At 40.2% G+C, this 144,179-nt stretch overlaps 1 long non-coding RNA gene across 1 annotated transcript; it reads left to right on the top strand.

The window, feature by feature from the left end:
• The first annotated feature begins 33,133 nt into the window (after positions 1-33,133).
• LOC143648082 (uncharacterized) lies at positions 33,134-140,588 on the top strand. The gene is made up of 3 exons (XR_013158352.1): positions 33,134-33,312; positions 138,679-138,714; positions 140,570-140,588. It is a non-coding gene; the product is annotated as an uncharacterized LOC143648082 (long non-coding RNA).
• The last annotated feature ends 3,591 nt before the right edge of the window (positions 140,589-144,179 follow it).

The following is a 144,179-nucleotide window of genomic DNA, read 5'->3' as shown; positions in this document are numbered from 1 at the left end:
CAGCTTCCTCTCCCTGACTCAGGAAGACCATGTGAAATTGCATTCTGGAGATTCTCTTCAAATAGCAGGCTGGGATGATTGTAGGGCTCATTTCCTTTCTTCCCCATCTCTCAGAGATCATCTTCCTTTATTGCTTGATATCCAATAGCATGAAAACAAATGAGGAGGGTAAATCTGGCCCCTATTGCTCCATCCTGGCAGTCTCTGCACAGAGTTACTTTTAAAAGCCAGTTCTTGCATCTAACTGAAATCCTTGACAGGAGTGATAGAAGGTACAAATTAAGCCATATTGGTAATGAAAACTGGGATATCAGCACATAGTCCATAGATATTTAAAGATAATCAAGCATATTATATTCAATTTCATGCTAATATTTGAAATTTGCAATGAAATAAACAAATTACAAGAAAATACAACTTACTAGAACAGATGCAGGAAGACATAGAAAAATCTAAATAATCCTTCATCTTTTAATGAATGCAAAACTGTAGTTGAAATTGAAACCATCCTTCATAGAAATCTCTAGACACATGTGGCTTCAGTGGTAAATTACCTTAATATGTAGGAAATAAATAACATTAAACTCACCCACCACATTCTAGGGAATATAAAAGGAGGAAATATTTCTCAATATGCTTTATGAAGCAAACATTATCATGAAGATACTAGCTGGTGCAATATTGCATGAAAAAGAAATAAAGGTCATTAGCATTGATAAGTATGAAATAAAATTATTTTTTATTCACAGATAATGCAAATGTATACCCATAAAAGAATCCATAGATGAGGATTAATAATTTACCAAGGTCCTTGGAACAATCAAGATAAAAGTATATTGTATTTATATGTATCATTGTATTAGTTAGGGTTCTCTAGAGAAACAGAACCAACAGGGAACACTTGCAAATATAAAATTTATGAAAGTGTCTCACGTGACCGTAGGAACGCAGAGTCCAAAATCCACAGGGCAGGCTGCGAAGCCGATGACTCCAATGGATGGCCTGGACGAACTCCACAGGAGAGGCTCACCAGCCAAAGCAGGAATGGAACCTGTCTCCTCTGAGTCCTCCTTAAAAGGCTTCCCATGATTGGATTTAGCATCACTAATTGCAGGAGACACTCCCCTTTGGCTGATTACAAATGGAATCAGCTGTGGATGTAGCTGACGTGATCATGACCTAATCCTATGAAATGTCCTCATTGCAACAGACAGGCCAGCGCTTGCCCAATCATATGAACAGGTACCACAACTTGGCCAAGTTGACACCTGTCCCTAACCATGACAGTCCACCCCTTGTCAACTTGGCACATATATATATGTATATATATCACCTTAGACCATACTTAATTTCCAAATGAAAACAAATAAGCACACATTTTTTCTTTTACCTGACAATACTCAACTGTCCTGCATATAACTGGAAACACATTAAATCTCTCCAGAATAGCTTGCAAATCCTTGGCAACATTCATCCTTAAACTTGATATCTTACAACTTAAATAGTATAACAAAAACAAAACAGCATTACAGTCCTCGTTTCTGTAACTGATCACGTGGTCGAAGTTCATATTTATCACTACCTTCTTCCACTACCCATTCCATGTTCCCTTTCCCCTCAGCAAGCACTTCAGCTGGCCGTGGTTCTTTGCCTGGTGGGGTGACCCAAACCTTCATTCCTGAAGTCTCAGAGCCATTAGTGGTCCTGCCTGGATTGTGTTGTTGCAGTTTTCCATTGATTTTAATCACAGGGCATGGTAGTACTAATAGACGCCCCAGGGGATCTCCTATATTCCAAGAAAACTCTTCTTTACTTCCATTATGTAGCTGCAGTCCTACTTCCTTCTGATAGTCAGGGTCAATTACCCCAGACAATAATGTAATCCCCTTCTTGGTGTGTTGATCCAGAGGCATAAGTAGCCCAAAGTGGCCAGGTGGCAATCTTAACTTCCAGTTCAGTGGTATCACTGTTGTTTCTCCTGGAGAAAGCACACCCCATTTTGGAACTAAAACCTGTAGACCAGCAGAACTCAGGGTAGCAGGGACAGGAAGCAAAAATTTTCCTAGTGGATCACTAGGAGTAATAGTGAGTGGCACCACACCCATTTCCACCCCTTGGTTCCTGGACCCATGGATCCTGGCTATGGGAGAAACAGCACCATACAGTGGACGCTGATTCAGAGCATACACAGCTTCCTGGAGAACATTACCCCAGCCTTTCAAGTTTTTGCCACCTAGTTGGCACCGTAATTGAGTTTTCAAAAGGCCATTCCACCATTCTATCAATCCAGCAGCTTCTGGATGATGGGGAACATGGTAAGACCAGAGAATTCCATGAGCATGTGCCCATTCCCGCACTTCATTTGCTGTGAAGTGTGTTCCTTGATCCGAAGCAATGCTATGTGGAATACCATGACGATGGATAAGGCATTCTGTAAGCCCACGGATAGTAGTTTTGGCAGAAGCATTGCGTGCAGGGAAAGCAAACCCATATCCAGAGTATGTGTCTATTCCAGTTAGAACAAATCGCTGCCCCTTCCATGAAGGGAGTGGTCCAATGTAATCAACCTGCCACCATGTAGCTGGCTGGTCACCTCGGGGAACGGTGCCATATCGGGGGCTGAGTGTGGGTCTCTGCTGCTGGCAGATTGGGCACTCAGCAGTGGCTGTAGCCAGGTCAGCCTTGGTGAGTGGAAGTCCATGTTGCTGAGCCCATGCATAACCTCCATCCCTACCACCATGACCACTTTGTTCATGAGCCCATTGGGCAACAACAGGAGTTGCTGGGGAAACAGGCTGACTGGTATCCATAGAACGGGTCATCTTATCCACTTGATTATTAAAATCTTCCTCTGCTGAAGTCACCCTCTGGTGTGCATTCACATGGGACACAAATATCTTCATGTTTTTAGCCCACTCAGAAAGGTCTATCCACATACTTCTTCCCCAGACCTCTTTGTCACCAATTTTCCAATTATGGTCTTTCCAAGTCCCTGACCATCCAGCCAAACCATTAGCAACAGCCCATGAGTCAGTATACAAACGCACCTCTGGCCAGTTTTCCTTCCAAGCAAAATGAACAACCAGGTGCACTGCTCGAAGTTCTGCCCACTGGGAGGATTTCCCCTCACCACTGTCCTTCAAGGACACCCCAGAAAGGGGTTGTAATGCTGCAGCTGTCCACTTTCGGGTGGTACCTGCATATCGTGCTGAACCATCTGTAAACCAGGCCCGAGTTTTCTCTTCCTCAGTCAATTCACTGTAAGGAACTCCCCAAGAGGCCATAGCTCTGGTCTGGGAAAGAGAAGGTAATGTGGCAGCAGGAGTGGAAACCATGGGCATTTGTGCCACTTCTTCATGTAACTTACTTGTGCCTTCAGGACCTGCTCTGGCTCTATCTCGTATATACCATTTCCACTTTACAATAGAGTGCTGCTGTGCACGCCCAACTTTATGGCTTGGTGGGTCAGACAACACCCAACTCATGATAGGCAACTCAGATCTCATGGTAACTTGGTGGCCCATGGTTAAGCGTTCAGTCTCTACTAAGGCCCAGTAGCAGACCAAAAGCTGTTTCTCAAAAGGAGAGTAGTTATCTGCAGCAGATGGTAAGGCTTTGCTCCAAAATCCTAAGGGTCTGCGTTGTGATTCTCCTATAGGGGCCTGCCAAAGGCTCCAGACAGCATCTCTATTTGCCACTGACACTTCCAGCACCATTGGATCTGCTGGATCATATGGCCCAAGTGGCAGAGCAGCTTGCACAGCAGCCTGGACCTGTCGCAGAGCCTCCTCTTGTTCAGGTCCCCACTCAAAATTAGCAGCTTTTCTGGTCACTCAATAAATGGGCTGGAGTAGCACACCCAAATGAGGAATATGTTGTCGCCAAAATCCAAAAAGACCCACTAGGCGTTGTGCCTCTTTTTTGGTTGTGGGAGGGGCCAGATGCAGTAACTTATCCTTCACCTTAGAAGGGATATCTCGACATGCCCCACACCACTGGACACCTAGAAATTTTACTGAAGTGGAAGGCCCCTGTATTTTTGTTGGATTTATCTCCCATCCTCTGACACACAAATGCCTTACCAGTAAATCTAGAGTAGTTGCTACTTCTTGCTCACTAGGTCCAATCAACATGATATCATCAATATAATGGACCAGTGTGATGTCTTGTGGGAGGGAGAAACGATCAAGGTCTCTGCGAACAAGATTATGACATAGGGCTGGAGAGTTGATATACCCCTGAGGTAGGACAGTGAAAGTATATTGCTGACCTTGCCAGCTGAAAGCAAACTGTTTCTGGTGGTCCTTACTAATAGCTATTGAGAAAAAAGCATTTGCCAGATCAATAGCTGCATACCAGGTACCAGGGGATGTATTGATTTGCTCAAGCAATGATACTACATCTGGAACAGCAGCTGCAATTGGAGTTACCACCTGATTGAGTTTACGATAATCCACTGTCATTCTCCAAGACCCATCTGTTTTCTGCACAGGCCAAATAGGAGAGTTGAATGGGGATGTGGTGGGAATCACCACACCTGCATCTTTCAAGTCCTTAAGAGTGGCAGTAATCTCTGCAATCCCTCCAGGAATACGGTATTGCTTTTGATTTACTATTTTGCTTGGTAGGGGCAGTTCTAGTGGCTTCCATTTGGCCTTTCCCACCATAATAGCCCTCACTGCACGAGTTAGAGAACCAACGTGGGGATTCTGCCAGTTGCTCAGTATGTCTATGCCAATTATACATTCCAGAACTGGGGAAATAACTACAGGATGGGTCTGGGGGCCCACTGGACCCACTGTGAGACGGACCTGAGCTAAAACTCCATTGATCACCTGGCCTCCATAAGCCCCCACTCTGACTGGTGGTCCAGAGTGACGTTTTGGGTCCCCTGGAATTAATGTCACTTCTGAACCAGTGTCTAATAATCCCCGAAATATCTGATCATTTCCTTTTCCCCAATGCACAGTTACCCTGGTAAAAGGCCGTCAGTCTCCTTGGGGAAGACTTAGAGGAAGGTTAACAGTATAAATTTGTGACAGTGTAGCAGGTTTCTTCCCCATAGGGACCTGGCCTCCCCTTCATTCAAGGGGCTCAGGATCTGTAAACTGTTTCAAGTCTGGAAATTGGTTAAGGGGCCGTGACTCTGTGTTTTTGTAATTCAGGTTAGACTTCTGTTCCCTTGACCTAGAACTCTTTTGTTTATACAGTTCCAACAAGAATTTAGTAGGCTGCTCTTCTATTGTATTTCTAGGCACCCCATGATTTACTAGCCAATGCCACAAATCTCTGCATGTCATATAATTTTGATGCCTCCTTTGAGTTTGTTGTCTATTATAATACCCACGTCTACCCTGTCTTTGGTGATTAAGTGCTGCCACCTGGCTTCTGCCAACTCGGGATCCTGTCATCCCCATTGTGTTTTAGGATTCCAGCTCAGTGACAGCCGTTCCTACAGTAATATCTGACCTACAGAGAAGTGCAACCACAGAGCTCTTGAGGGATGATGGTGCTAGTCTCACAAATTTATTTCTCACTGTTCTGGTAAAAGGTGCATCCTCTGGACATTCCTGGGGTGTAAGAGCAGGCTTTGCATGATAAATCCACTCTAACATTCCAATCTCTCTAAGCCTCTGGATCCCCTCATCTACATTATACCAGGGCAGTTCTGGCATTTCAACCTCAGGTAATGTTGGCCACCTTTTGATCCATGTTTCAACCAACCACCTAAACAAGCTGTTAACACCTTTTCTAACTGCTCTAGCTCTAACATTGAATGCAGAATCTCTGCTTAGTGGGCCCATATCAATAAATTCAGCCTGATCCAGCCTTATATTCCTCCCACCATTATCCCACACTCTTAAAATCCATTGCCACACATATTCCCCTGATTTCTGTCTATATAAATGGGAAAACTCACACAGTTCTTTTGGAGTATAACGTACCTCCTCATGTGTGATACTTTGTACCTCACCTTTAGGGGCCTGTTGGGACTTTAGTCTAGTTATAGGTCTAGAAGAAATGAGGGGTGGTGGGGGTGGGTCATGAAAAGAATTAGAAATATCTTCCAAGCCATTTGCTTCAGGGCTTTCATTTGCAGTTTCATCTGGTGAAACAGGATTAATAACTCTAGGGCTAATCCCTTCAGGAGGAGGTTGGGTGGCCAATTCCTCAAGGCAGGCTGGAGGTGGGGCGGCTATGTCCTCAGGGCAGACTATTACAGGGTTATCTAAAGAAGGCTCAGCATGGTCTAGGGTTTCAACCTCACCCCCAACATCATTATCAATCCATATGTCACCATCCCATTTTTCAGGGTCCCACTCCTTTCCAATCAATGCCCTCACTTTAACGGCAGACACCATGCAAGACTGAGATTTCAGTTTACATTGTAAAGTTGCTACTCTAACAATAAGATTCTGAGTCTGATTTTCAGAGATCTCAAGTCTACGGCTACAGGAAATAAAATTTTCCTTCAGGATACTCATAGAAACCTCTACATCTTTCAGACGGCACTTAAGCTTCTTGTTTGAAGTCTTAAGCCCATCCCTTTCATCCTTTAATGTAGACAGTATATCTAACAACAACCAACCAACATCTCTATAACTCTTATTTCTACAAAACTCTGTAAAGGTGTCAAAAACATTATCCCCCAGAGTCTGGCTTCGTACAAGCGAAGCATTAGGAGAATCGAATGATGATATTTTGACTATCTCCTTTGCCAACTCAGTCCATGGATTGGGAGTGTCATTCTGATTACGGGAATCAGAGTCCTTAGTGTCTCTGAGCCCAGTCAGAGTAGAAAACCATTCATAAAAACCCATTTTTAAGATTCTGTTCCTTAAGAACCACTCCTGGTACCAAGATGTATTAGTTAGGGTTCTCTAGAGAAACAGAACCAACAGGGAACACTTGCAAATATAAAATTTATGGAAGTGTCTCACGGGACCGTAGGAACGCAGAGTCCAAAATCCACAGGGCAGGCTGCGAAGCCGATGACTCCAATGGATGGCCTGGACGAACTCCACAGGAGAGGCTCACCAGCCAAAGCAGGAATGGAACCTGTCTCCTCTGAGTCCTCCTTAAAAGGCTTCCCATGATTGGATTTAGCATCACTAATTGCAGGAGACACTCCCCTTTGGCTGATTACAAATGGAATCAGCTGTGGATGTAGCTGACGTGATCATGACCTAATCCTATGAAATGTCCTCATTGCAACAGACAGGCCAGCGCTTGCCCAATCATATGAACAGGTACCACAACTTGGCCAAGTTGACACCTGTCCCTAACCATGACAATCATCAACAAACAATTATTAAAAACTGAAAATTTTAAAGCAACATCATTTCCATTAGGACCCCCAAAATGCTAAATGCATAATAACAACTGTACTGGTTTGAAACACATATATACCCCAGAAAAGCCATGTTCCTCTATTCCATTCTTGTGGGTGCAGACCTATTGTTGGGTGGGACCTTTTGATTAGGTTGTTTCCATGGAGATATGACCTAGCCCATTCAAGGTGAGTCTTAATCCTCTTTACTGGAGTCCTTTGTGAGAGGATAAAAAGGCAGTAAAAGCCAAAGAGCCCATAAACATTTGGAGAGAGAGGAGAAACACCCAGATATATTTGGGAGAGAGCTGATCCAGAGGGTGGGAGATGAAACCAAATGAAGGATGCCCAGAGAGTAGAGATACCCTGGAGATGCTAAGAGTGGACCTGCAGGACACAGAATGCTCAGAGAGGTGTCCCCAGAAGAGCAAGCAAGGACATACAGATGCTCAGAGAGAAAGCCACTGGTGGAGAGTCCTGGAGCCCAGGAGCAAGAGACAGGTAGACATCTCCATGTGCCTTGCCACGTGACAGAGGAACCCCACACACCATTGACCTTTCTTCAGAATCAAGTTATCCCTCCCTGGATGCCTTAATTTGGACATTTTCATGACCTTAGAACTTTAAGCTTGTAATTGAATAAATCCTCTTTGTAAAAGCCAATCCATTTCTGGTATATTGCATTTTGGCAGTTTTAGTAAACCAAAACAGTAGCACTAACAAATGATTGACAATACCTCTACACCAAAAACCAAAGCCATTGTTGATAGAAATTAAAGAAGATTAAATAAAAAGAGGTATAAACCATGGTTAAGAATGGTAAGACTCAATATTTTAAAAGTTTTGATTCTCCTCAAATTGATTTATAGATTTAATGTAATCCTTATCAGATTCCCAGTTTTATTTCTGGATGTGTGTGTATGTTACTTTACAAGCTGATTCTAAATTTTATATAGAAATGAAAAGGCCCAAGAATTGCTGAGATAACTTAGAAGAAGGACAAATCTGTAGGACTTGTACTCACAAATATCAAGACATCATGTCCTGAAAGTAACACAGTGTGGTATTGGCACAAGGATAGACAATAAACCAGATCCCTATACATCTGGTCACCTGATTTGTGGGAAAGATCGCACTGCACAGCAATGAGGAAAGGGCTGAATTTTCAGAATATGGTGCTGGGTCAACTGGATAATTGTATGGAATGTAAATGAATCTTGACCCTACTTCAAGGCATAAAAAAAAAGTATTTTTGTGTATGTGAATTCCAAACATAAAAATGAAACAGAGCAAGCCATGGTGGCTCAGCAGGCAGAGTTCTCACCTGCCATGATGAAGACCTGGTTCAATTCCTGGTGCAGTCCCATGCAAAAAAAAAAAATTAAATAAATAAATAAATAAAACAATAATCTTTCTAAAAGTTAATGTTTGGAAATTTCTTTATGACCATAGTATAAGCAAAGAGTTCTAATACAGGCAAGAATATATTAACTATAAAGGACAACATTGAAAAATTGGATTATTTTGATTAAAAACTTCTCTAAAGGACACAATGAAGGGAATAAAGAAAGCAAGTCAGAGGACGAGAAGATATTTGCAAAAGGGGCTCTTATCCCAAATGTATTTAAAAAACTACACATTTGTAAGAAAAAATTACTGAACAGAAAAAAATGGGCAAGAAACTTCATAAAAAGGATATCAGAATAGCCAATGAATATTGTATATAAAAAGGTGTTAATAAGGGAAACACAAATTAAAATTACAGAGAGATATCGTTATATATTTCCAGAATGGCTATATTTGAAAATGTTGACAAATTTGTAATAATGAGACTGTAGAGCCAGGCACAGTTCAGCATTATCTATAAAGCTGATCACACACAGTCACACTCCTGGGTGAATGCCAACAGAAATGTGCACATGTATGTACCAGAGACACATATAAGAATTTAATTATTAGCATTATTCAAAGTAACCCCAAATGAGAAACAACCAATCAACAATAGCATAAGGCCATCTCGGAATGTTTATACAATGGTATCTACACAACAATGAGCATGAACTACATCTCTATCCAACATCATGGATGGATCTCACACATATAGAATACGTATTGGATGATTCCATCTACACAAAAGTTAAAAAAAAAAAAGGAAACCTAATCTGTGGTGCTAGAAGTCAGACTAGTGGTTGCCCATGGGGAGGGAGGGGGCTAGTGACTGGACAGGGGAGGGGGCTTCTGAGGTCCTTTTTCTTGATCTAGGTGACGTTATATTAATGTGTTCATTTTATGAAAATTCATTGAGTGTGCACATATAATTTGAGCATTTTTCTTCATATGTATTCTATTTTAAATAAGATTTTTATTTAAATAAGCCCATATGCAAAGTCAAAAATTCAAACAGCCTACAATAATAAGAGTAACTCTCTCACCATACTCTTCTTTTCAAAGGTGCGTATTGCTAAAAATTTCCTGTAATTCTTTCCAAACATTTACGTATGCTGGCATGTATCTATTTAATATATAAAGAAAATATATTATGGTCAACATTTAAGATAATATCACTGGTTTAAATTTTGAGTAGTGTATGTGTGTATGTAATTTTCTTACTGATTTGTGTAAGCTCGATAAATAAGGAAAATTAGTCCTTTTTCAATCATGTGCCCTCCAACAATTTTAAAGGACTTTTTTTCCATGCAGAATTTTTCATTTTTGTGTATCCATCTTTGTTTCCAACTCTGACCTTTTGACCCTGCTTAGAAGATTACTAATTTACTTATCTATGTTTTTTTCAGAAATTTTGTGATTTAAATTTTCCTATTTAACTCTTTCATCCATCTGAAGTTTAGTTTGGGCTAAGACTGAGATGGAAATCCCATTTTATTTTTTCCCAAATAGTCAATTTTCACATTCCCTTTTTTAGTAGTGTCTCTTTTTCCCACTGATTGGAAAAGCCACTTTAATCATGAGATAAATTACATTAGGAAATTGTTTTAGTTTTGGATTCTTCATTCTGTTTCATTGATGTATTTCTTCACCAGTAAGAAACATTTTAAATTATTTTAGGGTCATATGCTTTAAAATCTGATAGGGCTAGTGCTGTATCATACTTTTGTATTGTAATTTTTTTCCAGCGTTTTTTCAATATTTATACTTTCCAATAAATGTTAGGGTCATGTTGTCAAGTTAAAAAATGTTTTTGGTATTTTGATTGACATTGCATTGAATTTACAAATTAGTTGAGGGAGATGGACATTGTCATCCAAAAACATGATTTATTTATTCAAATCATGCAAATATTTTTTATGACTCATTAGAATACAAAATTATTTTATGTAGGTTAAGTACATTGCTTGTAACATTTATGTCTAGGTATGCCACCCTTTCAGGTGATGATTATAAATTCCCTCTCCTTAACAATACTTTTCTTTTTTTGATTGCATTGATTAATATTTCTAGATGGATGCTAGGGATTATGGTGGACATCACTCCAATCACTTTAACGGGAATACTTCCTGTATTCTTCAACTTTTAGTTTATTGTCAAGGTAAGGTACTAGTGCAATAAGTGCAGAATCAAGACTTAGTGATGGACAGATTGAAGGCAAGACTTCCAAGCTGGAGACCAGGGTGGCACCTGGGCTTGGAACGTAACACTTTTGGATGGGGCATACTCTTACAGAGAGGCAAAGCCAGACAAGGCTGTGGGTTAAATGCAATTGACAAGATACAGCTAGGGCCTAATGTGTAGGAGGTAAAGGTTGAGGATGAGGGTGGAGGGATGGCCCCATTTGAAGGTCCAAAGAACGTTTGGGAAGATGAAGGAAGCAATTAGATACTCCATGGAAGCATCAGCATCAAAAGAGGTCTAAACACTTTCTCCTTATAGGGTTTTATGACATTTCCCTTTGGCAGGAGCAAATCCCAGTCTGGCCAATCTAGGCGCTGAAGTTAGGGTCAGGTAACTATTATTTCAGTGCTATGAATGAAAATAGTTACCATTTATTGAACTCATATTATGTCACAGGGAGTGAAAAGTGCTTCACCATCACTTAATAATCTAGAAATTGAAATACAGAGAAAGTTGAGTTCATTGTTTTGAGCTGGTGAGTGAGAGAACTGGGTTCAAACCTAGATGTTTGACTTCCAGGGCACAATCCTGCCTCACCTACTTACCTATATCCAATAGATCATTAGAAATAAGCTTGGTGACCTTCAGATCTTTCAAATCACAAACCAAAGACTAAAATAATATTTTTTTAAAGTAAATTAGGTAAGGTCACTGGTCTTAAGCCTGGCAGCCCATTATAATCACTTGGGAGCTTACAAAAGTTCCATAGCCCTGGATTTGATGCTAGGACAATTTTCAGCCCCATGATCATATAGGTCCTGTTATAGCAGGTACAAGGAGAAATACTTTCATAACACATTCTCCATAAAAGACTGGGTCTATTTGCACATTTGGCAGATGCCAGTGCTCTGTACAAGGTCCTAGGCACTTTATGAGAGATCCCAAAGGAGAACCTGGGTCAGGAGCAGCCACTGGTGGGGTCCTAGGCTGTGACTGCTGAGAAAATTACTTAGTTAATGGAATTCCACATCAGATCAGAATCAAACTTAGAACAAACCATACATAAAAAAGTGGTACAATGATGACAGGAAACCTTAAAGGCAAAAGAAATGCCTTTAGATCTAGATATCTCGGCTGTCACTCTTAGTTTGGATTAAGTTACTCCTGGAAAAGACCACAAAAATTAAGGAGGTTCTGCCAACAAAACACAGGTAAGAAAGCCTCTTCTTATTGACTACATTTAAAGTATGTTTCTGTGTAAAGGAAGGAAAGAAGAAACTTGGCTTTTACTTTTTATACATCAATGGAGGAAAAGACTAATTCACTGGAGAATAAAGGAAAAACCACCATTGAGATGGATTTGGTCCCCCAAGAGAAGGTCAGAGCAGAAATTGAGCTAAAAAATGCAGCAAGAATTTTCTGGGTTAAGATTCCAACAGGTGCTTCTACTGTGATTAAAATCATGCCCTCCAGCCTCAATATTGTGAGACTCTATTATGAAAAAAATGGTTAATGTTCTGGCTTACTCCATTCTCTCACTTACTGTGGAAGAATCTAAAAATGATTCCATCTCATGGTTCAGTTTAAAAGTAGCTCTGCTTTCCAGGCTGGGAATTCACTGGCTAAGATAGAGGCCAAATGGGTAATTCTTGGCTTAGGTCTTGAACATCTGGTGGCCTTTGAGTCTGATGATATGTAATTACAGCAGGGGTAATCGGACAATTGGAGATTAGAGGGATGTTGGTTAATCTTCTGCCATATGTTCCCATTTAACCTCTCTTTTCTCCTCCTCCCCACCCCCTTGCACACAGGAAGGATTTTCTTACTGCTCAGATAGGCTGTTTCTGTAGAAGATGTTCTCCTCCAAGCATTCCTCAGCTTTCCCAAACAACTCAAAGACTGTTCCCTACATGTTAATGGCTTACTGCTTAAAAATAGATCATATAGGATTTATTTATATATACTGGATCTCAAACCCTTACCAGATAGATGGTTACCAAATATTCTCTCCCAATGAGTTGGCTGCCTCTTCACCTTTTTGACAAAGTCCTGTGAAGCACGGAAGTGTTCAGTCTTGAGGAGTTCCCATTTATCTATTTTTTATTTAAGCTGCTTGTGCTTTGGGTTTTAGGTCTAAGAAGCTACTTCTTATCACTAGGTCTTGAAAATGTTTCCCTTTATTTTCTTCTAGGAGTTTTATGGTACTGACTCTTATATTTAGGTCTTTGAAGGACAGACATTCTTTGATTTCACTAATACGCACTAGCTACAATGTGTAAACTCAGATCTTTAGAACACAGAATGTAGGGTACCTAGAAATAGACAGAAGCCAGAGAAGGTGGAGAGGTTACCTAATATGTACAGAATTGTTAATGAGGATGAACTTAAATATTTGGGAATGGATAGAGGTGATGGTAGCTCATTATTGAGATTATAAGTAGTAGTGCTGTACTGTAGCTGAATTTGGTTGAAAGCGGTTGTTTAAAGTCATGCATGTCACTGATTAACACTACAGATATAAATAAATTCTTGTACTACAAAGATACAACACTTGTATGAAGAGTTAAATACAGTAGTATACAGGTAAAAGTTACTATTGCAAGCTATGGACTATAGTTAACAGTAATACCTTAATACGCTTTTATCTACAGTAATAGGTGCACCAACCCAACACTGGGGGTTAATAATGAGGGGAGGGGAAAACGGATATGAGTGTTTTGGGTTTTCTTTTTGTGTGTCTATCTGTTATTTTTCTCTCTGGAGCAGTGGAAACGGTCTAAAATTGAATGTGATGATTACTGCACAACTAAGTTATGATACTGTGAGACATTGATAGTATACTTTGGATGGAATATATGGCATGTGACTATGTCAGTAAAATCTGAAAAAAAATTAGATCATGTGTTCCTCTGAAAGTTGGCCAATGTTCCAGCTTGGGTTGAGGGAGAGGGAGATTTAAACGTCACATGTACACATGGCCACTGGAAAGGAAGCCAGGAAATGCATTTCCTTTGTCCAGGTATAGCTCTATTTCTGCAGTCAAAACAAGAATGGATTTTTTAGTAGGCAAGATGCAATTTTTGATGTACCTACAGTGAAAAATCCACAACTGAAATGCAAAGCACTGGGAGAAGACAGGACTTGTTACTAATTTGGGTCTGATATTTTGGATTAGGCTTTAAGTAAGAAGAGCCAGTCACTTGAAGGAAGGAGAGAGTTTCAATGGGCAGATGTTTCCCTTGGTGTGCCAATAAGAAGGAAATGTGCACAGCCCTTATTCATTGCTCCTTATTTTCATCAGAGTGCTTTTTTAATTAGAAAAGTTGTAGGTTTACAGACAAATCATGCAGGAAGTACAAAGTTCCTATATACCCCCACTTACACACACCATTTTCCCTATTTTTAACACCTGACATTAGTGTGGTACCTTTGTGATATTACTATTGTTATTAATGTTATTATCAACTATAGTCTATGGTTTATATTACGGTTGTATTGTACAATTCTAGGGTTTAAAAAAAGCTATGTTCTAATAACATACAACCTAAAATTTCTCCTTTTAACCACATTCAAATGTATAATTCAGTGCTGCTAATTACATTCACAGTGTTGTGCTACCATCTCACCATCATCCATTACCAAATTTTTCCATCAGCCAAAACAGAAACTCTGTACCAATTAGCATTAACTCCCTATTCTGTACCCCTACCCTAGCCCCTGGTAAACTGTATTCTAGTTTCTGACTCTATGAGTTTGCTTATTCTAATTATTTCATATCAGTGAGATCATATAGTATATGCCCATTTGTATCTCACTTATTTCATTCAACATGATGTCTTCAAAACTTATCCATGTTGTCACATAGAGCAGAACTTCATTCCTTTTTATGGCTGAATAATATTGCACTGTATGTATATACCACATGTTAGAATTCATTCGTCTATTGATGGACACTTGGGTTGCTTCCACTTTTTGGCAGTTGTGAGTAATGTTGCTGAGAACTTCGGTGTGCAAATATCTGTTCAAGTCCCTGCGTTCAATTTTTTGGGTATATACCTGGAAGTGGAAATGTCAGGTCATGTGGTAATTCTGTACCACACGACCAGGCCATGTGGTGATTCTGTACCACACGACCAGGCCATGTGGTGATTCAGTACCACACGAACTTTCTGCAGAATAGCAGAATGGCTGCACCATTTTATGTTCCCAGCAACAAAGAAGAAGCATTATTTTTCTACTTCCTCTCCAAGATTTATTTTCTGTTTTTCTTTAATAGTACCCATTCTACTGGGTGTTAAAAGCTATCTCTTTGTGGTTTTGATTTGCATTTTCACAATGTCTAGGGATATTGAGCACTTTTTATGTCCTTATTAGTCATTTGTATACACTCTTTGGAGAAAAGCCTATTCAAGTCTTCTGCCAATTTTAAAATGGAATTGTTTATCTTCGTGTTATTGAGCTGTAGGAGTTCTTCATATAGTCTGGACATTAAAGCCTTATTCAAATTGTGGTTTCCAAATATTTTTCTCCCATTCTGTAGGTTGTCTTTTTACTTTCATGATGAAATCCTTCGATGAAAAAAAGTTTGTAATTTTGATGAAGTCCCATTTATTTATTTTTCTCTTTTGTTGTTTATGCTTTTGGTGTAAAGTCTAAGAAACCATTGTGTAATGCAGGTACTAAGGATGCTTTCCTATTGTGTGTTCTTGGACTTTTATAGATTTAATTCTTGTATTTAGGTCTTTGATCCATTTTGAGTTGAATTTTACATATGTTGTGAGAAAGGTCTTCCTTCAGTCTTTTACATACAGGTATTACATTTCCCCAGTGCCATCTGTAAAAGAAACTATTGTTTCCCAAGAGTTGACAGCCTTGTCAAAAATCAGTTGGCTATACTTAAGAGTCATCCCAAGAGAACCTCTTTTGTTGCTCAGATGTGGTGTCTCACTCGAAGCCAGCTCAGAAGGTGAACTCACTGCCATCCCCCCTAACATGGGACATGACTCCCAGGGGTGTAAATCTCCTTGGAAACATGGGACACGACTCCACGGATGAGCCTGGATCCAGAATCATGGGATTGAGAAAGACTTCATGACTGAAAAAAGAGAGGGAAATGAAACAAAATAAAGTTTCAGTGACTGAGAGACTTCAAATAGAGTTGAGAGGTCATTCTGGAGGTTATTCTTATTCATTTTACAGATATCCCTTTTTCATTTTTTGATACAGAAGATAATTGTATAACTATATAGATTTTACAATGTGACTGTGTGATTATGAAAACCTGTGGCTGACACTCCCTTTATCTAGTGTATGGGCAAATAAGGAAAAAAGTAAGGACAAAAATAAATAAATAATAGGGGAGGTAAGGGGTGTAGGATGTTTTGGGAGTTCTTTTCCAATTTTATTTTAATTTTTATTCTTATATGCATTTTTTGGAGTAATGAATGTTCAAAAATTGATTGTATGATGAATGTACCACTAGATGTTGATATTGTGAACCACTGAACATTGATTGTACACTTTGGATGATTATGTAGTATGTGAGTATATCTGAATAAAATCACATTAAAAATAAATTGGCCATAAATGTGGGGCTTTATTTCTGAACTCTCAATTAAATTATATTAGTCTATATGTCTGTACTTGTGCCAGCACCGTGCTATTTTGATTACTTGTATCTTTGTAATTGTGTCTTTGAAATTGGGAAGTATAAATCCTCCAAATTTGTTCTTCTTTTTCAACGTGGTTTTGGCTATTTGGGACACCTTTCCCTTCCATAAAATTTGATGATTGGCTCTTCTTTGCTGCAGAGAAGATTGTTGGAACTTTGATTGGGATTATGTTGAATCTGTCAATCATTTTGTGTTGAATTGATATTTTAAAAATAAAACATTTAAAAATGTCTTTCATTTACTTAGGCCTTCTTTGATTTATTTCAGTAGTGTTTTGTAGTTTTCCATGTACAAGTCCTTTACATCCTTGATTAAATTTATTCCTAGATATTTGATTCTTTTAGTTGCTATTGTAAATAAACTTAAAAAAAATTCATCATCAGAGTGTTCATTACTAATGTATAGCACACTACTGAATTTTGCATGCTGATATTGAACCCCTCCACTTCGTTGAATTTGTTTATTAGCTCTAGTGCTTTGTGATATTTTGGGGTTTTCTATATATAGAATAACGTCATCAGCAAACAGGGAAAGCTTTTCTTCTCCCTTTCTAATGTGGATGCCTCTTATTATTTTTATTGCCTAATTGCTCTGGATAGAACTCCCAGTATAATGTTGAAAAACAGTGGTGACACTGGTCATATTGTCTTGTTTTTGATCTTAGAGGGAAAACTTTCAATCTTTCATCATTGAGTATGATGTTAGCTGTGCATTTTTCATATATTCTCTTTGGCATGCCGAGGAAATTTCCTTCTATTATTGGTTTTCTGAGGGTCTTTACTTGAAAGGGTGTTGGACTTCGTCAAACGCATTTTCTACACCAATTGCAATGATCATGTGTTTTTTTCTTCACTTGATTATTGTGGTGTTTTGTATTAATTGATTTTTGTATGCTGAACCACTTTTGCATTTAACCACCTGGGATAAATCCCACTTGATTATACTGTATAATTCTCTTAATGTGCTCATGGCTTTGGTTTGCTAGTGTTTTCTTGTGAATTTTTGCATCTATGTTCATTAAAGAAATTGGTTTGTAATTTCCTTTTCTTATAGTACCTTTATCTGTCTTTGGTGTTAAGTGAAACTGGCATCATATAATGAGTTTGGAAATGTTCCCTCCCCTTTAATTTTTTGAAAGAATTTGAACATGGTTGGTAGTAAACCTTCTTGGAATATCTGATAAAATTCACCAATGAAGTTATCTGCTTCCAGGCTTTTCTTTGGAAGTTTTTTGATTACTCAATCTGTTTACTTGTTATTGGTCTGTTGAGATCTTCCACTTCTTGAGTCAGTATAGGTAGTTTGTGTGTTTCTGGGAACTTGCCCATTTCATCTAGATTGTCGAATTTGTTGGAATTCATGGTATATTATTATAATCTTTTCTTATTTCTGTGGAATCAATAGTAATGTTGCACCTTCATTTCTGATTTTAGTTATTTGCACCCTTTTCTTCGTTAGTCTAGTTAAACGTTTGTCAATTTTATTGCTCTTTTGGTTTTGGTGATCATCTCTTTTTTATTATTATTATTACCTAGTTCATGAGTATCTCTAATCTTTGTTTTACCTTCCTTCTGCTCACTTTGGGTTGGTGGTGCTCTTCTTTTTCTAGGTCCTCCAGCTGTGCATTTAGGTTACTGATTTGAGTTTTTCTTCCTTTTTATGTAAAGATTTAGAACTATAAATTTCCTTCTCAGGATTGTCTTTGCAGCATCCCATAAATGTTTTCATGCTGAGCTTTCATTTTCATTTGTCTCAAAATGTTTCCTAATTTCCTTGTGATTTCTTTTGTGACCTATTGGTAGTTCAATAATTTGTTGTTTGATTGTCACATATCTGTGAATTTTCTAGTTTGTCCTCTGCTATTGATTGTTAGCATTATTTTATTGTGATTAGAAAAGATAAATTGTATGATTTCAATACTCTATATGTTTTGAGACTTATTTTGTGACCTAACATATGCCCTATCCTGGAGAATGAGTCATGTGAGATAGAAAAAAATGTGTGTCGTGCTACTGTTGGGTGAAGTGTTCTATATGTATATCTGTAAGTTTAGTCAGCATAGGGTATCATTCAAGTGTTGTGTTTCCTTCTTGATTTTCTGTCTAGATATTTTGTCCATCTTTAGGTGGTATATTGACGTTTCCTATTATTAATGTAGACCTATCCATTTGTCCCTTCAGTTATGCCATTATTTTATATATTTTGGGGGCTCTGCTCTTAGGTGCACATATATTTATAATTGTTATATTTTCTTGTTGTATTTACTCCTTTGTCAGTGTATAGTGTCCTTCTTTGTCCGGTCCCTCTATCTATGTCACTTTTTCATTGAAAGTGTATTTTATCTGTTATTAGTTACCCCAGCTGTCTTTTTTTACTATTTTTAATTTTATTTATTTATTTATTTTTGACATGGGCAGACTCTGGGAATAGAACCCGGGTCTCCAGCATGGCAGGCAAAAACTCTGCCACGGAGCCACCATTGCCTACTCTGTTACTATTTTAATGATATTGTTTTCCCATTCTTTCATTTTCGGCCTCTTTGTGCCTTTGAATTTAAAGTTTGAGTCTTATAAATATCATATAATTGGTTCATGCTTTTTTATCCATCCTGTCTTTTGGCTGGAGAGTCTAATCCATTTAAAGTAACTACTGATATTGTGGGAACTTTTCTGCTGTTTTACAATTTGGTCTTTCTAATTCCTATACCATTTTTGGTCCCTCAGTTCTTTTCTTAATGGCTCCTTCATATTTATTTGATTCTTTGGACTGTACTATTTTGAGTCCCTTCTCATTTCCCTCTGGATACATTGCTTATATATTTTCTTGTGGTTACCATGGCTAAGTTTAGCATCCTACATCTATAGTAACCATATTTGATTTGATGCCAACTGAACTTCAATAGCATACACATACACTGTTTCTATACCCTCTATCTCCCCATCTAATTTTTAGACTTGGAACAAATTGTATCTTTATACATTTATACATTAGATGTCAAAAACCATAGTTTCATTATTACTTTTTTTATTGGAGAAGTTGTGAGTTTACAAAACAATCATGCATAAAATATAAGATTTTTTCATTCTTTTTCCTTTCTGCTCCTCAGCCTGGATCACTTCATTTTCTTGTCTTCAATTAAACTGATTCTTTTTTTTCCTGCAAGCCCCAGTCTGCTTTTGAAACCCTATAAAAGAGTTTTCATTTCAGTTATTGTGATCTTCAACTCCAGTATTTCTGTCTGGTTCTTTTAAAAACTTTAATAAATCTCTTTATTGAAGTTCTCGGTCCATTCATAATTTTCCTGATATCTTTTAAAATTTTCTGATGTTTTCTTTTATCTCCTTAGGCTTTGTAGTAGTTACGTTTAGGTGTCAACATGGCCAGGCGATGGCGCCCTGTTGTTCTGTCGCAGTGGACTTAAATCATTATGTGAATATCACTGATGGTTGATTACATCTGCAGCTGGCTAAGGGGAGGGCCTTCCAGAATGTGTAAGGCTTAAAACAGAGAAAGCAGAAGAGAAAGAAACAGCTCAGCACAGTTCTGTGGAGTTCAACACACCCCAGCAAAATGTAGCTTACAGCTCAGAGCTGGCTCAGCCAGAGGTTTGAAGATGCAGAAATGAACCACCCCAGATAAAACTGTTTGAACCCAGAATCCGGGAGACAAGCCCAGAAAACATCTCCATTTGCCTTTCCCATGTGACAGAAGAACTCAGATGAAAGCTACCTGCATTTCCTCTGATGAGCTGTGTATTTGTAACTAAACAAATCCCCTTTATGAAAGTCTGTCCATTTCTGGTGTACTGCATTCAGGCAACCGTAGCAAACTAAAGTAAACATATTGAAGGTCATTTTTTTAAAAGTCTTTGTTCCTATATATTCAAAATTTGGTCTTCTTCATTGATGGTCTCTGAATTTTTATCTTGTTCTTTTGGGTGGGCCATCATTTCTGGTTCTTTATCTTGTAATCTTTTGTTGTACACTGTACATTTTATATGTAAATTCTTGACCTGTTTGTTTCTTAAATTTGTGACCAACTAGTGGTTTACGCAAGATTTCTTTGAGTATTAGGAGGTAACAAAAATAAAAAAATACAGGGGGGAGAGGAATCACTTTTCACAGTCTTTGCAAATTGACTCTACATTGGCTGATATTCACATATCAGCCATAAAGAAGAGCGGCCCAAGATGAAAATGAAGTTCAGGGTCCCCACCTTCTTTTCTGAGCCTGTGTCTTGTTTTGGGGTTGGACTTGTTTGTGGTCTTTGGCATTCCCCCATTTTGAGGAATTGTGAATGTCCCCTTCTATTCCTTTTGAAATTGACTCCCTTCCCCCATGATCTTTATTGATAACTTAAAATTGGCAATCCTTTGCCTAAAAATGCTTTCATTTAATTGTTACTAATGTTGCTTTAGCTATCTGCAAGCTTCTTCAGCCTGCAGGCAAATTTTGGGGGGTACAGCTTGAGAGATTTTTCCTGGTTCAGTCTTCCATGCTGCCACTAGATAGACTGGCACTGACATAGAGGCATATATCCTGGTATGTGCATAGGGGTTACTCTGATATCTCTGAAACAGGGCTAGTGCCCCCAAATGGGAGCACAGGCTGGCCCTACATGGTGCTGGGGAGGGTTGAGGAAACAGCCATCAAGGGTACCACAAGCTTCTTGTACCACTTTTACAGTTGCATATTCTTGATGAAGCATTTGCCCAGTGACTCCAACCTTTAAGTGTCTTCCAGAGTTTTGAGGAAGAAGGCACTGACAATTTTTACTAGTTGATCAAAGACTCTGTAGGGCAACAGCATCCCGAGCTTCTTATACTATCACCTTGGTTGACATCAGAGTGATTTTTAAATAACAGATCAGTCACCAAATGCTGATATTACCCAGTTTATGATTCTTTGAGACTTGAGTTCATTTGACAACAATCCCAAAGTGATTCTTAGAGCGATGGCACCATGACCATACATACTGCCTTCCTGGGCCATGCAATTACCAAAGCAGTGCTCCATGTTCCATAATTTCAGGAGCCAACTTCATAATTTTGCAGTTCTTTTTATAGAAACCAACTGTTGTGCCAAAAGAGAAGGTCATGATTTTTGATAAGGAAAGCCTATTGTTCCAGTTTGAAGCTATTATCTACCAAAGAAAAGCCATGCTTTAATCTTGATTCAATATTGTGGGGACAGCCATTTCTTTTCATGCTGATTCAATACTGCACGTTGGAAACTTTTGATTAGATCATCTCCACAAAGATGTGACATGCCCAATTGTGGGTGTGACCTTTTGATTAGATGGAGTTGTGGCCCCACCCAGTCCAGATGGGTCTTGGTTAGTTTACTAGAGATTTCAAAAAGAAAAAAAATTTGGAGAAACCTCAGAAATGACAGAACTGACATATACTTCAGAGGAGAGCCAGCAGATATAGCTTGCTGTTCTACATTTGGAGAACAGTTGCTTCAGAGAACAGAGACACAGATATCTGGAGATGCTTGGAGCCTAGCAGACATCGCCATGAGATGTGAAGCAAGCCAGAATCTGGAGCAAGCCAAGGGTAGCCAAGAGATGAAGACCAGCCCCAGAGAAGCAGAGTGAGGAACCCCCACAGGAACAGATGCTGAAAGCAATGGAGGCCAGAAGCAAGGAACCAGATGTCAGCCATGTGACTCCCCAGCTGACAGAGGTGTTCCTGACCCATCGGTTGTCCTTGAACTAAGGTATTTTTCCTTGGATGCCTTAGTTTGAACATTTTTACAGGTTTAGAACTGCAAACTTATAAAAAGTATTATTAAATTTGCCTTTTGAAAAGCTGTTCCAGTTCGGGTATATCCTATTCTGGCAGCTTGCAAACTAAAATACCTATAAAAATAATTATCTATGTAAGTTTGATAATAATAAATAAGGTAAAACTTCAAAAGCTAAATGGCATGTAAAGTTTTCATAAATGGAATATAATATTCTAAGAGGGGTTAGTAGTTATTAACTTTCATTTTGTATTTTTAAAATTTACTTTAGTAGTTATTAACTTTTAAAACACGTTATAATAATTTGGAGATAAATTAATTGTTTTAGGAAGTTTAAGACTCCTCCTCTAGGGATAGACTTGTTTTTGTTGTTGAATGTTTGGATATAATCCTCAGGGTTGGAAGCTGAGCCTCCAGTTTCTGGACTCACCAGTGGGCTAAGATTGAGGTGAAGAAGTGGAGCTACTATGCCTGAGTCAAGAAAAGGATGCATTTCCTCTATTCAGAGGAGGATGGAGATACTTGCTGGGACTGGCTACCACCTGGTTATGGAGTAAGGGAAATGAGAAAGAGGATCCTTGGTTGGTGAGATAGGAAAGGGAAGAGATATGAATTGTGAAAGAGTTCACTAAAGGCTTGCAGTATAAAAGCTCTCTCCAGGCTCCCCTGTGAATCTTTTGGAAATTCTACTCTGCTCTTTAAAGTTTAAGAAAAGTGTATTTATTTGTGGTAACCCAGAGTCGAGGAGGAAGGATTAACATGCACCCATCAAGAATCTCAGTCTTCATGTACTCCTAAGCATTAGAAAATATTTCTATCTTCATTTCTTCATGAATTTTGTTTCAGAAATGACTGCCATACTCCATTAGGAAGATCAGTTATTTTTAGCCTGAAAAAGTAAGTTTCAACTACCTCTTACCTCTGTGTTTCTTTGTGAGTTCTGCTTCCCTGGCATAGGTCTTGGGATTGTGAGAGGAATTTAGTGAGGAAGACTGGTTTAGCAAATGTCTCTGTGTTAATTTCAATCTCAGAGATGTAGGCTCCACGAAGGAGGACCTCTGGCCTGCTGAAGCACTGCTGTGGTATGAAGAAAGAAAATGTTAAATGCACTTTATAAGAACAGAACTACTTACGGTAATTTCTCTTTAACTTCAGTGCCTCTAAACCTGAGTTTCTACCATGAACTTAACCTGGTGCTAGGTCAGTATATAGACCCCAATTTTTATTTTAAGTGGAGTGGCTCAAAAATAGATTTGACAGAATATTCTAGCCTAGATGAGCTAACTGTTAAAGCCAATAACCCCTAAATCCCAGTGGCTTAACACAGGCTTATTTCTTGCTTGCATGGGTCTGATGGGGTGAGGTAGCTTTCTAAGGTGATTCTCCTCCAAGTGCTAATTCAAGGATCTAGGTTTCTTTCACCAAGTGGCTCTGCCATCTTACAGACCCTCATATCTGGCATCATGGGTGGGAAAGATGGTGCATGGAGGATCACATGGGATGTCTTAGGAGCCAGATGGAAGTGGCACAATCCATTCATCAGGGCCTAGTCAAATGGTCCCAAGATAACTAACTGCAAGGGAGGTTGGGAAATGTGGATTTCCCATGTGCCCAGGAAGATGCAAAGAGATTTGTTGTGCATCCATCTAGTTTCTGAAACTCATGATTAAGGACACACAATGATTAATTGATGACTATAAAGTATGCATGTAATTCTTATGCTGTAACATGCTTGTTGATATCCTTTTGTCCTCTAAGGTAGAGTTGGGGTCATCAGACTCCTATGTTCACGGCGCTCTCTTATCATTGGTCCATGTGAACTTCATCTTCATCTACTCTTTACTCTCCTATCACTTCCTTTCTTATTCCTCCCCCCTCATTGCTCCAAACTATTTATTGTATGTTCTTAAATAGTCATGTGTCTCATAAAATAAGGCATGTAGAATGGAAGGTTCCCATCTCCCCACATCTTTCCCAACCCTTGATATTAGACACCACGTATCTAAAGGGGTCTCTCATTGCTATTCTATTCGTATTTCTTTGATCCCCAGTGAGTGTGATACCCATTTCTACATGCCTTTCTGTAATTGTTTGCTCATGTCTTTTCTATAACGCTTCAACTTTTGACAGTTCCTTTTGGAACTGTCCTTGTTGATTGGCAGTAGTCCTTGTACATTCAGATATTAAAATGCTACCGATTTGTGATGTGGCAATTGTTTTCTCCTAGTTTGTCATCTCTCTGGTAGCTGTCTATGGTATTCTTTACCAAACAAATAACCTTAATTTGTTTTGTAAAGTGATCCATTAATCACTTTAGTTTTTGGTTATCGTTTTAAAAAGTTTATGTTATTTGGGGTCACAACAGTATTTTTGCATATCTTTGGCAATGTGGGTTATTGATTTACCTTTAACATTTAGGATTTTAATTTTCTGGAGTTCAAATTTTTATATGGTGCAATCTAGGAATCCAGATTTATTTTATCCATAGTGATTCAGTTTTTCCCACATCATCTAGTAGATGGTCCTTTTTTCTTCCATTGCTTAGTGGCTTCGCCCTTATTATAGATAAAGTTGATGTGGAGCTGTTTCTAAGGCTCTTAAGTTGTTCCATTGGTCTGCTTGTCTAAATCTGCATCGCAACCATATTGCTTTTATTGGCTTGTCAAATTCACCCTCATCTTCTGACCTTGTTCTTCATTTTCAAAAACAATTTAGCTATTTGTGGCTCTTTATTCCGCCATAAAAATTTTAGAATTATTACATTGAATTCATAAAAATCCATCTGGAATGTTGATGTGGGATTGCATTGACTATCTGGATGAATTTAATGATAATTGTTATCTCTACAAGTCATCCTATTCAGAAATATGTTACATCCTCCATTTATTCAGATTTTTGATTCTACTAATAATCAAATAATCCCCATAAAGATACTCCGTAGTCACTCAGGTTAATTTTTTTATGTAATCATGAATATCAGCCATACCAAAATTTACCTGGGGATGCCTTTCTTAAGTGCTTTCTCACAGAGTCACCTAGTGTCTGTAGAAACGTACCCCTCTCCACCTGAGTTGGCCAAGCTCTGCTTCCACTGCCAACCCTGCTCTCAGCTGGAGGGCTGTAAGCAAGCTGAAGAGCTGTAATCAATTAAAATAATTGACTGCACCCTGGGGATATGATTTAAGACATGAACTTGGCCTGAGTAGCAAAATTTCAGCCTGCTTCTTGCCCAACAAGGCTTCAGCATCATTTCCACACCAGGGAGCTCTGGAACCCTTGTTTTGCTTATCAAAATAACATGCATTAGGAAATGAGGAAGCTGATAATGACTAATCTTCTGGAGAAAAACTCAGAACTCCTCACACTTCTCCACCAGTGTAATTTTTACAAGCGGGGATGCAGAACTTAGACCACTGGTTTCTCTACAGACCTGGCCTAGAATGGCCTGAGGCCAGTACTGTTTTGAAGTCTTGGGTTTTAATAGTAAAATGTTATAACAAATCTAATTTTTTTCTACACATAACTAAACTGTTCTAGGCATAACTAGCATGAAGTAAAAATGATTCTCTGGCAGGATATCCTACCTTTAACCATGGCATTGTATATCCTCAGTCCCATGGCCAGGGTCCTAGTTCGTAAAGAACTGCATGATTAGTTTTTATTATATTTCTCTTGGGGATGTACTTGCAGTTTAGATTGCTAAGAAGATATCTTCACAATATAGTGGTTTTGTATCCTCCTTTGGCCCCTTCATAAATTCTTGGGTTTTGTGGAAATTAAAAACCAGAAAGATTTAACAAGGGTCAAAGAAAGGAGAAAGGAGCCCATCAAGTTGGCAGTCAATGGGAAACTTGGAACTCCATCTAGAGGTGAAGTGGTCAGTTTCTAGAGATTTCTGAGGAAGGACATTGGGCACACCACGGTCAAAATAGTAGGGTTAGAATGGTAATTGAAAAAGGTCACAGTTCTGGTTTCTCTGTCTGGGCCAGGGCCTGGGTGGTGCCCAGGACTTGGAAGCAAGCCAGCAACCAGCACGGAAGGGGGGCGGGACCAGATCTGAGATCAGGCCATAGATGATGACCAGTCTGAGGGGCCCCTGGCGATCCTGTCAGCTCAGGGAAGGCCAGTAATAGATGGATTTCTGGCACGAGCAAAGCATGCATGTGAGGAGAGTTTGGGGACAAACTCTGGGACCCAGCCTTTCCAATTCTGAGGACATTGGGCCAAGGCTTGTAGACACTGGGCTTGGAGAGAGGAACCTAATAAAGCACAGGGGCAGGGCCCAACACTTGCCCAATTGCTTGTCCACCCACGTTTATTCAACACATTTAGGAGTGCTTATTTGTTCTGGGCACTGGGGCAAGTGTAGAAGATAAAGTGACATGTAGTTGAGTCATGCTTTCTTCTCACTAGAAAAGAAGAGTTCTGGAAGCTTGGACGGGACTTGGCCTAAGTGTGGGGGAAAAATAAGCTTCAGCTTTTAGAAGTTGAAGGTGAGGGAACTGGAAGCAGGCAGATCATTTGAAGGAGGTTTGAGGATGGTTGGATGTTGAGCACAAGTGGCCTGTAATGTGTTAGATCTGCTACCCATTCCTGACATATGGAATCTGTCCACGAGGAGGGGATGGGTGGCTGCAAGTGATGTTATCAAACTGCAAACTGTATGATTTGCAAACAAGCAATTATTTTAGCAGAAAATAAGAGACCAGCTTCAAAGTTTCTTGTTTAGGCTTGTTTCTAAACAGCTGAATAATTGCTGTCATCTATTTAAAATTTCCAGATGGTTTCTAAAATTTTCTGCTTTCTTCAAAACTTCTCAGCCTTTTTACACTCCTCTCGAAGATTGCCATACAATTTCTAATTGGATCCTTGTGTTTACAGCAAACATTCCTTGCAATCCCACTCTGCTAGACGCTGGCGAACTAGGTGCATAAAAACTTCCAGGGTGATTTTAAGACATGGGGGTTTGTATGGTTTAGTATTCTCAGGAATATTACTTTTAAAATTATATTTAGTTTTAAGTCAATATTGACAAAAAGTGATTTGCCTTGATAAACTGGCCATCTAATTCTAGAAAAAGTAGCAAATATCACAATTTTTCTATAAAAATGATATTTTAAGGCTACTTTTAAGCACACAATGGCAACAACTTGTACTTTATTACTCTATATCAGCACCATCGATTTTTCTATTCTTTTGTCAGAAAGATTCAGTCTTATTGAGGATTCTCTAGCTTTAAATTTTTTCACCCCCAAAATCAAGCAGAAAAATGTCAGGGTCTCTAAGTGACCACTACTGTCACCCTGGATTGTTTTTAAAAAGATGACACTTGAAAAAAAAAAGAACAAATACCCTATTTTTGAGCTACATATTCAAATTTGGAGTTTTTAAAGATGGTCTGCAATGAAGGGATAAGCTGACAGTTGGCTAGTTTACTTCCCCCCTTTGAAATGCTGAGCCTGTTAAAAATTCTAAAAATAATGAGTGCAGATCACGCGCACACACCCACACCGACGCGCCTTTGCACACCGGCGACGGGCACGCGCTGCCGCTGAGCCCGAGTGTGCCGTCCTCACCATCAAGGGCCCGGGCCCTGCGGCCGGCTTGGCCGAGGCCTGCGGGTCAGCGGGCAGCCCCTCGGGCCTTGCACTTGTTCTAGCTTTTAGTTTTCACTTCCCCTCCGTTCCCCACCCCCTCCTTCCCCCCTCCTTCCCTCGGGTCCCCATTGCTCTCCCCACTCCCCATTGCTCTCCCCCTCCCCTTGCTCTCCCCCACCTCCCCACTGCTCTCCCCCCTCCCTCCCCTTGCTCTCAGCCCTCCCCTTGCTCTCCCCCCACCTCCCCACTGCTCTCCCCCTCCCTCCCCTTGCTCTCCCCCTCCCTCCCCTTTCTCTCCCCCACTCCCCATTGCTCTCCCCCCTCCTTCCCCTTGCTCTCCCCCACTCCCCATTGCTCTCCCCCCTCCTTCCCCTTGCTCTCCCCCACTCCCCATTGCTCTCCCCCCTCCCTCCCCTTGCTCTCTCCCACTCCCCACTGCTCTCCCCCTCCCCTTGCTCTTACCCCTCCCTCCCCTTGCTCTCCCCTTCCCTCCCCATTGCTCTCCCCCTTTCCCTTGCTCCACTCCCCCTTCCCTGGAGTTGGAATCACCCCTAGTGACGCAGAAGGACAGAGGCAGGGGCTCTTCTTTTTCCCTTTGCTCCCCAGCGCCCATTTCTTCCCCTTTCGGAAGCTGGCTCCCTGCGTTTGGAAACGGTTAGGTTTGAATGAACGTGTTCAGGGACTGCAGGGGGGCTCTCTACCCCTCACCGTGCTCCCTTTGGCAGTTCGTTCCTAGAGTCCTTCGGCCAAGCCGGCTCGCCCACCTCTGAACTGCCGGGACTAGAGCTCTGTTTCGGGGGTGCCACGAGTCCTTGAGTCTCTGTTTCACACTCAGGACAGAGTGAGGGGGCAGGACAGCGAATGCCGACGGGAGGGGCTGAGAGGGGGGACAGAGGGATGGTCCCGGCTGAGCCCGGCTGAGCCCTGGACCCCCCAGTTCTGCCCGGACCCCTGCCCTGACCTCCTCCAGGCCTCCCCTGCACCCCATCTCCACCGAGGTCTGCCCTCCCTGGGCCACTGAAACCCGCCCTGGCCACCCACCCCAGGCCTGCACGGACCCCCACCCCCGACCCCCACCCCCAACCCCCACCCAAGCCTGTCCTGTCCTTTCTCTCCCCCCGGGGCCACCGCTTTCCCTGGGTGCCGTCTGTGACCCCCTTGGCGGTCCAGTGCATGTGGACCCTGGCTCCAGAACAATAAGAGGTGTTTAAGTGGATTCACATTGTATTTGTACGCAGAATTTGATCTTCATTCCATTCATTTCCATCATTTTGCTCAGAGAACATTTTTTACTATTTGTAATATTTTACAATGGCTTCCCACAAATGATTTCCTGCTCCCTGTCAGCCACTGGGGATACTGCTGGGCAGCGTTGGACCTTCCAAATAAAGCAGAAGTTGAAATAAAACGGCTCTAGGAAGTATCCTTCCGCGTCCCTAAATCCGGTGGCCATTCTATGGCCATTGCTCCGGGCGGCCAGCAGAGGGAGCCAGTGGCCCAGCGCTTCCTGAAATGAGTCGCTGCACAGGGAGAGGAGAAATAAATAGTCTGGGGCAGGCGCAGGAAAGCAAGTCAGCATTTAGCAAACAAAAGCACCGTGTTGTATAAGGAACATTGGAGCCAAACGACATACAGCTGTTTAAAGTATTTCCCCCCCATCAATTTTCACTAGTTTAGGGGAATTATCAAGGAAGAAAACCAATTCTCTCCTTCCTCCCAGGGTGCTCGATCCTGGGCGTCCAGCCTCCTTGCTCCAGAGGGGCAGTAGTCGGCATTTCTGGAGTATTTTTAACCGGATGGGATGTTCTCAGGTGCCCAGGGCCTCCGAGAGGGGTGGAAAATCATGGTCTGTTGCAAACGCTGGTTGGAATTTAACTGAGTTAGAGATAAATAAAGAAACGGGGCATTTCTTGTCTTTTGAGTGCTGTGGAGCAATTCATACCTATAAACCCAGGGTCACCACTAGCTGAATGCCCCACCCATGACCCTGCATCCCCACGCTCTCTGCATTTCGTAGGGAAGATAAAGAAGAAATCTGGGCTTCCAGCCTCCCAGATCCTAAAGTGAACCCAGCTCTGGATAACAGAGGACCAGACCATTTACAGGAAGAGTTTATACAGGGCACCGGTGTTCCCTTGTTGGTGGGCAACTAGCACCTTTTTAGCACATCACCAAGAATAAATGGAAGAATTCTTTAGGAAATAAAACCCTGGCAGTTGTAGCTACAGGTAGTCAGGTAAAATGGGCTGGTATTGCCAACAAAGGATGTAAAATCAACTCAGATATTTTTAAACTTGGTAGCCTAGAATTAGCTGAAAGGCAAACTCAACTTAAAATACCACCACCACAAAAACAAAACCAAACCTCCATGATCCTTGCAAACCTTCCCTAGAAAACAACTGCTTATCTAACAAATGAAAAATTACATTCTCTTCTCGAATAGTCACTACTCCTGTTCTACAGGAAACATCGGGAATTAAAAACAAAAACCCAAAGGCAAACAAATAGCTCTTCTGGGTTGCGGTTCCATCCTTTTGCACAGGGCATTTTATTTTCCATATCATCATGCTTCAATATTAGCAAAAACACACTGAACTTCGGAATCCTTTTTCTTTCCTGCTTTCCGGTTGAAAAATATAGCTCTCTCTGTCAATTAAGGTCCTGATTCTGGCTTTCTTGGGTCTATGTAACGGGGTTGCTGACATTTCTTTGACCTCCTAGTAGAATAATTAGGTGCTCCAGTTACCAGGCAACAGAAAGTCAGGCAACACAGAGGCAGTGCTGGCCGCCTCCAGAAGGGCCTCCCCCGGGGCCGCCCCTCCAGGGGGGTGCTGGCCACATTCCACCCCTGCTCTCAAGTAGCCGGCCCACCTCAGCTGTCCCCGGGCAGGGCACAGACAGGAAGCCCACCCACTGCCCCTGCAGTGCCACCTGCAGAGCTCACCAATTCCTGAGCAGCCAGGAGGCTCGGAGGGCAGTGCCTCTGTGCACTGGGTCAGTTCATTCCTCAAGTATGGAAACCTTGACCTGAGGGGTGAGGTGACCCCATGCACGGGGTGGTTTTCTAATTCATGCTGCAAAACCTCTAAGAGGAAAAAAACCCACATGGCTCCCTTGCATGATTTTATTCTCCTTCCAAATTTTGCCTCTTAAGATCTGATCAATTCTCAATAAGGGCAGATCAGGAATATTCTGGAGCTGAAAAGAAAAGGATAGCACCAAGTTGTGTATGTATAGGGCTGCCATCCCAAAATGTTACTGTTCTTAGGGAAAAACTCCCAGGCTATCATGGACATGGAATGTCACCGATGAGTAGACTTGGTGTTGAGGCTAAGTTTCGTGAGTGACTCTATCATTAAATTTCTCTATGTTTTTCCAATTTTCTACACTCGACATTGCATTATATTAGAAAATATAGACATGTAAACACGTATGTACACCAGGTATGTGTGTGTGTGTAGGTATGTATGAGTATGCCTGTGAGCGTGATGCCCAGGGTTTGCTTCACCACGTGTGATTCCCTCTGTAACAGTGAGCTATTGTTGCATTAAACCTGCTTATCCCTCCAAAGGAGAAGTCGAAACCCACTTCTGAGCAGTGGCCTGAAATGCCTGTGTAACTGGAGGTGGTTATTCATAGGATTTGGACCCTGAAGATAGGAATTCTGTTCTTGGGTCCATAATTCACCAACTACACAGGCCGCTTTCCTGAGACTTGGAGTCTTCGTGGTGATCTGTAATAAAAAATGAGAGCCATCAGAACTTACGATGCATCCGCCTGAAGGACAGTGAACCTCATGTGGCCTCGGGTGAGAAGTCAGATGGTTTGATGGGATGCACCTGCACGTCCCTCCACCCAGGAATGGTCCCCAGAGGCCAGAGTCCATCTGCCCACCAGGCCACCTGCTCCTTCCAGACGGGACGATGGGACATCCCCACGGGGAGGGTGAGACTTCCCAAGGAGACTGCCCCCAGGGCCCTGGAGAAGGAAGAATCTATCAAGATCTGTCCTTTAAAAAGCATTTTAAATCTTGATTCTTGCTGTGAAGTCCATGTGCTTGGTATTTCCTAGGACGTTCCTGATGGGGTCTGGCTGGCTTTATAGGGGACAACAGGGTCCTCCTGAGACACAGCGGTTACACGGCCCAGGCTTCTTTCACCCGGACACCTGGGAGGTCCTGGCCTGGCTGTGTGGGTGTGAGTGACCAAGGCCTTCCCAGAGGCCCGTGGAGGAAAGACTCCACCCACCAAATGCAGAGGTGGGCCCTCCCCTCTGTGCCTCGGATGCCTTCGCTGGGGGGCCAGAGCCCCAATGCAACATTAAGGCTAAGGTTTCACACAAACCCCCGGGTAAGTAATGAAATATTTGAGTCCGTCTTCATTCTCTTGGGCTGCTGTAACTAAGTACACAAACTGGATGGCTTAAAACGACAGAAATCCATTGTCTCACAGATGTGGAGACCAGAAGTCTGGACTCTGTTGGGGAAAGTCCTTCCTTGCCTCTTCCTAGCTTCTGGGGGCCTGCAACAGTGCTTGGGCTTCGATCTCTGCCTCTGCCATCGTGTAGCTTTCTCCCCTGTGTCCAGTTGTGTCCAGTTCTCTCCTTAGAAGGCCACTAGTCATGTTGGATTTATGGCCCACCTCTCCAGTGTGACCCCCTCTTAACTTGCCCACTTCCGTCTATAACCACCCTACTTCCCAGATAAGTTCCCATTCTCAGGTACTGGGGGTTAGGACTTCAACATGTCTTTTGGGGATGCACGATTCAACCCATAAAATATCTGTAAGACATTGGCTGATGTAAAATAATCTCCTGACAATAGATTGAAGAGCGGTGGCGGAGATGTTTCGCATTAGTAATTTTAACCAGAGCTCCCTGTTGGAACAATAAGAAAGTCAAGTTTCTTTTCTGTCTGCTGTCAGTGTACACAGAACCACGAGTCTCTGTGAAGACCTGGGCTCTTCCACAACGACGGCTGAAGTGACTCAGGTCCCGAGCACATGTGAGGGCGGGGGGGCATGGTCAGGGTTGAACAGGACCATCTTGAATCAAGCATGTTTCTCCCTGGACTCAGGGTTGGCTTGGCTGTGCCAGAGTCGAATACAAATAAGATTTGCATTCTATGCAATTGGAAATTTCCCTTTTCTCTTTTGTCTGGTTTTGCTCATCTCTAATCTCATTTCTTCCTCTCTTACCCATCATCTAGCCTGGCATCAACTTAGCAGAACAATGTCTGCAAAATTAAATTCACAAAGGCCTTGGCAGCTGAGAGCAAACCCAGCCCCAGTGGAGGCACAAAGCTGGGCTGTGGCCAAGTGGGTTGACCTGGCATCCAAGGAGAAGGGGAGAAGGCAGCTGTAGTGAGCCGGTGTGGAACAGACTTTGCACCCTATCTGGTAAGGAGGGAGAGTGGGCAGAAGGCAGGAGGTGGCTAGGGCAAGTCTGGGGACACTTGGGCCAGGAAGGGGAGTCAGTCTTTCTGGTAAAGTCAATCCTGGAGATTAGAAAGTTGCTTCAAAATACCGAGTGCTAAAACCCAAGATGCCAGGGGCCGATTTCCATTCTCTGTTCCATTTGCCAAGTTTCTTAGAACACTGCAGTCAGTATATTTTACCCTCCCCCAACTTATTTCTTCACCAGCTGAATAATTTGGGTTGTGTAAAACGGTGTTACAAAAAGGTGATTGTTTGGAGCCTTTTGGGGATTGGCTACAAAACGGTCCTTTTAATTCCCCAGAAAATTGCTCGTTCTATGCAAAATATACTGTACCATTCACGTCTCAACTTAGCCATTGCCATTCTGACATAGCTTCCTTTCAGATTTGACATACAGTATGTAAATGCGAGCCAGCGACCACAAATATCTTTCTAAAATTGAGACTGTGAGTGTTTTTCTTTGAAGATCGTCACGTCCTTTAGACAGGAAATTACTGTCAACTTCCCTGCTGGCTGGCAGCAGTAAACTGAGCTTCTCCTCCCATTTGTTGAGATGAAATATTGTGCTAGGGACCATTTCTAGAAATGCATCTGTATTTTAAAGTCATTATCCTTAAAAATTGGCAGCAAAAGTCATTAATGGTATAGTATTCAAATCAAGTCGTTGGAGCACAGGTTAAACATCCTTCTTTTGCATCTGAACTTGGTAACTCTGATCTATTTTAGAATGCTTTAGTTCGGCGTAATTACTACAGTTTCCAAAGGAGTTTCTGTGTAATTACCACCTAGTTTATTTCGTGGTAGCTATGCAATTAACTTGTCTCAGTCTGTAAATGGAAAATACTATAATTCTAATACAAATGGTTTGGATGCTGGTTTTCTCAACCATGCTTTTTTTTTTTTAAAAAAAATATGTATTTTAATGCTTTCTTCATTTTTCGTCTTCACCTTCTTTAAATACCATGGTTGGCTTAGTTAATTATTTTTAGCTGTTTTTTAGACCAAGGAGAGATAAGATCGCTAAAATTTTATTGTGCAGCCCCAAATGATCAACAAATCTTTGGGGACATTTAAAAAAATGACAATGGTCATCAAATTATCCACACATGTGAAAGCTGAGGCAGGGGCTGTGAAGACTCTGTAAGATCTGACAGTTTTCAGGTGGCGAGCTAGTAGAAAATGAATGCATTTGCATTTCCTTTTCCTTATGTGAGAATTATCTTTGGGTGGGAATTTGCTGGATTTGAGGACTTTATGTTTTGCACCATGAAGGTGAGGGTGGCACTTGGAGACTGCTCCAGAGGACACTGCCCCTGAGAGCTTTAGGCAGAGGTCAGGGGGATGGAACTGGCTTGATAAAAACAGGCTCTGGAAAGTGTAAGTAAGCAATGCTAAAAAATTACATCCAAGAGGAAAAAGGAAAGTGTCAACGCACAGGTGTTTTAAAAGGTCCTTTTTGCTCATTTCTGTGTGTGTGCTAGGCTTGCGTGATATTTTGTATGGCACATTGAACAGAGTGATGAGTCAATTTTTAAAAGCAGACCAACAAATCTGCCAAACCATGGGCTCCACGGCCAGCCCTAAGTCTAATTCTGACTCACTTAATCTAATCCATCCATCTGTCCATTCATCCATCCCAACATACAATACATATCGAATGCCTGGATGATGGGGTACAGTGGTGAAGCAGATATGCCTTCCGTCCTTGATAAAAGTGACAGCGAGTGCCAGAGGGCCAGTCCAGCAACAGGTGCTGAGAGCCGAGTGAGGAAGCACCGTCTGGGGACAGGGCCGCTACAAGGGCAGTGCACACCTGTGCAGACATGCCACGAGCGGCCTGCGCGTCTCCTGTGTGCTGGCACCGCTCTTGCTCCTGGGAACCTGCCAGGCCACGAGAGACCCGAGTCCTGTCCGCCTAATGCTTACGTTCTTGCTTTAACTTTTTTTTTTTGGCTTGAAAATTTGTATTGAATGTCAGCAAATACTGGAAGTAGAAAAAAGGAATTCTGCAGAACTTCACAAGTAAATTTTCCAATTCCCACGAACAAATGTTTTTTAATGACTGAGCAACTATAATGCTATGAATATTCACATGATGAATGTGCTGAAATTAAAAACAGGCAAAGAGAGACATATTAAAATATGACTTACAACAGCTTCATTACAACATATTTTCTTTAAAATTCCAACATGGATTTTATTCCTTCAACAGATGTAGGGCGTTTCTGTTATTTTTTGCAAAGCTAACGTTATATGTCTTTGAAAATCTTGAAAAAAATTGAGCAATTTAAAAAGTCTACATAATGAAAAATTATATAGTCCATTTTATCACTTTAAGGAGGGAGACAGAAAACACACATGTTGACAAATAGCCTTGGGTAAGGGATGAGGAAAGGAAGGGTGATGGTGGGGAAGGGGGAAGGGGGTTCTCTAAGAGCAATGTCATGCATAAAGCAGGTAGTGCCTCAGAAGGTCTTGGGGGACCACAGTCTCCAAGGTGCAGCCAGGACAAAAGTACAGAGGCTTTTGTTTGAGGAAAGGTATAGCTGGAGAGCCTTGAGTCCAGGGAGAGTCACCAGAAATGACGTGAGGCGGAGGCTGTCAGAGCATGTGGGCCACGTGGAACGTTAGGAGAGCTTGGGGTTTTGTGGTTGCTTGTTTTACCTATCTGGGGTAGGAAGTTAGGGGAAGATTTTGTTCAGGGAAAGGACAAAATCTGTTTTTAGTTCTTTTAAAGGTCTCTCTGGCCGCTATGCTGAAACTGGACGCTAGGGGGGAGCAAGAGAGATGTCCCATGAGGAGTTCATGGTACTGGTGGCACAACATGACATGGCGTCCATTGGGGTGGTTGCGGTGGAAGTTTCTGGATGTGCGTTCAACGTAGAGCCAATAGGCCTTGCAGCTGAGTTGGATGTATGGGGGTGTAGAATCAGAGGGGGTAAAGATGGTGCCTCCATAAGAAAGGACTTGCTGAAACCCTTCCAAGTTACATATTGTAGTTAGATGGGAGAGTCCGATAGGACTAGAGAGATAGAGCCTTTGAGTGCATGGGGTGATAAGTTCACATTAGCTGGAGTAGCATAGAGTGCCTTATATGATAATTTATAAATTAACAAAATATATTTTTGATATATATTTAAAATGTAGATTATGAAATAATTTGATAAAACATATATTTTAATAGTTTTTTTACAATTTACCTTCAAAAGACATGAGTTCTATGAGTGGAAAATATCTGAACACTGTAAGACTATGGCATATACTTGCAGACCCTAGAACCATGTTAACATCTTTTCAAGACATGAGACTTCTATTCAAAAAAGAAGGCCTTAACTCATAGATGGTTTCCTACTGATTAGTATCTCTGGGGGAGCAGTTCCTGTAATGACATCTTTCCCCTTGCCCTCCTGCTTACTCATAGAAATGTCCCCATGGGAATGGAAAAGTCAACATCATTGAATTAAAATACAATTAAATAAATCTGTCTTAAAAGAAAAAAATGGAGAATGGCTTCGTTGAAGCAGGAGAGGCTTCAGGGTTGGAGTTGACGAGCCAAGGTTTATATACGGCCCGGTAAGTTTGAGTTGTCTGCCTGACATCCAAGTGGAGATGCTGAATCGGGAGTTGGGTATAAGAATAAAGAGTCCTGGAGGGAGTTTGTGCTGATAACATGAATCAGGGAGTCACTGCACTGGCCTGCAGGAGGCATTTAGAGTGATAAGACTGAGCTGGCTCACCAAGAGAGGAAATGCAGGAAGAGAAGGAGCCTGGGCACCCAATGTCTCCATGCTGCCAAGAGGAGGAGAAGCAGGACAAGCAAATGAGGCTGAGAAGATGCAGGCAGGGAGGAGGGAAGAAAACCAGGAGGACTCAAGGGCAGGGAAGCCAGGGAAGGATATAGTCACAAAGGGTGGAATGGGTTGAGAGGTCAGAGAAGATGAAGGCACTGCCCACTAGGCTTGGCAGGGCAGAGGTCACTGTTATTCTTGGCAAGAGCATTTCTGAGGAGTGTTGGAGGACAAAACCCCAAAATGGGGTAGGTTCTATGGAATGGGAGCTGAGGATGTGGAGACAGCTAACATAGACCACTATTTTGGGAATTTTGCTATATAAAGAGGAACAGGGAATGAGATGGTGAGTGAAGGTGTGCATGGGGTCCAGGGAAGAGATTACAATATGTTTATGATTCTCTGGAGAAGGAAGAACTGATGATGTATAAGGGTGAGGAAGTGGCTTCTGGAGCAAAAGAGAGAAGAGTGGGACACTTAATACCAGAAGAGGGGTTTTCAGGAATTATTCCACAGGAGGGAAGACAGAGCATGTGGGGCAGATGCAGAGAAGAAGTAGGGCAGAAGGCTGGGGAGAGATCAGAAGAAATCTCCGGAAGGCGAATTGGCTGGAGACAGGCCCAGAATCACAGAGAAGGGAGCAGCTGAGCTGTCCTCTCCAGCAGCTCCTATTTGAAGGGCTCTCTACCTCCAGATTTGGCATCTTCCACGTCTCTCCTCCTTTCTCCTGCCTCTTCCTTCCCATCTCCCACTCAGCAGTATATTTAATTGGCCCTCCATCTCCAAGTGTCTCATAGTTTGTCTTTGAAAGGTAGTCCTTCATCCGTGAACTTTGTCCGTGTCTTTTGTGGTAGGCAGAATAATTGTTCCCCAAAGATGTCCACATCAAAGTTCCCAGAACCTGGGAAAATGCTGCTGTATGTGGCAAAAGGGATTTTGCAGAGATGCTTAAGTTTGACATTTTGAGATGAGAAGATCATACATGTGGGCCTAATGGAATCCCAAGGGTCCTTATAAGAGGGAGGCAAGAGGGTCAGAGAAGGTAGCATGAGGATTGATGAAGTAGAGGTTGGAATGAGGCCCTTTAAGAAGGAGGAAGGGACCCCAACCAAGGGCAGGGTGGCCTCTAGAAGCTGGAAAAGGCCAGGAAATGGGTCTTCCTCTGGAGCCTCTAGAAGGAACACAGCCCTGCCCAGCCCTTGATTTTCATCCCGTAAGACTCATTTTGAGCTCCTGACCCCAGAACTGCAACTCCCTGTGCTTGTGTGGTTTTAAGCTCCTAAACTGGTGGTAATTTTTACAGCAACGATGGGAAACCGGTATAGCTTCCCTGAGAATTTTCCAGATCCGAGTCCTATCCCTGAGGGTTCCTCCTCTTTGGAGGAGACTGTGGAGAGAGCAGCTGTGGGTGGAAGCCACCATCAGCAGCCATCGTGACGCTGAGGTCAGCCGCGTCCCAAGACGGCCCCACGGCCCCAGCCCATGGAGTTTGCTTTGCCAAGCAGATGGAAAAGCCAGTCATGTCGACAGCGGGTGGCCATGGGGTCTCAACAGACTCGCCCTCAGCCCAGGGCCAAGGCCTGGTCCCACCTTCCTGCTCCTTTTTACACACGGAGGCTCTGTGGGGTGTGTGGGTGTGACTAAGGCTTCAGAGTCAGAATTTGCAGCATTTTTCTCTTTAAAGTTGAAAGACGTGTCCAAGGTAATTATAAGAAGGCTCCCGTTCCAGGGCTTTGTGTCATGGCTCTTGTGCTTAAACTAGTTTAAGCTATTAATTGCCATTCTTATGTCATGTTTTTTTTAATTGTGATAACGTACAGAGCACATACAATTTCCCATTTTAATCACTTTTGAGTGTAGCATTCAGTGGTGTTACATTCGCAGTGTTGTCCCACCATCACCACCATCCGTTATCTGAACCTTCCCATCACCCCAAATAGAAACTCTGTACTCATGTTCCTAATATTTTTGCTGCTAAATTAATGTGTTAATTTTTCTCTGTGTGGACCCTGCAACCGTTTTGTGTTGGGTCCAAGTTCAGAAATGAGGCGTACAGGTGGATTGTCCTAATCCAGGATGGAGTAATCTCTTGGCTGTGGTGTCCACAGAATGTTTCCCAAGACACACCAGGAAGCTTTTACTTCCATTGTTGCTTCATTGTGATTAGAAACAGGGGGAAACAATATCGCTGTGTTCCTTCACTCCTAAGTCAGATGTGAAGCACTAGATGTAAGGTGAGAAATAAAAGATAGTCCAGCCAAAGCCCAGTGGTCTGAAGGCCAGCCAGCAGTGGGGCTTGGCTAAGGATCATGAAACGAGATACATTGCCCCCGAGATGCAGTTGCATGGCGCTCCACACGTGCCCATGAACTTAATGAAGAGACCACAGTGTGAAGAGACGGTGGCAGCAGCTGAGGGCACGTCTTGGGTGGGTGAAGGGTCAGGTGCCGTGGCCACAGAGGAGCAGGGCAAGGGTAGGGTCGGCCACCTCGTATCCTCTGCTCTGAGAGGCCCGGGCAAAGGGCAAGATGGCCAAAGGATATGGCACAAGCAATCACGGATGGGGCCTCTCAGGGCGGCGGCCTCTTTTGGGCATATGCCCAGGATTCCCTGAAGAGGTCCCTTGACCTGTGGGCCACCCAGAGCTGGAGGTCCCGGGCGGCAAGGAGAGGGCACGGGCTGGTGCATGTTGTGAAGCACGGTGGGAGCCTCTTCAGAAAGCAAAGGCTTCCTTGAGCGCGTCAGTCTTCTGTGAAGCCACCCTCCACTGCCACCTCCCAGTGGGAGCGGCTCGCCTCTTCTGAGTTTCCACTCCCCCCATCATATCACTGGATCTCCCCTTTCCTTGGCACTCCCCCATCGTGCTGCCTGCTCCTGACAAGCTGAGCCAGTCTCAGTTATCACCATATCCCCAGTGTGTTTCCCAGAGCCTGGCTCCTGGGTTTGCAAATGCCAGCCCTGGGGCCAAATCCAAGCTGAGCCCTACTTTTGTCGATAAAGTTTTATTGGGGCATAATCACTGTGATTCATTTACCCCCTGCCCATGGCAGCTTTCCTGTGCTGCAATGGCAGAGTTGAGGAGTTGTGACCATACCGCCCATGAAGCCTAAAATATCTACTCTCTGGCCCTTTAAATAAAACATTCACTGACCCCAGCTCTAAGGCAATCCTGTCTTCTCTTGACAATTGGCAAGCACATTACAATGATGTACTAATAATCTTTCAGAAATTTTCTCATTTATCATTTGAAATCATCAGAGGCAGCCTGAGCCAGATAAACCCAGGATTCAGAATTACCACTGACTTTTGCCTTGATGGTGTCTGAAGGGTTGCCAGCCCCCCTGGAAGCTTGGAAGGCTCAACAGGGCTGGCCTTGGGCAGAAAGTTCTGGAAATGGCTTTCTGACCCTGAAGTATTTCCTCCTCCACTTGCACACACCGCCTGCAATTCCATCAGATATCCCCGCCTATAAGGATATTACTAATTTATCTTTCAATCAAAGTGTTTCCCTTTTTAGAAGGATCTGAAACGAGGAACACTGGTGCAACAGGGTGTCATGGTTAGGTTCATGTGTCAACTTGGCCAAGTGGTGGTACCTGTTTGTCTGGTTGGGCGAGTGCTGGCCTGTCTGTTGCGATGAGGACATTTCATAGGATTAAATCATGATCACATCAGCTACATCCACAGCTGTTTACATTTGTAGTCAGCCAAAGGGGAGTGTCTTCTGTAATGAGTGATGCTTAATCTCATCACTGGAAGCCTTTTAAGCCTCTCCTGTGGAGTTCGTCCAGACCCTCCATCAGAATCATTGGCTTCACAGCCTGCCCTGTGGATTTTGGACTCTGCGTTCCCATGGTCACGTGAGACACTTTTATAAATTTTATATTTGCGAGTGTTCCCTGTTGATTCTGTTTCTCTAGAGAACCCTAACTAATACACAGGAGTTTGGGAAGAAGCAAGGTTGTGTGCGGTGCTGGCAGTGGTGGTGAAAGGCGGCTGTGGGGTGCAAGGAAGAAGGCGGAATGATTTGGGACTCTTTGGAGAGAGAAAGGCAGCAGGCACTGGGTGCCTGGAGTCGCAGGAAGGCTGCGGAAGGGGGAATGCCACAAGACGCGTTGTTCTCTGCCAGTGTTGAGAACCAGCAACAGCTGTTAGCATTCCGGGATGGGTCATCCTTGGAATCTGAAGTTGAAGCCCTAGAGACTTGGGAAGGCTAGTCAGACACTCCCTCGCTTGACACCAGTATATTTCGACAGCAAAGAATGTTCTCTCCCTGGGTCGACTGCTGTACAGGATCTACTCACCCGCTGGGCAGCTCCATGTCTCAGGACGTGGCCAAGAGCTCCTGGATCAGACGTGGTTGGTGGCTGGAGACCTGGGATGCCACTGTGCCACCTCCCACGCCAGGATGCCCTCCATTTCAAAGAACCATCCAGCTCCAGGGTGGAGGGCATCTTCCACCACAGCTGCCCTCCTCACAGCCTGTCCTCCTCTCCGGATTTGTCCACACCCCACGCTTCCTTTGACATCCTGGGAGAAGCTTGGAGGGAAGCTGTGCACCCAAAGGTGCAGGCTTGGCTAAGGCCTAGCAAAAATATTGCCTAGAAGATTGCAAAATAATTAGTTGAGGCATCCACATTCTGTTTTGGAAGAATAGGAAGAATTATCTTGTCATTACAGGGCAATTATCCTGTGAATATTTTGGCAGCCCATTATGTTTTGCTGTGTAATTGCAATTAACATGTAAGGGATCTAGCTCTTCTGGTGTGTGTCATTCGTACTCTGAGAAATACATGACTAACGCTAAGCTGACAGCTACATACGTGTGGCGTATGTCTAAAGGAAGAGGTGGTGCAGGAACCTGCGACATTCTTCACTTCTTATCCAGCCCCAGAGCTCTTTTTGCCACATCCTTACAAGAATTTTGCATAAGCATGTATGGGGGGCGGGCAAGGGCTTGAGAAGCGATGGTAGGTTATCCACATGGAGAGTGATCATGGAAATAAGTGATTTTTCTGTGGCTTAGGAATACTTGTAGACCCTGCACTGCTTCTTTAAGAGGCCAGGCCAAGTATATTCCAATACTTGGAACAGTATCTTAAATACATTTCCTTCTCATGCCTTTAAATATTCCAATTTGGATTTTTTAAGTTTATAAATGTAAAGTTCATTTTTCTATCAGAATTCTTTGAAGTGTACATTTTCTTCCTATGATTAGCTCTGTAATATTTCTCATACTTGTGTGCATTTGAGTATCTGATTTATCACTTTTACTCTGAATTTTTAATAATGATTTGCTACTTTTCTTCAATAGGTGAATTTTCTGAAAAGGTTTTATTTTGAATTGGATTTCTTTTCCCCTCGACAGTCATTTCTCACAGCAAAACTAGGAAGTTTTTCAGGTGTGCCTTAGTATTGGCTGGAGCTCTGCTGGGGTCCTGCATGCTGCTAGAACCTCAGCTCCCTGCAGGCGGCTCGGGATGGCCAAGAAGGCTCTGGCTTGGAACGCCAAGCCTGGCTCCTCTGCCTTGTGGCTGATGAGACACTCCAGCTCCACTTCCCGTCCTTCTGGATGTAGGAATCCCACTTTACTGGTGCCTGTGGGGAGCCTCAGGTTCTTGGGAGCCTTACTCACACTAGCTAAACTCACACAAGACTGAGGTATAAACCCCAGGCTAAGATGCTGGTTTTTCACCGATTCGGTAGTCAAGTTCTTTCCAAGGACTCTGAATTAGGTATGCTCCCCCTTCCTACCATCCATATACCCTGCCTGCCTCCTCCCACTCTCCATAACTATTCCATTTTTAGCAAGGGCAACAGCTTCTTTTAGCTCTCCATGCTCACCTTGGATTGGCCTCTGGTTCCCGAGGTCTTTATTCCTAAAGAGAACCAGCCGCCTAGTGTACATTGTGTTCGTTGTCCTATATAGTGTTTTAGCTCCTACATGCCTCAGAATCCAAATTTGGTCTGGGCTATTGCAATGAACTAGTTTCCTTGCCCCAGCATATCCTATATGTAGCAGCAGATTAATCTTCTGAAACACAAAAACTGATAAAACACTAAACACGAGGGAGAAGCATCTGTTCTACATGAGAATTTCTCATTTACAAATGAGAATATCATTATTTATTTTAGTCTTATCAGAATTTTACATTCTGAGTGTTTTCAGATAAATTAGAACTATGGTCACAGATTGGCTATGCATACCTTCTTATCAGTAATAACTGATATTTTTGTGCTATTTTAAAATTTTCAAAAGCAACCACACCACATACATTATCCCACCTGCTGTACTTCCAGCCTAATTTGATTTGCCAGAGAGAATTACTGGCACATGACTTCAGAAATACATGGGGGATATCAAGTGTTACTCTACAAAGTGATACACGGGCATTGTATATGAGTTTGCGAATATGGTCTTCGTTGCATACTATGTCAAGATCAAGACCAAAAATGAACCATTGCTCTGAATTCATCCCCCTTCTCTAGATCTATCTGTTTGCCTTGACTTCCAATCAGGCTTCCCAGATCCTGCCTAATTAGGTTTAGCTCCTGCAATATCCTTTCTGTACAATCATCTCATAACGGTTGCCTCTAAGCTGCTAGTTTAATAATCTAGATAATAACACACTTTGTACAGAATCACTGATAATAGCAGCATATTTGTAACCCACGCGGTAAGTGTTTTCATCTTTAGAAATACAATAACATATTTCTCCTACCAATTTTGAATCCCGGCAGGATCTTCTTTTCTCCTTAACAGCTGATTTCTCCTTGCTGCTCCTGCTGGCGTCTTCCCTCCGACGTGGCTGGGGAAACCTTGGGACTCTACTTCCCACGATGAAGGTGCTTTGCCCGCCCCCTGACCCCCCTCTCTATCTATTTCATTAATATTCATTCACCTCATTCGCATTCATTGCATTTGGCCTTTAGCAAACATATCGGAATGCCTCTGCTTTTATCTAGTACACTCTAACTCTCAGAGTTAAAAAAAAAAGTTCACAATTCACTTTTGGCCTATTAGTGTTTTCATTTTTAAAGATTTCTTTAGGGTGCTTTCTTCTGCCGTCAGGGCAGTGAGTGGCCCATGCCAAGGCACCCACGCCAGGCTGCTCTTGGCTCTCCGCCAGCATCTTCACCCCAGTAAAGGGCGCAGTGGGGACCCTGCATGGATGGTAAGGGTACAGAAGCTGACTTTGCATTCTTTTGCACTAGCTGAGCTGACTCCTTGTCCCTTCTTCTTCTTCTATTTTTTTAAATTTGGGAAATCCATGTTTATTTGAGAAATTTGCAAAATGAGAAAAAATATGAAGGAAACAAACATACCTCATAAGTCTACCTCTAAAATATCTCTAAAGGACTACTTCTGTGTAAATACACACAATTGGGCTCATATGAAATGATTTTATATTCTATTTTTCTCAATTAGTATAACATAAGCAATTTTACATATTATTACAAACTGCAGAAACCATGTATTTTATAAGCCTGCATAATATTCAATAATACAGATATACTATCATATATCATAACTATTCCCTATTCAACACTGTGTTGTTTCCAGTATCTGTTAGGTTGTAGAATTATTTATACATATATATATATTTAAGTTTTTTTTATTTTTACCTTTTTTATTGTATAGTATGACATATATACAAAGCGAAGAAATAAAAAAGCAATAGTTTTCAGAGCACTCTTCAACAAGTAGTTTCAGGACACATCCCAGAGTTTGTCATGGGCTACCATATGATCCTCTCATATTTTTCCTTCTAGGTGCTCCAGAATATAGGAGGCTAGAGGGCTTAAATTGTTTTTTATCATCACAATCAACTTTTTTCCTTCTTTTTTTTGTGAAAAAAGAATATATATATACAAAAAAAGCTATAAATTTCAAAGCACAGCACCACAATTAGTTGTAGAACAGATTTCAGAGTTTGACATGAGTTACAATTTCACAATTTTAGGTTTTTACTTCTAGCTGCTTTAAAATACTAGAGACTAAATGAGATATCAATTTAATGACTCAGCAATCATATCCATTTGTTAAATCCTATCTTCTCTATAAAACTGCACCATCATCTTTGATCTTTTCATCTCCTTCTTTAGGGGTGTTTGAGCTATGGGAATTCTAAAGTTTTCATATTGGAAGGCTCTGTCACTAATATGGGGTTGAGAGATGAAACTATCTGATGTTCTGGAGACTGGGCTAGGTTTCAGGACTTATCTGGACCAAGGAGCCATCTGGAGGTGTAGGTTTCTGGAAAGTTACTCTAGTGCCTGGAACCATTGTGGAATCTTATGTATTGCCCTAAGTGTTCTTTAGGATTGGCTGGAATGGTCCTGGCTGGGGGTGGCAGGTTATGATAGGTAGTAAGGTCTACCTGAAGCTTGTGTAAGAGCAACCTCCAGAGTAGCCTCTCAGCTCTATTTGAACTCTCTCTGCCGCTGATACTTTATTAATCACACTTCTTTTCCCCCTTTTGGTCAGGATGGAATTGTTGATCCCATGGTGCCAGGTCTGGATTCATTCCTGGGAATCATTTCCCACATCAGCAGGGAAACTTTCAACCCTGGATGTCATGTCCCACGTAGAGGGGAGGGCAATGATTTCGTTTGCAGAGTTGAGCTGAGAGAGACTGAGGCCACATTGAGCAACAACAGAGGTCCTCCAGAAGTAACTCAGGCCTACCTATAGGTAGTCTAAACTTCTCTGCTACCTACATAAGCTACACAAGAGTAAGCCTCATGATCGAGGGCCTGGCCTATTGATTTGGGTGTCTCTAAAGTTTGACACAGTATCAGGGGATTCCCTGATGGTAAGGTTTAATAGTTTCCAAATTCTTTCTCCTATCTCTCAGGGGACTTTGCCAATACTGTTTGATTGTCTGCTTAGTATACTCTAGGGTGTATCCAGGCATTACAATAATCTATACAGGATTAAAGGACCTCTTTCTTATTCTGTACTCCCTGTGTTTCAATTGTTCAAATGAACTATATAGATAGCTTGGATTAGTTTATGCACTACAGAAAATTTCAGTTCCAGACCAAAATAAACCTTTCTTCCATTGGTCTCAAAGAGTATGTGTGGTTCTAAAATATAGACACTGTCTTCCTTACCCCTATGTTCTGAATTATTTTAACCCCAACCTGTCGGCTTCATTCTTATCTTTAACTATCAGGTTATATGTATAAAACAGCCTCTCAAAATCCAGAAATAATAATCACCATTCCAGACTTTATGTGTCTGCTCTAAAAGCTTACAGTCTAGGCTCCTGTTTTCTTATAAGCATTTTCTAAAGGTAACCATATCATTTTTGTTCTTTTTTTTTTTTTTAACTTTGTTTATTGCATAGTATAACATACATGCAAAGCAAAGAAATAAAAAAGCAATAGTTTTCAAAGCACTCTTTAACAAGTGGTTACAGGACAGATCCCAGATCTACGATCCTAGAATATAGGAGGCTAGAGGGCTTAAATATTTTTTTATCGTTATAATCGACTTTTTTTCCTTCTTTTTTTGTGAAAAATAATATATATACAAAAAAGCTATAAATTTCAAAGCACAGCACCGCAATTAGTTGTAGAACATAGTTCAGACTTTGACATGGGTTACAATTTCACAATTTTAGGTCTTTATTTCTAGCTGCTCTAAAAGACTGAAGACTAAAAGAGGTATCAATTTAATGATTCAGCATTCATATTCATTTGTTAAATCTTATCTTCTATGTATAACTCTACCAACACCTTTGATCTTCCCACACCTCTCTTTAAGGTTGTTTGAGCTATGGCAATTCTAAATTCTTTATATTGGAAGTGTCTGTCACTAATACGGGGTAGGGAAATGGAACTATCTGATGTTCTGGAGAGGCTGGACTAGGTTTCAGGACTTATCTGGACCAGGGACCTATCGAGAGGTTTGTAGGTTTCAATTCTTGTTTTTTTTTGTTTCTGGCTTATTTTGCCTAACCAAATGTCCCACATGTTCATTCATATCATTGCAGCCTCACAACTTTGTTCCTTTTTGTAGCAGCACAACCTTCGTTCGTAAGTATACACCATCGTTCGCCAATCTACTTCTCCATCAGTGCATCCTTCAGCCACCTGCATTCATCGGGCATCATGTAGAGGGCCCAAAGTCCACAGTCCATCAACATTCTCAATTTTAGATGATTTCATTGTTCCCAAGAGAAGAAAAACCAATAAACACACCCTCATCAAATAGGAAATCTAAATCTCTTTTTCATTCTTGTCCCTCCCCCCATTATTTACCTTTGCTGTTGCTGTGGTTGTGCTAATGGTTTCCTTTTGAACATAGCTCATAACATGCACTAGCAGTTTTCCCCCGTACCCTGGACTTAAACACTCTTTGTACAAGAACCACATCTTTAAAGTAATTCTTGCGAGAACTCATTCTTATTTCTAGTGTAATCAGTGGGACACATACGTCTATACAACCCCCTTCTATCTTGTTCATCCTGAATATGGCAATATTACTTATATATCCTCTAGAAAACCACCTTCACTCCTATTCATTCCCTTATACTGGAATATAACGCTTCACCCATCTCTAGCTTGTATGTATCTCTAGGTCCCCCACATTCTGTATTCTAAGTCTCTGATTGTACCTTTATGCTGGTCACAAAAGTGAAATCACACAGTATCTGTCCTTCTGTGTCTGGCTAATTTCACTCAGCATTATGTCCTCAAGGCTCATTCATCTTGTCATGTGCTCCAGGATGTCATTTTGTCTTACTGCTGCATAGTATTCCATCATATGTATATACCACATTTTCTTGGTCCACTCATCTGTTGATAGGCATTTGATCTGTTTCCATCATTTGGTGATTGTGAATAATGCCACTGTGAAGATCGGTGTGAAAATGTCTGTTTGTGCCATTGTTTTCAGTTCTTCTGGGTATATACCAAGTAGTGCTATTGCTCAGTCATAGAGCAACTCGATATTTAGTTTTCTAAGGAACCGCCAAATAGTCCTCCACAGTGGCTGCACCATTTTACTTTCCCACCAGCAATGCAGAAATTTTTCCACATCCTCTCCAACATTTATAGTTTCTTGTTTGTTTAATACCAGCCATTCTTATAGGTGTGAGGTGATATCTCATTGTGCTCTTGATCTGCATTTCCCTTATAGCCAATGAAAATGAGTATCTCTTCACGTGCTTTTGAGCCATCTGTATTTGCTCTTCAGAAAAACTCTTCATATCTTTAGCCCATTTTATAGTTGGGTTGTTTGTTCTTTTGTTGTTGAATTGTATGATTTCTTTGTATACACAGGATAGCAAACCTTTGTCTGATTTGTGATTTCCAAATATTTTTCTCCCATTGACTTGGCTGCCTCTTCACCTTTTTGACAGTCTTTAGAGGTGCAGAGGCATTTGATGTTGAGGAGTTCCCATTTATCTATTTTTTCTTTCATTGCTTATGCTTTGGGTGTAAAGTTTAGGAAGTTACTTCCTATTACTAGGTTTTGAAGATGTTCCCCTACATTTTCTTCTAGAAATTTTATGGTGCTAGTTCTTATATTTAGGTGTTTGATCCGCTTTGAGTTAATTTTTGTGTAGGGTGTAAAGATAGGGTTCCTTTTTCATTCTCTTGGCTATTGATATCCAGTTCTTCCATGCCCAATTATTGAAGAGACTATTTTGTCCCAGTTCAAAGGATTTGGTGGCCTTGTCAAAATCAGTTGACCATAGATTTGGTGGTCTATTTCTGCACTCTCAATTAGATTCCATTGGTCAAATCTTCTATCTTTGTGCCAGTACCATGCTGTTTTTTTTTTTTGTCTCTCTGTTTGCTTGTTTGTCTTTTTTTTTTTTTTTACTATTATTATTATTTTTATTTTTTTTCTCTATATTAACATTCTATATCTTTTTTGGTTGTTTTGCTAGTTCTTTTCCTAAATCAATGCAAATGTACTAAGAATGATGAGTACCACGCTATTTTGACCACTGTGGCTTTATAATGGGTTTTAAAGTCAGGAAGTGTTAATCCTCCCATTTCACTCTTCCTTTTTTGGATGCTTTTAGCTATTTGGGGTCTCTTTCCCTTCCAGATGAATCTAGTAATTAACTTTCCCAAATCTTCAAAGTAGGTTGTTGGAATTTTGATTGGTACTGTGTTGAATCTGTAGATCAATTTGGGTAGAATTAACACCTTAACTATATTTTGCCTTCCTATCCGTGAGCAGGGAATATTTTTCCACCTATTTAAATCTCTTTTGATTTCTTTTAGCAATGCTATGTAGTTTTCTGTGTACAAGTTCTTTACATCCCTAGTTAAGTTCATTCCTAAGTACTTGATTCATTTAGTTGCTATTTTGAATGGAATTTTTTCCTTAACTGACTCCTCAGCTAGGTCATTGCTTGTGTATAGAAATATTACTGATTTTTGCACATTAATTTTAAATCCTGCCACTTTGCTTAATTTGTTTATTAGCTCAGGTAACTTTGGTAGATTTCTCATGATCTTCCAAGTATAATATATCATCTGCAAATAATGAGAGTTTTACTTGGATGCCTTTAATTTTTTTCCAGCCTGATTACTCTAGCTAGAACTTCTAGCACAATGTTGAATAACAATGGTGGCAGTGGGCAGCCTTGTCTCGTTCCTGATCTTAGGGGGAAAGTCTTCAGTCTCTTTCCATTGAGGACAATGCTGGCTATCAGTTTTTCATATATTTCCTTTATCATATTGGGGTAGTTACCTTTGATTCCTATCTTTTGAAGTATTATTATCAGAAAAGGATGCTGAATTTTGTTAAATGGTTTTTCAGCATCAATCAAGATGATCATGTGATTTTTCCTTTTCGATTTGTTAATGTGCTACATTATATTAATTTATTTTCTTGTGTTGAACCATCCTTGCATTTCTGGTATAACCCCACTTGGTCATGGTTTATAATTCTTTTAATGTGTTGTTGGATTCAATTTGCTAATATTTTATTGAGAATTTTTGCATCTATGTTCATTAAGGAGATTGACGTGTACTTTTCCTTTCTTATAGCATCTTTGCCTGGTTTTGGTATTAAAATATTAGTTTCATAAAATGAGTTAGGTAGAGTTCTTTTTTCCTCATTTTTTTGGAAAAGTTTGAGCAGGATTTGGTGTTAGTTCTTTTTGGAATGTTTGATAAAATTCCCCTGTGAAGCCATCTGGCCCTGGGCTTTTCTCTGTAGGAAGATTTTTGATAACTGATTGAATCTCTACTGTGATTGGTTTGTTGAGATCTTCTATTTCTTCCTGAGTCAGTGTAGCTTGCTTGTGTGTCTCCAGGAATTTGTCCATTTCATCTAAGTTGTCTATTTGTTGGCGTAGAGTTGTTCATAGTATCCTCTTGTGATTTCTTTTATTTCTTCACTGTCTGTGGTAACGCACCTCTTCTCGTTTCTGATTTTGTTTGTTTGCATCTCTCTCTTTTTTCTTTGTCAGTCTTGCTAGTAGCCCATCAATTGTACTGATTTTCTCAAAGAACCAACTTTTGGTTTTATTGATTCTTTCTATTGTTCTCCCATTCATTGATCTCTACTTTAATCTTTGTTTTTCCCTTCTTCTATTTGCTTTGGGGTAGGTTTGCTGTTCTTTCTCAAGTTCCTCCAGGTGTGCTGTTATGTCCTAGATTTTTGCTCTTTCTTATTTATTTATTTATTTATTTTAAACAGCAATAAGATTTTATTTTAGCTTATCTGAATAACTTTCCTTTTTCATGGGTAATTTTAAGTTGACTATACTTAAATCCACTTTTTAGTAACAGAGAATGCACAAATAAATAAAATGTGACAATCTTGCAGATTAGCCCAAGCCCTCAGCTATGTTTTTTAACTGAGTAAAATCAGACCCTACAGTCTATTTTTCTAAGGCTTAGACAGATCAGAATTTTTTTTTATTAATTAATGGAAAAAAAGAAATTAACCCAACATTTAGAAATCATACCATTCTACATATGCAATCAGTAATTCTTAACATCATCACATAGATGCATGATCATCGTTTCTTAGTACATTTGCATCAGTTTAGAAGAACTAGCAACACAACAGAAAAAGATGTAGAATGTTAATATAGAGAAAAAAAATAAAAGTAATAATAATAGTAAAAAAAAAAAGACAAACAACCAGACAGACAAAAACAAAACAAACAAACAAATAAAAAAAAAAACAAAAACCTATAGCTCAGATGCAGCTTCATTCAGTGTTTTAACACGAATACTTTATAATTAGGTATTATTGTGCTGTCCATTTTTGAGTTTTTGTATCTAGTCCTGTTGCACAGTCTGTATCCCTTCAGCTCCAATTACCCATTATCTTACCCTGTTTCTAACTCCTGCTGGACTCTGTTACCAATGACATATTCCAAGTTTATTCTCTAATGTCGGTTCACATCAGTGGGACCATACAGTATTTGTCCTTTAGTTTTTGGCTAGACTCACTCAACATAATGTTCTCTAGGTCCATCCATGTTATTACATGCTTCACAAGTTTATCCTGTCTTAAAGCTGCATAATATTCCATCGTATGTATATACCACAGTTTGTTTAGCCACTCGTCTGTTGATGGACATTTTGGCTGTTTCCATCTCTTTGCAATTGTAAATAACGCTGCTATAAACATTGGTGTGCAAATGTCCGTTTGTGTCTTTGCCCTTAAGTCCTTTGAGTAGATACTTAGCAATGGTATTGCTGGGTCATATGGCAATTCTATATTCAGCTTTTTGAGGAACTGCCAAACTGCCTTCCACAGTGGTTGCACCATTTGACATTCCCACCAACAGTGGATAAGTGTGCCTCTTTCTCCGCATCCTCTCCAGCACTTATCATTTTCTGTTTTGTTGATAATGGCCATTCTGGTGGGTGTGAGATGATATCTCATTGTGGTTTTGATTTGCATTTCTCTAATGGCCAGGGACATTGAGCATCTCTTCATGTGCCTTTTGGCCATTTGTATTTCCTCTTCTGATAGGTGTCTGTTCAAGTCTTTTTCCCATTTTGTAATTGGGTTGGCTGTCTTTTTGTTGTTGTTGAGTTGAACAATCTCTTTATAAATTCTGGATACTAGACCTTTATCTGATATGTCATTTCCAAATATTGTCTCCCATTGTGTAAGCTGTCTTTCTGCTTTCTTGATGAAGTTCTTTGATGCACAAAAGTGTTTAATTTTGAGGAGCTCCCATTTATTTATTTCCTTCTTCAGTGCTCTTGCTTTAGGTTTAAGGTCCATAAAACCGCCTCCAATTGTAAGTTTCATAAGATATCTCCCTACATTTTCCTCTAACTGTTTTATGGTCTTAGACCTAATGTTTAGATCTTTGATCCATTTTGAGTTAACTTTTGTATAGGGTGTGAGATATGGGTCTTCTTTCATTCTTTTGCATATGGATATCCAGTTCTCTAGGCACCATTTATTGAAGACACTGTTCTGTCCCAGGTGAGTTGGCTTGACTGCCTTATCAAAGATCAAATGTCCATAGATGAAAGGGTCTATATCTGAGCACTCTATTCGATTCCATTGGTCGATATATCTATCTTTATGCCAATACCATGCTGTTTTGACCACTGTGGCTTCATAATATGCCTTAAAGTCAGGCAGCGCGAGACCTCCAGCTTCGTTTTTTTTCCTCAAGATGTTTTTAGCAATTCGGGGCACCCTGCCCTTCCAGATAAATTTGCTTATTGGTTTTTCTATTTTTGAAAAATAAGTTGTTGGGATTTTGATTGGTATTGCATTGAATCTGTAAATCAATTTAGGTAGGATTGACATCTTAACTATATTTAGTCTTCCAATCCATGAACACGGTATGCCCTTCCATCTATTTAGGTCTTCTGTGATTTCTTTTAACAGCTTTTTGTAGTTTTCTTTGTATAGGTTTTTATTTTTTATTTTTTTATTAACGGAAAGAAAAAAAAAAGAAATTAACACAACATTTAGAAATCATACCGTTCTACATATGCACTTAGTAATTCTTAACATCATCACATAGATGCATGATCATTGTTTCTTAGTACATTTGCATCGGTTTAGAGGAACTAGCAACACAACAGAAAAAGATATAAAATGTTAATATAAAGAAAAGAAATAAAAGTAGTAATAATATTAAAAAAACAACAACAAACAGACAAACAAGCAAACAAAAACAAAAAAAAACCCTATAGCTCAGATGCAGCTTCATTCAGTGTTTTAACATGATTACTTTACAATTAGGTATTGTGCTGTCCATTTTGAGTTTTTGTATCTAGCCCTGTTGCACAGTCTGTATCCCTTCAGCTTCAATTACCCATTGTCTTACCCTGTTTCTAACTTCTGCTGAACTCTGTTACCAATGACATATTTCAAGTTTATTCTCGAATGTCTGTTCACATCAGTGGGACCATACAGTATTTGTCCTTTAGTTTTTGGCTGGATTCACTCAGCATAATATTCTCTAGGTCCATCCATGTTATTACATGGTTCATAAGTTTATCTTGTCTTAAAGCTGCATAATATTCCATCGTATGTATATACCACAGTTTGTTTAGCCACTTTTCTGTTGATGGAGATTTTGGCTGTTTCCATCTCTTTGCAATTGTAAATAATGCTGCTATAAACATTGGTGTGCAAATGTCTGTTTATGTCTTTGCCCTTAAGTCCTTTGAGTAGATACCTAGCAATGGTATTGCTGGGTCGAATGGCAATTCTATATTCAGCTTTTTGAGGAACCGCCAAACTGCCTTCCACAGTGGTTGCACCCTTTGACATTCCCACCAACAGTGGATAAGTGTGCCTCTTTCTCCGCATCCTCTCCAGCACTTGTCATTTTCTGTTTTGTTGATAATGGCCATTCTGGTGGGTGTGAGATGATATCTCATTGTGGTTTTGATTTGCATTTCTCTAATGGCCAGGGACATTGAGCATCTCTTCATGTGCCTCTTGGCCATCCATATTTCTTCTTCTGGTAGGTGTCTGTTCAAGTCTTTTTCCCATTTTGTAATTGGGTTGGCTGTCTTTTTGTTGTTGAGTTGAACAATCTCTTTATATATTCTGGATACTAGACCTTTATCTGATATGTCGTTTCCAAATATTGTCTCCCATTGTGTAGGCTGTCTTTCTACTTTCTTGATGAAGTTCTTTGATGCACAAAAGTGTTTAATTTTGAGGAGCTCCCATTTATTTATTTCTTTCTTCAGTGCTCTTGCTTTAGGTTTAAGGTCCATAAAACCACCTCCAGTTGTAAGATTCATAAGATATCTCCCTACATTTTCCTCTAACTGTTTTATGGTCTTAGACCTAATGTTTAGATCTTTGATCCATTTTGAGTTAATTTTTGTATAAGGTGTGAGATACGGGTCTGCTTTCATTCTTTTGCATATGGATATCCAGTTCTCTAGGCACCATTTATTGAAGAGACTGTTCTGTCCCAGGTGAGTTGGCTTGACTGCCTTATCAAAGATCAAATGTCCATAGATGAGAGGGTCTATATCTGAGCACTCTATTCGATTCCATTGGTCGATATATCTATCTTTATGCCAATACCATGCTGTTTTGACCACTGTGGCTTCATAATATGCCTTAAAGTCCGGCATCGCTAGACCTCCAGCTTCGTTTTTTTTCCTCAAGATGTTTTTAGCACTTTGGGGCAACCTGCCCTTCCAGATAAATTTGCTTATTGGTTTTTCTATTTCTGAAAAATAAGTTGTTGGGATTTTGATTGGGATTGCATTGAATCTGTAGATGAGTTTAGGTAGGATTGACATCTTAATTATATTTAGTCTTCCAATCCATGAACACGGTATGCCCTTCCATCTATTTAGGTCTTCTGTGATTTCTTTTAGCAGTTTTTTGTAGTTTTCTTTATATAGGTTTTTTGTCTCTTTGGTTAAATTTCTTCCTAGGTATTTTATTCTTTTAGTTGCGATTGTAAATGGGATTTGTTTCTTGATTTCCGCCTCAGCTTGTTCATTACTAGTGTAAAGAAAAGCTACAGATTTTTGAATGTTGATCTTGTAGCCTGCTACTTTGCTGTACTTATTTATTAGCTCTAGTAATTTTGTTGTGGATTTTTCTGGGTTTTCTACGTATAGTATCATATCGTCTGCAAACAGTGATAGTTTTACTTCTTCCTTTCCAATTTTGACGCCTTTTATTTCTTTTTCTTGCCTAATTGCTCTGGCTAGAACTTCCAACACAATGTTGAATAATAATGGTGATAGTGGACATCCTTGTCTTGTTCCTGATCTTAGGGAGAAAGTTTTCAATTTTTCCCCATTGAGGATGATATTAGCTGTGGGTTTTTCATATATTCCCTCTATCATTTTAAGGAAGTTCCCTTGTATTCCTATCTTTTGAAGTGTTTTCAACAGGAAAGGATGTTGAATCTTGTCAAATGCCTTCTCTGCATCAATTGAGATGATCATGTGATTTTTCTGCTTTGATTTGTTGATATGGTGTATTACATTAATTGATTTTCTTATGTTGAACCATCCTTGCATACCTGGGATGAATCCTATTTGGTCATGATGTATAATTCTTTTAATGTGTTGTTGGATACGATTTGCTAGAATTTTATTGAGGATTTTTGCATCTGGATTCATTAGAGAGATTGACCTGTAGTTTTCTTTTTTTGTAATATCTTTGCCTGGTTTTGGTATGAGGGTGATGTTGGCTTCATAGAATGAATTAGGTAGTTTTCCCTCCACTTCGATTATGTTGAAGAGTTTGAGGAGAGTAGGTACTAATTCTTTCTGGAATGTTTGATAGAATTCACATGTGAAGCCATCTGGTCCTGGACTTTTCTTTTTAGGGAGCTTTTGAATAACTAATTCAATCTCTTTACTTGTGATTGGTTTGTTGAGGTCATCTATTTCTTCTTGAGTCAAAGTTGGTTGTTCATGTCTTTCCAGGAACCCGTCCATTTCATCTAAATTGTTGTATTTATTAGCGTAAAGTTGTTCATAGTATCCTGTTATTACCTCCTTTATTTCTGTGAGGTCAGTAGTTATGTCTCCTCTTCCATTTCTAATCTTATTTATTTGCATCCTCTCTCGTTTTCTTTTTGTTAATCTTGATAAGGGCCCATCAATCTTGTTGATTTTCTCATAGAACCAACTTCTGGTCTTATTGATTTTCTCTATTGTTTTCATGTTTTCAATTTCATTTATTTCTGCTCTAATCTTTGTTATTTCTTTCCTTTTGCTTGCTTTGGGATTAGTTTGCTGTTCTTTCTCCAGTTCTTCCAAGTGGACAGTTAATTCCTGCATTTTTGCCTTTTCTTCTTTTCTGATAAAGGCATTTAGGGCAATAAATTTCCCTCTTAGCACTGCCTTTGCTGCGTCCCATAAGTTTTGATATGTTGTGTCTTCATTTTCATTTGCCTCTAGGTATTTACTAATTTCTCTTGCAATTTCTTCTTTGACCCACTTGTTGTTTAAGAGTGTGTTGTTGAGCCTCCATGTATTTATGAATTTTCTGGCACTCCGCCTATTATTGATTTCCAACTTCATTCCTTTATGATCCGAGAAAGTGTTGTGTATGATTTCAATCTTTTTAAATTTGTTAAGACTTGCTTTGTGACCCAGCATATGGTCTATCTTTGAGAATGATCCATGAGCACTTGAAAAAAAGGTGTATCCTGCTGTTGTGGGATGTAATGTCCTATAAATGTCTGTTAAGTCAAGCTCATTTATAGTAATATTCAGGTTCTCTATTTCTTTATTGATCCTCTGTCTAGATGTTCTGTCCATTGATGAGAGTGGTGAATTGAAGTCTCCAACTATTATGGTATATGTGTCTATTTCCCTTTTCAGTATTTGCAGTGTATTCCTCACGTATTTTGGGGCATTCTGGTTCGGTGCATAAATATTTATGATTGTTATGTCTTCTTGCTTAATTGTTCCTTTTAATAGTATATAGTGTCCTTCTTTGTCTCTTTTAACTGTTTTACATTTGAAGTCTAATTTGTTGGATATTAGTATAACTACTCCTGCTCTTTTCTGGTTGTTATTTGCATGAAATCTCTTTTCCCAACCTTTCACTTTCAACCTATATTTATCTTTGGGTCTAAGATGTGTTTCCTGTAGACAGCATATAGAAGGATCCTGTTTTTTAATCCATTCTGCCAGTCTATGTCTTTTGATTGGGGAATTCAGTCCATTAACATTTAGAGTTATTACTGTTTGGATAATGTTTTCCTCTACCATTTTGCCTTTTGTATTATATATATCATATCTGACTTTCCTTCTTTCTACACTTTTCTCCATGCCTCTCTCTTCTGTCTTTTTGTATCTGACTCTAGTGCTCCCTTTAGTATTTCTTGCAGAGCTGGTCTCTTGGTCACAAATTCTCTCAGTGACTTTTTGTCTGAGAATGTTTTAATTTCTCCCTCATTTTTGAAGGACAATTTTGCTGGATATAGGAGTCTTGGCTGGCAGTTTTTCTCTTTTAGTAACTTAAATATATCATCCCACTGTCTTCTAGCTTCCATGGTTTCTGCTGAGAAATCTACACATAGTCTTATTGGGTTTCCCTTGTATGTGACAGATTGTTTTTCTCTTGCTGCTTTCAAGATCCTCTCTTTCTCTTTGACCTCTGACATTCTAACTAGTAAGTGTCTTGGGAAATGCCTATTTGTGTCTAATCTCTTTGGGATGCGCTGCACTTCTTGGATCTGTAATTTTAGGTCTTTCATAAGAGTTGGGAAATTTTCAGTGATAATTTCTTCCATTAGTTTTTCTCCTCCTTTTCCCTTCTCTTCTCCTTCTGGGACACCCACTACACGTATATTTGTACGGTTCACATTGTCCTTGAATTCCCTGATACCTTGTTCAAATTTTTCCATTCTTTTCTGGATAGTTTCTGTTTCTTTTTGGAATTCAGATGTTTCATCCTCCAAATCACTAATTCTATCTTCTGTCTCTTTAAATCTGTCATTGTAGGTATCCATTGTTTTTTCCATCTTTTCTACTTTATCTTTCACTTCCATAAGTTCTGTGATTTGTTTTTTCAGTTTTTCTATTTCTTCTTTATGTTCAGCCCATGTCTTCTTCATGTCCTCCCTCAATTTATCGATTTCATTTTTGAAGAGGTTTTCCATTTCTGTTCGTATATTCAGCATTAGTTGTTTCAGCTCCTGTATCTCATTTGAACTATTGGTTTCTTCGTTTGACTGGGCCATATGTTCAATTTTCTGAGCGTGATCCGTTATCTTCTGCTGGCATCTGGGCATTTAGTCAGATTTCCCTGGGTGTTCGACCCCACAGGTTGAAAGATTTTTCTGTGCAATCTCTGGGTTCTGTTTTTCTTATCCTGCCCAGTAGATGGCGCTCGTGGCACACGTTTGTCTACGGGTTCCACCAGTGAAAGTTGCTGTGGGTCCTTTAACTCTGGAAAATTCTCGCTGTAGGGGAGGTTTGGCAGCCGAAGCGTCTTGGAAGAATGCCAGCCGGCCTGGGGTTCCGAATGCAGGGAGGGTCGCCGGCCGCCGCAGCACGGGAGAGCGTCCGGCCGAATTAGCTAGTCGGCCCGGGGCGCCAAGCGTGGCGGGAGGGCGCCAGCTGTCGCAGCTCGGGAGAGTGCACTGTTCCCAGCCAGACGGGGGAGTCACGTGTTTGGAAGGGATCCCCCGGTCACTGTTCTTTGCAGTCTGGGGATTTCCGACCCAACTATCTCAGTTGGTCCGGGGGGCCTCGCGTGGTGGGGGCACCAGCCGCCGCGGCCTAAGGGGACCGCCTGTCCAATTCTACCAGCTGGCCTGGGAAGGTGGAAGGGAGGGACTCCGGTCGCTTGCCGTCCCACCCAGGAAAGCCCATGCCCCTTGGTGATCTCACCGGAGCTGGTTCTCCCAGATAGTCAGCCGTTCCAGGATGGGGTATGCCGTCCCTTTGATCTCCCTCGTGGCTCCGGGAGCTGCTCTGTATTATCTCCACTCCCCCAGTAGCTGTTCTGGAGGAGGAAAGGTGAGGGCGGCAAGGCTGTCGAGGCTGGTGGCGGAGGAGCCGGTGAAGGCGGGGGAAGAGGGCACCGTGCTGGTTGGAGAGCCGCCGGAGCAGGAGGGGAAAGAGAGGGGGGAGAAGGAGGGCGGGCGGTTCAGCTGCTGCGGGGCATGGGCGCCGCGCGGCGGGCCGGCGGAGAAAGAGAGGGGAGAAGGAGGGCGGGCGGTTCGGCAGCTGCGGGGCGTGGGCGCCGTGCAGCCTTTGTATAGGTTTTTTGTCTCTTTAGTAAAATTTATTCCTAGGTATTTTATTCTTTTAGTTGCAATTGTAAATGGGATTCGTTTCTTGATTTCCCCCTCAGCTTGTTCATTACTAGTGTATAGAAATGCTACAGATTTTTGAATGTTGATCTTGTAACCTGCTACTTTGCTGTACTCCTTTATTAGCTCTAGTAGTTTTGTTGTGGATTTTTCCGGGTTTTCGACATTTAGTATCATATTGTCTGCAAACAGTGATAGTTTTATTTCTTCCTTTCCAATTTTGATGCCTTGTATTTCTTTTTCTTGTCTAATTGCTCTGGTTAGAACCTCCAACACAATTTTGAATAATAGTGGTGATAGTGGACATCCTTGTCTTGTTCTTGATCTTAGGGGTAAAGTTTTCAATTTTTCCCCATTGAGGATGATATTAGCTGTGGGCTTTTCATGTATTCCCTCTATCATTTTAAGGAAGTTCTCTTGTATTCCTATCCTTTGAAGTGTTTTCAACAGGAAAGGATGTTGAATCTTGTCAAATGCCTTCTCTGCATCAATTGAGATGATCATGTGATTTTTCTGCTTTGATTTGCTGATACGGTGTATTACATTAATTGATTTTCTTATGTTGAACCGTCCTTGCATACCTGGGATGAATCCTACTTGGTCATGATGTATAATTCTTTTAATGTGTTGTTGGATATGATTTGCTAGAATTTTATTGAGGATTTTTGCATCTGGATTCATTAGAGAGATTGACCTGTAGTTTTCTTTTTTTTGTAATATCTTTGCCTGGTTTTGGTATGAGGGTGATGTTGGCTTCATAGAATGAATTAGGTAGTTTTCCCTCCACTTTGATTTTTTTGAAGAGTTTGAGGAGAGTTGGTACTAATTCTTTCTGGAATGTTTGGTAGAATTCTGACATGTGAAGCCGTCTGGTCCTGGACTTTTCTTTTTAGGAAGCTTTTGAATGAGTAATTCAATTTCTTTACTTGTGATTGGTTTGTTGAGGGCATCTATGTCTTCTTGAGTCAAGGTTGGTTGTTCATGTCCTTCAGGAACCCGTCCATTTCATCTAATTGTTGTATTTATTAGCGTAAAGTTGTTCATAGTATCCTGTTATTACCTCCTTTATTTCTGTGAGGTCAGTAGTTATGTCTCCTCTTCCATTTCTGATCTTATTTATTTGCATCCTCTCTCTTCTTCTTTTTGTTAATCTTGATAAGGGCCCATCAATCTTATTGATTTTCTCATAGAACCAACTTCTGGTCTTATTGATTTTCTCTATTGTTTTCATGTTTTCAATTTCATTTATTTCTGCTCTAATCTTTGTTATTTCTTTCCTTTTGCTTGCTTTGGGATTAGTTTGCTGTTCTTTCTCCAGTTCTTCCAAGTGGACAGTTAATTCCTGCATTTTTGCCTTTTCTTCTTTTCTGATAAAGGCATTTAGGGCAATAAATTTCCCTCTTAGCACTGCCTTTGCTGCGTCCCATAAGTTTTGATATGTTGTGTCTTCATTTTCATTTGCCTCTAGGTATTTACTGCTGTTGTGGGATGTAATGTCCTATAAATGTCTGTTAAGTCTAGCTCATTTATAGTAATATTCAGATTATCTATTTCTTTATTGATCCTCTGTCTAGATGTTCTGTCCATTGATGAGAGTGGTGAATTGAAGTCTCCAACTATTATGGTAGACGTGTCTATTTCCCTTTTCAGTGTTTGCAGTGTATTCCTCACGTATTTTGGGGCATTCTGGTTCGGTGCATAAATATTTATGATTGTTATGTCTTCTTGTTTAATTGTTCCTTTTATTAGTATATAGTGTCCTTCTTTGTCTCTTTTAACTGTTTTACATTTGAAGTCTAATTTGTTGGATATTAGTATAACTACTCCTGCTCTTTTCTGGTTGTTATTTGCATGAAATCTCTTTTCCCAACCTTTCACTTTCAACCTATGTTTATCTTTGGGTCTAAGATGTGTTCCTGTAGACAGCATATAGAAGGATCCTGTTTTTTAATCCATTCTGCCAGTCTATGTCTTTTGATTGGGGAATTCAGTCCATTAACATTTAGAGTTATTACTGTTTGGATAATGTTTTCCTCTACCATTTTGCCTTTTGTATTATATATATCATATCTGATTTTCCTTCTTTCTACACTCTTCTCCATACCTCTCTCTTCTGTCTTTTCGTATCTGACTCTAGTGCTCCCTTTAGTATTTCTTGCAGAGCTGGTCTCTTGGTCACAAATTCTCTCAGTGACTTTTTGTCTGAGAATGTTTTAATTTCTCCCTCATTTTGAAGGACAATTTTGCTGGATATAGGAGTCTTGGTTGACAGTTTTTCTCATTTAGTAATTTAAGTATATCATCCCATTGTCTTCTAGCTTCCATGGTTTCTGCTGAGAAATCTACACATAGTCTTATTGGGTTTCCCTTGTATGTGATGGATTGTTTTTCTCTTGCTGCTTTCAAGATCCTCTCTTTCTCTTTGACCTCTGACATTCTAACTAGTAAGTGTCTTGGAGAACGCCTATTTGGGTCCAATCTCTTTGGGGTGCACTGCACTTCTTGGATCTGTAATTTTAGGTCTTTCATAAGAGTTGGGAAGTTTTCAGTGATAATTTCTTCCATTAGTTTTTCTCCTCCTTTTCCCTTCTCTTCTCCTTCTGGGACACCCACAACACATATATTTGTGCGGTTCATATTGTCCTTGAGTTCCCTGATACCCTGTTCAAATTTTTCCATTCTTTTCCTGATGGTTTCTGTTTCTTTTTGGAATTCAGATGTTCCATCCTCCAAATCACTAATTCTATCTTAAGTCTCTTTAAATCTATCATTGTAGGTATCCATTGCTTTTACCATCTTTTCTACTTTATCCTTCACTTTCATAAGTTCTTTGATTTGTTTTTTCAGTTTTTCTATTTCTTCTTTTTGTTCAGCCCATGTCTTCTTCATGTCCTCCCTCAATTTATCGATTTGGTTTTTGAAGAGGTTTTCCATTTCTGTTTGTATATTCAGCATTAGTTGTCTCAGCTCCTGTATCTCATTTGAACTATTGGTTTGTTCCTTTGACTGGGCCATATTTTCAATTTTCTGAGCGTGATCCGTTATCTTCTGCTGGCGTCTGGGCATTTAACCAGATTTCCCTGAGTGTTGGACCTAACAGGTTGAAAGATTTTTCTGTGAAATCTCTGGGTTCTGTTTTTCTTATCCTGCCCAGTAGTTGGCGCTCGTGGCACACGTTTGTCTACGGGTTCCACCAGTAAAAGTGCTGTGGGTCCTTTAACTTTGGGAAACTCTTGCCGTGGGAGTGGTTCACCAGCCGAAGCGGCTTGGAAGAGTGCCGGCCGGCCCGGGGGTCCGAACGTGGGAGGGTTGCTGGCCGCTACAGCCCGCGACAGTGCCCATCGAATTTCCTAGTCGGCCTGGGGCGCCAAGCGTGGCGGGAGGGCGCCAGCCGCCACGGCCCGGGGAGTGCACCGTTCCCAGCCGGACCGGGGAGTCACGTGTTTGGATGTGATCCCCCCGGTCACCGTTCTCTGCGGCCTGGGGATTTCCGATCCAATTCTCTCAGTTGGTCCAGGGGGCCACGTGTGGTGGGGGCGCCAGGTGCCGCAGCTTGAGCGGGACTGCCTGCCCAATTCTGCCAGCTGGCCCGGGAAGGAGGAAGGGAGGGACTCCGGCCGCTTGCCGCCCGCCCGGGGAACCCCGCGCCCCTCGGTGATCTCACTGGAGCGGGTTCTCTCAGCCAGTCAGCCGTTCCAGGATGGGGTATGCTGTCTTTTTTATCTCTGTCGTGGCTCCGGGAGCTGTTCTGAATCGTTTCTACTCCCCTAGTAGCTGTTCTGGAGGAGGAACTAAGATCCACGCATCTTACTAAGCCGCCGTCTTCTCCAGAAGTCCTCTTTCTTATTTTTTAATACAGGCATCTAGGGCAATAAATTTCCCTCAACACAGCCTTTGCCACATCCTATAAGTTCTGATAAGTTGTATTCTCATTTTCATTCATCTCAAGACAGCTACCAATTTCTCTAACAATTTCTTTTTTAACCCACTGGTTGTTTAATAGTGTGTTATTTAATCTCGATATATTTGGAATGTTCTTGTTCTTTGGTGGTTATTGAGATCCAGCTTCATTCCATTGTGGTCAGAGAAAGCACTTTGAATAATTTCAACATTTTTAAATTTATAAAGACCTGTTTTGTGCCTCAGCATATGATCTATCTGGGAGAATGTTCCATGAACACTAGAGAGGAATGTATATCCTTGTGCTTTTGGGTACAATGACCTATATATGTCTGTTAGGTCTAATTCATCTATCCAGTTATTTAACTTCTCTATTTCCTTGTTGATCTTCTGTTTGGTTGTTCTGTCTATAGAGGAGAGTGGTGTATGGAAGTCTCCTACTATTGTTGAAACATTTATTGCTCCCTTCTTTTTTGCTAATGTCTGTCTCATGTACTTTGGAGCTCCTTGATTGGGAGCATAAACATTTATGATTGCTATAGCTTCTTGGTGAATTGACCCTTTAATTAGTATATAGTGTCCTTCTTTGTCTCTTATGATGTCTTTTCATTTAAAGTCTATTTTGTCTGATATTAGTATAGCTACTCCTGCTTTCTTTTGGTTACAACTTGCATGGAAAATCTTTTTCCATCCTCTCACTTTCAATCTATTTGCATCCTTGTGTCTAAGACGAGTCTCTTGTAAGCAGCATACAGTTGGATTATGTTTTTTAATCCATTCTGCCAATCTGTATCTTTTAATTGGTATGTTTAGTCCATTATCATTCAAAGTAATTACTGAAAAGATGTTTCTTGATTCCACTGTTTTATCTTTTTTATTTTGTTTGTCAGATCTATATATTCTTTTCCCTCTTTCTCTTTGTATTCTTTAGATTACCCTTACTTTTCAATTACGTGTGCTTCTCCAAGCCTCCTCTTTATTTTTTTTTCAGCTGGCAGAACTCCTTTAAGTATTTCTTGTAGGGTCAGTCTCTTCTTGACAAATTCTTTCAGGACTTCTTTGTCTGTGGAAACTTTAATCTCTCCCTCAATTTTGAAGGACAGTTTTGCTGGGTACAGAATTCTTGGCTGGAAATCTTTCTCCTTCAGGGTCTTGAATGCATCATACAACTGCCTTCCACTTCCAGGGTCCTAGCTGAGTAGTCTGGACTCAGTCTTATCTGGTTTCCCTTGTATGTAGTAGGTTGTTTTTCTCTTGATGCTTTCAGGATTTTCTGCTTCAACATGACGGACTGATTAGTATGTGTCTTGGGGAAGGCCTATTTGGATTTATTCTGTTTGGAGTTCATTGGGCTTCTTTGACTTGTGTATTTGTGTCCTTTTTGAGGGTTGGGAAGTTTTCCCCCATTATATCCTCAACTACTCTTCCTAGCCCTTTACCCCTCTCTTCTCCTTCTGGGATACCAGTGATTCTTATATTTGTCCACTTTTTTTTTTGTTTATCATTTTCCTGAGATCTTATTCAATTTTTTCCATCTTTTCTGCCATTTGCTGTTTTAAGTCTTCAAAGTCAATTATCCTGTCCTCTATATCACTTATTCTTTCTTCTGTCTCTTCAAATATGGTGTTGTGTGCCTCTAGTTATGTTTTTTATTTGGTCAACAGAGTCTTTAATCTCTGTGATATCTGCTGTTTTTCCATTTATTCTTTCAAATTCCTCTTTATGCTCTTCTACTGTCTTCTTGATATCCTTTATGTCATTTGCTATCCTACTTATTTTATTAATTAGAGTTGTATGAACATCTTTGATTAGACATTTCCAATGTCTGTGTCTCCTGTGGTGTTTTAATTTGGTCATTAGGCAGGGCTATATTTGATATGCTTAGTGATCTTCTGCAGTCTTCATAAATATCTTGATTGATTTACTTTGGGAGTTGATTTCTTTCGGCAGTCTAAGGCCTTGTGTTTGTGGGATGGTTGTACAGCAGGGGGCAGGGTACGGGGTGGGGCACTCAGTGCGGTGATTTGTTTCAAGGCAAGTATAGACACAGGTTGGGGATGTTACACTGATGTTTGTGAATGTGGGTGCCCAGCGGCCCAGGAGGATGTAGCTGTGAGGGTGTACCGGTCTGCACAGCATTACCCTGGTGTGTGCTAGTATAAAGCATGAGGCCCTTTGTGTGCATGTGTAGAGCTGTGGCAGCAGGTCGGCATTATGCCTTCATGGATTGGAGACAGATATGACCTGGCTGCACAGGTTAGCACTTTCTCAGAGCTGGGAAGTGAGACTGAGGGCCATGTGCATGCATGTGTGACACTATGGGCAGTGGGGCAAGTGTAGCCTGAGTATACAGGTCAGTGCCTGAAGCCTTTATGCCCTGGTAACAGCCTGCAGGGAACAGGGAGGGGAGGTAGTGCTTGAGAGGGGTGCAGGAGAGGTGGGGTTGGGGTGTGGGGCAGGTACGTTCACTGGGGGCTGGTAGGGTGGGGGACGCCTGGAGCATGGGGAATGAGAGCGGGTGATGGGGTTCATGTGCGAAGGGTGTGGAGTGAGTTGCCGGTCATGGGGCTGCACTGGTGAGGGTAGCGCACCCAAATAATGAGGCCTGGCTTACTTCCTAGTCCTTCGCTCCCATCTGTGCACTCACGCAGGCTCCGCCCCTCCGCGCCTCTGCACCAGGCCAGCTTTCTACAGCTCAGTTCCTCGGCCTCTGCAACCAGGGTTGCCCTTTGTGGTGCAGAAGGCTCTCCCAGGTCAGCCACACTTCCAAATTGCCGGGATTAACAGGGCTAATTAGCAGGGCTACTCTATTTGGCCATGTTCCCGGAAGTCTGACCCCTTATATGTTGAGTCATTTATAAAAAAATCCAAGACAGCAGTCATTGTAACTGGTACATTATTTGTTCCACCCAAAATTGATGCATAATATTTGTTAGCATGAAGTTTCAATGTCCTTGAGAAGAGTTGAGCACTTATGATCTGATTGCTATCAGCAGACAATAGACAAAATGTCTGGGTTTAACTAAAAATTCTATTTGAAGCTAATTAGCCATTAATCAATAAAGTAAGGACTACCAAAGGTGACCCCAGTGGTTATGTAGACTAGATTCTTCTCCTTAAAAAGTTGTCCCAGTAGGTCATGTGACCCTGCAGACCACTCATTCACTTTCAGTTTTTAACCTACATCCACATTTGTTAAATGTTATTTGATGTTTCAAAATTTTAATGGAAATAAACAATTAAAACCAAGTAAAAATTAGAGATCAAAATCATACTTGACGCCTTATAGATAGAACTTAGAGCATTTACTGTTGACATGAGGTCTGGAGGGGTAGTAACTGAGAAAATTTAGAATTTTGTTTTGGAAATGTGTATCTTTTCAGTATCATAGAAATACATGCCCATTCTAGAAAGTAGGAAAAATCACCATAAACCTACCATTTGGCACAACCTCTGTTAACATTGTGGCCTATTTCCTTCTAGTGCTTTTTTTTGTGCTTTTACATTTTTTTACATAGTTGAGAATAAACATATATATTAATCTTGACAGGCAAAAATGGTGGGCATAAATCAACAAAATAAGTTTAAAGTAGGATAAAAGGAAATTCTGATATTTTGCTTGATATGTGTTTTTACAAATTCAGGTTTAGAGAGGCTTGGTTTAATGTGTGTTTCAGTGAAGAATATTTTGGTGTTTTAGTTGAATGGAAACTGAAACATGGAGAAATATTGCTGACACAATCTTAAAATTAATTGAAGAAAATCTAGTGCTCAGAATAAGAGAGGTAACTGTGAGAGTACTCGATTGTACTCTGCCATTTGGAAAAAAATTGACTATGGACTCCAATATGTACATTTATGTGTTAATTACATATGTGTAGCTCTAGTAAGATCCTATCATTACATATGCTAGGTAGGAAGGAAGACAAATATTTATGGCTACATTTATCTCCCACCTTCTGATTGATCATCTTTCTCATCTGTGGGGATGTTGGGGTGTGGTACTTCATCTTGGAAATTATCCATCTCAGATAGTGTGCTTTGCTTTGAGCCCCCCATTATCTAACTCTTCCTAGAGTCTGAAACCCCAGTGGTGGGAGTTCAGGGGAACTGAGGCACTGTGGGCAACCAGGACACTGGATCTGTTTAGCTGCCCTGGCTGGGAGGTGAGAGGTCCTGTAGGTCACTCCAGGACCCTGGGCACTGGTTTCCAGGCATCTGTCAGAACTGTCCTGCCCCCTTAGCATCTTCTCTGCCCCTGAGACCGTTTCACACGTGTGTTATGGTCATATCCAAACATTGCCAAGACACCTGAGGCCCAGCTAGTCATTCCTTATATTAAATGATCAACTGGAAGCATTACATAACTGGTCAAGTGGCCCCAAATAACCAATCATCCATGCTACCTGCGTGCACTTTAATCACATCACATCCTCGTGATCAAGACAAAGCATTTTTAAAAATCACACTCTCATTTCCGGCAATTTTAGGCCTAATAAGGTTGGGGGATTGCTGCTAAAGACCTTCACTATTCTTTAAGGACACATCTTGAGATCTTAGTAAATCCCCCAGTTCACAAATGCAGTGGTCACACGTGGTCTCCGCCACGGGTGAGTATATGATGGGCTTGTCAGAGACCCAAGCACTGCTGAATTGACACACCGCTCTCCAGGTCGCACTGCATCTGTACTGCTTCCCAAGGCTGCTTCTCCTTTGCTTCTGCTTGGTCACCAGCACGCCTCAATGATTTGCTATTGTGGCCATTTATTCTTCCAGGAAGAGGGAGCATTTAATCAGTTCACAAGAGTTACTCACAAGTGACAAGGAACGGGGAACCATCTGGGTTTTTGCAAATGTGGATGCTGGGTGTCAGAAGGCTCAGTCACCAGCAGATAATTTGCCCCAATATGCCACCTTCCCAGCATGGGGTTCAAACACAGGCTCTGCAAAACCACAAATTGCTCTAGGTCATGGACCTTAGGGATTGGGAAAGAACAGGGTCTTGAAGGTTGAAGGGCAAGTGTGTTTCCTATTATTTTTTTCTTAGTTCTCTGGCCCCATGGGAATGTTCTCAGTTTCCTTTAGATGGAGTCCCACAGCAGCAGAGCCTTAGATGATCTCATTACCTCACCTCAGAGAGGTGCTCATCTGTTCTCAAGCTTGTCGTTGCAGGTTGGAGGAAGAAACCCAAGCCTGCATTTCCTTCATCCTCTGTTTCTCATCTGTGCAGTGACCTGGTGGGGAGGGTGAAGTACTTAACACACTCAAAATTGATGAGACAATCTATGGATAAGTGGTCCCCTGAGGCTCCAGGACTAGAACCCAGAATTTCTGGGCTGTGAACCAGTACTTTCAAGCCACAGGGATGGCAGTTGTCCATCTGTCCTTGGCCATGAGCTTTACCCTTAGGTGTGGCCATGGGAAATGGCGTTCACAATTATAAATGGCACAGTGGCATTATCCATCAAAAAAAAAAAATCTCAATTTCCCATTTTCTTTCTTTCTGCATGGTCATTTGTGAGAGCTCAGAATTCAGAGGGAATATCGCCATGTGTGAGTTATGTAAGCTGTGTACATAATTTCCTTTCAGTGAGATATGAACTGTAATAAAGAGAAAGTATTGTGCATAATTTCCCACTGGTCCTTTTTGTTAATTGGGATCTTACTGTTGAAGCCTTTAATGTAGGGAATAAATGAATAACTGTTTTTTATGCACCGCCTCCTTTCATTATGTACAAGGGCTCAAAAAATTAAAGTGGACTATTTTTAGATCTCACAGTATGATATAAAGAATTGTTTATTGCTGGTAATGAAGGAAGCAAATTGTATTTCTGCTTCTGCTTGGTTTTTCTGTGGTGGATTGTGTGAGTTTCCATTCTTGCTGATTCATTAATTATGTCCCAAAACTACTTGAGTCAAGTCAGATAATTTTTAACACGGAATGTGGTTCTCAAACATTTCTTACATAATACAAAATTAGGTTCTGCTTCAGCCAGTCAGAATGGTGGTTCTTCAATGAATCAAATGAAAATCTTGTGTAAGCTTGTTGAGGTGAAATATAGGAACATGAGTGTCAAATATGAAAGAAACAGAGACCTAACTGTGGTGTTTGCCCCAAAGGTCAGTTCTCTGCAGCCTGCTTCTGTCCTCTCTGCTTCCATCTCCCTTTGTCCTCTCCAGCTTTTCCCCCTCTGAGTCATGTTCCAATATTATCACTCCTTTTTAGAGCAACAAAATGTCCTGAGCTCATGTGTTAGTTCTCGTTCTCCTGGTATCCTCAGGTGGTAAAAACACAAATGGCACACAGAAAACAACTATGAATTCAACAACCACTTGAAGGGAATTTTTAAAAATCCATCACGATGCCTCCTGTATATATTTTGAATTGTTATGCATAAAGATAGGGAGGACAATTCATTCTGTTCACGAGCCAACGTGGAGCTGATGACTCCAGCCTGCAGGTTGGGGTCCGATGAAGTCATTGTTCACTGTTTTCTGGCTGCCGCTGATGATCCGGGCTCTGTGGATAAACAGATGAACAGACACGACGCCTTCCTTCAGACAGACATGCGTGAGCCGTCACAGCAGGTGGTGAGAAGCTGGGTGGTGCAGTGGTTGGTGCCAGCTGGGACCGGCCTGCCGGGGTCGGAGGCCTCCCGCCATCCCCCCCAGCACCCGGTATACCTGGTGAAGGGCAGGTTAGCTCCTCTCCGTATACCTAACCTCCCTCTTCTATAAAATGGCAGCAACCCACTTCATAGGGCTGTGTTAAGAATTCAGTGGGCGAGCACCTGTGAAGCTTCCAGAAGGGGCTGATGTGCCGGTGCCCGGTGAGTGCCGGACTTGTCCACGTGCTCAGAGGGCCAAGAGGTGACCCAGGGGCCCAGCCCAGCAGCCTGCTGTGACTGCGAGGACCTTGCTGCTACATATATGGCGGCTCTCGGCCCCATCTCTCCATGCACGAGTGGTCCTTCTGGTCCTCTGGGAAGTGGCTTCCAGTGTGGAATAGGAACAGCAAGAGATCAATGGGGAAATTTCTGGGAATGGTCAGGGAGGTGGAAGGAGGAGAGGGCAAAGAGAGCTTCAGACCATGATGCTGGCCCACCCCTGTGCTGGGAGAGAGGGAGGAAGGAAGCCTGGGAGGGAGGTCTAGTGCCACTCCGACCCATGGTCTGCAGGCTGGCGACGAGGAGCCCCAGGGCCGAGGCTGTCCGCAGGGGAGTCTTGCATGGGCAGGACGGGCCCAGTCTAACACTCCCGCAGAGCTCCTGCACTGCTAGGAGCAGTGCGGCCTGGAGGGACGGCTGCGGCAGACCCCCAGGGTGCATGGCTGGAGGCTGGTGGGACCTGGAATTCCTGGTGGCCTCATCTCCCTGGAAGGGAGCTCTAGTCAGCACACTTCTGTGGCTGCCACACATGCCCTAAGCCCCCCTCCATCCTCCACCAAGCTCATGTAGGGTGCCACTGGGAAAGGGTCTGCCCAGAGCTCTTGTTCCAGCTCTCTGTTTGGGCTTCACCACCAGCAAGCTGTGGGCGAGAGGAGAACTCTCTGCCAGTAGTTAGTGGGCATCTTGCTGCCCCAACTACATGGGAGTTTGCTCTGGTCCGTGGGCCCTAACAGAGGCCTTTTGTGCCCAAGTCTCATGAAGTCTCCTGTGAAGTACCTTCTTTAGCTTCTGGGTCCAGCCCTCTCTCCTTGGCAACCCAAACCTGGTCCTTGGCATTAGTGTGGAGACAGGTACCAACCCATCCCCTTCCTTCCTCTCCATCACTAGCTCTCCTTTCTTTCTTAGATGTTCCTGGATAAAATAAGCAGTGCCCCCCGCCTCCTTCTGCTCTTTTTCTGGCTTTACCCCTGCAGTATGCATATCAGCTTGGGTAAATCTTTGAGTGCTCACCTGCCCTCCACTTCCCAGAGAACCAGCCCAATTGGGGCCTGCCAAGATTCCTGCAGAGGCCCCAGCCACTGGGGGGAAAGGACTTCAAGGAGGGTTTCCCTGTGAGGGAAAGCTGTGTGCTGACAGAAGGATGGATGGGAGAGAGCAGGAGAAGGCAGAGGGATTCCAGAGAGCTGGTCTGCAGTGGCAAAGGGAAAGAATTTCTGCCTATCCTTTCCTTTATTTTTCTCAAGCACCTCATCTTCACAGCTTTGGTTTCTGGGGAACAAGTAAGGAATCTCCACAACAAATTAAATGACTCTCCTGCAAAGGCTGGTAACTGAAAAACAAGGAGAGAGTCTATGCAGCACTTTTTTTTTCTGAAGGCAGCTGTTGGCATTGCCCAGTGGGAAAAGGGCCATGAATCCCAGTTCCGGTTTTGCTCCAAACTAGAAGTCCTTAGGACCAAAGGTGCATGCTGAGTCATCCTCAAAGTTGAGCGCCTGTGCAAATCCCCTGGAGGGCTTGTGAAAACAGATTGCTGGGTCCCACTCCCAGGGGTTCTGATTCAGCAAGTCTGGGTGGGGCCCCCAAACCTGCATTTCTAACAAGTTCCCAGAGGTGGCTGATGCTGCGAGACCTGGGACCCCACTGTGAGAACCACTGTACCCGCCAGACCCCGGCCATGGGTGAACTCACTCATGTTCCAAGGAGACTAATGCCTCCTCGAGGACACCTCATGGCTGGTGGTTACTGATTTAGAAGGAACCCCCTTAGCTATTTCTTGAAGACACCCCATTTTTAGGTAAGTGTTACTTTCCTGGGTCCTTGTAGATTATTTAATTTTCCTTGTACATTATAATTTAATAATCAAGGCCATCATCATCTTTTGATTTCTCATTCTGTCAGATTTTATTTGCCTCTTTAAATACTGCAGATGCAAGCCTTCCTAGATTGACAGATTCCAGCCAAGCCATCGTTCCTCTTCTCTGCTGGCTGGTGCTACAAAGTTGTTGTCCCCACCCTGGATTCCCTCACCTTGCTGATGAAGACACAGGACAGCAGTTGGTCAGTTTACTTGCTTGATGGGATGTGGCTTGAAGGCTCATTCCTCTCGCCCCAGGGTCCGATGGGCAGCCTGAGGAGGTGCAGCGGCGGTAGATATGTCTCCTTTGCCCCAGCCCGGCATCTGATGGGTGTTTCTAGAAGGTACAGTTGCTAACCAGGAAGGTCAGTGCTGTGATCAGGATATTCTTTGCCTAGTAACCCTCAAGGGAAAAGAACACCCTCTCAGTGTTTGAAAACAGTGAGTTTTTTTTTTTTGCAAATCTTTAAGAGCAATCTACTGCCTACCCCACTCCTATTTTTCAAAAATATGTTTATTGAGAAATATCCACACATGTACAGTCCAATCATATTATACAATCAGTGAGTCACAATATTATCATATAGTTGTGTATTCTTCACCATGACCAGTTTTAGAATATTTGCATCACTCCAGAAAAAAAAAGAACTCATTTATCCCATGCCCCTTACCTCTCCCTTCCATTGCCCCACAGTATTTTACCCTTTATCTCTCCCTATTATTTATTTATTTATTATCCTTATTATTATTATTTTTTTTACTCATCAGTCTGTACCCTGGATAAAGGAGCATCAGACAAGGTTTTCACAATCACACAGTCACATTGTAAACGCTATATTTTTATATAATCATCTTCAAGAATCAAGGCTCCTGGAACATAACTCCACAGTTTTAGGTACTTTCCTCTAGCCACCCCAATTCATCCTAGACTAAAAAGGGATATCTATAGAATGCATAAGAATAATCTCCAGGATAACCTCTTGACCTGTTTGAAATCTCTCAGCCACTGACACTTTATTTTGTCTCATTTCTTTCTCCCTTTTGTTCAAGAAGTCTTTCTCATTCCAATGTGTGAAAACGGTGAGATTTTTGAGAATCAAAATATTGTTTTCCCCAAGGACTATTATGATACTTTGTAATGAGAAAGTATAGTTTTTCTGGACAAGATGGAATGTCTTTTTTGAAATTCCAGGTTGTTGCAGGGTTGACAACGTGGGACGTTTCTCATCCTATCCACATTTTCCCGTGATTGTGCACACCCCAAAACCACCAGTAGAGAGGGAGGTGTATTTCACAAGAGTAGTGTGTGAAACCCAAAATGTTTACTTAACGTGGAGTCCTAGGGCCATTTCTGTGCCACAAGTTCTTTTCCAAATGACAGGGAGTAGAACGGCATTTGGGCACTGCTGAAAAGCCCTACGGGTGGCCAGGTGCACCCTGCATTTCAGGAAATTGCCAGCAGGTGGGAGAGAAGCAGCGTGGCTCCCTCTTGGAGTCTCCCACGGGGAATGGCATACTAGAAGAGGCAAAGCAGCAGGCTTCCCTGGGCACCTCCAACCTTGCCATGTATAAGAGCCATGTGGCGTGCTCACCCCAGCCGCTCCCCACCCTGCTGGCCCTGGCCTGTGCTCCTGGGGCCAGTTCCTCCCGTGGCTCCTGGGCTCGGCAGGATCCCATCCGCACATCCATCCCTGCCTTCTCATGGCCCCCCAGTGCCACTGCTCCTTCTGGTCAACCCGTTTATTCCAGAACCAGTTTATCTCTCACCTCCCTTTTGCCCACCTTCCACCCTCATTCCATCTTTATTAAAATGTAAATATCCAATACTTACATTCTTTGTATACTTGTATTCTTTGTACAGCTGCCTGTAGAAAGGGGAACGTTTTTGGCTGACTTTTAAATTCGGACCTGATTAAGGGGCAAATAGGATTGTTATAAAAGGACTCTGAACCAGACCGAAGACATCAAATGCCAGCCTAAGCAATTAAAATCCACTGTCTCCCAGAGGCCCCCAGCGGCCCTGCCCTAGTTAGGGGTCTGTCGGTGGCTCAATTATAACATCCATTTTCCAGAGGCCGAAACTGTTAGCTGGTCATTGAGACTCACTCTGGGCTGCAGTGTAATTGGCCACAGTGTTGCGTCCTTGGGGTTTTGTTAATTTTGTAGATGCTGGCATTTGTCTTTTTAAAAAATGTGATTAAACCAGTTGTTTGATTTTCAGTAGGAGCATGAGCTGATTTGAAAATTATTATTAAAGGATGCACCTTTTCATCTTGTTCACACTGAGACTCACCTCTTTCTGCATCCCTGCCCTGCCTTCTCCACCACTGCCCCTCCCCCATGCATCTTTCAAAGCCAACCAGGGGCTATTAGGATTGTACAATTACCTGACTCTACAGACAGAAATTGCTGTTTTGTAAAAAAAAAAAAAAAAAAAAAAAAAAATTCTGCATAAAATTCAGCTTCATCACTCTATTCCTTTATGTGGAGATTTGAAACGTTTTTTAACTCTATGAAATAAAAGACTAGTGAGGAGGTGTGGACAACTTCCCAGTTGGTGGCCAGCTAAAATATTTCATGAGCAGGATTATTTTCCTTCTTCCAGTGCTCTTAATTTTTGGAGAAATGCAGCAAAAATGCTGCAGCTACGTGAGGGTGGTGTGGCCTGGAGTCAGATCTCTGCCCACATTTCTCCATCTGCCTGCTGGGTGGTTTGTCTGTCAGCTAGAGGGTTTGTCTCGTACTTTCTCCATTCAATTTCCTGAGCACGTGGACCTAGTTGTGAAATTCCAGACACAGTGCTTGTTTATCTGCACACAAGCCTCTCCCAGGGCATTACTTTTTCACCTTTGTTTTCTGGTTTCTGCTTTACCACCTATACACTCCGCAATGCACCAGGGATTCTTCCATTCTTCCATTTGGGACTCTTTTTCCCAAACTTCCTCCATTTCTCCCCCATCTTTTTCTCTACTTGATGAGGCTCATAGTAAAAGTCCCCACCTCCATGAGGCCTTTTCCTACCCCTATGGGGTAGAAGTAATGGCAATTCCCTCTATTGGGGCTGTGGAGTGAGCTGCTAATGATGTAGATGGGCTTAGGCAGAGCAGAGGCTTTCTGCAAATGACCCCTTATTACCTACACATCACAAAGAGTCCAGAAGAGCAGGGGAAGTGGTCCCATTGAGGCTGGTCTCCAAGGGAGGCCAATTGCTTGTGTCAGTGGATGGCGGCTCTGTGCACCTTCACTCTGGTTGGAGGGGAGGGACCCCTCCAACCAAATTTTTATTTGACCTTGGGGGAGGGGCCCTGCCATTGAGAGTTCCTGCCTGGATAAGCAGCTGGGGTTCCTTTCTCCTAGTTTCCCGACCAAGGTCTGGCCGGTCCTTTTCATTAACATTAACCTTTCCCCTAGGCTATGGAATGGAAATCGGCTGAAACCACCCACCCAATAGAAGAGGAGATGGAGGCTGGGAGAGGGCTGCTGAGGCCATGCCTTTCCCAGCAAGGTGCTTCTCTGAGAACAGGTAGCTTCTTCGGCCAGGAGCAATAAGCCGTTTGCTTCATGGATGCTCTGTACTCTATGGCTAAATAATTTTATAGGAAAGAAGAAAATAAAGAAACCATTCCAGATATGAGGGGAAAGAGAGTGACTCTGAGAAAATTAGACACAGGTAATTAAAAATAATTCACAAGGTTCTAGACTCAGAGGGCTTGAAAGTAAGCTTACCTTAGAAGCAACGCCCTGAGGTTCCGTTACCTCCTTTCAAAGGTGAAGGACCTGGGCCAGAGGACTTCCCAAGGGCACTGTGCTTGTTGGAGTGAATTTTGGGAGTCTGGAAGGCCAGACTGTGTTATTATACTAATGGAGCTAAGAGAGCTGCGGTTCAGAAGGTTCAGTAACAGTCTTGGTTTCTCTGAGCTGGCTCTTGAATGTTTATACTTTGATCCCAAAGTCCTCTAGTCATAGGGGATGAACTGGAAAGCTCCCTGTACCCTTTATTTACCTGATGCAAGCTTCCATGGTAGCTCCTAAGGGGGTTTCAGCCCCTGATGCTGGCATGTTGGGTTAGAACCAAGGCCAGTGGCTGGCAGCAGTAGGTAGCCAGGCACACAGTATGATCTGAGGAGTGTGGGCAACACTTTCCTTTGCTTAGAGCAAATTCCACAGAACAAGGTGGAGGGGTCTGGAAATTCACCATTACAGATGAAGAATTTAGGATGAGGCTCTGTCACTGAGGTAGATTGAATTATGCAATCCCTCAAAAGCCATGCTCTTAATCTTAATCTGCATTCCTTACTCATTTGTAGTAGGACCTTTCCAAGATGTCCTATTAAACTGTGGCCAACCGAATCAGGGTGGTCTTCATCTTTACTACTGGAAGTTTATAAAGAGAACATCACTAAGAAGAGCCGAAAGGCAGAAGTCAGTGGAAACAGGAAGAACAGATCCAAGGAGAGAGCTCACCATGATGGGGGCAGAGGTGCAAGCCAAGAAACCCAAGGATTATGGCAAGTCGGCACCAGGACCCTGCAAACTTCAGGGAGGAAGTATGGCTTTGCTTTTGGACCTTTAGCTTCTGAAACCCTGAGACAATAAATTCCTATTGGGCAGTATTTGTCATAGCTGCCCGGCAAACTAAGTCACCTTTTCAGAGCAAATGCCATAATGATTTACACATTACGGGCCAATTTCTCCTTGAAATTAAGATTTTCTGTGAGAGGAGAAGACACCAAGGATGAGGAGTGGTAGAAAGGTATGTGAGGTCAGCGTGACTCACGAGGAATCACATGAGTGAAGAGACCTGCTTACAGCCCCCACACGCCCCTCCATCTAATGAATGGGCTACTCCGAGCACCGAGCACCATTGTGCCTGAATGTGCATCAGGGTTTCATTTTCTGCTCCACAGTTTTCCCCAGCGTACAGCCCTAAACAAAGTAGCTCCACATGGGTGAATCCAAAATTCCTGCCTTTACACTCACTGATTTTTAAACGGTTTCACTATCAGATCTGGGGCTGTTCAAAAGAGGACAATTCGGCAAATTGAGTACAACTTCTCAAAAATAGCATAGAGTAATTTTCCTAATTGTCTATGCACCAGGGAAGGAGTATTTGTGCTCATTTAGCAAGTGATAAGTTTGTTTTAACTTGAATTCCAGCCTTGTGTTTCAACTCTCCTAACAAGACAGTGATGTATCTGATTGATCTTTTCCACCCTCCTCGGGTAGTGTTATGTCATTTAATAGTGGTAGTGAGCAAGCATATTCTTGAAAAATAATGAAATGCCACAAGAAATAAGCACAAAGTTCACCTTTTTGGTATAAATATACTCAAATGATGCTAGTAGAATCTTGGTTGACTTAATAAAGGATAAGACATGATTGAATTGCCTTTATCAAGTTTTTTTATTTTCTGGATACAGTTTGTAAGCATTCCCTTTAGGATGGTATCAGATTTTGAACACTTATTGTGCAAAGGTGCATGTAGCTTGAAGGTTTTCAATAATTCAAAATGTGGACTTATGATAGAATCCAATTTGAAACCTCCACAATCCTTCATTGCAAAGTATCCAGAGATCTGACATGTTGATCTGACCAAATTCTGGGGATCAAAAATGGGTAGGGATGATTGAGCTTTCTCTTCAGGTGTTTCCATTTTCGAGACAAATATGAAACAGTTAATGCATGATATAATATCAGGACAATCACTTTTGGTATTATCTTTGTGAATAAAGGGCAGTTACTATGAGTATAATCTTGATTTTGTTTGCTTACCAAAATATTGAAAACTTTTCTATTTTATTAAATGAGTTTCCATGGTATTATAAAAGGATATTTCCTACTTCACAGCTTTATTTATTTAACTTATCAATATTGCTCCTTATTTAATTTATCAATGCTACTCCTTGTCTTTGTCAAGACATTTTGAAATCTTCAATAAAGTATACAAATAGGTAGTTATAAAATATTTAGAACTATTCTTTCTAATAGTAAACAGTTGATTGACTCTCAACTTCTGTGGGGCCTTTTTGTTGGTGGTCAATACACTTGGGACAGAATGAGGATTTCTTACGTGTCCAGTTACAGATCCTTTTAGCATGTCTTTTCGAAAGGATTACCTCAGAATCATGGAACTTCTGTATTTGAGATGGTATCTATGGCTGGTATTGAGATTTGGGAAGAGGGATGCTTGAACAGTGATGTCTCTTTACCACGAGCCAAATTCTGAGACTCTGTGATAGGTCAGGCCTGACACATTCACCTTAATCCATGTCTGATCATATATTTCCAATGCCAGGTTTGTTGTAGACCACGTAACTCTACTGCAGTGTGGAACTTTTTCTTGCTGTTTTTTTCCTGGGTTTTATCCCCATGCATAAAAATTAATCGTGCCGTCCAGAAGCACAAATGAAAGTGATGTGATGATGTGGAGTGAGTCAGCCACAGGTGTTTTGGAGTGTGAAAATAACCTTTAATATTTTGGGGTCTTCCTGACCTGCCATAAGCAGGGATGCCGGGGCACATGACCCAGTAGTTCACACTCTAGTGTGGGGAGTTATTAGTAGCTCTGAGCAAATCAAAGTGCCTCCTCTCTGTGGCTCAGCTCCCCTTACTGTGGGAGAAATAGGGATGAGGGATTAACATCCATCCAACATGGTCATTATACGAATCAAATTGAGTAACTCAAGGAATTTGAAAGTGTGTTTAAACCTATGAAGGATTGTAATCATGGTGGCATCTAGCAATATCCCTGTTACACAGTGAGTGCTTAATAGAAGTAGAATTAATTAGCAAGTATGGAAATGAAAGAATGAAGGGCCATTCTGTCCAGGGAAGGTTCCACAGAGATGTTCTTACTCAGTAGCATGGGAATGATGAGCAGGGTGTTTTCAAGTTCAAGATCCACTGTTGGAGCAGGAAGAAAAACAAGGTAATGTAACTTAGTGAAAGTTTTTAAGGCAACTACTATGTCCAGTGCCCTAGGCTGGGCATGATGGGAGAGGGATGAGTGCTGAAAGACATGATAATAGCCCTTGAGCCAGATACTCCACCACGTCTACAAGGAGGTAACTATAGTACAATCCACAAAAATAAAAACATGCTCTACACCTAGAGAAGCTGGCCAAGCAAGTGAGTCTGTGTACCATGCACTGGCAATGCTGAACTTTCTCAGTCAAGATGGTAAATTATACTAATTCTGAAAGAGGCACATATGAGGATTGAAATAGTTCCTTGCATCATGGCTCCCACATTTCCTTAGCACCCAGTGTGCCACTATTCATTCTGTATCATATTTAGTTGCATGCATATCTGCATCTGGCTCAACGTTCCATTCCAGAAAGGGCAGAAGTCTGCTCTTAGCTGTCATTTGATGTCTATTGTGTGAGGCACATAGAAGGAACAGATGCAAACCAAATGTGTGGACAGGGCTGGAGGATGAAGGGAGGGGGTGTGAAGCTTATTTCCTAGGGGTTTATCTTTTACCTAGTACTTGGTATGGGTTCTCGTTTCCTCTACCACCTGAGGTTACCCTCTTCCTACCTGCCATAAAACCTCTCCTCTAGCTGTCCATTGTTTTTTCATAATTGAGATATAAAATGCAAATAGTGAAGCATGTGAAATGCATGTTATAGGTGAATAACCAGATAAAGATATACTAGGTAAAAATTAGACTCCCTATTCTGTTCCACTTCAATTTTTGTCTTTGAACCAGTTCCAAAACATCTAAATTAATTAATTTTTGTAGACGATCTTGAAATCTGGTAGTGGAGGTCCTTCAGCTTTGTTCTCCTTCCAGAGGACCTTGAGTATCCTGGGTTCTTGGTGCAGCCACAGATGTTTTAGAATCAAGTTCCACACAAAACGATCTTTTGGGATTTTGATTGAGATTGTGTTGAATCCATTGATCAGTTTATGTTGTTAGAATAAACATTTTTATGATATTGACTCTTCCTGTCTGTGACCATGGAATATTTCTCCATTTATGTAAATCTTCTTTAATTTCTCTTAGTAACGTATTTTGGTTTCTACCATAGAAGTTTTGCATGGGTTTTGTGAGATTTATTCCTTGGTATTTGATGTTTTTTATGCTATTGTAAATGGGGATTCTTTTATTAAAACTTTCATTTTTAAAACCTCTTTGGGAGCCTCTGGGCATTCCTATTTAAGACAATTCATAAAATATTTTAAAGAAAAAGAGCGTTTTCATTGTCCGGGACTTTTTTCCTACATTTTAATCAGACACAATGTAGCAAATAAATTAGATGCTCCATTTTCTAGTGGTGGAGATATTGTGAACGCTATAATAATTCCAACTTCTAGTTTCCTTTTAAAAAATACCTGAAAAGACCTTCATCTCAGTTTACACCATCCTCTTTTGCCAGAGTTAATTTTAAACTGTAGAGTCAGATTATCAATGCTCACCCAGAGGATTGCAGCAGAGTCATTACATCTTATTACAAAGTGAAGTGCAGAAAGTAATTGCATATATTTGTAAGTAGCTTAGAATTGATTAAAAATGTATCAAGAAAACCTACAAAAGTCTGCGCAGGCCCCAGAATGCCACCCCCTCAGGGAAACTGTTACAGCAGCTCCTCTCTGGGTAACCTCCATCGCCTGTGAGTGGGCAGGAAGGCGGAGTGGGCTCCTGGTACTCCAGCTTTTGGGAGCAGGATGCATGACAGCTCAGAGAGGTTGCCTTGGCTTGGCGAGTCTGGAAAAGGTGGAATTCATATTCCTTTTGGGAAGCAGTAAGGGAAGTTCATCTCATTGAACTGATAGAGATTTGTCCAGCATGTCTTCCCTGGTACGGAGGCTGCATTTTGCCAGGTAGCATTTACTGCATGTGTGGGCTGGAAGGAGAGGAGCAGGAAGCAAAGCATTGAGATGTTGCTGGGAGAATTCACCCTGTGCATAATATAATCACAGCAGATTAGCTGGTGATTTTAGTGAGATTTCAGCAAATTTCCAAGGAAATCCTCTGATGTTTGTCTCTCCTTGTTTATACAATATCTCGGAAAACATTCCTTGTAGTAATAGCCAACCATTATTTTAATTCACAGCCTACTATATACAGGCCACTGTGATTGGCACATGAAGGTGCAAAATTACTTAATTCTGCATATAGTTAATAAGGAACTTTAAGGTGTGAAGAAATAGCCTTTACCCTCAAGGAGTTTAGTTCACATTACGGGGAAGAGGAAGAGAGAGGCGCAATGGATGCTGTAATGGATGCATGCCCATGGTACTGCAAAGCAAGGAGGGCATGTGCTACTTAGATTAAAGGCTATGCTGTGGTAACAAAGCCTGAATCTCAGCAGTTTAGTGAACCAAGATTTCTCTCTTCCCCTCCCTCGCTCCCTCCCTCCTTCATTCCTTTTCCTCCAACAGTTATTGAGCATTTATTATTGGCCCAGCATTGTGATAGATGCAGGAATATAATGGAGAACAGCCCCTGTTTTTAAGGAATGCATGGTCTGTACTGCAGATCTTTTCCCTTAGAGTAAATTCTAAAGGGAAAGATATCTGAACTACCTTGTCTTCCCATTTCTTTTTATTTCTCCTTTTTCTTTTTAAAAATAGATGCTATTAAAGTGTACATCAGAAACCCTATGAATAGAGATGGATGAAATTCCCTAAATACACCCCTGTGAACAGCAGTTGGATCAAAACATAAAACATTGCCAGCACCCCTTCAGCCCTCATCGGTGGCTCCTCCCAGTCATTACCCTTGAAGATAATACTGTAGATTAAATTTTTCTATTTTTGAAATTTTATAAACAAAATGAAATCTTTCACAAAGAGGATTCCAATGACTCCACCAGAATGGCTTATGTTGCCCAATATTGTTTTACAATTAATCCATGTTACTGTGCTAGAAAAGTTTGTTCATTTTCAATACTAATATTTCATTGTGTGGATATACCGCACATATTCACCATTCTCCTGTGGATGCACAGTTGAATTGCTTCTCGTTTTTGACTATGGCAAATGGCATGACAACCTTAAACCTACTTTGTGAACATAGTTATTCATAGCTTCTGAGTATTTTTCTGGGAGTGGAATTGCTAGGTTAAGCGTTTGCAAAGTCTAGCTTTAGGTAGGAACTGCCAAACAGTTTTCCAAAGTTCTTGTACCAATTCTTATTCCTAGCAGGAAGCTGTGAGAGTTCAAGTTGCTCCATCTCATTCTCAACATTTGGTAATGTCAATCTGTTTTATTTTAGCCATTCTGGTGATTAACTCATTGTGGTTTTAATTTCTATTTCCCTGATGAGTAACAAAGCTGTTGATCTTCTCATATGGTTATTGGCCATTTGTAAACCTCTTTTGTGAAATGTCCATTCAAGTCTTTTGCCCATTTTCCTGTAGACTTGTCTGTGTTTTTCTTATTGACTTGTTAAATTCTCACAAGTTCTGCTGCAGGTCCATAAGCTCTCCAGGGCAGTTATCTTCCAAACAGAGACTTCGGAATCCAAGCTACATGCATCTGATGAAAGCATATGGCTTCCAGGCCAGCGGATTAGATGAAGAGAAAGCTGAAAAATCTTGTACCAGCAGATAAGTGCTTTGACTTAGACGTGACACACGCAACTTATGCTCATAACGCAATGGCCAGGGGTAGTCCAACGGCCCCCCTGCATTAGGAAGGGTTGGGAGACGTGGAGGAGCAGGTGAATGGTCAGTGAGGGTGACTGTCTCTGTCATCAGATGGGCCACCCATCTCTGCTTGAGGGGGTCAGAAAACACCAGGCAGAAAAAGTGATGATTCATCTGGGTCTAGAAAAACAGGTGTGAGTTGCCAGAAAAACCAGTAGAGTACAAGGGAACAAAGGGAGAAGAGGTGGCATTCCAGGGGTAGAGGTTTCAAAGTCTGAGCAAATGGAGGGAATTTATGGCTTTAAATTATTCAAGGGAAATCTGATAGAATTAGGTTCTCATGCTGGGTCTTGAGAGAACTGCAGGGGGTTCTGGCATTACCCAGTATTTGTTTCATGATATCCAGAGTTACCATTTCTAGAAAAAATTAAGAAAAAGAATTCTTTGTCTAAAGATACTTTGAAACTTTTTCTTGAAATGGCAAAAAGATTTGGTACTATGTAATGAATGCACGATATTCCTATGTGCCACTAGTTGCGATGTTCACAGCCAAATTAGAGTGTTTCACTAAAAATCATATCAACATGTGCTCAGATGTATTTATTCATTTCTTAAAATCAGTATACAACCAAATATACAGTTGGAGCATGTTGTAAATATTTGTTACTTCTAGCAGAATATAAATTCTCTGGGGGCAAGGACCAATCTTACTATTTTGTAAATATCCTTCTTAGCCAAGAACCCATATTTTGGACAAAGTGGGTGACTAAGAAATTTCACTGAATATATGTTTCTCATTTTATTTCATTTGTTTTGAACACTTAACTAAGTCATGTTCTATTTTTATGAGTTGATAACCTCAAAAAGTGGCTTTTAATTCAGGATGACAGGCTGAGCACATGTGTTTCTCTTCTCTTCCTCTTCAGATCTTATTAGAAAGAGAATAAGGGAATAAAAATGTATTAGTTTACAGCCACAGAGAGAATTGGAGGGGACTATGAGTGAATGACAGCTTTCTAAGACAAAAGTGGGTAGAGTAATGGCGACTGATTGAGTAGGGGAAGAAATTCCCAGAGAGGAATGCAGCTAGGGGAGAGGCACACCCCTGACAAAGCCACAGCTGCCCCTCTGCCCTGGAGGTTTGCTTTTAAGGGAGTGAAATGGAGGAGGGTTAACTAAAAGTTGAGCCTTGACAATCCCCTTCCTACTCTTTGAGCACAGAACAGCCAATAGGCAGATGTTTACCCTTCAGGCAATAAAGCAAAGATTCTTCATGGAAGAAACAGAACAAATTGTCTGAGGAGTATGGGGGCAGCTAGTGAGGGCTGGAGCCCCAAAGCAAGGCATTCTGGGGCCCCAGGGGTAGGGCTTGTTTCCATACTGCTCCTGCGGCACGAAACCTTCACCTTTGAGAAAAGGAGAGCAGCCCCATTTAAGGACAAGAGCTCACAGCTTTGTTTTTGTCATCTTTTAAAATGTGAATGGACAACTTGGGGCCACTGACATTTGAGGGGCATGGAAAGTGGAAGCGAAAGGTCATGATAAACAACAGAAAATAACCCAAGGCGAGACGGATGATTCAAGGAATAAAACTGTGCTTAAAAAATTCTACTCTCAGAGCCGCCCGACCTCCCTACCCCCTCTCTCTCTCCGCCGGACCGCCGCGCGGCGCACGCGCCCCGCAGCAGCCGAGCCGCCCGACCTCCCTACCCCCTCTCTCTCTCCGCCGGACCGCCGCGCGGCGCACGCGCCCCGCAGCAGCCGAGCCGCCCGACCTCCCTACCCCCTCTCTCTCTCCGCCGGACCGCCGCGCGGCGCACGCGCCCCGCAGCAGCCGAGCCGCCCGACCTCCCTACCCCCTCTCTCTCTCCGCCGGCCCGCCGCGCGGCGCACGCGCCCCGCAGCAGCCGAGCCGCCCGACCTCCCTACCCCCTCTCTCTCTCCGCCGGCCCGCCGCGCGGCGCACGCGCCCCGCAGCAGCCGAGCCGCCCGACCTCCCTACCCCCTCTCTCTCTCCGCCGGACCGCCGCGCGGCGCACGCGCCCCGCAGCAGCCGAGCCGCCCGACCTCCCTACCCCCTCTCTCTCTCCGCCGGCCCGCCGCGCGGCGCACGCGCCCCGCAGCAGCCGAGCCGCCCGACCTCCCTACCCCCTCTCTCTCTCCGCCGGCCCGCCGCGCGGCGCACGCGCCCCGCAGCAGCCGAGCCGCCCGACCTCCCTACCCCCTCTCTCTCTCCGCCGGCCCGCCGCGCGGCGCACGCGCCCCGCAGCAGCCGAGCCGCCCGATCTCCCTACCCCCCTCCTCCCCCTCCTGCTCCGGCTGCTCTCCAACCAACACGGTGCCCTCTTCCCCCGCCTTCACCGTGCTCCTCCGCCACCAGCCTCGACAGCCTTGCCGCCCTCACCTTTCCTCCTCCAGAACAACTACTGGGGGAGTGGAGATAATACAGAGCAGCTCCCGGAGCCATGAGGGAGATTAAAGGGACAGCGTACCCCATCCTGGAACGGCTGACTATCTGGGAGAACCAGCTCCGGTGAGATCACCAAGGGGCACGGGCTTTCCTGGGTGGGACAGCAAGCGACCGGAGTCCCTCCCTTCCACCTTCCCAGGCCAGCTGGTAGAATTGGACAGGCGGTCCCCTTAGGCCGCGGCGGCTGGTGCCCCCACCACACGAGGCCCCCCGGAACAACTGAGATAGTTGGGTCGGAAATCCCCAGACTGCGGAGAACAGTGACCGGGGGATCCCTTCCAAACACGTGACTCCCCCGTCGGCTGGGAACAGTGCACTCTCCCGGGCTGCGACAGCTGGCGCCCTCCCGCCACGCTTGGTGCCCCGGGCCGACTAGCTAATTTGGCCGGACGCTCTCCTGTGCTGCGACAGCCGGCGACCCTCCCCGCGTTTGGAACCCCGGGCCGGCCGGCATTCTTCCAAGACGCTTCGGTTGCCGAACCTCCCCTACGGCGAGAGTTTTCCAGAGTTGAGGGACCCACAGCAACTTTCGCTGGTGGAACCCACAGACAGGCGTGTGCCACGTGCGCCACCTACTGGGCAGGATAGAAAGAACAGAACCGAGAGACTGCGCAGAAAAATCTTTCAACCTGTGGGGTCGAACACCCGGGGAAATCTGACTAAATGCCCAGATGCCAGCAGAAGATAACGGATCACGCTCAGAAAATTGAACATATGGCCCAGTCAAACGAAGAAACCAATAGTTCAAATGAGATACAGGAGCTGAAACAACTAATGCTGAATATACGAACAGAAATGGAAAACCTCTTCAAAAACGAAATCGATAAATTGAGGGAGGACATGAAGAAGACATGGGCTGAACATAAAGAAGAAATAGAAAAACTGAAAAAACAAATCACAGAACTTATGGAAGTGAAAGATAAAGTAGAAAAGATGGAAAAAACAATGGATACCTACAACGACAGATTTAAAGAAACAGAAGATAGAATTAGTGATTTGGAGGATGAAACATCTGAACTCCAAAAAGAAACAGAAACTATCCGGAAAAGAATGGAAAAATTTGAACAAGGTATCAGGGAACTCAAGGACAATGTGAACCGTACAAATATACGTGTAGTGGGTATCCCAGAAGGAGAAGAGAAGGGAAAAGGAGGAGAAAAACTAATGGAAGAAATTATCACTGAAAATTTCCCAACTCTTATGAAAGACCTAAAATTACAGATCCAAGAAGTGCAGCGCACCCCAAAGAGATTAGACACAAATAGGCGTTCCCCAAGACACTTACTAGTTAGAATGTCAGAGGTCAAAGAGAAAGAGAGGATCTTGAAGGCAGCGAGAGAAAAACAATCCGTCACATACAAGGGAAACCCAATAAGACTATGTGTAGATTTCTCAGCAGAAACCATGGAAGCTAGAAGACAGTGGGATGATATATTTAAGTTACTAAAAGAGAAAAACTGCCAGCCAAGACTCCTATATCCAGCAAAATTGTCCTTCAAAAATGAGGGAGAAATTAAAACATTCTCAGACAAAAAGTCACTAAGAGAATTTGTGACCAAGAGACCAGCTTTGCAAGAAATACTAAAGGAAGCACTAGAGTCAGATACAAAAAGACAGAAGAGAGAGACATGGAGAAAAGTGTAGAAAGAAGGAAAGACAGATGTGATATATATAATACAAAAGGCAAAATGGTAGAGGAAAATATTATCCAAACAGTAATAACTCTAAATGTCAATGGACTGAATTCCCCAATTAAAAGACATAGACTGGCAGAATGGATTAAAAAACAGGATCCTTCTATATGCTGTCTACAGGAAACACATCTTAGACCCAAAGATAAATATAGGTTGAAAGTGAAAGGTTGGGAAAAGATATTTCATGCAAACAACAACCAGAAAAGAGCAGGAGTGGCTATACTAATATCCAACAAATTAGACTTCAAATGTAAAGCAGTTAAAAGAGACAAAGAAGGACACTATATACTAATAAAAGGAACAATTAAACAAGAAGACATAACAATCATAAATATTTACGCACCGAACCAGAATGCCCCAAAATACGTGAGGAATACACTGCAAACACTGAAAAGGGAAATAGACACATATACCATAATAGTTGGAGACTTCAATTCACCACTCTCATCAATGGACAGAACATCTACACAGAGGATCAATAAAGAAATAGAGAACCTGAATATTACTATAAATGAACTTGACTTAACAGACATTTATAGGACATTACATCCCACAACAGCAGGATACACCTTTTTTTCAAGTGCTCATGGATCATTCTCAAAGATAGACCATATGCTGGGTCACAAAGCAAGTCTTAACAAATTTAAAAAGATTGAAATCATACACAACACTTTCTCGGATCATAAAGGAATGAAGTTGGAAATCAATAATAGGTGGAGTGCCAGAAAATTCATAAATACATGGAGGCTCAACAACACACTCTTAAACAACAAGTGGGTCAAAGAAGAAATTGCAAGAGAAATTAGTAAATACCTAGAGGCAAATGAAAATGAAGACACAACATATCAAAACTTATGGGACGCAGCAAAGGCAGTGCTAAGAGGGAAATTTATTGCCCTAAATGCCTTTATCAGAAAAGAAGAAAAGGCAAAAATGCAGGAATTAACTGTCCACTTGGAAGAACTGGAGAAAGAACAGCAAACTAATCCCAAAGCAAGCAAAAGGAAAGAAATAACAAAGATTAGAGCAGAAATAAATGAAATTGAAAACATGAAAACAATAGAGAAAATCAATAAGACCAGAAGTTGGTTCTATGAGAAAATCAACAAGATTGATGGGCCCTTAGCAAGATTGACAAAAAGAAGAAGAGAGAGGATGCAAATAAATAAGATTAGAAATGAAAGAGGAGACATAACTACTGACCTCACAGAAATAAAGGAGGTAATAACAGGATACTATGAACAACTTTACGCTAATAAATACAACAATTTAGAAGAAATGGACAGGTTCCTGGAAAGACAGGAACAACCAACTTTGACTCAAGAAGAAATAGACGACCTCAACAAACCAATCACAAGTAAAGAGATTGAATTAGTTATTCAAAACCTCCCTAAAAAGAAAAGTCCAGGACCAGACGGCTTCACATGTGAATTCTATCAAACATTCCAGAAAGAATTAGTACCTACTCTCCTCAAACTCTTCAACATAATCGAAGTGGAGGGAAAACTACCTAATTCATTCTATGAAGCCAACATCACCCTCATACCAAAACCAGGCAAAGATATTACAAAAAAAGAAAACTACAGACCAATCTCTCTAATGAATACAGATGCAAAAATCCTCAATAAAATTCTAGCAAATCGTATCCAACAACACATTAAAAGAATTATACATCATGACCAAGTAGGATTCATCCCAGGTATGCAAGGATGGTTCAACATAAGAAAATCAATTAATGTAATACACCATATCAACAAATCAAAGCAGAAAAATCACATGATCATCTCAATTGATGCAGAGAAGGCATTTGACAAGATTCAACATCCTTTCCTGCTGAAAACACTTCAAAAGATAGGAATACAAGGGAACTTCCTTAAAATGATAGAGGGAATATATGAAAAACCCACAGCTAATATCATCCTCAATGGGGAAAAATTGAAAACTTTCCCCCTAAGATCAGGAACAAGACAAGGATGTCCACTATCACCACTATTATTCAACATTGTGTTGGAAGTTCTAGCCAGAGCAATTAGGCAAGAAAAAGAAATACAAGGCATCAAAATTGGAAAGGAAGAAGTAAAACTATCACTGTTTGCAGACGATATGATACTATATGTAGAAAACCCAGAAAAATCCACAACAAAATTACTAGAGCTAATAAATGAGTACAGCAAAGTAGCAGGCTACAAGATCAACATTCAAAAATCTGTAGCTTTTCTATACACTAGTAATGAACAAGCTGAGGTAGAAATCAAGAAACGAATCCCATTTACAATCGCAACTAAAAGAATAAAATACCTAGGAATAAATTTAACCAAAGAGACAAAAAACCTATATAAAGAAAACTACAAAAAACTGTTAAAAGAAATCACAGAAGACCTAAATAGATGGAAGGGCGTACCGTGTTCATGGATTGGAAGACTAAATATAGTTAAGATGTCAATCCTACCTAAATTGATTTACAGATTCAATGCAATACCAATCAAAATCCCAACAACATATTTTTCAGAAATAGAAAAACCAATAAGCAAATTTATCTGGAAGGGCAGGGTACCCCGAATTGCTAAAAACATCTTGAGGAAAAAAAACGAAGCTGGAGGTCTCGCGCTGCCTGACTTTAAGGCATATTATGAAGCCACAGTGGTCAAAACAGCATGGTATTGGCATAAAGATAGATATATCGACCAATGGAATCGAATAGAGTGCTCAGATATAGACCCTCTCATCTATGGACATTTGATCTTTGATAAGGCAGTCAAGCCAACTCACCTGGGACAGAACAGTCTCTTCAATAAATGGTGCCTAGAGAACTGGATATCCATATGCAAAAGAATGAAAGAAGACCCATCTCTCACACCCTATACAAAAGTTAACTCAAAATGGATCAAAGATCTAAACATTAGGTCTAAGACCATAAAACAGTTAGAGGAAAATGTTGGGAGATATCTTATGGATCTTACAACTGGAGGTGGTTTTATGGACCTTAAACCTAAAGCAAGAACACTGAAGAAGGAAATAAATAAATGGGAGCTTCTCAAAATTAAACACTTTTGTGCATCAGAGAACTTCATCAAGAAAGTAGAAAGACAGCCTACACAATGGGAGACAATATTTGGAAATGACATATCAGATAAGGGTCTAGTATCCAGAATTTATAAAGAGATTATTCAACTCAACAACAAAAAGACAGCCAACCCAATTACAAAATGGGAAAAAGACTTAAACAGACACCTACCAGAAGAAGAAATACGGATGGCCAAGAGGCACATGAAGAGATGCTCAATGTCCCTGGCCATTAGAGAAATGCAAATCAAAACCACAATGAGATATCATCTCACACCCACCAGAATGGCCATTATCAACAAAACAGAAAACGACAAGTGCTGGAGAGGATGCGGAGAAAGAGGCACACTTATTCACTGTTGGTGGGAATGTCAAAGGGTGCAACCACTGTGGAAGGCAGTTTGGCGGTTCCTCAAAAAGCTGAATATAGAATTGCCATACGACCCAGCAATACCATTGCTAGGTATCTACTCAAAGGACTTAAGGGCAAAGACACAAACGGACATTTGCACACCAATATTTATAGCAGCGTTATTTACAATTGCAAAGAGATGGAAACAGCCAAAATCTCCATCAACAGAAGAGTGGCTAAACAAACTGTGGTATATACATACGATGGAATATTATGCAGCTTTAAGACAAGATAAACTTGTGAACCATGTAATAACATGGATGGACCTAGAGAATATTATGCTGAGTGAATCCAGCCAAAAACTAAAGGACAAATACTGTATGGTCCCACTGTTGTGAACGGACATTCGAGAATAAACTTGAAATATGTCATTGGTAACAGAGTTCAGCAGGAGTTAGAAACAGGGTAAGACAATGGGTAATTGAAGCTGAAGGGATACAGATTGTGCAACAGGACTAGATACAAAAACTCAAAAATGGACAGCACAATAATACCTAATTGTAAAGTAATCATGTTAAAATACTGAATGAAGCTGCATCTGAGCTATAGGGTTTTTTTTTGTTTTTGTTTGCTTGTTGGTTTGTTTGTTGTTGTTGTTTTTTACTATTACTACTACTTTTATTTCTTTTCTTTATATTGACATTTTATATCTTTTTCTGTTGTGTTGCTAGTTCCTCTAAACTGATGCAAATGTACTAAGAAACAATGATCATGCATCTATGTGATGATGTTAAGAATTACTGAGTGCATATGTAGAATGGTATGATTTCTAAATGTTGTGTTAATTTCTTTTTTTTCTTTCCGTTAATAAAAAAAAAAAAAAAAAATTCTACTCTCAGAGAGACTAGAGAAGATATAAAATCCATAATTTAAAAGAATGTTATTAAAAAAATAAAGACTATCAGAGAAAAGGAAAGATCTCTGGAGAGGAAAAATTTATTTTCAAACTACAAAATTCAACAGAAATTTTAACAGTAAATCAAGAGTCTCATAAAGTGTAGCAAAAACAAAACAAAGGGATAGAAATATGCACAAACACCTAAGAGACAAAGAGGATCAATTTAAGAAGTTGAGGTATAATTAACAGTATTTCCAGAAAGAGAGAACAAAGAAAATACAAGGGAACCTGTTTCTGAAGGAATTTTAGAAAATCATTTCCTGGATTGAAGAAGGCACACATTCTTGGCCTGAAGTGTTCCCCTGATCCTGACATAATGTAGGAGAAAGAACACATTGAGGCGTATTATTGTGAAGTTTCAAAATACACCAGTTAAGAGAAAATTATAAAAGCCTCCAGAAAAAAAAAAAACTGTTCACCTATAAAAGATCACTTAGACTGGCTGCAGAATTCTTACCAGCAACATCGAATGTTACAAGACAAGGAAGACTATCTTCCAAGAACTAAGATAAAATGATTTACAGCCTAGAATTCCATATGCAACAAAATTTTCAACTAAGTGTGAAGGCAGATTAGCAAGAATTCAAAAGTTTTATTTCTGGTGCCTTAGTGCTGAGGTTATTTGAGGATGTTCTCCAGCAGAAACAGGATGTGGACTCAGAGGAAGATTTAAGGTCTAAGAAGATTTTATCTTATCCAGCATAGCTCTGCAATAAAACTAGGGAGTGATGAGGCAAAAAGGCCTCTGTAAAGAAAGGGAGAAAGAAGAGAAAGGGTTTCACATATTTGAAAATGTCCTTGAAACATTAGATGACGGTAAGTATCTGATAAAGCAGACATTGCAAAAGACAGAGAGGGAGAGTCTACTAATAAATACATGAGGAAAATCAAAATTTAGGCAAAAAGGAAATGAACTGCTGCATAATTAAAAAGATTTTTTTATTAGAGATGTTGTAGGTTTACAGAAAAATCCTGTGGAAGATACAGTGTCTCCATATTACAGTATAGTTTTATATATTATCGATTTTTATCTTTTGGAATCAACTTAGAACCCAAGCACAGTTATGGTTACAGAACAAAATGTATATATTGTTACCCCGAAAAAGCAAAGGTATATGAAAGATAATAGGAAGAGGGAAGGGGAAGAAAGATGAAGCAAAGGGAGGGGTATTCATATACTGATTTCAAATAGCAGGAAGTCATGAAATATCGTCCATTGATAATCAGATAAAAGATAAATTATTAATGTTACAAAGTCAACTTATAAAGGAACAAAAAACACTGGTATAATTATATTAGGAGGAAAGAGAAGAGAGAGATTAAAATGCTTTTGTGAACTTATTCCTCATCTCTCATGGCAAAAGTCCAATAGATAAAGCCTTAACTTAATAAATAAAGATGTCATTTAGAGATAACTCTATAGAGAACTAAATATGGACGCAGTTCTATAGAGAACTAAATATGGACACAGTTTTAAAAATAAAAAGTTAAATTTTCTGTGGATTAGGGATGGGAGTAGGGTTGAATAAATATACTCTTGCTTTTTATTACAGACCCATTGATACCATTTGACATTTCACCCATGGGAATATTGTACTCTGAATAAATAAAATGTGTTTAAATTTCTCCCCCCAAGGTGGTGCTCCTTTGCTTTTCATTATGTGTGCATCTCTCCCTAGTTTGGAGCGTTCGGCAGAAGTCAAAGTCTTTGATTTTTCTGAGAGATAGAAAGCCACATCTCTCTAAGGACAGCTAAGCTCCTGCCCCAGAATGAGTCTTTTCTTTTCTTTCTTTTTTTTGTATTTATATTTAAGAGGATTCTGTGCAAGCTGTAAATAAAGCAAAGTACATGCTTATTCTCAGAGGTTCTTGGAAAAACAGCCTGGTTTAGTGCATTGAGCCAATCTGTGGTTTTTACCCCGAGGCCAGAGGAACCTGGGGACTGAGCTTATTTCCTATGTGGCAGATCACTTAGGCCACTTACAGAGTCCTGTGGAATTACTCAGATTTCCTGACTTCTCTTTGTGGTAAGCTGCAAGACAAATGGCCCAAATCCTACATTCCCCTGCTGTATCACACCCCTTTGCAGTGTGAATTTGCAGCTCTTCCCATCAAGAGGTAAAGTCTATAAACTAAGGTGGACCTTGTGACTTACGTGGCAGCAGTGATAGAACACGTGTGTCTAGCAAAAGCCTCAGGAGATCTTGCTCGCCTCCACTCATTCTCTTGGAATCCTGTGGCCTCCAAGACAGCAAGCTCAGGATAACCTGTTGGAGGATGAGACTGTGGAGTGGAGATGGCCCATTCCAGGTGAGGCCATCTTAGATCGTCCCACCTCCAACTGCCCCAGCAGCTGAGCAGGTGTGTGAGTGAGCCTAGCTGAGAATGGATCAGATGAATTTTCCAGCTGATCCCAACACCACAAAATCATGATTTTGTGGTACTTATTTTAAGCCACTGAGGCTTTGAGTGCTTTCTTACAAAGCAAGTGTCAACAGATGCACTCCCATGTTCCTTTCCCCCTTCTTTCCTTGCCTTCCCAAAGTCACAAGAATACTCAAAATATATTTGCAACTTCTTCATACTTTTTGTTCGTCCAGCATTCTTGTCATTGACATACCTGTCTAAATTTGAAGACAGTGCTGCTTCCCAGTGTTCTCTCCCTTTCACACTGTATGGCGGCCGCCTCTCCATTACCTGCCATTTCCTTGCTGCCTGCTTGTTCCATTGGGCTCTGACTGGCAACTTGACAATTTACCAAGATCAGCGATGGACATTGCTGCGAAGCCAGCTGCCAGGATTCAAAGGGCATGCTGAGTGATTCCTTCACCCCCACTTTCTTAAGGAAAGTGGCTGTGATATGTGTACACGTGTGTGTGTGATGACTTCGAAAATATTTCAAATAGAACCTCACATTCGAATACCCATACATGCACACACACAAGAAGAGAATTTTCCTCCTATTCTCTGCAGAGCCCTCCCTGTTTCCTATGTACTAGTCTGAGGAGGTTTTTCTATGCTGCAGTTTCAGAGCAAGATGACGTACGTGGAATTACAGTTTTTGTCTCCTCACCCCCAGCCTGTCTCCACAGTAAATGTCAGGAGAAACAGGGAGAAAGTCTAACTATTCTACATCTACCTTGATTTGGGGAAAACATTGTCCTCACCAGTTTCCAGGAAAAGCCTGTTTTCTCCAACTGAGCGGATTTAATTCACGAAGCTTTGGTCAAAGAGTTGTCCTGGATGCAGCAGTGCCCAGCATAGAGGATGGCACCCGATGCGCACCTGTCATTAAGAGAATTTGTCATGGTGGGCCCGGAGGTCACAGTGGTGATGACGTGGGTGATGATTGATGATGGTGACTGATGATGGCCATGCCGAGGACAACAATGATGGCAATTACCCAGCTGGAGTCTGAAAATTTGAGTTAAGGGCACACATACTTCTGAGTTTGCCAGGAACACATTTTCCTCTTATTCCTGGAGGTGAGCATTGGTGCAACAAAGTCACTTTCTTATAGCTATTGTTAGAATTGACCAGTCTCATTTTCGTATGCAGGCTTATTCGATTTGCTAAAATTCTTTGAACACTAGGTTTATTTTTTACAAAAGCAATGTGTTTTTAAACTTTTTTCCGTTTTTTATTTAAAGCCCCATCATTTAAAAATAATTTTTATGTATTTTTTATTGAGATAGCTTCACACACCATTCAATCTATCCAAAGTAAACAATTAAAGGTTTACAATTTCATCACATAGTTGTGTATTCATCATCCTGATCAATTTTAGAACATTTACATTACTCCAGAAAAATAAATAAAAAGAAAAAATATCCTATACATTCCGTATCCCTTACCCCTCTCTCTTGTTGACCACTGGTACAAAAGCACTACATTTTTAACAGAAAAAAAAATTAGAAAATAAAGACAAAATAAAATAGCAACACTCATTACCGCTCCCATCCTTAGACAATCTTGCTTATACAATTCTCAACTTTTATACAGACACATGAAATTTACCCCAAATTGGATATCATATAATTTTGTTAACTGCTTTTGCATTTAAAATTGGGGCAGTGTTTGATGTCACAGAATTTTGTCCTAAAACACCATCAACACCTGCAATCATTTAAAGGCTATTCCACAATTTCTTTTAATCAGTTTCCTAGTTTGATATCATTTAGTTTTTCAAGGTGAGAAAGACCATGTTACTACAATTTTATGAATGTAGCCAGCTGAAAATTCTTCTCTAACTTCAAATATCCAGATAATGAAGGGAGAAAATATACGATACTTTCATGTGCGTCTGTGTGTGCTGCATATGCGTGTGTGTGTGTGCGTGTGCGTGTGTGTGTGTGTGCATGGTGGGGGAAGTCTGCTTTTCCAAACACGCCATTAGTTATTCTTCTCCATACTACCAGATATTTGCTGGTCTCCTAGCTGTCCTTTGTTCTCTGGGACTGGAGGTGTGACCTCATGAAAGTACATATCAGATCGTCTCGAGATGCTCATACTCTGACCGGGTTTTCCTCCAAATGAGATGCTGTTAAATGATCTCTGCCCCTTCTGCTGGAATCTGCCTGCCAGGCTTCACTAGAAACTGAGCAAACAAGACTTAATGAAAACTCATGACTTCAGCGGAGACTTTAAACCCCGAATGCTGTCTAACCTTTACAACTGATGGACAACAGTTACGCGGCTTAGCTCACTAATACGGTATGATATTGCTAGATGAGACCAGAGGTTTCCATAGCAACTGAAATGAGCCCTTAGAACAGCATCTCATGTGGGGTCCATGTGCAGAAGGGCAGAATGGATGCTGGCTGGTTGTAAGGCAGGGGACCCCTCAGTTTCCTGCATTTGCTGGCACTGGGCAAAACGGCCCGTCTGCTCCTCTTCTCAGTCCCACTCTGCTTAGGTTACTCAGGAATCCCCACTCTGGCGCCCCAACCTAGAATACCACAGACCAGGTCACCTGTTCCTCTGCACCTGTCTAGGGCCATGTTTCTTTTAGGCCTTTTTAAGGATTGGTAGGTTGCTCACCTGGAAGGGCTATCCTGTGGAAGGCCACAGGGGGTGAATATCCTCCTTGATAATTTTTACATTAGTAGGAGATTTCCACAGATGCAATGCTTCATACCGGGTTGCCAACTGGTTTCATCAGGAGTTCATATTTAGCCTTGAGGGTTAGAGACTGTGCTGAGGATTTTGAGGCTGTACCCCGGCTCATCAGAAAGGGCTGTTACCAACTAGCAATGTCTGCCAGGGGTGTGGTGCAGAAGCTGGGATGGGTGAGCCAGTAGGTGCTAATTTTGCTTGATCCAACTGTAGAAGATCAGACTCTAGCGAGGCTGGGGATAGAAATAAAACACACCAGATGAGCTACTCTGTGATCGATTGCATGGAAGGCATTCTTGCTTATGCCCAAATTTAGAACATCCTTCCCTTATTACACATTCTTTTTTTTTTTTTTTTTTAAAGGAAAGACAGAGAGAAGGAAGGAAGGATAGAAGGAAGGAAGAAAGGGAAACATTTTTAAACATTTTCTTGTTTTATTGTATTCTGTTTCTCCGTTTTTGTTACATGGGCTGGGGCCGGGAATCGAACCGAGGTCCTCCGGCATAGCAGGCAAGCACTTTGCCCGCTGAGCCACCGCGGCCCGCCCTTATTACACATTCTTACATCATCATAATCCTGGGGAGCATTGACAGATCAGATGATGAGGAAAGAAGTACAAATTTATTGTCCCCGTGATTCATGTCTACAATGCATTTTGGCTCTGAAAGATGGATTTTAAAAATCTCTAGACATCTTGATTATTCCCTCAAGTCTTACCTTAGGAAAGTACATTCCAAAACTTTTTCCTCCGAAGGAAAAGCCTTCTTATATTTTAGCAGTCTTAAGTTAGAGAAATGCATAACCCCATGAATAGTTTGCATGCTCTTCAAAGTTTGCTTCTTATTTGCAAAGACCCTTGAAAGCTAGGGCTAAATATTTCCCCAAATCAGCATTACATGTGATTTCTAGAATATGGTCAGAAAGAAGCTTAAACATTACCCCCAAATTCACTTAGTTCCAACTTAGTTATGTCTGTGCCCCAAATGGAGCACAGGCCTGCGAAATACTAATCACATTTCAAAAATACATTGTTTGGGGTAAAAAACTGAGAGTCTGGAGAAGTATAACCAGCTTTACTGGTGAGTGGGGAAAGGACATTTCTTACAATACAATAATGTCAGTTGGTGAAGGAGGCAACTAAGGCCAGTAAGTGTGGGAATGGACTTCATAATTTTTCTTGGCATTCACAAGTGTGGTGTTTCCTCTTGCTGCTCTTGACAAATTACCACTAATTTTTTGGCCCAGTTATTAAATTACTGTTCTTGTTTCAGCAATCCTAAAATCAGTTTGTTGGTTGGGCTGCATTCCGCCTGAAAGTTCTGGAGGAGAATCCATTTTCTTTCCTTTTCCAATTTCTAGAAGCCTCCTGCATTCCTGGGCTTATGGCCTCTTCCACTATCTTCAAAGCCAGCACCATAGCACCTTCTAGTCTCTCTTTCTTGGATTCTGATCTCTGCTTCTGTCATCATGAGTCTTCTCTGTGCACTTTTTATAGGGTTCTCATGATGGTATCAGGCTCGTTGGATAATCCGGTATCATCTCTCCATCTCAAGATCCTTAACTCACTCACATCTGGGACCCTTTTGTCATGTAAGGTGACGTGTTCACAGGTCCCAGCAATTAGGATGTGGGTACTTTTGGGGACTGGGGGACCATTATTTTGCCTACCACACTGAGGATCAGCAAATATCCCCTGTAGGCTGATCTCAGTTGGACAGACTTACTGAAATGCCTCCAGTTTTGGGCTTTAGAGGCTGAGTTACTGGGTGTCATTTGGCCATGATGAACTACATTCTCCTTGAAGAAAACAACAACAAAAATTTGCATTTTAATGCAATTTTATTGAAATATATATTTGCATACCATATAATCATTCAAAGTGTACAATCAGTGGTTCACTGTATCATCATATAGATGTGTATTCAGCATCACAATTTTTGAGCATTTTCATTGCTCCAAAAAATACAAATAAGAATAAAAGTAAAAAGAATACCCAAAACATCCCATTCCCCTTCTCCCTCCATTATTTATTTATTTATTGTTTTCATTTTCTTACCTATCTGTCCAAACAGTGGATAAAGGGGGTGTCAGTCACGGGTTTTCACAGTCACATACCTTAGAAGTTCTATAGTTAATCAACTTCAAGACTTTCTATCATTTTAAAGGCAATAAAGAACATCAATTCCTCAGTTAAAAAAAAGTAAATAATTTCCATCCCAAACTTTAGCTTTGGCTCTCCATTAATTGAGACAACCAGATCTTTAGAAACAAAATCAACATCTTCAAGACAGCTTCAAGTTTTCCAAAATTCCAGTCCATGACAATGTTTGCATGGGCTGATGGCGCTCCTGCTACACAGGTGGCTGCTTTTGTCTTGATACCAGTCAAGTGAGGCTTGTGTATTATTTATTTTCAGAATCCCTCCTCTGATATAGGAAGATCTAATCTGGGAGCTCAGTGAACTGGTCATAGCAGAGGGGCACACCTATTGATTTTGTGCTCTTCTCTGCATTTTCCTTTCCAGAGCTTCAGTCACTTACAAAAACAGCAAGAGGTTTGATTACCTTTCTAAGTGGAGGGCTCAGGTATATAATCAGGGTTTAATTGGTAGCACTGTGTTCTAAGGCTGACCCTGAGAGAAGCAACTTCCCTCTAATGGAAAGGTTGAGTGCATAGCTCTTTGTGGTGCCTCTTGAAACCCACCCAGGCTTCACAATAGGAGCTGAAGGTTACCAGAATGGACTCACTAGGCAATCAAAATAGTTGTTTCAGCTGCATAACAAAATTTCCACCAACACTCAGTAAACACACTTAATCCTCTTTAAGAAATACTCAGGGAGAGAAAAGAAATTTCATTCTGAATAACCTATTCAGATATGCATGCTTTGGTCCGCAGCAGGGCAGATGAGCTGGAGATCAACCACTGTACCCAGAAACAAGAAATGGTGCTCCCAACTCGAGGGTGTCTGCTGCGAGTCATGTTCCATTAGCTTGCACACCCCAATTGGGCTTCACTCAGGAAGGACTTCACTCCCGATCATCCCAGGCTTGCCAACCTCCTGGGCTGGCAGGTCTTCTCCTCCCTAAAGCCTGGGATGGGTGGTCTCTGGCTTCCTTTAAGGGTCCATTTTCCCTTCCGCAACATCTGACCCCTACTTTGAGTCTGCATGGAAGTCTCTGCCTGGTGCCTGGTGTCCAGCCTAGGTAGACGGCCCATCCCACCATCCCTCCAAGGGTCCAGCCTCAGTAGATGCCCCACCTCACCATCCCAACAAGGTGATTCTCTCCAAGGTACTGCAACCAGCTTTATAAGTATCCCTGGTTTTCCTAATCCAGCCCACCAAGCCACAACCTATACCCCTGAAAGATGGAAGAATTTCCCACGCTTCTCCTGATTTGCCTCAAAGACACACCCTTCCTACACAAACTCTTGGATGAACTTAGTTCATGCTAAAGTCGGGAAGAGCCACTGAGTCCCAGTAGTTTCTATTTTCTAAGACAAAGAAATATTATGAAACTAGCCAGCTTCTCAAAAGAGAGGAAGGGAAGAAGTTAAGGAGAAGGAAATCCAGGTCAACCTCTCAAGTGAGTCTGCTAGAAGGTGGACCCAGAAGACTGGTGGTTGTGTCAGAGGTCCCTGTAAGGTGCAGAGGTCCAGGCATTACTTTAAGCACAGAGGGGTAGGGTAGGATAGGGTGGGAACAGTGAAAAGGGCAGGAGCAGCTGTGACCTAGACCCTCCACTTTAGGAATATGGGGGCCATAGTCAGAAGACCTTAGCTAATAAAATGAGGCACAGGTCTAGACAGAACCACAGTCTAACAGCCCTGAGCTTGCAGCTGTGGGTTCTTTAAATCCATGCTAAGAATGGCCTTGGTCCAGCACCTTTGTGGACTTTCCCTGAAATGATCTGTCACTCTCCAACACTGCCCTGCCCAGGTTCAGAACACCCCATTTTTTTTAATCTCAACTCTTCATGGCTAACAGTTGGTTTGAGTGGCTGATGAACAGGGTCACATGGCTTGGACACTGATTGTCTGTCTGTCAGACTGAATACCATCACTGCTCGGTGAGGAACCCCTAGCCCTCATTACCCCCCATTTGCCTGGCCTTCCTCCATGGTGAGGACTTCTGCTGGGCACAAGCCCTTACACCTCATGGTTTTTTATGTCAACAACCATACCCTTCTGAATCTCAGGCAGGGATTAACTGCCTGCTGACAATGTACTTTGTTCAAATGTGTACAAATGCCACTTACTTTAGGAAGCCCGTCTTAGTTTCCAGGCAGCACCAATCACTTCGTTGTTCTCTTCATATATCATGGCTTGTGGTGTGTCCAAATTCCCAACAGATATTAATCTTCATGATTTGGGGGTGAGAAATTGGAATTCCTGAGAATTCTCAGGAATATCCCAAATTGTAAGTTATTCTTAAAATACTTCCAGCATTCTTTATACTCTTTTCTCACTATTATGAGTATCAAAAAAATTTCAAAACAATTCATAAATAAGAAATATTAAACATAGTAGTATTTTCAAAGAATTGTAGCCTATAGCACATATTCAAACATTTGTAACCATCAGTGAAGATTAGCCAGGAGTATTCAAATAGTTTGGCATTTGGATCTTACCCAGGTCAATAGCACTATGCAGCATCATGTGTCACAACTGCCAATTTAAGGACTTATTTTGCTTTCAAAACATTATTCCTTGCAACATCACTCATAGGATTTATGCGAAGTATACTATATGAAAAACATATTAATGAATATTTTATTTCCAGAAATGACTCACTATTAGCAGCCAAGAACACACATTGCTACAAAAGGGCAACAGCTACAGGCAGTATGGAACTATCAGATGTGAACATTTATCTCCCAGGTACTCCTGTCCAGGTTTCTAGAAATGTCTACCTTAACCTGCAACTCTGCATATCAGGGTCTCCTATTCTTGCTTTCCACTTAACATTAGTGGATTCCTTCAAAACAGTAATATCTTCATGTCGATAGTAAAGCTTATGTTCTCAGGAGAGTTATAATTTATTCAGTTCTCTTGATTTCTTGACAGATTTTTCTCAAACTTAGGGATTTAGAAAAATGTAAATTTCCAAAAGAACCTCAGGAAAGAATTCCTGCGTGGAAGCCCTAGTTACATGTAGGTATATTATACTGTTAGACAAGTCTTGCCCTCTATTGTTTGTGAACTCCTTGAGAGCAAATTGATGTCCTAATGATGACAATAACAACTTAGCTTTCATATGCACTTCTCCTTTCTCTCCATCTTCTCTTCTTTCCCCTCTTCCCCCACCTTCTGATTTTTAAAGCATCTACAATGTGCCAAGTGCAAGGTTAGTGCTTCATATGTATTTTCTCATCAACTTTATTGAGGTGCAATTCATATACAAGAAAATGTACTGTTTGAAACCTACAGTTCAATGAGTTTTGACAAAGTTATAGTCATGTGACCATGACCATAATCATGATATAGAACATTTTCATCAACCGCAAAAGTCCCCTTGTGTTGCTTTGCTGCCAGTTTCTTCTGCACCAGGTGGTCAGTGACCTGCTTTCTGCCACCATAAACTAGTTTTGCCTTTTCTAGAACTTCATACGTATGGAGTCATCTGACATCTTTTGCCTATCATAATGTGTTTAAGGTTTATTCAAGCTGTGGCATGTTTCAGTAGTTCATTCCTTTCTGTTAATTTTTTTTCTTTCTCCCTTATTTCCTTTCTCCCATTTTTTCTTTCTGTCTTCTTGGTCTTTTTTTTTTAAAACTGAGTTATATTCTGTGTGTGTGTATAAACTGCAGTTGACTTGTCCATTTACCTATTTTGGACATTTTTGCCATTTGATTTGTTTCCAGTTCTTAGCTATTATGAATAATACCTCTATGAACATTCATGAGAACTCTTTTGGATAGATATATATTTATATTTATTTTGCATAAAGAGTTAGGAGTAGAATTGCAAGTCATATGAAAAATATATGCTTAATCTTGTAAGAAAATGCCAAACACTTTTTGAAAGTAGCAGACCCATTTTATTTTCCTACTGACAGTGTATGAATAGTTCCAAATGTCCCACTTCCTTGCCAGTATTAGATATTCTCAGTCATTTTAATGTTAGCCATTCTACTGGATCAGAATGGCATCTTATTTTGGTTTTAATTTTGTGTTTTCCTGATAACTGGTGATGGGGAACATACATTCATGTATTTATTGATATATCTTCCTATGTAATAGATCTGTTCAAATCCTTTATTCACTTTTTAATTGGGTTGTTTGACTTATTACTGATTTGTAGCTCTTTATATATTCTATATGCATCTGCTGTGGTGAAAATCACTCCCAGTCTATGGTTTATCTTTCCATTTTCTTAACAATATCTTTCAAAAAAAAGAGCAGTTTTAAAATCTGGTGAAGTTCAATTTATCAGGGTTCTGTTTGCTTTTTCTTTTTCTGTATAGCTAAGAAATCACTGGCTAGTACTAAGACCCAAAGATTTTCTCCTATGTGTTCTTCTAGAAGATTTTTAATTTCAATTTTTAGGTTTATATACATGATCTATTTTGAATTAATTTTTGTGGATGGTTTTAGTAAGGGTGAAGATTCTTTTTTTTTTTTTTCTTAAGTATATCCAGTTGTTTCCATACCAATTGTTAAAAGACTCTTCTTTTCTTAATGAATTGCCTTGGCACCATTTTGAAAATCAACTGATCATAGATGAGTGGGTTTATTTCTTGACCCTCCATTGTGCTCCATTGATTTATATGTCTATTATTACCCTAATCTCATGCTGGTTTGATTATTTTAGCTCTACAATAAGTCTTAAAATCAACTTAGAAATTTTAGAATCAGTTTGCCAGTGTCTACAAATTACCTTTCTGTGATTTTGATTTTGATTATATTGGTCTGTAGATGGGAATATTGACATCTTAACAATACTGAGTCTTCTAATCCATGAACATGAACATGGATTAGAAGACTCAATATATCCATTTATTTAGGCTTTCTTTAATTTTTCTCAACAATGTTTTGTGGCTTTGAGTACATAGGTCTTGAATATATAATGCTAAATTTATCTCAAATTATTACATGCTTGTTGCATGACACTGAAAATGGTATTGTCGCTTTAATCTCATTTCCCAATTGTACATTGTAAGTGTAAAAAAACTGATTTTTCAATATTGAAATGTCCTACTATCAAGCTAAACATATTAGTTATAATAGCTTTTTTGTAGATTTCTTAGAATTTTCTTTGTGTTTGATCATTTGTGGATTTGTCTATTTTTTCAGTTTTGTGAATTTTTACTTCACATATTTGGAAATTCCGTTATTGTGTAAAATATACATTTAGAATTCTTATTTCTTCTTGATAAATTGATCCTTTTATAATTATACAATGTTCCTCTTTATTCCTGATAACATTCTTTGTTCTGAACTCTACCTTGACTGATATTAAGAAAGTCATCTCAGCTCTCTTATGTTTAATGTTAGTGCAAATATCTTTTTCAATCCTTCTACTTTTAACCTATCTGTGTCTCTAAATTTAAAGTGGGTTTCTTATAGAGAGCATATAGTTGCATCTGATTTTTCATCTAGCCTGAAAACCACTGTCTTTTAAAGGGACTGTTAGTCAAATTACATGTAATGTAATATCTTACATAGTTGGGTTTAAATCTACCATTTAACTTTTTGTGTTCTATTCATTCTTCATTCCATCTTTTCTTTGTTCATTTTATTCTTTTTTACCTTCATTTCAATTGAATCTGTTTTGGTATTTAATTTATTTAAAGTATTAAATTATAGTTATACCTCTTAAATTTTTTTGCTATTGCTCTAGGGATTAAAATATTCATCTTGAAACTATTCCGTTCTATTTTCAAATAATATTATATTATATTTTAAGAAACTCACAATAGTATATTATTTTCTGCCTGACATCATTTGTACTATTTTTCTTATATGCACTACTTCTGCATTTTATAAACTCCACCATCATTGCTATTATTTTTGTTTTAAACAGTATATTTTAAATAAATCTAATTTACCCACATATTTATCATCTCTGATGCTTTTCACTCCTTTGTGTAGAACCAAGATTCCATCTAGTATCATTTTTAATCTTCCTTAAGAACTTCCGTTAATGTGTCTTTTGTGTAAATCTGCTGGAGATGAATTCTTTCAACATTGGGTCATCTGAAACATTTTAATTTCACCTTGATATTGAAAAATAATTTCACCAAATATAGCATTTTAAGATGACACGTCTTTTCATTCTGCAGTTTAAAGATGTCGATTCATTGTCTTAGGGTTCACATTCTTTCTTTTTTTTTTCTTTGTATGCTGTAGGGCAGAGGTCACATTTCATTCTTTTTCCATGTGAGTAAACACTAATTGCAGCATCATTTGTTAAATTTTTCTTTGTTTAGGTTGGTTTTTCATTTCTTTGTTTGCTTGTTTGTTTGTTTGGGAAGTGCATGGGCCAGGAATTGAACCCAAGTCTGCTGCATGAGAGGCGAGAATTCTACACTGAACTACCCTCCTGGGTTCACATTACTTCTGACAAAACATATGTGATTGTACTTATCTTTGTTCATTAGTATGTACTCTGTCCTTGTACTCTACCATCTTTCAAGATTTTCTCATTATTACTGTTTCTCAGCAATTTATTTATGATATATTTTGGTGTGGTTCTATTTGTGTTTATCTTAATTTAAGGTTTTTTAATGTCTTTGAGCTATTAGTTTTCTTCAAATTTTGAAATAAAATTATAGACATTATTTCTTCAATTTTTTTTTCTGTCCCTCTTTTTTCTATTTCCAGGACTTCAATGACCAGTATGTTAGACTGCTTGTTATTTTTTCACAGCCTACTGAAGTGTGGAACGTATTTTTTTCTGCCTTTTACTCTCTTTATGATTTATTTGGGATTTGCTATGTCTTGAAATTTTTCATTCTTTTTTTTATTACAGAAGTTGTAGGTTTACAGAAAAAACATGCAGAAATTATAGAGTTTCCATATACCTCTTCCCCTCCATTATTAAAACCTTGCATTAGTGTGGTACATGTGTTAAAATTGTTGACATATTACTATAATTGTACCATTAACTTAAAATCCAAGATTTACATTGGGTTCACTGTTTATGCTGAACAGTCCTTTGTTGTTTTATTTTGTTTTTTAAATTTTCTACTAACATATATGCAACGTAAAATTTTAACCACATTCACATTTATAATTCTTGCTGTTAATTACATTCACGCTGTGCTAGCACCACCACCATCCATTATCAATGTTTTTCATCAACCCAAAAAGAAACGTTGTGCAATTTAAGCATTAATTTCCCATTTCCTGCTCCCCGCCTGGCAACTGGCAACTGGTAATCTAGCATCTGACTATGAATTTGCTAATACAAGCACAGAGCCTGGCCTATTATAAATGAACAATCAAGATTTGTTGCACAGACATCAATATACTCATTTGATGTCATAAGTTCTTTAGCTTCTGAGCAGGTGAGCATTGGGGGGGGGGGGGGTGTGTGCTCAGTCCCGCTTCCACACTCAGTGCACTTCTACAGCATTCCTGACTCATATTTATGCAGCTTCTGTTTGATTGCTTCCCAAGACAGGGAGCTTGTTATCACACAAGGCAGCACATTCTATTTTGAAACTCTAGTTAAGATCAAGTTTCCCAGCCAGGATATAAGTGGATACTGGGCTGATGAAAAAATGTAGATATTGTTCTGCAGAGGAGAAAGAATATAGAGTAGGGAACTAAGGATCCATGAAGATAGATTGCATTTATCATTTTTCCAGGCTGGCTCAGTGACTGCTGGTCTTCAAGTCTCCCAGGTCCCTAAATCTGTGTCGTTAGTTGGCAGCTGGCTGACAGCTTGTCAGAGATGCTGTGCAAGGGATTCACATATGCTGCATAAGTGTTGGGCTGGGGATGGGGTGGGCTACGTGGCTTCTAAGATGCTTCTTAATTCTGTAGCCATGGACTCTAGATTTCTGGCTCCACTTGTGCACTTTGGAAGCTTTATTTACAGTCAGATACAGCAAATATAAAAAGCTAATTCTTGGTAATGCACTTTCCTGTAAATTTTTTTCCCTAGAGTTTTTTATCAAGTGTTTAAGGTCTCTCCAGTATATTCTTCTGCACTATGTGACTGAATTTCATCTAACCTGTTTACACATTTTCCTCTTATATTTCTGGGTCCTTGCTTCCACCTCAAATTCTATTGGGTATAGTTGGTCTGATAGGCAGCAAGATTGTGTTCAATAGCAAGCGCCCTAGAAATTCATGTCCCAAGGGCTCCATATGGGCCTTGGACAGACAGACAGGAAACACAGATCTACAGTGTATGCACTGTGTTTGTAAAGTGAGAAGTCTTGAGCATTTATTTTAATGGAACATTTTAATTTACCTTGAAGCAAACAAAAAAATCTAATTGAAAATAAGGAATAAGATTACCCTATGAATAGCATTCCTCTATCATAGAGATTTCAAGTTTTGAATGACCTTGTTAATTCAATTCAAATATGTGCCTGGACTGGCTGAACTGACACTTAATCTGAGGAGACAATGGAGTAAATTTGATTGCTGGTAGCTAAAACACTTTTCTTGTCCTGCTTGCCTGCTTCCCCTGCAAAAGCACATGGATCGTGAAAACGCTTCAGCTTTGACCATGAATAGACTACCTGAGCTAACATAACAATATTTCTAACTGTGGGTATGAACCTTTAAAGTAAAGTCTTATTGTAGCCTACTTTTCATATTAATATTTCAAATGAAATTTATGAGACAAAATGGTGATTATCAAGGCTGATAGCATTGAAAAGTCAAATGCGTCCCTACCACATCCAAGAAAAGCAAGTCTAATTTAACCATGGAGCTGGGCCACTTCACGGTCCAATTTGCCAGCCTCCAGTCAAGGATGCATCATTAATTCTTGTAGAAATTACAAATTTCTGGAGCATATATTCTGACTTTTAAAATGTACTATGATCTGAAATTTGAAATGCATAGCCTTCGTATGGGTAGACAATCTCAAAACTAACACAATCTTCTCACTAATATTCTTTCTGCTAATTATTTTTTGCTTTTTTTGTTCTTTTGTATTTTTTCTTTCTACCTATTTTAACTATTTTGGCTTCATGCACCTCTCATTTGCTAATAATGAGTTAATATCTTTACCCTTGATATCAAGATATTGATTCTGCTAGAAATTCTCTTGACATAGTCTTGCATGAGCAGTACTAGTTATTTTTGCCCTATATTCTTTTCCCCAAGCCATACTCTGATGTTTTATCTTTTTTTCCCCTGAGGACTTAGCTTAGTACATAAAAAATAAATTGGCTTTCTGGCAGGGAAGGTAATTTTGAGGATCACCTCATTGACCATTATTTTGCTTTCTAAATTCTTTGCATTGTAAGACATGTGATATACAGAAAACATATGCATAGCTTAATTTATTATTGTAATGTGAATACCTTTAAACTCATACCTAAGTCAAAAGCAGCATTTTTCCAGCGATGCCAAAACTTCTCCATGTGCCCCATCCCAATCCAACCCCATCCTTTCTCTACAAATAACCACTACTTTTATGGTGGTAACTTCCCTGCCTTCCTTTATAGTTTTCTCCTCCAAATGTGAATCCCCAGACAGTATAGTTTAGCCTCATCCATTACTTTAATTTGATAATTAAATGAAGTCTCTTTTAATTTATAGGTTTCTACTCCATCTCTTCCAACTCCTTTGCGTTCCTTATTTACCTTTTGAAATAATTGAGCTGTTTGAGATACAGAGTTTCCCACAATCTGGTACATATACATAGTGTGATGGTAGGTTATGTTGTCAACTTGGCCAGGTGATGGTGTCCAATTATCTGGATAGGCAAGCACTGGCCTGACCATTGTTGCAAGGATATTTCGTGGCTGGTTGATAAACTGGAAGGCTGGTGTATTAAATCATCAGTCACTTGATTGCCTCTGTGGCTGATTATATCTGTGATCAACTAAGGCATGTCTCCCACCAATGAGATAATTCAATCAGTTGAAGGCTTTTAAGGAAGAAGAGAGACTCACCACTACTTCAGCCAGTGAGCCTCTCCTGTGGAATTCTTCCAGATGCTTCATTGAAGCCACCAGTTTCATAGCCTTCCCTATAGATTTTGGACTCTTCCATTCCCATAGTTGTATGAGTTACCTTTATAACTCTCATATTTATAGATCTCTCCTCTTGGTTCTGTTTCTCTAGACAAACAGACTTATACACATGTATTGTCCAGCATGTTCTTCTCATTTTATATTTCCTACAAATTGGGCATTGGACCCAGAGCCTTGATTGGACTCAGAGTTGACCCCTCTGGCAGGATTATAGGTGGTGGGTATTCCTTCATCAGGAGGCACATGGTGTCTGGGTATTTATTTACTTATGTATGATGTTAGTAGCCTTTTGTGCTAAATGCCTCAATCTGTTAAATTTTTTTTTTTTTTTTTTGGTGGTGGTAGTGGGAAGAGTATTGCAAAATAGTTGTTCTAGTTTGCTAGCTGCTGGAATGCAACACACCAGAGATGGATTGGCTTTTAATAAAAGGGGAGTTATTTTGTTGGTTCTTCAGAGGAAAGGCAGCTAACTTTCCACTGAGGTTCTTTCTTACGTGGAAGGCACAGGATGGTCTCTGCTGGTCTTCTCTCCAGGCCCCTGGGTTCCAACAACTTTCCCCGAGGTGACTTCTTTCTGCAGCTCCAAAGGCCTGGGCTGAGCTGCAAGTGCTGAGATGAGGAATGCCGAGCTGCTTAGGCTGGGCTACATTGCTGCGCTCTCATTTAAGCACCAGCCAATTAAGTCAAACGTCACTCATTGCAGCAGACATGCCTCCTAGCCGACTGCAGATGTAATTGGCAACAGCTGAGGTTCACATACTGTTGGCTCATGTCCACAGCAACAAGATTAGGTATGCTCACCTGGCCAAGTTGACAACTGAATCTAACTAACACAATAGTATTAGTATAATTCTGTCCTTTCTTTATTCCATTATCTAGAGTACTTTCATAAAGAGACACTTCTCCACATCTACTAGATGGTTACCCAGTAATTTAGTTCATATATAAACAAAAGAAATGCTTTATTTTTTTCTCTTTATTTATCAGTGTTCAAGTGTTATATTCTTTTTCTTTATTTACTAGATTTTAAGATAATAGATTGAATCCCTATCATTGTCCAAAGATGACTGCTGGTTTAAAGCTGTCATGTACCCCAGAAAAGGCCACGTTCTTTTAACCCATTCCTGTGGTGGGAGATGTATTGTGGGTGGGATCTTTTGATTAGGTTGTTTGAATTGAGATGTAACCCAGCCCATTCAAAATGATCTTAATTTTTTACTGAACCCTTTATGAGAGGATAAATGTCAGAGAAGTTTGGAGAGAGCTCAGAAACACCCAGAGAGATCTTAGAGAGAAAACCCTCAGAGGAGCTAAGAGAGGACCTACAGACCTCAGAGAGAAAGCCACTGGAATCAGAAGCTGAAAGCAATGGAATCAGAAGTGAAGAACCAGCAGATGTCAATCATGTGCCTTGCCATGTGACAGAGGTGTCCCAGATGCCAGCAGCCTTACCTCAGAATTCAGGAATCATCCTGTCGATGACTTGATTGGGACATTTTCATGGCCCAAGAAGTGCAAATTGTAAGTCAATAAATCTCCCTTGTTAGAAGCCAACCCCCCTCCTGGCTTATTGTGTTCTGGCAGCTTTACCAAACCTAGACAATGACTAATGACCTTTTTAAAGGATATTATGAAATAATGGATTTAAATTTATTTGATAGGTTTCGATCTATGGCAATTCTTATTGAACCTTAAATTGTCCTTTCTTTGGCCAGTGGAAATTTCTTCAAGGTGTTCTTGAGTTCATTTGACATGATCCTAGTCCTCTTTAAGGTTGAAAATTGATTTTAGGTTCATTTTGTGCATTTTCTGTCCCAAACTCAGAATTGGCCATTTCTCTAAAAAACCTTATTTCTTTTGTAGTGGGAAATGTTATTTCAAATAAGAATACAGTGATCTGGGTTTAGCAATGCCAATTGATACTTGGATTGATCATTGTTTCTAAGCCTTTAAACCTTTTCAGTGAAAACATATAGTGGGTCTGTGTGTATGTATGTGTAGGTGTGTATGTAAATGTAAATGTACATGTAGGTGTAGATTTAGATGTAAAAGTGCATAATCATCTTATGTATTCATGCTAAAATTTCCAATTCAAAATAAAGTCTATGGTATATTTACCTAACTTCTCTGTTAAATCTGCATCTCCTTTCTTCTAAAACTGAAACTCCTAGTTCCCAAAGACACAGAGAAGGATAGGATTGCTGGTTTATCTTATATTGAACACAAAAGTCTCAAAATAATACTATAAGTGCCAATGATTACTGACAGCATTAAACATTTTTGCAAATGTTCTCCCCATTTTTGCCCCCATTTTTCCATTATACTAAAATCTGCATTGTTAGAGCATATGCCAATGCATACCATGTTCTCCCCCTTTTGATTCTCACAAAGACTTAGTTATACAAGTAACCATACATTTAATGCTTGCCACCAGTCCAGTGCTCCTATCAATGCCTTGCTAGTCATTTGGTTAGGGTTAGGGTAAGCATTCGCTCTCAAAAGAAAAGTGTAAGCAGGCTATTTTCTTTATTTTTATTCACCACAATGAGATGCTCCCTCGAATCATTCTAGATTATCCTGTCAGTCCTGGAGTGTCCTGACATCATTTCCAGGCATGGAGTAGTTATTTCTCACAACTTGCTACTTTTAAAATGCTCATGGAGATAGTGGCTTTAATAATTCCAAGTCAGCAGCCCAGCTTGGTGGCTCCATTTGACTCCTTACCGAAGAGTCTCATGCCAATGTCACACCAAATGGCAGGCTTCCTGAGAAAAGCTAGAGACAATTTATTTACTGGCACAAGTCAAAATAAAAAGAGCTTTGCAAAATCATGTCAACTGTGGGGACCTGACCTGCTCAGGTGGAGATGAAGAGCTGTGTAGCTTGCTTTATTTCTCTTGTATCTTTTTATGGACTGCACATGTGTGATTTCAGTCTGGTCATGCCTGCCCCTGTGTTTACATGGAGGGAGACACTGATGCCTATTTTGAAAATATAGCTCAGGGTGTGACCTCCAAGCAAGAAGCCACAGTTATTTTTTAAAATATTTTTATTGAGAATTTTTCGCACACACAGAGTCCATACATAGTATACAATCAGTGGCTCACAATATCATCAAATAGTTGTGTATTCATCAGCATGATCAGTTTTAGAATATTTGCAGAAATGTAAAGAAAACATAAAAAAACTCATACATCCCATACTTCTAACCCTTCCCTCTCATTGACTGCTAGTATTTCTAGCTACCCAAATTTTTACCCTTTAGCCACTCCTATTATTTATTTATTTATTCTTGTTTTTTTTTTTTTTACTCATCTGTCTATACCCTGGATAAAAGAAGCACCAGACACAAGTTTTCACAATCACACAGTCACATTGTAAAAGCTATATTGCTATACAATCATCTTCAAGAATGAAGGCTACTGGAACACAGCTCAACAGTTACAGGTGCTTCCCTCCAGCCACTCCAATACACCATAAACTAAAAAGGGATATCTGTATAATGCATAAGAATAACCAGCACAATTTCTCAACACTGAAATCTCTCAGCCACTGAAACTGTGTTTTGTCTCATTTCTCTTTCCTCTTTTGGTCATTAAGGCTTTCTCATTCCCATGAATCCAGGTCCCAGCTCATCCCCTGGAGTTCTGTTCCAAGTTGCAAGGGAGATTTTCCCCCTGGGAACCATGTCTCATGCAAGGAGAGGCAGGCAATGAGTTCATCTGCCAAATTGACTTAGAGAGAGAGAGGCAACATCTGAGCAACAAAAGAGGTTCTCTGGGGATGACTCTTAGGCATAATGATAAGGAGGCTTAACTTCTCCTTTACAGGAACAAGTTCCATAGGATTCAACTCCAAGATCAAGGGCTCAACCTATTGAATTTGTTGTCCCCAGTGCTTTCAAGAATATCAGGAATTTCCCAAAAGGTGAAGTTGAATATTTCCTCCTTTCTGCCCAAAATATTCTAGGATATATTGGGGCATCACACTAATCTGTGCAAACCAACAAGATCTCCTCCCCTATTCAAGATTCCATGTACTTCTGGTGTTCAACTAAACTAACCATACAAGTTAAATTCAGTAATGCACTACCCAAAATATAACTTTTGTACCAAGTAAACGTCTCTCCCTCTGGTCTCACGCAGAAGTTGAAATCTTAAAATATGGACTATATCATCCCTTACCCTGTATTCTGCTCTACTTTAGTCCTATCCATATGAGTTTCATTCATATCCCTAGTTGAAGTCTGATCACATTTTCAACTTTTTAACAGTTGCTGTTTGGGGCAATGCAGACTTTCAGAGCTCTAACTCTGAGTCTCAAGTGTCACATAAATACCAGAAGTTTCAGGGAATGACCAGGTAATAGACAAACAGCACAGTATCTCAGAATTTAGAAATAACGGTTCTATCTTCTGAATATATGTGACTTCTGTAATATTATGTAGGACCCTTTATAATAGGCCCAACCTGATAACCCATGCTCTCAGCTTAAATTCTCTGAGTTTCTACATTATAGTCCATATGAGTGAGGTCTGATAATATTTGTCTTTTTGTTTCTGTCATTTCATTCAACATACAGTCCTTAAGGTTCATTCACCTAGTTGCATGCCTCACAATTTTGTTCTTTCTTGCAACCACTCAGTAGTCCGTTGTATGTATATACCAGAGCTCCCCTTCCTTCCCTCAGTCTTTGTACCCTTAGGTCACCTTTACCCATTGTGAATCATGATCACTGTTGCCATTCATGTCCCTACCCTCAGTTCTTTTACATATATACCTGGCAGTGGGGTTGTAGGGAACGGGGTTGTAAGATTGTATGGCAACCCCACCCCTGGCCCCCTGTGGAACCACCACACTGCCCTCCAAGGGGCTGCACCTCTCAGTTTCCTACTGACAGTGAATAGGTACATCTCTTTCTCTGCATTTTCTCTAGCACTTGCTTCTCTCTGTTCATTTTTAAACAGTTCTATTTGTACATCACACAATTCAACCTAAGTAAATAGACATGCCTTAGCCACCATAATCTTTATGAAGACATTTCATTTTCTTCTGCTAAAAGTCCAGACCCCTCCCTTATATCTCCTGCTTGTTGACATAGCTTTGGCATAATGCCTCTTTTACATTCAGTGGAAGCATATTACAATGTTACTGTTGACTATAGACCCTAACTTGCCTTAATTGTACTTTTTCCTATATACCATTCATTTTCAACACCTTGCAATGTTGAAATTCATTTGATCTCCTTCACGCAAAAACATTTTTATATTTGTACATTTAATCACCATCAGTGCTCACTGAAGGCATTTCCAAGTTACACTGTCTCAGTCTTTATCCTCTGTCTTTCTTTCTGGTTTCATACATGCCCCCAGCCCTTCAAATATATTCAAATTCAGCTTCATTCAATGTACTTACATTAGTGTGCTACCATCAAGTAATGTTGTGCTATCCATTTCTGAACTTTTACCATCAGTCTTGTTGCACAACCTGTATTCCTTCAGAACCAAATGCCTAACCCCTACCTTCTATCTCCTGATAACCTGTGTTCTTAACTTTAACCCTCAAAATTCAGTCATTAATGTTAGTTCATAATCGTGGGACCATACAGTCTTTGCTTTTTTGTTTCTGGTGAATTTCACTAAGCATAATGTCCACAAGGTTCATCCACATTTTTATATGCTTCATAACTATTTTGTTTTACAGCTGCATAATATTCCATTGTATGTATACACCACAACTTGTTTAGGCACTCATCTGTTGATGGACATTTGGGCTGTTCCCATCTCTTGGCAATTGTAAGTAATGCTGCTATAAACATCAGAGTGCAGAGTGCTAATGCCTGTTTCCTTACCTTCAGTTCCTCTGAATATATACCTAGTAATGGGATTGCTGGATCATATGGCAATTCTATACTTAGCTTCCTAAGGAATGACCAAACTGCCTTCAGAGCAGTTGCACCATTTTACATTCCCACCAACAGTGGATAAGTGCTTCTTTCTCCACATCCTCTTCAGCACTTGTCGTTTTCTGTTGTTGTTTTTTTGATAATGGCCATTCTAGTGGATGTGAGGTGAAATCTCCTTGTAGTTTTGATTTGCATTTCCCTAATAGCTAGTGAAGTTGACCATCTTTTCATATGCCTTTCAGCCATTCGTATTTCCTCTTCTGAAAAGTGTCTGTTCATGTCTTTTGCCCATTTTTAAATTGGGTTCTTTGTCTTTTTGTTGTTGAGTTGAAGAAAGTCTCTCTATATTTTGGGTACTAAACCCTTATTTGATATTTGGTTTCTGAATATTGTTTCCCATTGTGTAGGCTGCCTTTTTACTTGCCTAATAAAGTTCTTTGATGCACAAAGGTGTTTAATTTTGAGGAGATGGCAATTATCTATTTCCTTCTTTCAATGCTCAAGCTTTGGGTGTAAGTTCTAGGAAACCATCTCCTATTATAAGATTCATAAGATATTTCTCTACATTTTCTTCTAACACTTTTATTGTCTTAACTCTAATGCCTAGGTCTTTGTTCCATTTTGAGTTAGTTTTTGTACAGGGTATGAGATATGGATCCTCTTTCATTCTTTTCTTAAATTTTTATTTAAAAAACAACATGAACATTCTTAGTGTATAAACATTCATACTTTGTGTGCAATCAATGGCTCACAATACCATCACATAGTTGTATATTCATCACTATAATCATTTCTCAGAACATTTGCATCACTCCGGAAAAAGAAATAAAAAGAAAAAACTCATACATACCGTAATCCTTACCTCTCCATCTCCTTGACCACTGGTATTTCCCTCCACCTAATTTATTTCAACATTTGTTTCCCCTATCATTTATTTATTTTTAATCCATATTTTTTACTCATCTGTCCACACCATAGATAAAAGGTGCATCAGAACCTTTTCACAATCACACAGTCAGTTGCTAAAGTTATATCATTATATCATCTTAAAGAAACATGGCTACTGGAACACAGCTCTACGGTTTCAGGCGCTAAGATATCTTAAACTAACAAGGGGTTACCTATATAATGCATAAGAATAACCTCCAGGATAACCTCTCAACTCTATTTGAAATCTCTCAGCCATTGATGCTTTATTTTGTCTCATTTCTCTCTTACCCCTTTCAGTAGAGAAGGTTTTCATAATCCCTCAATGCTGAGTCCCAGCTCATTCTAGAATTTCTGTCCCACATTGCCAGGGAGGTTTACACCACCTGCAAGTCATATCCCACATAGAGAGGGGGAGGGCAGTGAGTTTGCTTGCCATGTTGGCTGAGAGATAGGCCACATCTGAGCAACAAAACAGGTTCTCTGAGGGTGACTCTTAGACCTAATTTTGAATAGGCTTAGCCTATCCTTTACAGGGATAAGTTTCATATGAACAAACCAGAAGGTTGAGGGCTCAGCCTATTGATTTTGTTGTCCTCACTGCTTGCTAGAATATTAGGCCTTTTCCAAATGGGGAAGCTGAATTTTTCCTCTTTCTCACCATTCCTCCAAGGAGACTTTGCAAATACTTTTTTATTCACTGTTCAAATCACTCTGTGATTTATCAGGGCATCACTCTGGACAAACCCACAAAATCTCATGCCCTACTCAAGGTTCCATGTACTTACATTCAGTTATATTAGGAGACACACTAGTTAAAATATAAATTTTGTCCCAAATAAACATTTTTTGCTTTAGTCTCATACATAAGTTAACGTTTTAAAATATGAATTACCATCTATTTTCAACAGCCCGGAATATTGACATTCCTTTGTTCTTCCTCAGATAAAAACTTTTTTTAATTAGTATTTTTTTCACTATCGTTGTACGCTTTAGGCATTCCCAGATTATACCATCTCACTCTTTATCGGCTATCTTTCCTTCTGATTTCATTTGTGCCCCCAGCCCTCCTTCCTCTGTCATTCTCACATTCAGCTTCATTCAGTGTGCTAACATTATTGTATTACAGTTAGGTAGTATTGTGCTATCAATTTCTGAACTTTTACTATCAGTCCTGTTGCATGATCTGTGTCCCTTCAGCTCCATTTACCCAATATCTACCCTATTTCTATCTCCTGATGGTCTCTGTTCTTAACTGAAATTCTCCAAGTTCATTAATTAATGTTAGTTCATATCAGTGAGGCCATACAGTATTTGTCCTTTTGTTTCTGGCTAATCTCACTCAGCATAATGTCTTCAAAGCCCATCCATGTCGTTACATACTTCATAACTTTATTCTGTCTTACAGCTGCATAATATTCCATCTATATATATACCACAGTTTGTTTAGCCACTTGCCTGTTGATGGACATTTGGGCTGTTTCCATCTCTTTGCAACTGTAAATAATGCTGCTATAAACATTGGTGTGAAAATGTCTGTTTGTGTCCTTGCCCTCAGGTCCTCTGAGTAGATACCTAGCAGTGGTATTGCCAGATCATATGGCAATTCTATACTTAGCTTCCTCAGGAACTGCCAAACTACCTACCACACTGGTTGTACCATTTTACATTCCCACCAACAGTGGATAAGTGTGCCTCTTTCTCCACACCCTCTCCAGCACTGTTGTTTTCTGTTTTATTGATAATGGCCATTCCTGTGGGTGTGAGATGATATCTCATTGTGGTTTTGATTTGTATTTCCCTAATAGCCGGTGAAGTTGAGCATGTTTTTATGTGCCTGTTGCCCATTTGTATTTCCTCTTCTGAGAAGTGTCTGTTCATGTCTTTTGCCCATTTTGTAACTGGGTTGGTTGTCTGTTTGTTGTTGAGTTGAACAATCTCTTTATTATATTTTGGATACTAGACCCTTATCTGATACATTGTTTCCAAATATTCTCTCCCATTGTGTGGGCTGTCTTCTTACTTTCTTGACAAAGTTCTTTGATGTACAAAAGTGTTTAATTTTGAGGCATTCCCATTTATATATTTCTTTCTTCAATGCTTTGCTTTGGGTGTAAGGTCTAGGAAACCGCCTCCTATTATAAGATTTATAAGATATTTCCCTACATTTTCTTCTAAAAGTTTTATGGTCTTAGATCTAATGTTTAGGTCTTTTTATCCATTTTAACCTAATTTTTGTATAGGGTGTGAGATATGGATCCTCTTTCATTCTTTTACATGTGGATATCCAGTTCTCTAGGCACCATTTATTGAAGAGACTGTTCTGTCCCAGGTGAGTTGGCTTGGACTGCCTTATGAAAGATCAATTGTCCATAGATGAGAGGGTCTATATCTGAAGGTCTAGATATAGAGGGTCTATACTCTTTATACTCTCTATATTCGATTTCGTTGGTCAGTATATCTATCTTTATGCCAATATCATGCTGTTTTGACCACTGTAGCTTCATAATATGCCTTAAAATCAGGTAGTGTGAGACCTCTGACTTCACTTTTCTTTCTCAGGATATTTTTAGCTATTCAGGCCACCCGGCCCTTCCAGATAAATTTGGTTATTGGTTTTTCTATTTCTGAAAAGTAAGTTATTGGGATTTTAATTGATATTGCATTGAATCTATAAGTGAATTTAGGTAGACTTACATCTTAACTATATTTAGTCTTCCAATCCATGAACACGGGTATGCCTTTTCATTTATTTAGGTCTTCTGTGATTTCTTTTAGCAATTTCTTGTAGCTTTCTTTGTATAGGCCTTTTGTATCCTTAGTTAAATTTATTCCTAAATATTTTATTCTTTTGGTTGCAATTCTAACTGGAATTTATTTTTTTCTTGATTTCCCCCCTCAGATTGTTTATTGCTAGTGTATAGAAACACTACAGATTGAGCGTTGATCTTGTAACTTGCCACTTTGTTGTACTCATTTATTAGCTCTAGTAGTTTTGCTGTGGATTTTTAAGGGTTTTCAACATATAGTATCATATCATCTGCAAACAGTGAGAGTTTTACTTCTTCCTTTCCAATTTTGATGCCTTGTATTTCTTTTTCTTGTTTAATTGCTATGGCTAGAACTTCCAACACAATGTTGAATAACAGTGGTGATAGTGGGTATCCTAGTCTTGTTCCTGATCTTAGGGGGAAAGTTGGCAGTTTTCCCAATTGAGGATGAGGTTAACTGTGGATTTTTCATATATTCCTTTTATCATGTTCGGGAAGTTCCCTTCTATTCCTATTCTTTGAAGTGTTTTCAACAGGAAAGGATGTTGAATTTTGTCAAATGCCTTTTTTGCATCAATTGAGATGATCATGTGGTTTTTCTGGTTTGTTTTGTTGATATGGTGTATTACATTAATTGGTTTTCTTATGTTGAACCATCCTTACATACCTGGGATGAATTCTATTTGGTCATGGTGTATAATTATTTTAATTTGCTGCTGGATTCAATTTCCAAGAAATTTGTTGAGGATTTTTGCATCTATAGTAATTAGAAAGATTGGTCTGTAATTTCATTTTCTTGTAGTATCTTTGTCTGCCTTTGGAATGAGGGTGATGTTGGGGGGTGCAATGCTCTATAAATGTCTGATAAGTGTAGTTCATTTATTGTATTATTCAAACTCTCTGTTTCTTTATTGATCCTCTGTCTAGATGTTCTGTCCATGTAGAGAGCAGGGAATTGAAGTTTCCAACTATTATGGTAGATGTGTCTAATTCTCTTTTCAGTGTTTGCCTCATGTATTTTGGAGCACTCTGGCTTGGTACATAAATATTTATGATTGTTATGTCTTTTTGTTGAATTGTTCCTTTTATTAATACATAGTGTCCTTCTTTGTCTCTTTTAATTGTTTTACATTTGAAGTGTAATTTGTTGGATATTAACATAGCTACTCCTGCTCTTTTCTGATTGTTGTTTGCATGAAATATCTTTTCCCAACCTTTCACTTTCAACCTATATTTATCCTTGGGTATAAAATGTGTCTCCTGTAGATAGCATATAGATGGGTCCTGGTTTTTAATCCTTTCTGCCAGTCTATGTCTTTTGATTGGGGAGTTTAATCCATTAATATTTAGTGTTATTAGTGTAAGAGCAGTACTTTCTTCTATCATTTTGCCTTTTGGATTTTATATGTTGTATCTAATTTTCCTTTTCTTTTTTTACCTTTACTGATGGTCTTCAGTTCTACACTCTTCTCCACACCTCACTCTCCTGTCTTTTCGTATCTGTCTCTAGTGCTCTCTTTAGTATTTCTTGCAGAGCTGGTCTTTTGGTCACAAATTCTCTCAGTGATTTTTTTGTCTGAAAATGTTTTAATTTCCCCCTCATTTTTGAAGGACAATTTTGCTGGATACAGAATTCTAGATTTGCAGTTTTTCTGTTTTAGTATCTTAAATATACCAAGCCACTGTCTTCTTGCCTCCATGGTTTCTGCTGAGAAATCTATGCATAGTCTTATTGGGCTTTCCCTGTATGTGATGGATTGCTTTTCTCTTGCTGCTATCAAAATTCTTTCTTTCTCTTTGACATCTGACATTCTGATTAGTAAGTGTCTTGGAGTACATTTATTTGGATCTATTCTGTTTGGGGTATGCTGGACTTCTTGGATCTGTAATTTTAAGTCTTTCATAAGAGTTGGGAAATTTTCAGTGATGATTCCCTCCATTAGTTTTTCTCCTCCTTTTTCCTTCTCTTCTCCTTCTGGGACACCCACCACACATATATTTGTGCACTTCATGTTTCATTCCATTCCCTGTGTCCCTGCTCATATTTTTCCATTCTTTGCCCTATATTTTCTTTCACTGTCAGATTTCAGATGTCTCATCCTACAGTTCACTAATCCTATCTTTTGTCTCTTGAAATCTAACATTGTAGGTTTCCATTGTTTTTTTTTTCCATCTCTTCTACTGTGCTTTTCATTCCCATAAGTTCTGTGATTTGTTTTTTCAGACTTTCAATTTCTTTTTGTTCATCCCTTGTCTTCTTTATATCCTCCATCAATTCATTGATTTGATTTTTGATGAGGTTTTCCATGTCTGTTTGAACATTCTGAATTAATTGTTTCAACTCCTGTATCTCATTTGAATTGTTGGTTTGTTCCTTTGACTGGGCCATCTCTTCAGTTTTCCTGGTGTGATTCATTATTTTTCACTGGCACCTAGGCATTTAATTTCCTTAATTAGTTTATTCTGGAGATTGTTTTCACTTTCTTTACCTAGGATTTTCTTGCTGGATGACTTTATTGTCTGTCTGTTCTTTGACATTCAGTTCAACTTATTCCAGACCTCTAGCTTAGATTTTGTTGAGCAGAACAGAAGTCTTCAGTTCTTGTTTTCTTGTTTCTTGCCCTGTCTGTATGGTGCATTATTTCCCCCTTACGAGCATCTACTTAGGTATTATAGACCCCAGTCAAATTTTCCCAGACCAAATGGGTCTCTTTTCAGGAGGAAAGAGTCCCCTGCATCAGTTTTCCCTGAGAGTGAGACTCAGAAGGCTGAAAGACTTCCCTATATAGCCTCTAGACTCTATGTTTTTCCTATCCTGCCCAGTATGTCGTGCTTGTCTGCCTGTGGGCCCCACCAGCGTAAGGTGATGTGGCACCTTTAACTTCAGCAGACTCTCCCTGCTGGAGGTGTAGTTGAGACAGAGGAGAGGTTGTAGGCTGGCTTTAATTGCTTCTGTTTTCTGGACCCTGGGGTCTGAATTCCTTGAGGGAGGGATTCCACCTGAGCTGGGCCCCACCCTTCTCCTGGGGAAGGCACAACCTCCAGACAAGCTCTCAAACAAGCTTAATTTCACCCTTTCTGGGGCGGCTGGAGTCTGAGAGGCCTTGCAGCTGTTTCCAAAGAGCAGTCAAGATGTAGAAATATAGCCACAAAAAGAAAAGAAAAATTCTTTTCAGGGTAGAATCCCCATTCCTTGGGTTTGCCAATCAAGAGCTTACGTTAGTACATTGCTCTGTGTATCTTCAGATCCTATGTGCCCCCTCCTCTGTTTGTTTTTTTGTTTCTTTTTCTTTTTCCATCAGCCCTGGTTCCTTTGCACTGTGGCAAAGACCAGCAGGTTTAGCTTTTACTCGAAGTTCAGCTGAGATGGGGTCCTATTTGTAGTAGTCAGAATTTGTTAATTAATTCCACAAATTGGAGCTTGGTGGAGCTCAGTCACTTGCTGTTAGTAAAGTGGCTCTTTCCTTTTCCCTTGGGGGAAAGGGGAAACAGCCTGGGGGGGATGGGTGCTGGCCACCGTTACTTGGGGCACTCACAGTTCTGGGAGGGATCACAGCTGGTCCAGCTTGTCCAGACTGGTGTACGCTGTGTGTCCAGCCACTAATGTGGCCCCAGAAGTTGTTCTCACTGTTCCTAGCTATTTACTAGCTGCTCTGGAGAACGAACTAAATCCCACACCTCACTAAACCACCATCTTGGCCCCCTCTCCTCCTCTTTCATTCTTTTGCATATAGATATCTAGTTCTCCAAACACCATTTATTGAAGAAGCTGCTCTGTTCCAGATGGTCTGGCTTGATTGCCTTATCAAAGATCAATTGTCCATAGATGAGAGAGGGTCTATTTCTGAACACTCAATTTGATTCCATTGGTCTGAATATCTATCTTTTTGCATGCACCCATGTTGTTTAGACTGCCATAGCTTTGTAATATGTTTTAGTCAGGCAATATGAGACCTCCCACTCCATTTTCATTCTCAAGATATTTACAACTATTTGAGGCACCCTGCCCTTCCAAATAAATTTGGTTATTTATTTTTCTATTTCTGAAAAATTAGTTGTGGGACTTTAATTGGTATTGTATTGAATCTATAAATCAATTTGGGTAGAATTGACATCTTAACTATATTTAGTCTTCCAATCCATGGACATGGTATGCCCTTTCATTTATTTAGGTACCCTGTGATTTCTTTTAGCAATTTCTTACAGTCTTCTGTGTATGGGTCTTTTGTGTACTCAGTTAAATTTATTCCTAAATATTTGATTATTTTGGTTGCTATTGTAAATGGAATTATTTTCTTGATTTTCTCCTCAGATTGCTCATCACTAGTATATAGAGACACTATTGATTTTGGGCGTGTTGATCTTGTAACCTGTCACTTTGCTGCACTCATTTATTATCTCTAGTAACTTTGCTGTAGATTTTTCAGGATTTTCAACATTTAATATCATGTCATCTGCGAACAGTGAGAGTTTTACTTCTTCCTTTCCAAAATGGATGCCTTTTATTTCTTTTTCTTGTCTACTTGCTCTGGCTGGAACTTCCAGGACAATGCTGAATAGCAATGGTGACAATGGACAACCTTGTCTTGTTCTGATCTTAGAGGGAAAGCTTTCATTCATTCCCCATTCAAGATGTTAGCTGTGTGTTTTTGCAATATATGCTTTATCGTCTTGAGTATGTTTTCTTCTAGGGTTCTTATACTTTGAAGTGTTTTCAGCAAGAAAGGATGTTGAATTTCATAAAATGTCTTTTCTGCATCAGTCAAAATGATCAAGTAGTTTTTCTGCTTTAACTTATTGATATTGTTTATTAAATCAATTGAATTTTTTGTTTTGAACTAGCCTTACATACTTGGAATAAATCCCACTTGATCATGGTGCATAATTCTTTTAATGTGCTGCTGGATTTGATTTGCAGGTATTTTGTTGAGGATTTTTGCATCCATATTCACTAAAGACATTGGTTTGTAATTTTCTTTTTTTATAGTATCTTTGTATGGTTTTGGTATTAGGGTGATTTTGGCTTCATAGAATGAGTTAGGTAGCTTCTCCTCTCTTCAATTTTTTTGAAGAATTTGAGCAGAATTGGTACTAACTCTTTCTTGAATGCTTGATGAATTTCACATGTGAAGGTGTCTGGTCCTGGATTTTTCTTTTTGGGGAATTACTTGATGACTGATTCAATCTCTTTACTTGTAATTGGTTTGTTCAGGTCATCTATGTCTCCATGACTCATAGGTGGTTGACTCTATTGGCTGTTCATGTCTTTCTAGGAAGTTGCCCATTTAACCTATGTTGTCCAGCTTATATAGACATGTATAGTATATATATATATATATATATATATATATATATATATATATATAGTTGCTCATAGTATCCTCTCATTACCCCCTTTATTGCTGCAAGATCAGTTATTATGTCCTCTCTTCCATTTCTCCCTTTATTTATTTGCCTCTTCTCCTTTTTGTTTAATCTAAGCATGCATCAATTTTTTGGTTTTCTTGAAGAACCAACTTCTGGTTTTGTTGATTTTCCCTATTGTTTTCCTAATGTCAATTTCATTTATTTCTAATCTAATCTCCATAATTTCTTTCCTTTTGTTTGCTTCGGGGTTAGTTTGCTGTTCCAGTTCTTCCAAGTAAACAGTTTAATTCCTCAATTTTTGCTCTTTCTTATCTTTTTTTTTTTGCATGCTGTATGGTGAGGGTCACATTTCTTTTTTTTTTTCATGTGAGTATCCTGTTATTACAGCACCATTCGTTGAATTTTTGTTTGATTGTTTTTTTGTTTGCTTGTTTTGTTTTTTGGGAAGTGCGTGGGCTAGGAATTGAACCCAGGTCTCCCACATGGCAGGTGAGAATTCTACCATTGAACTACCCTTGTATCCCTTTCTCTTTTTTTAATGTAGGCATTTAAGGCAATAAATTTACCTCTCAGCACTGCCTTTGCTGCATCCCTTAAATCTTTTTTTATTTTTTCTTTGTGTGGGCAGGCACCAGGATTTGAACCTGGGTCTCTGGCATGGCAGGCAAGAATTCTGCCTGCTGAACCCCTGTGGCCCACCCATCCCATAAATTTTTATATGTTCTGTTTTCATTTTCATTTGCCTCAAGATATTTACTGTTTTATTTTGGATTTCTTCTTTGCCCCACTGACTGTTTAAGAGTGAGTCATTTAGCCTCCAAATATTTGTGAATTTTCTGGCTGTCTGCCTGTTACTGATTTTCAACTTCATTCCATTATGATCTGGAAAGTGTTTTTTATAATTTCAATTTTTAAAATTTATTGAGACTTTCTTTGTGACCCAGCATATTGTCTATCCTTGAGAATGATCCATAAGCACTTGAGAAAAACATGTATCCTGCTGTTTCAGGGTGCAAAGTTCTGTAAATAACTGTTAAGTATAGTTCATTTATTGTATTATTCAAAATCTGTTTCCTTATTGATCCTCTATCAAGGTGTTCTGTCCATTGATGAGAGCAGGAAATTGAAGCCTCCAACTATTATGGTAGAGGTGTCTACTGCTCCATTTACTGTTTACCTCATGTATTTTGGAGCACTCTGGCTTGCTGCATAAATATTTAATATTGTTATGTCTTCTTGTTGAATTGTTCCTTTTATTAACACATAGTGTCCTTTTTTTGTCTCTTTTAATTGTTTCACATTTGAAATCTATTTTGTCTTATACTAGTATAATTACCCCTGCTCTTTTCTGGTTGTTGTTTGTATGAAATTTCGTTTCCCAACTTTTCACTTTCAACCTATTTTTGTCTTAGGTCTAAAATAAGTCTCCAGTAAACAGCATATAGATGGGCACTGTTTTTTAATCCATTCTTGCCAGCCTATGTATTTTGATTGGGAAATTTAATCCACTAACATTTGATGTTATTACTATAAATAAAATTCTTTTATGATTTTATCTTTTGGATTTTATATGTCATATCTAGTTTTTGTTCTCTTTTTACCTTTACTGATAGTCTTCATTTCTACACTCTTCTCCAGACCTCTCTCTCCTGTCTGTTCCTATCTGCCTGTCATGCTCCCTTTAGTATTTCTTGTAAAGCTGGCCTCTTAGTTACAAATTTTCTCCATGACTGCTTGTTTGAAAATATTTTAATCTTACCCTCATTTTTGAAGGACAGTTTTGCCAGGCATAGAATTCTTGTTCTGCAATTTTTCTCTTTCAGAACCTTAAATATATCATTCTGCTGCCTTCTTGCTTCCATAGGTCCTGCTGATAAATCCACACATAGTTTTATTGAGCTTCCCTCATATGTGATGGATTGTTTTCTCTTGTTGCTTTCAAAATTCTCTATTTTTCTTTGACATTTGACATCTGACAATCTGATTAGTAAGTATCTTGGAGTATTCTGTATGGATCTATTCTGTTTGGGGGTACACTGCACTTCCGGATCTGTATTTTATGTCTTTATAAGGGAAATCTTCAGTGATTATTTACTCTATTAGTCTTTCTCCTCCTTTTCTCTTCTATTCTCCTTCTGGGAAACCCACAACACTTATATTCATGTACTTCATGTTGTCATTCAATCCCTGTGACCCTGTTTTATTTTTCCATTCTTTTCCCTATATTTTCTTTTGTGTGTTGGTTTTTAGATATCCAGTGCACTAGTTCACTAGTCATTTCTTATGCCACTTCAAATTTGTTGTTGTAGGTTTCCATTGTTTTTTCATCTCTTCTATTGTGCCATTCATTCCCATTAGTTCTGCAACTTGTTTTTTCAAACTTTCAAGTTATTCTTTATTTTTACCCAATGTCTTCTTTATATCCTCTGTCAACTCATTGATTTGATTTTTGATTTTGCATGTCTATTCGAACATTGTGAATTAGTTGTTTCAAATCCTGTTTCTCATTTGAAGTATTGGTTTGTTCCTTTGACTAGGCCATACCTTCAATTTTCCTAGTATGATGCATTATTTTTCTGCTGGCATCTGGGCATTTCATTTCCTTAATTACTTTACTCTGGATGTTGTTTTCACTCTTTTACCTATGGTTTTCTTGGTGGATGGCTTTGTTCTTTATCTGTTCTTTGACAAGCAGTTCAACTTATTCTAGACCTCTAGTGTAGGTTCTGTTGAACTGATCAGAATTTTTCAGCTCTTGTTTTTCTATTTCTTGCCTTGCCTATTTGGAGACTCTTTTTTTTTAGGAGGGTCTCCTCATTTATTATCACCCAGTCAGATTTCCCCAGACTAGACAGGCCCACAACTCAGGAGGAGGGCGTAGCCAGCATCAGTTTTCCTTGAGGATGAGACCCAGCAGGTTGTCAGATTTGCTTAGAAAGCCTCTAGATGCTGTGCTTTTCCTATCTTGTCCAGCATGTGGTCATTGCTGCCCATGGCTTCCCACTAGCAAAAATGATGTGGTGTCTTTGATTTCAGGACACTCTTCTTGACAGTGGGATTGTTTTAGAGGTTTCAGTAGTAGGTAGGCTTTGATTGCTTCTGTTTTCCAGCCCCTGGGACCTGAATTCCCTGAAGGAGGGCCTCCAGTTGAGCTGGGCCCTGCCTCATTTTCTTGGGGAAGATAGACCTTTTAGGGAATTAACCCCTTTCACCTGACTAGTTACTTTGTCTCTCAGACATGCCTTAGTCCTGCTCTTGCCTGGGACATGCTGGAGACTTAGTGTGCTTGCAGTTCTAACTAATGAGCTGCTAAGAGCATTTTTTTTTTTTTAAAAAAAGCAAAAAGCCTTTCAGAACTGGACTGCTGACACCTGGGCTTGCCAATCAAGAGCTTCCATTGGTACATGGTTCCAAGTATTTCCAGGCTGTATGTGGCACCTTTGCTTGGGATCTATCCTTTTTATAGTATTCTGTTCTATCCAACTCAAAAAGTCTGTTTTTCATTTTTTTGTTTTTTGTTTGTTTGTTTTCCATCAGGCTCACCCCTTCCCTGCCTGGGTAAAAACTCTTAGTTCCTTTAGTTCTTATTCCAGGTTTATGTGTGCTCAGGCCCTGTTTTCAGTAGTCAGAATTTATTAATTAATTCCACATTTGGACTTGATTGAGCAAAGCCCTTGCTTCTAGTAAAGTCTGTTTCCTTTCCCTTTGGAGAACCAGCCTGTTTTTCTCCTGGGGGGATGGCCCAGGCCTCTGCAGCATGAGAGACATACAGTTCTGTGTGGTATCTCAGCTATTCCACTTGTTCTAGACTGCTGTATGCTATGTGTCCAGTCACTGATGTCCCCTTAGCAGTTGTTCCATACAATTCCTGACTACTTGCTAGGTGCTCTGGAGGACAAACTAAATCCCATACCTCACTATGCTGCCATCTTGCTCCACCTCTTAGCTACCACTTATTAATCATTTGCTAAGAACCAGCTCTGCTAAGTGTTTTACTTTTGATTTCTGCAGCTGTCCTAGGAGGTAGATACTGCTATTCTACACAGGACAGAAGAGCAAACTAAGTCTCTCAGCTTTAGAAAACATGTTGATAGCAGATCCAGAGTTGAAAAGTGACACTCTTTGGCTCTCAGTTCAATGCCCATACATGTCATTGTAGGTCACCCATTCTAGATGGGTGTGGCTTACCTCCTAGGACCTGTTTCCTTTTGTGAAGGAGTATATTTTCATTTCCTACGCTGCTCAAAGCAAATACCATGAAATGGGGTGTGTCAAGCAATGGGAATTTATTCAGTTTTGGTTTTGAAGCAGGTAAAATATCAAATCAAGGCATCATTAAGTTCCATTCATACAGAACTTGAAAATAAAATTGTTGGCTCTGCAGTTTTACATACATATCCAAGCCATCAGACAGCAGGACTCTCCACAGATCTAGTCCTCACTTGCATTGAAATGGCTGACTGGATCCATGTTCAGTTAAACCCTCACATGGAGCACTAGTCTTTGGGGACTTGCTTTCCAGATACTCTAAATTTTTCAAACCATCAATTTCTCTCTCTCCCTCTCTCTTTCTCTCTGTGTGTGTGTGTGTGTGTGTGTGTGTGTGTGTGTGTGTGTGTGTGTGTGTGTGTGTGTGTGTGTGCATGTGCCAGGCATTAAGTTCTCAGTTTATTCCTTTCCTCTCACATTTTACTAAAAACTGTAAGGAAAACCAGGCTGCACTTTGCACGTTTAGCTTGGAAATCTCAGGTAAGATTATCACCTTCAAATTATGCCTTCCATCCAACATCAGAACTCAATTTTGCCAAGTTCACTGCCCCTTTAAAACAAGGATTGCTTTACTTCCGGTTGCCAATAAAGCATTATTTTCATCTAAGTTCTCACCGGAAGTACTTCTGTCATCCAGATTTCTACCAATAGTCTCTTCAAAGAAACCTAGGCCTTTTCTACCAGATGCCTCACAATTCTTCCAGATCTACCCAGTATCCAATTCCAAAGCTGTTTCCACATTTTGGTATTTGCATTCTTCTGATACCAAAATCTGTTTTAGTTTCCTAAGCTACTCAAAGCAGATACAATGAAATGGGTCAAGTCAAACAATGAGAATTTAATTTGTCACGATTTTGAGGCTGGGAAAATTCCAAATCAAGCCACCATGAAGGTGATGCTTTCTTCCCAAAGACCAGCTGCCAGAGAGCCTTGGCTCCTCTCCCACATGGCAAGGTACTTGGCAGTGTCTGCTGGTCTCTCCCTTCTCTTCTGGATTTCATTGCTTTCAGCTTCCTGCTTCCATGGCTTTCTCTCTCTTTGCCTGAGTGTCATTCTCTTTGTATTAGTTTGCTAAATACAGCCAGAATGCAATATATCAGAAATGGAATGGATTTTAAAAAGGGATTTTATTTAATTTGCAAGTTTACAATTCTAAGGCCATAAAAATATCCAAATTAAGGCATCCAGAGAAAGAAACCTTGATTCGAGTGAGCTAATCAAGACACACCTTGAATGAGCAGTGTCACATCTCCATCTAATCAAAATCTCACACCTGTAATTGGATATGTCACATCCTCATGGAAGCAATCCAATCACAATGTCCCACCCACAGCTGGGTGTGTCACACCTTCATAAAGCAATCAAAACAAAGTTTCCACCCTACAGCATTAAATCAGGATTAAAAGAAACAGGCTGCGCCACAAGATTGGATCAGGAAAAAGGACATGACTTTTCTCAGGTACATGCCAGCTGCAAACTGGCACACTCTTATAAAGGACTCCGATAATAGGATGAAGAGCCGCCCTACTTGAGTTGGGTCACACATTCACCTCATAAAAGGTCCTACTTACAATGGGTTCAAACTCACAGGAATGGATTACATTCAAAGACATGTTTTCTTGGGGTACATACTACTCCACACCCCCACAAATGGGGATGGTAAGGTGCCTCATCAGGCTGCCATGAATAGTGATGAATGAACACATCAAAGCTCTTAGAACAGCACTTGGCATGCCTGTGCACGCACACGCTAGGTATGGTTGGCCTTACCTCACACAAGAAAAGACTATTCCTCAGGGATGAAATGAACTGGTCATTTTTAGGGATTTGTAGAATTGGTGTCCACGTTAAATTTTCTTCCATTCATTTTTTTTTTAACTGACTCTAGATTTTAATTGTGCCCATTATATGTATGTTTTCATAAATACCAAATGTCCAGATTATAAGCACAGTTGTAGATACCATGAGGCTTCTTACATGTATTGTTTTCATACATGGAAGTCTGTTTTTTCACATGCTAGAAATAGAGCTTTAGAAGAGAAGGAGCTTTAGAGGATTGATCTTCATTTTAATAGTGAACAAATAATTTTTCCCAGTGACAGAAAGGACATTTTTATTCTGTCCTGTCTTGCTCCTCCCCCAACAGTGATGCAGAAACATGCGGTCCCAATCCAACTGTAGCATCTGACTCCTTCATCAGCCCTTCTTTGTCTAAACCCCTAAAGGGCCTTACATTTTGTAAGGCCACCTCTATGGCACAGCTCTTGTTCTCAAGTCCCTCACTTTTATCTCCTAAACTTTGCTGGGAGTTCACTCTTGGGGTGGACCCAGGAGCTCATATCAAAAGCGTCCCTAGAGTCACCTCTTTGTTTGCCCCTTCCTGACGACTGACTGCTGTCATGACAACACACCATAGTTTTTATTGAACATGAGACGCAAGTTATCAAAAGAGATTATCTGTTCTTTCAAGGAGCTGAATGACAGGGGCAGCCACGCCAGTTCTCTGCTCCCGTGTTGAGTCTGACACTATTGAGTGATCTTCTTCTCCCATCCCAAACTAAAAAACCATAACTGCATTTAAATAGATGACACACAGATTTTAATAAGAAAAATAATACTTCCATTGTTCATAATTAGACATTTTCTTATTTTTGAGAAAAATGAGTGTGATATTCTGGCAATAAATATTAAGAAGTCTCATTATATTTAGTGGATAAAACAATTTACTTGGTGTTTTTTTTTGCCTATGCCCTATATTTTGAGAATGAATTTAGGGGAAAGAAGTGTATAGAAAATTGAGATAAGGAGGAAAGTTTATTCTAACATTCATAGGTCTTTCAAAAAAACCAATGCACTATCTTGATCATTTGTTTAATTTGAGAAAAAAGAATACTTTTCAATAAAACACCACACTGGTTCTCTCGAGACACTAATGTTGCATCTATGAGCTGTACAAATTTCCAAACCTCACAAAGTAGAACTGTTTCCTGAATATTCTATGGCTTCAAACAATATTGGTCAAGAAGATGGCATCTATACTGGCCCCAACACATGTGTGTTCACTACTGGTTGCTGTATGAACAAGAGAAAAAGTTAAGAGGGCTTTCATTTCCTCACCATCCTGGATATGTCAAAAGATAAAACAGCCACACAAAGCATCTAATGGTTTAAGTTTTGTTAGACAAACAAGGAAACTAGATTGTTGCACAGAGAAACCCACATAAATTACTGGTGTCCGCCCTTCACTTTTCCTTCTGCTAAACTGTAAATCATGGAGCCATACTCTCTGCCTTAAAACCCCTCAGAGACTCTCTTTTAAACAAAGGATAAAATTCATGCTCCTTAGTAGGGGTGGCAAGGCCTGCAGGAGCCCCTTTCTGCTTCTTCATCCTTGGTTTAGGACACATGCTCTCAATGCATGTGGTCCAAAAGGCCTTAGCTGGATTCAAATATTCTCAACTCTTTCCAGCTTCAGAATTTTTGCACATGCTGTTTATTCTCTGTGCTTGGAAGTGTCCACTTCCCAGCCCTGGTCCCAGTGTGTACACACACGCACACACTCATACAATGCATACACATGCATGAACACGTGCACACACACACATGTGTTCTGTCCACCTGGCAAACTTTCGATCCCCTTTTAAGCCACAGCTTAAATATCCAGTCAACATTGAAATCATCATTGGCCTCGCAACCTAAATAAAAGAACCCTGTTAAAAGCCTCACGGGTTTCTTACATTTCTATTATGGCAACTGTTGTTTTTATGAACATACAGACTTCCATGTGATTATTGAATATAATTCCCCATCTAAATTTAAGTTCCATGAAAGAGGGGTCCCATCTATATTGTTCACCACTGTTTCCCTCCAAACTGGTTTCCATTCTTATAGTCTCTCAAGTTGTTGAGTACACGAATTTAAAAAATTCAATGCTAATACCTGAGACCTAATCACTGTTTTAATTAAAGTATATTCTCATTTCCTTAGCCTTCCTTTTCTAGAAAAAAAGAATCCCATCTTGGGATGCTCCATATTTTGCTAACTGATATTCATTAGCAACTGGGAATGAATTTTTAAGTGTTTTTAACTGAAGGACACATTTATCACCAGAGGAAAGGAAATGACGCCTTTGTTCATCTTAAAAGGGGCCTCTTTAGATGATTTGGTCTTCATCCCGTGAACTTGGGCAACAGTGAATTTTTCTTACAATGCAACTTGGGTACCCTTTCCTGGCTCCAACACTAAGTTTTGATAAAACCCTGAACAGCTGTAATAGAATACTTGGTGTTTGGTAGCATTTAGTTTAGGAAATGGTAATTCCAACTTGCCGTATATTTTCCAGGGAAGAAAGAATTCTCATGTCCATTTTATTATAAAGATTTAGTCCTCACCTTTCAGAGTCCTTCAGCTGCACTTCGCACACCAACCACACCCCAGGGGCCTGGAACCTACAGCCCGTGGGCCAGATATTACACCAGACTGTTTTTGTGGGACCTGTGAATTAAGAATGATTTTTACATTTTTTCAATGGTTGAAAAAAAAGAACAAAAACCAGAAGAATACTTTGTGGGATTCAGTAAAATTCTATGAAATTCACATTTCAGTCCCTAAATAAAGCTTTATTAGAATAGAACCATGCCCATTTGTTTACTTGCTGCCTTTGGCTACACTGCAAGCTGTGACAGCTATATCCTGCAAAGCTGAAAATACGTACCATCTGACCCTTTACAGGAAAATTTTGCCAATACCCTGCTGACATGATGGCACCCTCCCCAGGTCTTTGACGTTTCTCCCTGTCAGCTGAGCTTCTTCCCCGATCCTTCAGCATCTCAGGGCTTAAGTCACATGTTCTGGGAGACTTCCTGACCTCCTGGTTAGTCTAGGTCCCAACCTCTAGGTTCCTGTGGTTCCCCTTCCTCCCACTGTGACCTCCATCCTGGAACTTGCCACAGCTAAAGCTGGTGGAATAAAGGGTTCAAGTCTGGCCTCCTCTCTAGGCTGCAGGCTCTGCAGGAGGAGACCCAGTTCTGCTTTGCTCACCATCCTACTAGCAGTATGTAACACGGCACAGAAGTTTTTGTAGAATAAATGAATGAGGTGCTGAATAAATGATTGAGGTATTGGATGCCATCTCACACATAGAAAGAGGACAGCTCCAAACACAGAAGGAGCTGCTCAGAATTTGGCCAACCAGAATCAAATTTGTGCCAGCAACTGTCCATGTTCATGGGCCACAGGTTAAAAAAAAAGATTAATAATATCCATGGATAATAAACTGCTTACATGTCTCAAGGAAATCTTCAAGGTCTTATTAGTAAGACTCAAAATAACCAATTTTTTTTAACAACTTGGGAGAAATTTTACCAAACCATGCAACAGGCACCCAGCAACTAAACCAAATGTGGACAGAGGCAATGACTCCATCTATAAGGGCTGAGCTTCACCAGTGGTAAGAGGCTGTTATTATTGGCTGCAGTTTATTCATGGGGAAATGCAGGCAAGAAGGAGTTACCTCCTTGTCTGGAGCCCGGATTGAAATCCAGATCTGTTTGTCCCATTGCTCTATAACTGCTGAATAAACAAGGATTAGATATTAATCTTATTTGCTAAATGCGAATTTTAACAAAGATTCATAGGGGTTGAAGGGTGCTGTTAACACATGCAGAAAGTGGGACCCAAAGAACAGCTGAGAGAATATCCCTGACACAGCAGCTGCTGGTGCCAGGGATGGATCATAATGAAGCATTGTTAAAATTACCTTTCCTTTGGATAATTTTGAAAGACAAAGTAATTTTGGACCCAGACCATACCGTGTTTGCCATACCATCCCATAATAGAAATAGCTTATTGGCTGGGAGCTTCTGAATTCAAAGTCAGGCTAAGGGATAACATGTAATTGACTGTATTTTGATACCAGGCAATTCTTAGTGACTATAAATTGTGTACAATGAGTGTGACATTTGACCCTCAACAACTAAATAACTTCCAGTTAATATTCCATTTCCTGACTCCCATATCTACTCTAACAGGGAGCCCAGATTTTTTTTTTATCTTAAAATAAATAAATAGGATTTCCAGGTTCAGATCTAAAATGTAAAGAGCTTGGAAATTATTGCTCCTGTCCCAGCCTTAAGGAAAAATCTGAACAAACTAAAAATCAGACCCATATAGAATTAATGTTGTAGGGAACCTGACACTTCAGAAACTGAAGAGATAAAACACATTCCCAGAGACGGTAATCAAGGGCTGCTTACCTGGAGCAATAGCAATAGCTATTGGAAGCAGTAACTGGTGGAGCACTTAGGTGATCATTTCAATGAACTTCTGGAGGCTGAGTTATGGGGGTTGTTCACTAAGAAAGACCCCAAGCATTTGTGGGTTTTACTTCATGGCTCTGGGTGGGGGTGGTGGGGTGGGGTAAGGGTTGGTGGGGTGGGAATAAGTAACAAACAATTTGAAAGATGTCCTCAGCATTCTCCAACACAAAAACTTATCTCTGCAGGAAAAAGAATTTGGGATCCTTATCGTACTTAAGGGAGGGCATTTCTCCATTTTAGCCCCTGCAGACTTCCTGTCTCACCTAAAGGAAACAACAACAACAACTAAGAAACACTTGTGAAGAGTCCAGGTAGGCAGGCCCTTAAAAACACTGAGATTTAGTCATATGCTTATAGAACACTTCACCAACAAACCAACAGAGATCCAGGATAAAAACAGTGGTTTAAAGCCAACAGAGATGTAAGTTGTCTAAGGGGGAATATACAGAGTAGCCCAATCAGGAAATGATGCCCAGCACACTGAAAGAATTTGAAGCTTTAGGCATTACAAATACAGCAAACATTCAACACAATCTAGACACTAAGCAGATTAACACACAATCTTATGCTACAGCCCTTTTTTCCTCAGTTCCTCTAACCTGATGCGTCATATGTGGCTTTCAACAAAAATGAAGAAGGCATGCTAAAATCCAAGAAAACCCACAATCATAACACTCTAAGGAAGTATCAGAACAAGACTCAGATATGACACAGATGTTGGATTTAACAGATAGGAGATTTGAAATAACTGTAATTAATATGCTATGGGCTCTAAAGGAAAAAGTAGACATCATGCAAGCACAGATGCGCAAAGTTAGCAGATAGATGGAAACCCTAAGAAAGAACTGAAAGAAAAATGCTAAAAGCCAAAACTCTGTAAGACAAGACAAATAAAGAATGTCTTTGATGGGCTCAGTGGTAGACTGGACACACCAAGGAAAGAATCAGTGAACTTGAAGATATCCTAATAGAAACTTCCTAAACTAAAATGGAAGGAAAAAATTAAACAGAACAGCATATTCAGTAACTATGGGACAATTTCAAAATTTGAAATATACGTTCCATGGCAATACCAGAAGGAGAAGAAAGATAGAAAAGAACAGAAGAAATATTTTAAGTAATAATAGCTGAAAATTGTCCAAAGTTAAGCACAGACACCAAATCACAGATTTAGGAAGCTTGGTGAACATTAAGTAGACAATTATTTTTATAAGCTCTATATCTAGACATATCATATTCAAACTCCAGAAACCTTAAGCATATCATATTCAAACTCTAGAAAATCTTAAAAGTCAGAGAGGAAAATCACCTTACTTATACAGGAGCATGTATCAGAATTACAGGGGGCTCTCATCAGTGTTAAGGAGAACCCCTCCTCCCATGATGTGTCCAAACTCTAGCAAATGTTCCATTGAACTTCCCCCACACATGATTTCCAGAAAACCCACAGAGCCCACCTCATCCCTCCTGCCCTCCAGCAGGTATAATCTTGAGATGAGCTCCGCTTACTCAACATCTGCCCTTTGGCAGTTGCCACCTTGCATGACTACAGCAGAGTTTAAATTTTAAACCTCGCCAATGACGAATTACCAACTCCCAACTTAGCCTCCTGCTACCAAAACCAACCAGTGGAGACATGCCAACTTTCTGCTTCCAAACTAGACAAAGAAACCCCACCACCTCCCTTTCCTTATTTCCTGCCAACCATCCTATATAACCTGTATTCCTTCCCTTGTTTGGGCTGTCACAGCCTGTCTGCCCATAGCCTCCCAATAAAGTTCCTTTGATCATGCGTTGGTTCTTCTCCTCCTTTCTGGTCAAAAAGCTTATCATTTTGGTGCAAAACACAGGACTGGGATCAGAGACAAAACCTCCATAGGAGGGTATGGAAGCCACTTGTCTGACTTCAGCACCAACACCAGTGAATCATGTCAGGGTAAGGAAAAGCACTCTCCTCTTTTCTGTCCAACACTGTTTTTCTCTGTTGTCCTGGACAACATATCTGAAATCCCAGCGCTGGAGGAGACCTTCCTCTGCTCAGTCCTGGACCCTAGGAGTGAGAGAAATGATGGACGCCTCCATCCACTCCTCCACATACTAACTGGGACTTAGAACTCTCAAGGGGGAGGGGGAGGGTGATGCCTTCTTGATGGTTTCTAAGTCATCTATGAGTGAGTGTTTCTCCTTACCCCATCCACTATCATGGGAAACAGGCAGTCCTGACCTCCCCATAACACCACTTTGGGTTGCTTACAAATTAGATGGCTGATCTGTTTGGTCAGAAAATGGAACCCTTGACCTACAAATTCTCCTAGACCTTGACAACTACTGTTAGTGTCTTGGCTAGTGTAGTGAAATCCCATATATCCAAGCCTTCTTTGGCTTGCGCAGGCACCCCCTCTCTGCTTATCAAATCCCTCTTCTCTAATCTCCTTTCCCAAAACAACCTACTTGTGAACCCAGACCACCTCCTTCTCCACCAGACCCTTCTTTTGATCTTGCGGAAGACCATCTCCTTAGCTCCCCCTCCCATGCAGCTCCTCCCAGCCAAGCTGCAGCTGCTGCAGCGCAGCCAGAAAATAACCCTCCCCCATCTCCATACTCCACCACAGCATATCAACCCTCCTCTAACCCTTCCCTTCCTCCTCTTCCTTCCTATGCAGTCCTTCCTAGCTGAGCTGAAACTGCCACCATGTTCCCTTTTCCTTTTCTGAAATTTCTAAAGTTGAACAGCACCTAAGTTCATACCCTACTGACCCCCTCTGACTTCTTAAAGAGTTCCAGTAACTTACTGTGTCATATCATCTATCCTGGTGAGATCTTAAGCATTTGATGCCTGTTTGTTAGTTGGTGTGTTTGGTCTAGTTATTATGTGGTGTGTTACTTAAATATGTGTTAAGTGTCTGCTTGAATTTGTTGATTGGTATGTTCCTGGGTTTGTATTGGTCAAATGTTCCTAATTGGTTACTGATTTATGGAAATTCTTTAAAAAAGAAAACTTTAGGCTGTATTGAAAATTGGAAAGATTTTATTTATTGATTTATTTACTTATGAGTCTATAAGTGAAGGATTTATTTCTGCAACATAATCTAGCTTCAAAAATGATTTAAAATGAAAATCCTACCATTACAGTTAAAATTAAAGATATTACAGTTAAAATTGTTCTGCAAAAAGGTAGAAATGGGATGAGATAATATATTCAATCCTTTATTTATCCTTCTCAAAAGTATTTCTGTGTTTCTGTTTCTTGTGTAACTAAGTTTCTATATATATATATGACACCTAATTTATATACATAGATTAGTATTCTAAATCAAAATAAAAGAAGGGAAAAACCCTCTGGAAGGCAAGATTCAGAAACCTTACTTTTGTAATTACTGCAAACAGAACTGAACTTGAGAAAACTGTCCCTGGAATTTCCCTAAGGCAGCAGAAAACTGCCAAAGGACAGCCTCTTTAAGCAAGTTCAAGCAAAACCTTTTCCAATGGTCCTGGTCACAGCTTTTAGTAAAATAAATTTAATAATTGGAAACAATTAAAGAAAGACATAAGACCTCTCAAAATTCCATGTCCTTCACCTAAAACTTTCAAATCAAAGTTCAACAAGCCTTATTTCTTTCTGTCCAACCTATCCCTGCCCCAAGGCCTAACCACCTAAACAGTTACAGGGGAAGGAGCCAAGCACAGTAAACTATGGTGAGATGTGGTTTCACCTTTTTTTTTTTTTAACTGGGCCTGGAGATTAGAAATGATAAGCATAAAAATACTGTGGAATAAGCTATATTTAATATATTTTTCCAACAAAACCTTTGCAATGGTAACTGTAGTAATCAGACCATTATTAAAATATAAATAGCCTTGGAATTGGGGTAACTGAATAAAATCTAATCAAATTCCAGTAGCAAAATGAAAGGTCTGAGGAATATGGAAAAGTTTTCCTGTATTCAGAGTTGGGGCAAATTAAACAATTGTGTATATTTTCCTGAACTTGATAGACAATGTACTTTTTAAATTCTGTGTAATTTTAAGATATTATGAAAACAAACATTTTTCAACCTCTGATAAAATAAATTTATGGCAAATTTTGAATTAAACAAATGTGGTTTTATTTTGATTGGGTGTGTTTGCCCTAAATTTATTGATAAAAACTTACTAAAATAAGACAGTGTAAGGTAATACTGAATTGGACTGAGAGATTTTAGGCATATAGTAATGCAATCATTTGTGTGTTCTGAATATGAAGTATATAGATGCATGGTTGTGTTCATAACCCAAGCATAAATTTCTTGCTTCTTCAATTATTTTGTGGTATCTCTGTCTTTTCTCCCCTTCTTGAGTACTGTTATTAGAAGTATGATTTAGTTTCAAATTTCTTTCTAATTATGTACTGTCTTGATAAGTAAAAGCTATAGATGGAATGGATATGGAAGGTGATAGAAACTTTAACAACAGAATGGATTTTGTTACAGTCATTGCTGACTATAAGCTCTGAATGAATAGAGAGTTTAAAAAAAGAAGTTTATGAAAGGTAATTCTGTCTGTCATAGTCAGTGCGGACCAAAATTTAATGTCTGTTTATCATATTTCAAAAAAAGAAGCTTTTGTGTTAAGCCAGGTATTCACACAAAACAAAAGTTTAGTTTTCCTCTCTGTTAAAATAACACGGACTGTTGGTTTTCTCCTTCTCCTTCTCGTGGGCAGGCTCTGGGAATTGAACCTGGATCTCCAGCATGACAGGTGAGAATTCTGCCACTGACCCACCCTCCCACTGCCCTGTTAGTCTGTTCTTAATGTAAAGTTTTTTTAAAAAGTTTTTCATTAATCATCTGAGTACTCTGTCTAGAAAGCAAAGATTTTTACATCAGAATATTATCCTTGTTAATATCTTTGCCTTCTCATCCTTTATTTCAGAAGTCACATCTTCTCATTGTTTAGGGAAAAAACTGTTACAAATAATTTGTTCTTTCACCTTGCATAAGTAAGGTGCTAAAATAATTGAATCTATTGCATATTACATTGGTTAAAAGAGATTTTCTATCCTGTTGCTGGTTAAATTTTATAGGTAAAATAATATTAGTCATATATTAAGAAAATTTATAAAATTCCTAAAACTCTGAGAATGTTCTTACTATCCATGTTATATCCTGATAATTCCTGTGTGATGCTCAGCAGTGATATGTGTTGTTAGTCATAGATTTAATTATTCTTAAATTTTATAAATCATAGAAACAGTCAAATTATCAGTTGCACTGCTTTGCTTTAATGTTTCCTTAAAAGTATATGTGGTCAGCTATAGGTCAGAGCTCCATTTGTAACAAGGAAAACTTTAAAAGAAAGGCAGGACAAATATAATATATATATTTTATCTGTATATTAACATAACTCTGTTAAATGTGTAAAAGTGAAACAGAACAAAAGCTCTGCTATGGCTTGTTGATATCAAACAACTGGTTAATATTTTTATTTCTAAAATTAGCTTCATTTAAAAATGCTTATAAAAATTAAAATGCAGATTGTAAACTTTAGGTGTTATCTTTAAGTTCTAAAGTGCTTTACTCTTTGCATAATCTAGTAGCTCCCTGGAACTTTAGGTGACTGTATGACACCTGAAACTGATATTTAGTTGTCCAGCTCTGAAAGTCAGCATGGGTCCACACAGCAACTGTTAAAAAAGAAATACATAAAAAAAAAAAAAAGAAATACATAAAACTCTGATAAAAGATGTGATGAAACTGATCTGTTTAGAACTAAGGTAAATCAATACACAAGGTAAAGAATAATATTGTCTGTATTTTAAAGCTTTAACTTTTGTGTGAGATAAAAAGAAAAATGTTTATTTTGTGCAAACAAATTTTTGGTAATACTATATAATTTAATCTGTCTAGTCAGTTAATTTAAACAGACTAATTCACCTTTATTTAATATAGAACAGAACATAAAATAAGAAATGAACTCTTAATATTCTGAACAAATTAATATTATGCAATGAAGCATTTCAGACTATTTTGGGCAGAAAATGAAAAAATGTTTGCAAAGTCCCTTGAAAAATTGGGAAAAATAGAACTGTTAAACTTCCCCACCTGGGGAATTCCTGAAATTTTCTTAAGCAAGAGGGGCCCCCAATTTAATAAGCTACCTCCTCAATTTTGAGACTTGTCCTTATGAAACTTATTTCTATAGTATCAAACTGAACCTACTTATGATTAGTGCCTAAGAGTCATCTCCAGAAAATCTCTGCAGTTGCTCAAACGTGATCTCTTTTTCAGCTATGAACTTGACCCCAACATGGGACATGGTTTCCGGGGGTGTAAGACTGGCCCTGGCATCATGGGACCTGATTGGCCCTGTCATGGGACATAACTGGCCCTGGCATCATGGATTACTTAACCAGAAGGGGGAAATATGGAGAATTTCAATGGCTAAGAGATTTCAAATCAAGTTGAGAGGTCATTGTAGAGGTTACTCTTATACAAGTTTCAGCCAGATATTGCAAACTGCCACAATATGGCAACCCCCAACAAATGGTATTCTTCTAAATCCTGAAAAATATCCTGTGATCTGCAAAATTTTACTTATTAAATTTGTTTTTCAGAGACTTTAAACCTCCAGATTGTTCCAATGCCAAAGAAGATCTGAAACCCAGAGATGCTAGACTCTCCAAAAACAACAACCAGTTTCATCATATAATCCCTTTGCCCCTTAGGGACAATGCCCCTTATCAGCTTTGCAGCAGTTAGAGAGTCATTGCCCAGATATCCCTCCTCATTTTGGGGTCCTGTCTACTAAAACTCTTAACCAGTTTTATTCACAGAACTGTCCAAATGATGATGAATAAGGCTGTCAGGAATATGCTAATCCTCTGGCAAAAACATCACCACCGGTCACTGTCCAGTGATGAAACATAGGGACAGTGCTGCGCACCCCACCAGCTGGAAGCAGCTAGAGAAGATAGGTCATCACCTTTCAGCATCCCACGAAGTCTAAGAAGAAAAGGCTGGAATGTTAGGCAGATCCCCTTCCCCCATGAGTTGACCAGCCGTGAGCAAATATTCTAAGAAACTTCCCTCACACATGATTTCAAGGAAACCCACAGAGCTCACTTCAGCCCCTGCCCTTTTACCCTCCAGCAGCCGTAATCTTGAGATAGGCTCCCCTTCCCAACATCCACCCTCTGGCGGTTGCAGCAGTGCATGGCTACAGCAGCATTTAAATTTCAAATGAAAAGTTGGTAACTCCCAACTAAACCCCTGCTACCAAAACCAACTGATAGAAACCTGTCAACTTCCTGCTTCCAAGCTAGACAATGAAAACCCACCACCTCCCTTTCCCTATTTCCCACCAACCATTGTATAACCTGTATCTCTTCCCTTCTTTGGGCTGTCACTGTTTTAGGCTTCAGCCTGTCTGCCCATAGCCTCAATAAAGCTCCTTTGATCAAGTTTTATCTCTTCTCTCCCTATTGAAAAGGCTATTGATTAGAAACAATGCAACTAAGAAGAGAGCGGAATGAAATATAGGGATATTCAAAGTAAATACTTAAAGGAAAAGCTCGTCAACCTAGAATTTTATATTCAGTGAAATTATCCCTCAAAAATGAGGAGAAAATAAGTAATTTCTCAGAGAAACTAAAACTGAAGAAATTTATGACCAGCAGACCTGAACTGCATATATGTTAAAAGAAGTTATTTAGGAAGAAGGAAAATGACATGACTTAAGCCATACCTACATAAGGGAAGAAAAAGTGTCAGGGAAGGAATATTTGAAAATGAAATAAAACTTTTAATTGTTCTTATTCTTAATTGATCTAAAAGACAACAGTTTATGAAAGTAATATTAATAATGTATTGTGTGATTATAGAATGTGGATAAGTGAAATGAATGATAATGATGTCACAAAGGATAGGAGAGAGGAGTTGGGAATATTTTGTTATAAAGTACCTGCATTAGACATGAAATAGGATGCCATTACTTGAAGGTGGACTTAGACTGATTAAAAGGTTGTGGTGGCCTTGAGTTATCTACTGTACTCAATCTATTCCCCTGGGATATAAGATTACTTCAATTAAAGTGTGGCCAAGCTAAATCAAGATGGGTCTTATTACTAAAGTTTTTTAGGGAAGGTCATAAAAAGAGAGAAAGCCAAGGGGAGCAGCCAGAAGTTGCAAGTCAGTGATCCCTAAAGGAGAAGGGAAATGCCAGGAGAGGCCACCATGTACATTGCCATGTGACAGAAAATCCATAGACCAAGGATCACCAGCAGCCAGCCTCAGAATGCCACAGTCTCCTGGGAGGAAGCATAACCTTGATGATGCTTTGATTTTGGACTTCTCATAGTCTTAAAACTGTTAGCCAATAAATCCCCATTGTTAAAGCCAACACATTGCACAGTGTTTGCTTTGATAGGAAGGAAATTGAAACAAAAGCATATTGCAAATTCTAGAGAAATGCATAAAACTTTTAAGAACTGAGTATAATCGATGCACTCAGATAAACTAAGATGAAATCATACAAAATTCTCAATAAAAAACAGAGAAGGCATAAAAAGAGGGGAAAAAGAAACAAACAGCCCATAAGAGCAATAAATAGAAAACAGTTACAAACATGATGGATATTAATCCAACAATATCAATAGTCACTCTAAATATAAAAAGATTAAATATACCAATTAAAGACTACTTTTCAGAGTAGATAAAAAGGATATGACTTAATCGTACAGTCTACAAGAACTCACTTTAAATGTAACCAGTCATATAGTTTAACATATACAGATAAAGAAAGATAAACCATGCTGTTTTGGTTTGCTAAAGCTACCAGAATGCAACATACAGAAGATGATTGGCTTTTACAATGGGGATTTATTAGTTTACAAAGTTACAGTTCTAAGCACAAAAATGTTCAAATTAAGGCATCAAGAAGATACCTTCTCTGAAGAAAAGTTGCTGGCCTCCAGGGTTCCTCTGTCACATGGGGAGTCACATGGCCAGCATTTACTGGGTTCTTGCTTCTGGGTTTCATTGCTTTCCAGTTCTGGCTTCAGTGGCTCTTAAAACTTCTGTGGGTCCTTACTTACTTCTCTGGGGAAACTCTGTAAGAGCTCTCTAGGTGTTTCTCTGAGGTCTCTTGTCTTTTTCTGCCCTTTATCATCTCATAAAGGACTTCAGTGAAGTGTTAAGATGGGCTTTGAATAGGGAGGATCACATTTCAATTGAAAGAACTTAATCAAAATGCCCTACCCTCAATAGGTCTGCACCCACAGGAATGGATTAGAAGAACATGGCCTTTTCTGGGGGTACATATCGACTTCAAACCAGCACCCATGCTAACACTAATCAAAAGAAAGCTGGAGCAGTTATACTAACTTCAGACAAAACAGATTTCAGAACAAGGAGAATTCTTAGGGATAGATAGAGGCATTACACAAGGATACCAGGACCAATTCTCCAAGAAGGCCTATCACTTTTTAACATCTGTGCATCTAACAGTGGAGCATCAAAAATACATGAGGCAATGGATAAACAAGATATGGTGCATGCATAGAATGGAATATTATTCAGCAGTAAGAAGGAATGAAGTCTTGAAGCATGTGACAACATGGATGAACCTTGACGACATCAGGTTAAGAGAAATAAGTCAGAAACAAAAGGACAAAGATTATATGATCTCACTGATATGAGCTAATTATAATATGCAAACTTATAGAAATAAAATATAGAATATAGGCTGCTAGGATATAAAAAAACTAAAGAATGGGCAGTGGTTGTGTAATATGTTCACAATAGTTAATTGGTCTAAACTTAAACATTTGGAAATGGACAGAGGTGACAGCAGCACATTATTGTGAGAATAATTAACGGTGTTGAATGGTGTGTGAATGTGATGGAAGGGGGAAGCTTAGAGTTATGTACATCACCAGAAAGACAGTTGGATGTTAAAACAATAAATCTTTTTTTTCACACACCTCTCCCAATACAATGAATCTTGTGGTAAGCAATGTCCATGATTAATTGTACAAATATAAAAATGTTCTTTCATGAACTAGAGCAAATATATGGCACTATTACAAGGAGGGCTACATGCAAAAAATATACCTATCACAAACCATGGAATATAGATAACAGTAATATTTTAATAGTCTTTCATCAGCAGTAACAAATGTGCCACACCAGTACTATCTATCAATAATAGGGTGGCGTAAGGGGTAT

This window comes from Tamandua tetradactyla, chromosome 10 (genome assembly GCF_023851605.1).
Source record: "Tamandua tetradactyla isolate mTamTet1 chromosome 10, mTamTet1.pri, whole genome shotgun sequence".
Classification (NCBI taxonomy): domain Eukaryota; kingdom Metazoa; phylum Chordata; class Mammalia; order Pilosa; family Myrmecophagidae; genus Tamandua; species Tamandua tetradactyla.
The sequence above is the reverse complement of the archived record's forward strand: the minus strand, read 5'-3'. Positions and strand labels throughout refer to the sequence as shown.